The 137,737-nt window shown below is 34.3% G+C and overlaps 18 protein-coding genes and 3 long non-coding RNA genes across 26 annotated transcripts; 14 read left to right on the forward strand and 7 right to left on the reverse strand.

Moving 5' to 3' along the window:
• Window positions 1-863: 863 nt before the first annotated feature.
• On the reverse strand, window positions 864-1,469 carry LOC145616113 (uncharacterized). Its single transcript, XM_081670820.1, has one exon. The coding sequence runs from the start codon at window positions 1,467-1,469 to the stop codon at window positions 864-866; it is 606 nt and encodes a 201-aa protein (XP_081526946.1).
• Window positions 1,470-2,652: 1,183 nt separating this feature from the next.
• On the reverse strand, window positions 2,653-3,507 carry LOC145618434 (uncharacterized). The gene has a single exon (XM_081673203.1). The coding sequence runs from the start codon at window positions 3,348-3,350 to the stop codon at window positions 2,718-2,720; it is 633 nt and encodes a 210-aa protein (XP_081529329.1). The 5' UTR covers window positions 3,351-3,507; the 3' UTR covers window positions 2,653-2,717.
• Window positions 3,508-6,675: 3,168 nt separating this feature from the next.
• LOC145618415 (uncharacterized) lies at window positions 6,676-9,718 on the reverse strand. The gene is made up of 2 exons (XM_081673185.1): window positions 9,483-9,718; window positions 6,676-7,459 (listed from the first exon to the last, which is right to left on the reverse strand). Exons 1-2 carry the CDS (start codon window positions 9,559-9,561, stop codon window positions 7,077-7,079), a joined length of 462 nt encoding a protein of 153 aa, XP_081529311.1. The 5' UTR covers window positions 9,562-9,718; the 3' UTR covers window positions 6,676-7,076.
• A 2,101-nt stretch (window positions 9,719-11,819) lies between these two features.
• LOC145616114 (peroxidase 57-like) lies at window positions 11,820-13,231 on the forward strand. Its single transcript, XM_081670821.1, has 4 exons — window positions 11,820-12,068; window positions 12,197-12,376; window positions 12,497-12,662; window positions 12,822-13,231. The coding sequence occupies exons 1-4, from the start codon at window positions 11,820-11,822 to the stop codon at window positions 13,229-13,231; spliced, it is 1,005 nt and encodes a 334-aa protein (XP_081526947.1).
• Window positions 13,232-14,519: 1,288 nt separating this feature from the next.
• Window positions 14,520-15,861, forward strand: LOC145618575 (peroxidase 60-like). The gene is made up of 4 exons (XM_081673348.1): window positions 14,520-14,750; window positions 14,871-15,050; window positions 15,154-15,319; window positions 15,452-15,861. The coding sequence occupies exons 1-4, from the start codon at window positions 14,520-14,522 to the stop codon at window positions 15,859-15,861; spliced, it is 987 nt and encodes a 328-aa protein (XP_081529474.1).
• A 1,726-nt stretch (window positions 15,862-17,587) lies between these two features.
• LOC145618569 (peroxidase 57-like) lies at window positions 17,588-18,950 on the forward strand. The gene is made up of 4 exons (XM_081673341.1): window positions 17,588-17,818; window positions 17,925-18,104; window positions 18,225-18,390; window positions 18,538-18,950. Exons 1-4 carry the CDS (start codon window positions 17,588-17,590, stop codon window positions 18,948-18,950), a joined length of 990 nt encoding a protein of 329 aa, XP_081529467.1.
• Window positions 18,951-19,528: 578 nt separating this feature from the next.
• On the reverse strand, window positions 19,529-23,079 carry LOC145617387 (uncharacterized). The gene is made up of 3 exons (XR_014107720.1): window positions 22,724-23,079; window positions 22,509-22,641; window positions 19,529-22,261 (listed from the first exon to the last, which is right to left on the reverse strand). It is a non-coding gene; the product is annotated as an uncharacterized LOC145617387 (long non-coding RNA).
• A 2,506-nt stretch (window positions 23,080-25,585) lies between these two features.
• Window positions 25,586-27,007, forward strand: LOC145618532 (peroxidase 60-like). Its single transcript, XM_081673303.1, has 4 exons — window positions 25,586-25,816; window positions 25,937-26,116; window positions 26,220-26,385; window positions 26,518-27,007. Exons 1-4 carry the CDS (start codon window positions 25,586-25,588, stop codon window positions 26,925-26,927), a joined length of 987 nt encoding a protein of 328 aa, XP_081529429.1. The 3' UTR covers window positions 26,928-27,007.
• A 1,689-nt stretch (window positions 27,008-28,696) lies between these two features.
• On the reverse strand, window positions 28,697-30,109 carry LOC145618666 (peroxidase 57-like). The gene is made up of 4 exons (XM_081673441.1): window positions 29,885-30,109; window positions 29,619-29,798; window positions 29,236-29,401; window positions 28,697-29,115 (listed from the first exon to the last, which is right to left on the reverse strand). The coding sequence occupies exons 1-4, from the start codon at window positions 30,107-30,109 to the stop codon at window positions 28,697-28,699; spliced, it is 990 nt and encodes a 329-aa protein (XP_081529567.1).
• A 2,923-nt stretch (window positions 30,110-33,032) lies between these two features.
• LOC145618271 (peroxidase 57-like) lies at window positions 33,033-34,686 on the reverse strand. Its single transcript, XM_081673047.1, has 4 exons — window positions 34,392-34,686; window positions 34,085-34,264; window positions 33,779-33,944; window positions 33,033-33,663 (listed from the first exon to the last, which is right to left on the reverse strand). The coding sequence occupies exons 1-4, from the start codon at window positions 34,632-34,634 to the stop codon at window positions 33,251-33,253; spliced, it is 1,002 nt and encodes a 333-aa protein (XP_081529173.1). The 5' UTR covers window positions 34,635-34,686; the 3' UTR covers window positions 33,033-33,250.
• A 4,103-nt stretch (window positions 34,687-38,789) lies between these two features.
• Window positions 38,790-43,656, forward strand: LOC145617379 (cationic peroxidase 2-like). Of its 3 annotated transcripts, XM_081672073.1 has the most exons (7): window positions 38,790-38,903; window positions 39,893-40,319; window positions 41,111-41,384; window positions 41,498-42,369; window positions 42,459-42,638; window positions 42,725-42,887; window positions 42,983-43,656. In XM_081672073.1, the coding sequence occupies exons 4-7, from the start codon at window positions 42,133-42,135 to the stop codon at window positions 43,384-43,386; spliced, it is 984 nt and encodes a 327-aa protein (XP_081528199.1). In that variant the 5' UTR covers window positions 38,790-38,903; window positions 39,893-40,319; window positions 41,111-41,384; window positions 41,498-42,132; the 3' UTR covers window positions 43,387-43,656. The 3 variants fall into 3 exon arrangements, with proteins under 3 accessions (XP_081528199.1, XP_081528197.1, XP_081528198.1); XM_081672071.1 differs by having other exon boundaries at window positions 39,893-41,384; XM_081672072.1 differs by lacking the exon at window positions 38,790-38,903 and having other exon boundaries at window positions 38,919-41,384.
• A 2,605-nt stretch (window positions 43,657-46,261) lies between these two features.
• LOC145616116 (peroxidase 57-like) lies at window positions 46,262-51,073 on the forward strand. Its single transcript, XM_081670823.1, has 5 exons — window positions 46,262-46,487; window positions 46,635-46,814; window positions 47,101-47,266; window positions 47,404-47,804; window positions 50,855-51,073. The coding sequence occupies exons 1-5, from the start codon at window positions 46,263-46,265 to the stop codon at window positions 51,071-51,073; spliced, it is 1,191 nt and encodes a 396-aa protein (XP_081526949.1). The 5' UTR covers window position 46,262.
• A 1,490-nt stretch (window positions 51,074-52,563) lies between these two features.
• LOC145617692 (protein NETWORKED 4A-like) lies at window positions 52,564-59,064 on the forward strand. Its single transcript, XM_081672431.1, has 5 exons — window positions 52,564-52,759; window positions 55,123-55,207; window positions 55,681-55,789; window positions 56,525-58,473; window positions 58,576-59,064. The coding sequence occupies exons 2-4, from the start codon at window positions 55,193-55,195 to the stop codon at window positions 58,174-58,176; spliced, it is 1,776 nt and encodes a 591-aa protein (XP_081528557.1). The 5' UTR covers window positions 52,564-52,759; window positions 55,123-55,192; the 3' UTR covers window positions 58,177-58,473; window positions 58,576-59,064.
• Window positions 59,065-63,439: 4,375 nt separating this feature from the next.
• On the forward strand, window positions 63,440-69,073 carry LOC145616359 (trans-cinnamate 4-monooxygenase-like). Its single transcript, XM_081671070.1, has 3 exons — window positions 63,440-64,341; window positions 66,300-66,433; window positions 68,236-69,073. The coding sequence occupies exons 1-3, from the start codon at window positions 63,557-63,559 to the stop codon at window positions 68,829-68,831; spliced, it is 1,515 nt and encodes a 504-aa protein (XP_081527196.1). The 5' UTR covers window positions 63,440-63,556; the 3' UTR covers window positions 68,832-69,073.
• Window positions 69,074-75,621: 6,548 nt separating this feature from the next.
• LOC145616515 (B3 domain-containing transcription repressor VAL1-like) lies at window positions 75,622-85,496 on the forward strand. Of its 2 annotated transcripts, none has more exons than XM_081671253.1 (13): window positions 75,622-75,706; window positions 76,087-76,246; window positions 77,429-77,510; window positions 77,619-77,720; window positions 78,154-78,803; window positions 79,015-79,111; window positions 79,214-79,388; window positions 81,336-81,412; window positions 81,493-81,915; window positions 82,403-82,452; window positions 83,233-83,346; window positions 83,450-83,517; window positions 84,307-85,496. In XM_081671253.1, the coding sequence occupies exons 2-13, from the start codon at window positions 76,134-76,136 to the stop codon at window positions 85,059-85,061; spliced, it is 2,706 nt and encodes a 901-aa protein (XP_081527379.1). In that variant the 5' UTR covers window positions 75,622-75,706; window positions 76,087-76,133; the 3' UTR covers window positions 85,062-85,496. The 2 variants fall into 2 exon arrangements, with proteins under 2 accessions (XP_081527379.1, XP_081527380.1); XM_081671254.1 differs by having other exon boundaries at window positions 75,639-75,906.
• Window positions 85,497-86,517: 1,021 nt separating this feature from the next.
• Window positions 86,518-89,462, forward strand: LOC145617681 (transcription factor RF2b-like). The gene is made up of 4 exons (XM_081672415.1): window positions 86,518-87,147; window positions 88,065-88,197; window positions 88,386-88,470; window positions 88,710-89,462. Exons 1-4 carry the CDS (start codon window positions 86,657-86,659, stop codon window positions 89,078-89,080), a joined length of 1,080 nt encoding a protein of 359 aa, XP_081528541.1. The 5' UTR covers window positions 86,518-86,656; the 3' UTR covers window positions 89,081-89,462.
• A 2,395-nt stretch (window positions 89,463-91,857) lies between these two features.
• LOC145616256 (nardilysin-like) lies at window positions 91,858-109,067 on the forward strand. The gene is made up of 19 exons (XM_081670952.1): window positions 91,858-92,335; window positions 92,490-92,565; window positions 92,664-92,710; window positions 93,293-93,405; window positions 97,547-97,620; window positions 97,732-97,827; window positions 97,940-98,059; window positions 99,341-99,574; window positions 99,954-100,102; window positions 100,225-100,381; window positions 101,167-101,319; window positions 101,502-101,881; window positions 104,155-104,304; window positions 104,464-104,646; window positions 105,666-105,869; window positions 105,950-106,056; window positions 106,219-106,372; window positions 108,047-108,168; window positions 108,369-109,067. The coding sequence occupies exons 1-19, from the start codon at window positions 92,015-92,017 to the stop codon at window positions 108,610-108,612; spliced, it is 3,084 nt and encodes a 1,027-aa protein (XP_081527078.1). The 5' UTR covers window positions 91,858-92,014; the 3' UTR covers window positions 108,613-109,067.
• A 1,082-nt stretch (window positions 109,068-110,149) lies between these two features.
• Window positions 110,150-111,201, forward strand: LOC145618274 (uncharacterized). Its single transcript, XR_014107890.1, has 3 exons — window positions 110,150-110,302; window positions 110,613-110,669; window positions 110,889-111,201. It is a non-coding gene; the product is annotated as an uncharacterized LOC145618274 (long non-coding RNA).
• Window positions 111,202-119,869: 8,668 nt separating this feature from the next.
• Window positions 119,870-128,391, forward strand: LOC145616357 (UDP-xylose transporter 3-like). Of its 3 annotated transcripts, XM_081671068.1 has the most exons (9): window positions 119,870-120,005; window positions 120,105-120,383; window positions 121,800-121,984; window positions 122,258-122,325; window positions 123,063-123,195; window positions 123,326-123,487; window positions 123,576-123,848; window positions 124,424-124,985; window positions 126,206-126,337. In XM_081671068.1, exons 2-8 carry the CDS (start codon window positions 120,254-120,256, stop codon window positions 124,538-124,540), a joined length of 1,068 nt encoding a protein of 355 aa, XP_081527194.1. In that variant the 5' UTR covers window positions 119,870-120,005; window positions 120,105-120,253; the 3' UTR covers window positions 124,541-124,985; window positions 126,206-126,337. The 3 variants fall into 3 exon arrangements, with proteins under 3 accessions (XP_081527194.1, XP_081527192.1, XP_081527193.1); XM_081671066.1 differs by lacking the exons at window positions 119,870-120,005; window positions 120,105-120,383; window positions 121,800-121,984; ... (2 more) ...; window positions 123,326-123,487; window positions 123,576-123,848 and adding exons at window positions 126,570-126,727; window positions 126,836-127,148; window positions 127,263-127,592; window positions 127,842-128,391 and having other exon boundaries at window positions 124,541-124,985; window positions 126,206-126,429; XM_081671067.1 differs by lacking the exons at window positions 119,870-120,005; window positions 120,105-120,383; window positions 121,800-121,984; ... (3 more) ...; window positions 123,576-123,848; window positions 124,424-124,985 and adding exons at window positions 125,829-126,104; window positions 126,570-126,727; window positions 126,836-127,148; window positions 127,263-127,592; window positions 127,842-128,391 and having other exon boundaries at window positions 126,206-126,429.
• A 1,859-nt stretch (window positions 128,392-130,250) lies between these two features.
• LOC145616270 (uncharacterized) lies at window positions 130,251-131,418 on the forward strand. The gene is made up of 3 exons (XR_014107617.1): window positions 130,251-130,590; window positions 130,724-130,953; window positions 131,172-131,418. It is a non-coding gene; the product is annotated as an uncharacterized LOC145616270 (long non-coding RNA).
• Window positions 131,419-134,054: 2,636 nt separating this feature from the next.
• Window positions 134,055-135,360, reverse strand: LOC145618338 (transcription repressor OFP1-like). The gene has a single exon (XM_081673115.1). It carries the CDS (start codon window positions 135,213-135,215, stop codon window positions 134,142-134,144), a length of 1,074 nt encoding a protein of 357 aa, XP_081529241.1. The 5' UTR covers window positions 135,216-135,360; the 3' UTR covers window positions 134,055-134,141.
• Between the last annotated feature and the right edge of the window lie 2,377 nt (window positions 135,361-137,737).

Below are 137,737 nucleotides of genomic sequence, written 5' to 3' on the forward strand. Positions count from 1 at the left end.
CAATGGTTTTCCCTTTCTTACTTCTTCAATATTTGAAAATTTAAATTAAAGGTGTAATACTTCGTATCTAATTTGTCCAAGTTAAACTTCCAAGATTAATAGATTATGTAAGAAGTCAAATAACAGTGTATTTTATATTCATTTTAAAGTCCTTGTATTCTTAATTTACTAAAGTACAGCATATAATTACTTGGGAACACCATTAGGAATAATAGTTCTGTGACTTTGAGTCAAGGCTTTCACATTTTTTGGGTATTGAGTAAGGAAATACATAAATAATGTTGTACATTTGTAGCTACACCATACTAGTATGTGAAGTACTATAAACTAGCAAAATGTTAAACATATATTTGAGGCGTGGAGTTGTTAAATTACTTTGTAATATGCATGGAAACTTACGGGGTGTTTTAAGAGAATTTTTAATTTTTTTATAGTAAAATTAACTTAATTGAAACACGGAGTAATATAGAGGTAACTATAAAACATATGAACAAATTTCATACTCGTAATTAATTTCAAGATTAAGCAACAACTTTTTTGATCGAAAATCCGAGAGATTTTTCTATCTCATAAATTCCGTCTCATCTAAAAATGACCGGTTAAAAAATGTTTACAAAGACCACATTATTTGATTATTACATACACAAGTACACAACCATCACAAATTCACAAAGACACTAAAATCTTAAAATGGGCCTTGTTTCTTTTGGGCCTTCTATTTGCTTGACAGATATTCATTTGATGAAATGGACCATAATATTAAAAAGAAGATACAAAAAACCCACTAACATTTCCAGTCTAATCCAAAACTAATTTTTTTTTTCTTTTTTTTTTTGGGGTGCAACCTAAAGCTAAAAATTTAACTAGACAAACAATTGCAAGCGAGACTCATTTTCTTGATCAATGACATCAAGCATAACAGGATCAATGATGATGCGGCTATCCACGTGGACCTTAAACTTAGGGGCCCACATAATCATCTTTGCCCAACCACAAATATCCACCTCAGCATCAATAGCCATTGCTCTTTTAGTAACATCCCCAATAAATCTCTTTGCATGATGGGCCAACTCCTGCCCATTAAGCCGGGCCTGAAGTCGCAACAATTGACAAGAATTGGGCTGTTGTGATCCAGCTGGAACATGGGCCGAGCCCAAATACGACCCATCATAGTATATCGAAAGTGACGTGGCGGAGTATTGGACAGGTAGGATGTTCGGGTTAGTGACGTGGATAGTGAGGATGAGGTCCGCATCAAGGCGCGGGAGCTTTTTATTATTTTTAAGCTCCTCGTTTGAATACGAATGCTCCTCATTGATCGAGTTTTTGAATTTTAATTGTAACGCCGTGAGGCTAACAAGCCGAAAGCTAGGTACTTTCGGCTTGACAAAAAAGAAAGTGGTGGCTGCGGTGGCGGCCGTGGCTCCAATGAGAGCCGAGGTCCAACTCCAATTTACTTTTTTGCCCATGGTAAATTCGCTACCATGGGCAATTGAGGGGAAGAGAGAGATAATGGGGTAAAATTGGGTTGATTGTTAGAGAAATAGGGTATTTAGTGATCGCTGAGTCCCAAGTAGTCAAGTAGATATAGTATGACAAATAGATGAAAAGTTGTTGGGTCAATTTGTTATTTGTAATTTGTCATTTCCCAATTTCTTATTTTTGGAGTGCGTAATTTGTTTGCAGGAAAAAAGTTGCATTGTTAATGTTAGGCGTTTTCCCATACTATTTGAATGTGGGCATTTGAATAAGGAAAGGGAGTTATGGTAGAAGTCGTATAATGGCTTTTTATTTGTTGCCATGTTGGGTCCTAATTGGTCATGCAATGTGAACATGCAAAGAGGTCTTTATTGTATACTCCATAGCATAGCACATAAAACATGTTTAAATGTTGTTACTTGTGTTTGTGTTAGATAGCTTGGACCAACCGTCCACTTTTTTTTACTTGTGTTTGTGTTAGATAGCTTGGACCAACCGTCCACTTTTTTTCCATTGGAGCATGGTTTAGTGACACGAACTTTTTCACACTTTAGATCTACTTGACGAGAGTACTACTCACATCGGAAGTGTTGGTTTGAGTTTTGGATTGATACCTCGAGATGTTTAAGAGAGTGTCTGGCAAAATATAGCCGAAGTGCTAATTGTTAGCTATGATAGTAGGGACTAGTGAGTGAATCTTGTGATTACTTTGTTACAATCAATTGTAAAATAACTTGAGCAACCTTTATTTTGAACAAAGCATGGTCTCCCCTAAACATAATCAATACCTTAACATTTAATAATTTAAGATTCATCTTTAATACAAAGTAATTCTTTGCATTTAATGTAATGTGACACATATATTCCTACGTAAGGTAATGAGAGATTGAGAGTTTAATTTCCAAACCAAGAATGTATCTCCCGTCCTCCATAGTTTATACGGAGTATAATATTCTTTGTACCCTGTAATTGAATAATTCACTACTTGTATTGTTGTATATGATTGGTTTGCTATAGTAAATCATAATCTAAATTCGATAGGTAACATTCAAACAAACGTAGTACTATCAAAGTATCAAAACAAAATTAAGGAAAATACCCGTAGGATTGAAATAGTCCAATTTGGGTAGGGCAATTTAAACACCACCCAAACATTATCATTCACATAAAAGAAAAAAAAGGAATAAATCAATTAATAAATTTTAAATCAACTAATTACACCAATGAAATTCTATGAATCAAGAAACAAAAAGCTCCATCTGAGATTTATTTTCCTGATCAATAACATCAAGAAAAACAGGATCAACGGACACCCGACTTTCCACGTGTACTCTAAACTTATGGTCCCACCACAAAACTCTCGCTGCACCATCCACGTCAACAGCAGCATCAATCACCATCTCTCTCTTCGCCACGTCACCCAAAAACCGTCTAGCATGGTTAGCCATAAGCTCAAGCCCACTTAGCCGAGCCGGGAACCGCAGAAGCCGACAAGAGCGAGCCGGCTGGGACCCAGCTTCCATCTGAGCCGAGCCGAGGAGTGCGCCGTCGTAGAAGATAGACATTGTGGTTGAGTCGTAATGGATGGCTGCGATGTTGGGGTTGTTGACGTGGACGGTTAGGATGAGTTCGGCGTCTAAAGCTGGGAAATTGAGTTTGAAGGCGGTTAAATCGATTGAGATTACCTCGAAAGCTGGGTCACGTGGTCGGGCGGTTATTAGCGCCGCCGTTGCTGCCGCCGTTGTTGCGCCGATTATGGCGGATGGCCAGTTCCATTTTTGGGCTCGGTTATGGGCTTGGGCTTGGGCTTGGGCTTGGGCTTGATGGGTGGTTATGTTGGGGATTGGGGGTGTTTGCGATTGTGCACTCATTTTCGTGAATTTTTAATTGGGATTTTGGTGATTGGAGATTGAAGGAAAATAGGAAATGAAAGAAGGGATTTTTGGTGGGTGACTGGGTGAGGGAGACGGGAGAAATTGACTACTTTCATAATTTGGGCCTTGTTTCTAATTTTTCATAATGGATCAGTTTTCAATGTGCAATTAATAAACATCAACATATGAATATGGACATTGTAAAAAGTTACTCGTTCATTATGATAAAATATACATCCATATGACATTATTATCCTACTCCCTCCGTCCCTAAATTACATTCCTCTTTGGAAATTTACACGGGAATTAAGGAGAGGAGAATAAGACAAATAACAATAATTAGATAATGCAATGGGAAATACAAAGATAGATTAGTTATTACTCATGACAAGTCATCAATCATTTGCAAAAAAAAAAAGGACCAATCACATGCTCCTAATTAAAAAATTTTAACCAATCATATTCATTGTAATTTGGCACAAGGATTATGAGTGAGATTAGGTAAGGATGAGTGAGAAAACATTAAATATAAAACAGAAAAAGAGAGTTGATTTGCCAAAAAAAACTTACCAAAAATAGAAAGGAGGAATGTAATTTAGGGACGGAGGGAGTAACTAGTTTAAATCCTGTGCAATGCACGGTTGTTATTAAATTTTTAAAGAGCTAATATTGTATTGAATTTTATAAACAATTATACTCATGATATTAATTCAAAAGTAAATATAAAAATATGTTAGTTGGGTATATGGAGAGTTATTATTGTTAAGAATTTTAAGTGGAAGAAAGATATTTTTCATTATTATAAAATGATTTCCTTAAAGAATCTTCGTAAAAACGGAAAGTAAAATGGGCGGGAAAATCGTTAATGACATTGTGACAAGTGTCATTTTAGGTTCACTTTTAGTATAGGTTAATTGATTGATATCATATTACTCCCTCCGTCTCCTTTTGATAATCCCTTATGGGCAAATTTTTTTCATGTATATTTTGTTTTTCAATGTACTTTTATTACTCTCACTCTACTTTTTTGCATACCCAATGTCAAGTTACTTTTTCAATGTACTTTATTATTCTTATTTGTTTTTTTATTAATTCCCGTGAATAATGCCCATAAGGGACTATCAAAAGGAAACGAAGGGAGTATGATATATGTTCCTATATCAATAATAACTTTATAAGGAGTACTGAATTTGCTAGCTATCTTTTGAGCCTTCCTCATTATGGCATACTCCGTATATAGTTGCCGTTTTATTGATTTCCCGATTACAGTGAGATTATAATTTGTGTTTTTCGATAAACAAGTTTAGGTGCCGTGTCACGTGACGCAACTGATACATACCTTCTAGATGTTACATTTCATATCATTCACATTTAATTAAAAAGAATTAAAATTTGAACACACTTTGTATAAGATTAGATACATACTTTGACTTCATTTTACAAATCCAATCTAGATATATAAAAAGAAAAGAAAAAACTGATCTAGATACTCACAGTTCTATATACTCCAGTTATCTAGCAAGTTTGTGGCATAGTTAAATTGTGCAACATTCTTAAACAAGAATTTTAATTTAAAATCCACCTACTTGTAAGCTTAAAATTGAATAAGATAGATTACAAGACCTAATAAAACTGCAGACAGAGTAAACCCAGGTTGTGCAGTTGCACAAGCCGATCCATGGCGGTGGTGGTGGTGGTGATGCGGCGAGTCTGCTGCATATAATGGAACAAATCCTCTTGTGCTGCCTCTAGGCCATCCACCACCATAACCGCGACTTCTGCCTCCATAACCACGACTGCTGCCACGACTACCACCATAACCACGACTGCTGCTGCCTCCATAACCACGACTGCTGCCACTTCTACTACCATAACCACGACTGCTGCTGCCACTAGAACTGCGGCTGCTACTGCCACCAAATGTCTTACTGACTGTTACTGAACTGAATTGGCCGTCTTCTGATAATGCATCAGTAGTTTCCTTATCATTATGTTCTTGCAAATCTGCGTGACAACAAATTTTTTAAACAAACATGTCGCAAAATAATCAAATTTGGCAATTCAACCTTAGCTTTAATTTGCTCTTAATTAAATAGTAAAGAGTTCTCTTAATTAAATGGTAAAGAGTTCATTGATAGTTTATTATGCATGCTAAGTTGCTAACCAAATTTGATGTAACAGGACATTAATATTTACTAATACGACACTTTTAATATCATCCATAAATTTGATGTAACAGGACGTACACTACAAAATCCAAAGAATATATTAGTCTATTACTCCTGAAATTTATCGTATCACGTCAATTAAGCATTTTTATTACGACCTACTATGATGTAATTAAATAATTTCATCACACAACATTATAGAATTATACTTACGTACATCATCAAACATCAACATGTTTATGCTGCAATCATGCACGTTTCATCATATTCTTGAAATTCTTCTTCATCAAAACTATAACAAATTTATGTTTAGTACGAACTACAGAACAATCAAGCAACTATAGGAGTAATAGGACGAAAGGAGTATGTACTTCGTATCAACAAACAAGCGAATAGTTTAAAGAATGAATCTTGAAGAGAATGATAGAAAGCGTTACCTAAATTAGAGGCATTGGAAGCAATAATGTGCAAAATAAGCAGCAAGAAAATCAAAAACAATTTCATCCTTTTTTTTCTCTTTAGGTTTTCGCAAATTTTTTCTGATCTTTCTTGAACAAGGGACTATCTAAAATCTAAATTTCAGCTATGTTAAACGAGTTCTCTTTATAGCGGAAATTGATTCGTAATTTCTTCAAAGCTGAGTAAAAGATAAATTTCTATAAAAATATATCTGTTATTATTAGGAATTTGCTTAAGAATAAACCTATTTCTGGAATTATACTCTCTTAATAAGTTTGGAATCTTTATTTTTAGAAATAACAAACTTTCCTATTTCTTGTACGTAGTTTAGGTAAAATTTCACCTTTTAGATTTTGGGTTATATTGGGCTGCTTAATGGGCTACTAAGATTATAATTAGCTTTCAATTTTTTTTTTATGAGTTTATAATGGGCAGCTTAACGGGCTACTAAGACACGGTATGATGGGTTTAGTGAGCCATTATGTCGTTGATTTTATGTATTACCTCCGTTTCATATCATTTGCAAATAATATGAACAGAGTTAGTAATATTTTTACTCGTAAAACTTTATGTAAATACACAGTTAGGTTGTCATTGAAGAAGTTGGATAAACTAGATAATTATGGCACAATTTATATGCATTTAGGAGTAGCCCTCTCAATTTATGTTGGATTTCAAGAATATACCATATAGGCATATCGCATATATTTAAATAGTATACTACGTATTAAAAATGAATAGAAAATCGGTGTATTATAGAGCTAATGCCACATATCAACCAATAAATTTTAGTAACATACAAATGGTACACAACCTACGTTGGAAAAGATTTGGATTCGTGCTTGAGTAAATCTTCAAAGCTAAAGGCCTCGCAATAGTATTTTGTACAAGTATGCTAGATAGACCAGGGAGTAGACCAAGACAAACGTAACAACAAACACTCATCTGGAAAGTGGCAATATCTACTTGTGGAAATGTACTTGTAGTCCAGTAGAGTAACAGACCGGAAGCCTAGCAGGGTTGTAGCATTGTTAAGAGTATTCCATAATCCCCCAAAACTAAGAAGTCTCACTCTAATATTCATCTACCAGTAAGCTTAAAATCGAATAAGAAAGATTCCAAGACCTAATAATGTTGAAGGAAGAGTTAACCCAAGCTGTGTAGGGGCACAATTCGAGCCTTTCTGCTGGTGGTGACCCCTGTTTCTAGCAGCAACAGCTGCTGCCCCAGCTGCTCCATAGAATGGAAGCCTCCCTCCTCTTCCACGGCCTTCATTGCCGCCAACTCCTTCACCATGACCACCACTGCCAACACCACGGCCTCCACTACTATGACCCCCACTACCTCCATGACTGCCACCTCCATGACCGCCACCTCCATGACCACCACCTCCACCTCTCTTGCTAATTGCAGTTATATGCGTTCGACTGTCTTCTGACCACACCTGAGTTTCCTTGATGTTATTATGGTCTTGCAAATCTGCGTGACAAAAGTTTAGTTAAACAAACACGTCACAATGAATAAAATCAATGAAATTAGTAATTTAACTTCTGCACCCAAGAATGAATTTCAATTTATTCTGTTACAAGATCCTTACACACGAACCCTACTCAAAATCTGATTAAATGACCCAGTAGCATCTCCTAGAAAATAGAAATCACTTAAAACATAATGGCCTTACGAAAGAGAGCACTAGGGCATCCAAAGAAGCTCTCTTATGCACTCTTCCCTCACAGAAATTTTGCTTTTTTCCACTGAGATGAGAAAAGAATGTACAAGAGAATGGTAATAGATCTGGGCCTCAGACAAACAGAAGAACATTTGCTACTTTATCTACTTTTTAGGACGAGATGATAGATTTTGATGAAATATGATGCTGGAGTGAAGCACATATAAAGTGTTAAAGCACTTTTTACAATCTTGTGTGAGTCTGCCTCATACAAAGTTAATCACGAATAGCAACACTATCACAATGTTCTACTGAAAATTGAATTGGGATATCAGCTGATCAAACTATTCCAGTTGGGGGGAATGGGGGACATTGTCAAAGAAAATGAATAATTGTGGTCCATAGCATATGGTGCCCACGTTCCAACCATATGTGGTAGCATATGTTCATCGCCTCATAAGTTTTCAATGACATAGGACCTTCTTTTCATCACCTCTAATCAAAGTTTCATCAGTTTGTTTGGTATCTAGGGCTTCCTAGCCCAGTTTCAACTACGAGTTTTGAGACAAAAGTGCAGCATTCAAATCTTCTAACAGGGGAATAAGCAGTAATAGGTCTTATTAGATCAAAATTCATCAGTGGAAGTCTATCCACTAGCCCAAAACAAGCTTTACTTTTGAGGACTAATGATGTATGTGTACTTCTAATCAATCACAAGGTCAAGAACACATTATTAACCTCGTTCTCCAATCTCTTGGATTCGACCAAAATATAAGCCAAGAATACCCTATTAATTGTTTTTATACACAACTAAGCATACTAGCCTATATCTCTGTCCACTTATGTTATCCACATTGAAAACTAAGCTTAAGATATGCAGGCACACTCCATGACTCTTACAGTCTACAACACTACTCTACATAATAAATCTTCATTGTAAAACCGGTTGCACCTTACAAGGTACAACCAAAGGTCCAAAGCCGTTATTTGACTCATACGATCGCGATATACAAGCACATAGGCAAAGAAATAAACCTTGATACCATGCGCAAAGTACAACCAGTAGTACATGGAAAATTGCACTCGACAACCCACCTACATTTTCAATGTCACATAATTTTCACTAGCCAACAACCACCTCTAAACGACTAAACTAATCAAAGTCCCATGTTTGAATCAAATCCACATTTAGTGACAAAATAAACAACTTTACCCCCTTTTTCGGTGGGGCAAAAGGGTGGTTGAAATCAAATTTGGAACACAAAACACTGCCATTTTCTTCAATTGCTTATGATTAACAATAACTTTAAGACAATAATTTGCCATTAATTCGAACAAAATTTCACTTCATTGAAAAATCCAATAATAAAATTCCAATCAAACTTCATTTTTCTGCTAGTCAAAAAATGACTGATTTAGACATGATTTAGTGCATCTTTGTCAACAAATACAACTCCACATTTTTCCACTTCCTACGAAATTCTACTTCACATATCTCTGTCAAAACAGCTCCACAAATTTCCACTTACTCAAATTTTCAGGTACATTTTTATATGAACCACTTAATATGAAGTTACTCTAATTATCAAATCAACAATGTCCACTAAAAAGGCCAACAAAACAACTCCTAAAACCTTTTTACCATAAACTAAAAATAATAATATCACACATCTTTCTACTACTTTGAACCCATCACATTATTAAAAAATTCACTTGAAAATTTTGCAAGTAACATAGTAATTGTAAAAATCAATGATAGACTATTAATCAATATCATAATTTATTAAAAAAAATTGCAAAATTAATATAAAATTAATGACAGTAAAAATTTACCTAAAACAGAAGAATTAGAAGCGAGTAGCATGAGATGAAATTGCAGAAAAACCACCCAGAAAACCCAAAATAATTTCATTTTAATCGCAGTTTCTCTCTCCTCAAAAGTGAAGACACGGGATTCTGAACTTCATTCAACCAAATATTTTGTTTTTCCTTTTATAAAAAAAAAAAAAAAAAAAAAAAAATGGTTGGACAGGTGTTGCAGTGTTGAGGAAGCAGGGGAGAGAATAAGAAGTTTGCTTTAAAAAATAGAAATGGAAGAAACGAAGTAATTTAAGAAAATATAGAGAAATAAGTTTGGAATTGTCCTTTTTTGATAACTTTATTTTTTTGGGCTTTGGGTTTATGTTTATCCACTTTAAAGGATACAACTTTAGCTTTTAGGCCCGCATACTGTCTGTTCACATTTGGTACTCTTTTCGTTTCAATTTACTTGCTCTATCGAATAACTATTTTGTACGCGATTTGGTTTAGATGACACACGGTTTTAGGACTTGATTAGTGAAGGTAAACGATTGATTTTTTAAAAACAATTTTATCACTAAGATTAGAGAAGAGTACATATGTAAAAAAAAAAATTGAATTAATTTGGTCGTGTACATTAATAATCTTGACATCAAAGTGTTTTCCATAAGGCTATGTTGCAAGTATATAAAAAGCAGAGGATGTATGTGTACCATGCTAAAATAATTTGGGTTTTTGGGCATGATTATTTAGGCTTAGGTATGAAAATGTTTTGCCCAAATAGTTGGCTTAATCCAACCCAATTATCTTTTAGCCAGAATTTAAGCCCAAAATGCTGGCTCGTGGTGAAGGCAAAACCTTGGCCCAAAGATGGCTGGTTCCACGATTAGGCATGGAACAATGGCATGAATCACTTCAAAATAAGGCATTTATTCAGTAGTCCAACATCATTAATAAATTAATACTATAGTATAAGTGGAAGCAGTAAAGAACATACTATATAATTTCCAAACGTTTTCTAATAAAGGCCCTCTTAACGTTGGTTGTCATTATCAAACTTGAGAACTACGGAATACTTGTGAATTGACAATGAGTATTATCAAGTACACAAGCACAAGCAACCTAATTAAGAATCAATCAGAGCACACGCCTATGCAATTTAAACTGAGCTTCAAGGTGGAGAAGTCAGAGGTAAGAGGTTTTTTTATATAATTATTATATTTATTAAATAAGAGATTAATATAAGCTAAATAGCTAATCACGTAACTTAAACCTCCTTGTCATTTTATAAGGCCTTTTCAAATTTACTTTGTTACTTGCCAAAAACTAAGATAAAAATAAAAAAATGCTAAGTTTATCGTAGTTATTTTTTTTTTTGTTGTTTCACCCGGTTCACCCTTTGGGCTAATCCGGATTCGGGATCAGTTTTGGGTAGTTAGGTTCCAGTCCCCTCCCAATTATTGTTGCAAGGGATCGAACACGGATTCTCCCTACCAAGTGGTCCAAGTGTAGTCCCAATCACCACTACACCAACACTCAATTGGTAGTTATTTAATTTGCGTGTGTACATTTTGCATTAATTGTTGAATTTTACGGGCAAACCATTAACCTTTTAGTACAAACTAGGCAGCATAGAATCATTGGATAGTGAAGAAAAATAAAGATATTTAAACTCAAAATTTTAAAAATAGTCCATTATACAAACCTAGCTTATTTTAATTTTTAAAAACCCTATCTTATACTATAATAAGTCTACTATAAATTTTCAATTTGTCAAATTATGTACAAAGTATATATTTAAAAAGCAGAAAGGGTATTAGTCAATGGCATCAATACCTCCCCAAGTGGCCAAATTGAGCCCTTTTACTAGGAATTAAAGTAAGGACGATGTCATCTAAGTTGAAGGTTTGATAAATGCCTCTATCAATAAATCTATTATGAAGAGCTAAGAATTTAATTGTTTTATAACAAACATATATACCTAATGCTCTAAAGTATTAGCAACTAGCCTTATTTTTTATCATTTGAATTTGACATTCCAAATTGAACGAGTCGGCTGAATTGTGTTCAATCGATCATATCTTATAGAGCTTACAAAACCCAGTCGGAGAACGCGATTTCTAACATCAATCCTGTACAATTGTACTGTAAGAACAATTCGTTCATCCAAAAAAACAACTAACTTAAGCTTGTTGTCTTGTACTTTCCCTATAAGTACGTACCTACACTTCTAGTATGCCATAGTAACAAAACAACAACATACACTTTACTAAGTACTCCTCCGTCTCTTAATTAGAGTCCTTTGTTCCTTTTTTCAAATCAAAATTAAAGTCCCATTAAATTTTATTGATCACTCTTAACTAAGAAAACATGGCTAGAACTAGGGCTACTAGGACGAGTTCATCGTCTAAGTCTAACGCGTCACTTGTTGTTGTACTTCTCTTGATGACCCTTGTAGGACAATCTTATGGTCAGTTGCAGCTTGGATTCTACATAGGAAAATGTGGGAAGAATAACGTCGAAAAAGTTATTTTTGACATTGTTAAGCAAGCTTTCGATAGAGACAACAGAGTTGTAGCTTCACTTCTCCGATTGCAATTTCATGACTGCTTTGTCAGGGTGGGTATAGTAATTTCTAAATTCTTTTAATTTAATTTGTGTACTATGCTATCTTTAAAATTTTTTAGTTTGTATAAAGTTTATACTCTACTAGCTACGTACTAATATCAACTTATTGATCATTTTAGGGATGTGACGCGTCTATATTGTTGGATGGAAGAGACTCAGAAAAGGTTGCATCCGGAAATATTGGTGTTGGGCCTTATGACCTTATCGATGCTTGCAAGGAGAGTTTGGAGCAAATATGTCCTGGAGTCGTCTCTTGTGCAGATATCATCGTCATAGCAACAAGAGTTGCAGTTTTCTTGGTATGTTACATGAATAATTAACTAGAAATTTTACTAATTCAACGTTAAGGCGTATAAACTAGCTAGCAATTATGTATAATAACATAACTTACACAAAATATGGATATATAATTTGTTTAGGCTGGTGGACGATGGTATCGCGTTGAAGTTGGAAGAAGGGATGGTGTCGTTTCACGTGCTAGTGAAGCGGAAGCAAACCTTCCTGCATCAACAATCTCCGTTCCAAACGCCACCGATGTATTCAGAAGAAGAGGCTTGAACACACAAGATTTTGTACTTCTCTTAGGTATGATATTAAAATCGTTATTAAACTTGTATGGAGTTTAAGTATATTAATTTATCGACTTATTACATATTACATAAGGTACATATAATACATAACTACATACTATGTACAATTAATAATTTTTCGAGTTTAATTTGCTCAATCCATTGTACCTTATAGGCGGAGGACACACAGTTGGACGAATTCATTGCTCATTTGTGATGGAGCGTCTCTACAATTTCCAAGGATCAAGGGGCTCGGACCCAACCATGAATCCAACCACTTTCTCATCTCTAAGTAGAACATGCCCTAGAAGTGGTTCAAACAACTTCGTTTTCGCAGACCAAACCCGAGGAAGTGAGTTTAAAGTAGACAAGGCTTTCTACCAAGCAATTAGGCAAGGCAAGGGTGTACTACCAATTGATCAAGAAATTGCACGCCACCCACGTACCGCCGGTATTGTAAGAAGGTTGTCTATGACCGGGGACTTCACATTTGAATTCCCTCGTGCAATGGTTAAGCTTGGTAGGGTTGGTGTTCTTACTGGTAAACAAGGCCAAATTAGAAGGAACTGCCGCCGTTCTAATTAATTAACTAATTGATTGATTTATACACATACATACATTTCATTTAATTTCTTTGATCGTTACTTAATGTAAGAACAACGACCAAATGTTGTTGAGTTGTTTTTACCAGTAACTTTAATAATAATGTTGCTTTGGAGCAATTGTGTGTTTATTTTGGACTATTAATTGAAGTTTGACATACGAATTATTGAAAGAGTTTATAATAAAAGTTCTATTTTCTGTAAGAAAATTCCTAAAATATGTACTCATACACAAATGTGTACATATTTATATCAATGTCATGCTTGTAATTAAATAAGCGTAAACTTTCCCGTCATGCATGTAATTACATAAGTGTAAACTTTCCGTTCAATTTTTTATGTCGTACAACATTTGAATTTTAAAAACCCGAATAAGTATAAACATTGCTACTGTTTCTAGAAATAAACTCCTCCTAAGCGTGTTAGGGTATTATTTCACGGTATACCAAGATGTCCTAAAACTAATGTCATTGTCCAAATATATCCTTTAGCTCCGCCTTGCAATGGTATGTCTGAGGGCTCCCCTTGATGTCTGAGGGCTCGACTTGCAAAACAGAGAAGGTTAGCTACTCGGGGTGTGACCCGAGAAAGCCCATCCGATGTTTAAGTCAGCGAATTGTCCTTTCAAGAGTGAGAAAGAAGAGAGAGAATACTTTCTAGAGAAAGAAAGTACAGAGCTATAGAGAGAAAGTAGAGAGAGTACTTTCTAGATAGAGGTTAGGAAAAAAAAAAAAGTCCCCACCATTAATGAATGATAAGTTATTTATAGATGTAATTTTCAAGTGGCAGTTTTGTACTTGAGTGGACGGATTAGGGGTAAATCCATACTTTGTAATGATTAATGATGGACTGGAGGAGTATTTTCGTCATTTCAGGTGCATTGGGCTTAGGACATGGACTAGGCCCAAATAGTAACATGAATTTTGGTAGGAATCACGCACCCTAAATAATAGTTCTTTGTCATATTCGTTTGTCCCCCAACTTGGAGTGCAAATAATATGTTCTTAGTTGGGAGCAAATCAGAGACATACATTATATCATGGTAGGAATCACCCCAAATAATACTCCTTGTTACCAATTTGGTAATAATAATTGCATTAATTCGACAATATGAAATGCACGTTAACATTTCGTGCATACAATCACCAATCTACTTGGTTGTACACTCAATTGTTGTAGCCTTGAACAGCCTCTATAAATATGGATCTCTATTTTTGTTAGGATATATCCAGAAAAAAACTAAAAAATATATTCTTACCTAAAAAGAAAAAATGGCAAGGGCTAGAACAAGTTCTTCCTCTACCGCGACACTAGCCATTGTTGTTCTCTGCATGACCCTCGTCGGTCAGTGTTATGGTCAGCTGAAGCAAGGTTACTACACCGGAAAATGTAGTGCCAATGTCGAGAGTGTTATTTTTGATATAGTTTCAAAAGCTTACCAAACTGATAAATCCATTGTTGCTGCTCTTCTCCGAATGCAGTTTCATGATTGCTTTGTTAGGGTATGTAATTTTATGCAATGTTACCTTAACAAGCATATTTATGTACACTAATAATATTACAAAGCATTAAATTATTATTATACATGATAGATTACTAAGTATTTCATTTTTGTTGAATAGGGATGTGACGCATCCATCTTGTTAGATGGAAGCACCTCGGAGAAAAATGCACCATCAAATGGTAGTGTTCGAGGATATGAACTTATCGATGCTATCAAAACAAGATTGGAGCAATTGTGTCCTGGACTTGTCTCTTGTGCAGACATCATTGTCGTAGCAACTAGAGTCGCGGTTGTCTTGGTATATATGCATTACACACATTTGTTTTATTATATATATATGTTACGGTATGTATATATATATGTGTGTGTATAACATGATATATGTGGAATGATTGTTGTAGGCTCAAGGAAATTGGTACAATGTTGAAACTGGAAGGAAAGATGGATCATTTTCATCATCAACTGAAGCTGAAAAGAACCTTCCTCCACCATCAATCTCAGTTACAAATGCAATTAGACTATTCAATAGCAAAGGATTGAGCGCCAATGATTTTGTGCTTCTCTTAGGTATAGTAATACTATCCATCCAATGAAATAACTAATTTAATAAAATCAATTCAATCATTTCGTTTATTCATTTACATACAAACTAGCATGCATAATTTTAATTAAAACGAGTTTTATATATACGTACTACAGGAGGTGGTCACACCGTTGGAGTCATTCATTGTAGCAAATTCGTAGACCGGCTATACAACTACCAAAACACCGGTAGAGCTGATCCATCAATGAACTCAGCAACTCTTACGTCGTTTCAACAAAGATGTCCTCGCACTAGTCCTCCATCAACCAACTTTGTGTTCGCTGACCAAACTGTAGGAAGTGAATTTAAGGTGGACAATGGTTTCTACAAGGCAATTTCCCAAGGCAAGGGTGTACTCGAAATTGATCAACGTATTGCAAGCGATTCACTAACCAAGAGTTCAGTCAGCAGGTTGGCTTGGACTGGGGACTTTGCCACCCAATTTGGTACCGCTATGATCAATCTTGGTAGGGTTGGAGTCCTTACCCAGGGTCCGGTCAGGAGGAACTGCCGTCGTAACAATTAGTAACGCCTTTGATATGGCCATTTGCAATATTATCTTCAAAAAAGCTACCTTCGATGGCTCTACTTTTACCCTTTTATTTGTGAAACTCTTTCATTTTATTTTGGCTCTAATATTTAATTTGAACTTTTAATCATTTCATTCCTTTATTTGTTATTGAAATCTAAATTTTGTTTGAGAGTAATATAACCTTATATGTTTGATCAAATCTCAAACATTATATGTTGGTTACAAATTTTTCATGTTTTTAATACAAAGATCGAGTACGAGTATTACGTAATTAATATTACAGTCTACACTACTCAATATTGTCTCCATACACCTCGTTTAATATAATCTCCGGTATATCATATTGTATGTGTTATTATATATGCTTGTTATCTGTGACGTGGTACTATTTATTTTAAACATCCCACTACACCTTAAGTTCAGCCATAACTGGATTGGTAACATATTAGTAGAATCCTTCCAACAGTCGAATTTGTTATATACACCCGGGTGTACCATACACCTAAAGTTAGTTTTTGTTTTTCATTTGACGATAAAGCGAAAATCAATCATCAAGATAACACCCTTTAAAATTGTAGCGTTGAAATAATGAAATCTATACAAGCTGCAAGTTAATGTTAACCATTGAAAAGTCATACGTAATCAAATTCGATCCATCAGAGGGAAGGTTTTGCCTAGCAATTACTGGTTAGTCCACCATCAAGGGGCAACAATGGAGTCGTTATTAGACGTACTATCATTGTCATTTTAGGAACACCCGGCCTTTTAAACGTACAAAAAGACATATATTCTGTATATTTTGAGAGTGTTATTTGATTGAAGAATCAAAGAATATTTGTTACGTGTTTACATATACTTTTCGTAGAATGAAGGACTAGAATAACATGTATCATATACCACATCTATCTCCCTTGGATGATCATATATCTATAAAACCGATCCCTTCCCAGCCACCAATAACTTACGACGAAAATCCCATCCAGTTTCCATTCTCCATCATATGGTATTATATTTGTACCGAACGAGCTTAGGCCAGGGTCAGTTATGTTGGCGGCCGGTGGCATCTTATATTAGAAGCCATGGTGTATTTAGTACGTATTTAGGAGTGATTTATCAAATAAATTTTAAAAAACTCCTGAAAGTCTAAAACCCCTCTAATAAGGCTGTATGCTTTGAGGCCGAGGCTAGTCAAACTCAAAAAAATAGCTGATTAGTAGTTGACATTACATAATTAATACAAGTAGTAGAAATTGTCAATCAATACTATATACAATTTCAACATAATTGGCAACTAGAATGGCTAATTATAATTAGGTACTAATTAAATTTATAATATTTTAAATTATTAAATATAAAAAGAATAAAAATAATGGTTTCAAAAAAAAAAAGTATAAAAATAATTCTACTAATAATTAATTTATTTTGTAGAAGATTAATCTCTCTTTGAAGATCATTGTCATTTGATGATAAAATAAATTAAAAATTATAAAATTTTCGATTATTTAGTATGATAGATACTTTATAGTGGAATGCACGTTAATAATTCTGCACAAATCGTGCATACATGTAACTTAGCAACTTTTAGCCCTGAATTGTGATAAGCAGGCCGAGGTCGTGCATTTAGGCCTATATATATGAGTCTTTAATTCTTGTATTTCATATAAACCAAAAAATATAAAAAATAACAAATAAAGCATTTACATTTAATTTGTAGCACAAAATGGCTAAGGCCAGAGCAAATTCTTCCTCTACAACAACACTAGCCATTGTTCTTCTATGCATGACCCTCGTCGGCCAGTCTTATGGTCAATTGAAGCAAGGATTCTATTCCGGAAAATGTAGCGCCAATGTTGAAAGTGTTATTTTCGATATAGTTCTTAAGGCTTACCAAAATGATAACACCATTGTGGCTGCTCTTCTTCGAATGCAATTTCATGATTGTTTTGTTGGGGTATGTAATTACGTGTTAGTTACCTCAATTACGTATGCACAATCACGTACATTAAATGTTGTTCTAATTAATATGCTAACATGTATATATTGTTTTCGTGGAAAAGGGATGTGATGCATCTATCTTGTTAGATGGAAGCAACGCGGAGAAATTTGCACCATCAAATGGTAGTGTTCGAGGCTATGAGCTTATCGATGCTTGCAAAGCAAGATTGGAGCAATTGTGCCCAGGACTTGTCTCTTGCGCTGACATCATTGTCATAGCAACTAGAGTTGCAGTTGCCTTGGTATGCATTATACATACAAGTACTTGCATTGTTGTATTATAATGGAATATGAAAATTCGAGAAATATAAGCTTAAGACATCCATTAATTCGAGTAATAATATGTTGATTGATTATTTTAGGCTAAAGGAAACTGGTACGATGTTGAAACCGGAAGAAGAGATGGATTCTTTTCAACTATAACAGAAGCCGAGAAGAACCTCCCTCCACCAACTATCTCAGTTTCGAATGCTATTAAGCTATTCAATAGCAAGGGATTGAGCTCTTATGACTTTGTGCTCCTCTTAGGTATAGTAATCTTATCCAAAAAAATACTTTAATATTACCTCAGTTTCATATTATTTGCAACGAATAAACATAATTGATTCAATTATTTCATTTACAAAATTAACATGCATAGTATTTTAATTAAAACGAGTTTTTTATATACTACAGGAGGTGGTCACACCGTTGGAGCCATTCATTGTAGCAAATTCCTAGACCGGTTATACAATTACCAAAACACCGGTAAACCAGACCCATCAATGAATTCAGCAACTCTTACGTCGTTCCAACAAAGATGTCCTCGAAGTGGATCAAACAACTTTGTGTTCGCTGACCAAACTGTAGGAAGTGAGTTCAAGGTGGACAATGGTTACTACCAAGCAATTGCACAAGGCAAGGGTGTACTCGAAATTGATCAACGTATTGCAAGTGATTCACTTACCAAGGATTCAGTGAACAAGTTGGCTTGGACCGACAATTTATTTGCTTACCAATTTGGTTACGCTATGGTCAAGCTTGGTAAGGTTGGTGTCCTTACTGGCTCACAAGGTCAAGTCAGGTTGAATTGCCGCCGTAACAACTAACAACACTCATCACATTATACATGGTTGTCGAACGACGTTGATACTTATACTTGATGGCTTAACTATCAATCTTTCAATTCAAGCTCTTATGAACTTGTTCGTTAATTTTCATTACCATTTCATTTCTTCATTTGTTTTTAGTTTTGAATTTTTGTTGAGTAATAAGAGAGTGTTTGAATTTTCTTGGAACTATATAGGTTCTAATTTTCCCTGTTTGTATTAACAAAAGGCGTATAATACAATGGGAATTGATCGATCTTTCATTTATATACAATTTGAATACTTTCATTTTGATGACTTACCTTTAGTCCTTCCCTAACACCTTTAATTGTTTGACAACTTAAAGTATACCGGCTTATTTAATTTAAAGGTAGTTACGTAACTACGTACCTCAACTTTTTCTCCTGCCAATTGATTACATGAACATTAAATGAGAAGATATATAAAAAATAAATTTAGGGATCAGAGTAGTTTGAATCTAGCTCTTTAGATAAACGTTAATTAAATCAAAATTACCTATAGTAAATTAAGACGACAATTGAGTCTAAGAAACAGAACAAAAGATGATAAAAGCCAGTGCCACATATACTTGTATGACATAGAAGGTGGTAAGTATTACAATTATCCGTTATACTTGTACGGCGTATATAGGAAGCAAAATCTACAGTACAGTCCTAGTAGTATTCACTCTCATTCGAAATCTTTTCTTACAACACTTTCCTTAACTAGGGCCTGCTTTAACTGTGCATTTTCCTCCCTTAACTGATTTAAGTTTGCTTCCAGCTTTATGGTATATGCCTAGAGAAAGCTATTCAATAAGCCACATAGTTGTAGGATCTAGTTCAAGACAAAGTTGATCGATAGAAAACAAATTTATGCATTCTAGAATTGCTCTTCTTTTATTTTCTAGCATAATTATATAGACAAAGTTATTTACTCTAAAAAAAGGAAACCTGTTTCCTAGCTCTAGACCTGGCAGCAGCACTCTCTATTCTTAATACTCCTCCTCTACCTCCTCTCCATCACCTTCTCGACTGGGCCGTCGATAATCCTCTTCTTCCCTCTCAACGTAGTCAAGTCCATCCCATACTGGCCACCAGGATTGTCCTCGCGAAACGGGGCACGTTTGTAACAGGAAAATTGAGCAAATTATAAAATATGAGAAAATTACCATTAAAAGATATAGAAGAGCAAGAGAAGACTTCTACCAAAATTACACAAGTTATCACAATGAGGAAATTACCTGAAAATGATTTCAACAACGTAAAAAACACATAGCTTCAAACAAAACTGATTTAAATCCAATTATCCAACCCACAAAATATTCTCTCTCTCTCTCTTAACATATCCTCAAACAAAGGATATGATATTTCATTATGATCCATTTCCTTTGTTATTTCTAAAGAACACATAGCCTCAAACAAAATTAATTGTTTCAGTTACATGCTGCTGACAAATGGAGTTAACATATCCATGAAAAATCATAATAGGGAATTAGTTTTTTCAGTTATATGTTGTTGACGAGTGGTGTTGATTGGAGGAAAGGAATATGAGTTTTCCTTTTAAATCTCTCCATTATTGGAGGTATCAATTTCTTATAATTCAACCCCTCTATTTTTCTCCCCTCCAATTTCCTTCCTTCCTCGATTTTTTATTTGCCAAATAAAAAAAATCTTCATCCCTCCATTTCCCTTCCTTTCTTTTCTCTCCATTTCATTCAATCCAAACAAAGTGAAAAAGATCAACCAAAAATAAGAGCACTAAAGACATTCAACTATTACTATAAATTGCATATCTCAAAACTCATTGACGTAAAATTCACCCCAAATTCAATAATTAGCTTAAAAAATCAATTAAATCACTCAAATTAAAATGCACATATAAAGCAGAAATTAATATATCAATAATTATAAAGTTATAAAAGAATAAGATGAACCTGTTAAACTGACCTGGAAAGGCATGTTAATAGCAAAAGGAACAAAAACTAACATACCTAAATCAATTGCAAATAACAAGGATGAGTCATCACAATGGCATGCCTCTCAGTTCTTAGTTCTTAGTTCTTAGTAAACTTTTTTTACATCTTGATTAAGTATATATTAGTAATGACCAACAGACAATTCATAACCACTCATCAAGTCTACGATCAGTAAAATGCTTGACAAAAAATCTCGATATTCAAACTAATGATCTATAATGCCAAAATACACACATACACACACCCAAAGAAATATAACAGCGTGGAGTCCCCCAAGTTAGCAAAACACATCTGATTTTACAGAGAAAACCCAACCATCGCGTATTCAGGAGCCATAAAACCACTGGATTAGTGCATCAAAATATATTTCTTCCAAGAGGCATGTATGAATCAATGATGTTGAAATAAGCTTCATAGCTAGATGACGGAAATTATGCAAAAGTTATAGTACTAAGTTCATTGTTTCGGATTACTTACTATGGTCCAACTACTCTCCTTGTGTTTCCTTCAGATTGATCACCTCCAAAAATCCTTGCCATGCCACAATCTGATATTTTCGAGTTCATTTCTCTATCAAGCAAAACGTTGCTTGCTTTTGTATCTATATGGAATTTTCTATGCATGCCTCAGATCTTGATGAAGATACAATAACCCCTTGCAATCCCACAAAGTTTGTTCGAGGAAACCATCCCATCACGAAGGGTATAATATGATGATATGATATATTTGATTTATACCCACCAAATACCAAACAATAGCAAAAAAAAAAAAAAGGCAAACAATCATTGATTAAGACTCAAACACATAATATAATCATACTATACGAACTAATCATGTAATCTAGTAAATTCAATAGTTAAAAAATACACCCAAACAACATGCAAGACACTACAATAATCATACTATACGAACTAATCATGTAATCTAGTAAATTCAATAGTTAAAAAATACACCCAAACAACATGCAAGACACTACAAACCCAAGATAGCAAAATAATTTATAATCAACTCCCACCAAGATCTAAAAGATTATACCCATTAAGCCTAAATTTAAGCCTTAAGCTTCCTCTTTGCCTTTTCAATAAATTTCTGGTAATCCTCACTTTGGGTAGCTCTTTCCCATGGTTATGAATTCTGATAAACCAAATTAAAAGTATAGAAGAGAGAAGAATATACCTGAAAAAGAGCAGGTGAAGAGAGAAGAAAAAAAAATATATACCTCACAAACAAACCCTAAGCCACAGACATCACCGCAACAGCCACCTCACCGCAGCAACGCAAGCGAAAATGCACAGACAATGGAGAAAAAGACGTACCAATTTTGCCGAAAACCCTAGAAAAAGAGGGAAATCCGAAATTCAATGGAAAAGAGATTCAGATGAACAAATGAAAATCCGACAATTCAATTAATTTTTTTTTTTTGAAACAATTTAATTTGATATTTTAGATTGAGGACAAACTTACAAAAGACTTAATGTATCTAGCTAGTTGAATTATAGGATTTCCGAAAACACTTAATTATGAGTTATCCAAAAGCAAATTGATAAATATGAACAAACAATCAAGAAGAAGAGGAGAACCTGGACAGTGGCATCGTCGTCAGCGGTGGTCATGTTGACGGCGACGTGAGACAAACTAATGAACCCCATACCCTGAATCTCCCTCTCTTGCAGCACCATACCGAATGGAGTTTTTGATTTTCTTCAGGAGTACCTAGATTGTGAAATTGATATTCAATGATCACAAAAGAAAACATCTTTAGCTCAAAAGCTGTTTAAAAGTAAGATAAATATACCAAAAGCCGCTTCAATCGAGGACTCAGAGGTATACTTCAATGGAGGAGGCTCAGATCCAACATTTCATCAAACAATTCGGGGGAGAATTTCAAGAAAGAGAAAAGAGAAAAGCAATTACCAATTGCTGCAAAACTAAACCCTAAAGTTGCTACCAAGTCGATTGAAAAATCAATTACCCCAATTCTCAAAAATCCCACAAAATCAAGTTGAATTTGAGTACTTTAAACGATTCAAATTCATCACAAATGCTGCTTCAAAGGAGGAGAGAGAGCTAAGAAGGCGCTTCAATGGAGGACTCGGAGTGCGTACTTCAATCTAGGGAATAGATGAAAAGCAGGTGAAGAAAATGAATGGAAGTGAGTAAAATCAGAAAAAGAAAAAGAAAAAGAAAAGAAAAAGAAAGGGAAAGGGAAAAAGGCGCAAAAGAGTATTCATACCAAAAGACTAAAATAACCCTGTAATTTGGGCAATCAGGAAAAGGGGCTAAGGGTAAGGGTGGTATTTTGCTGTTCATAAGGAACAGTAAAATTGGATTGGAAGCAAAATGTGTGCTACAGTAAGGTGCTTGGGGACTTTTTAAAGAGTTGAAGAGTAAAGACTTTGGTGTTCCAAATTTCCAAAAGGCTTCATTTATAGAAGCACGCACTACAGTACTACACTACACTTGATGAACCACTGCACAAAAATCTGCTTTAGTATTTGCAATTTCGCATCAACATTTGCTTCACTAGCGAACCTTAATTTTTTTTTACTCCTTTTCTACTGTAAAGAGAGTCAAGTATTCTCTTTGTAGTCTTGAGTCAGTTGGGAGCTAGCCTCCTTTTTAAACCGTTGTAAAAATAAATATAATAAAATAAAAATTCATCCACATCACCACGTGGCCTTGATTGATTTCAGTCTTTACAGATTGAGTATTTAATATGGGCCTGGATCGGATGATTTTTAGGTTGGGTTAATTTTCCGTATGAGTTAATAGCCCCTTGACCATGACTTAAAATGTGTTTGATTAGCTTTTAGTTGATCCAATAGGTCAAGGGTGCTAGCCTTGTTTTGTTGTTTGGCAAAAGTTATAATACGTTAGTATTTAAAAATTATTGATCAATTTGAATTTAGAATCGAACATACAATAAACAAAGAGAGAACGTATGGTGGGAGCAATAAGGAGGACAAGACAAACATATAAGTGATTTTTTTTTTAAAAAAAAAAACGTAGAATTTTTTTTTTATTTATTTTTTTCCCCTCAAGTTTAGGATTTTTTTTTTATTTTTTTTAATTTTTTTGTGTAAAAGAATATTTTTTGCATGTCTAAGATATTGATCTTTACATACATAGTATATTGTTAGCTACATAAGAAACTAAGCTTGGTCAGGTTAAAAGGTAAGTGAATTTAAATTTAAGGTGGTACAATCTCCACTTGGGATAATTTGGGAGAGGAGATTTCCTTACCACGTACACCTCTGCCATCCCATGATTTATGTTTATTTAACCAAATCTATCACTTCAAGGCCATCTTGAATAAATTATTGGCTTGAAGTGAAAATTAAAAAAAAGGGTCCTTAATTAACAATAAAGTCATATAATACATCGGCGAAATAATTTATACATTTTGAATTAAAAAGTCCACCAAAATTCTCCGCGTCAATTTTTTTTCTTCTTTTTAATTTACTTTTATGAATAAGATTATGAAAATAATTATTAAAAAAAAAAGAATGGGGGACCCTGAGCTGTTTCTCAAGGTGCTTATGCTTTATTTTTTTTTTTAAATTTTATTTTAAATGTTGAGGTACTCGTTTGCCTTTTTTTTTCCCACACATTTCGATGTGCTACAATGAGATAGTTTTAGCAAGATCCAATATGACTATGTTTAACTTTTTTTGTACATTTGTAAGAATTTATGGTTAAATTTTAAACTCTTTAACCAAGATTAGAATAAATACTTTTTTTTTTATATTATTTACCTCATACTTCCTCCGTTTTTATTTAGTTGCAATATGCACACCCCTTCGGCACGCATTTTAAGGAAGATATTAGACTTGATAAACAGATTAAATAATTTACAAAATTTTACCACCTATAAGAAGAAAGGGATAAGTTTCTACGGTTTAAATTTCATAGCTTAATTCATTAGTTTACCTAGTTTAATCACCTCTTCGAAGAGCGTGATAAAAGGCGTGTTGCAAGTATAAAAAAACAGAGGAAGTACATGCCTATGTTATCTATCTATTTGGTTTTTACTTTTTACTGGACTTAGCTTGTGGACTAAGTCAACTATATAAGATCATAACTGGGGCAATTGCCATCCCAAAGTCAATGTTTGAAGTAGCCACATCAACACATCATGTTTGTCCACCAATCCCCAACTCACAACTAAGGTGCGTGTATGATTTTAGCCCTTGTAGGCTAGTAAGCGACATAGTGGTAGACAATATAAATCCTTTAAACATGATATAATTATCCCACTTGGAATTAATATAAATCCTTAAAACATGATATAATTATCCCACTTGGAATTAATATAAAATAACATAATAACGGTTCTACAAACTATGCCATTGATTCGAGAATAGAGTGAACTTTCTAATTGTGGATTGTCAACTGGTAGAAATATATTGAAATTTTTTGACGATGTATTATCACCTTTTAGTGAAATGCACGTTTTTTTTTATTCGGAACAATTCGTACGTGCATACATGTATCAAAAAACTAGGTCGCGTCGTCCAGCCAAGCGTTACTTCATGCTAAGTTCGTTACCTTAGAAAATTTTTTCTATAAATACGAATCAATATTTCTGTTACATCATAATAACAAAAACAAATATAAAAATTAAAAAGATTTTATTTTTTTCAAAAAAAAAAAAAAAATGGCTAGGGCTAGAACAAGTTCTTCCTCTACGGCGACACTAGCCATTGTTGTTCTCTGCATGACCCTCGTCGGTCAGTGTTATGGTCAGCTGAAGCAAGGTTACTACACCGGAAAATGTAGTGCCAATGTCGAGAGTGTTATTTTTGATATAGTTTCAAAAGCTTACCAAACTGATAAATCCATTGTTGCTGCTCTTCTCCGAATGCAGTTTCATGATTGCTTTGTTAGGGTATGTAATTTTATGCAATGTTACCTTAACAAGCATATTTATGTACACTAATAATATTACAAAGCATTAAATTATTATTATACATGATAGATTACTAAGTATTTCATTTTTGTTGAATAGGGATGTGACGCATCCATCTTGTTAGATGGAAGCACCTCGGAGAAAAATGCACCATCAAATGGTAGTGTTCGAGGATATGAACTTATCGATGCTATCAAAACAAGATTGGAGCAATTGTGTCCTGGACTTGTCTCTTGTGCAGACATCATTGTCGTAGCAACTAGAGTCGCGGTTGTCTTGGTATATATGCATTACACACATTTGTTTTATTATATATATATGTTACGGTATGTATATATATATGTGTGTGTATAACATGATATATGTGGAATGATTGTTGTAGGCTCAAGGAAATTGGTACAATGTTGAAACTGGAAGGAAAGATGGATCATTTTCATCATCAACTGAAGCTGAAAAGAACCTTCCTCCACCATCAATCTCAGTTACAAATGCAATTAGACTATTCAATAGCAAAGGATTGAGCGCCAATGATTTTGTGCTTCTCTTAGGTATAGTAATACTATCCATCCAATGAAATAACTAATTTAATAAAATCAATTCAATCATTTCGTTTATTCATTTACATACAAACTAGCATGCATAATTTTAATTAAAACGAGTTTTATATATACGTACTACAGGAGGTGGTCACACCGTTGGAGTCATTCATTGTAGCAAATTCGTAGACCGGCTATACAACTACCAAAACACCGGTAGAGCTGATCCATCAATGAACTCAGCAACTCTTACGTCGTTTCAACAAAGATGTCCTCGCACTAGTCCTCCATCAACCAACTTTGTGTTCGCTGACCAAACTGTAGGAAGTGAATTTAAGGTGGACAATGGTTTCTACAAGGCAATTTCCCAAGGCAAGGGTGTACTCGAAATTGATCAACGTATTGCAAGCGATTCACTAACCAAGAGTTCAGTCAGCAGGTTGGCTTGGACTGGGGACTTTGCCACCCAATTTGGTACCGCTATGATCAATCTTGGTAGGGTTGGAGTCCTTACCCAGGGTCCGGTCAGGAGGAACTGCCGTCGTAACAATTAATACCACCTACGTCCGTACCACAATATGCATGGTCGTTGTCCCTGGTGTTACTTTAATTTGACGGCTTAACTATCATTCTTTAATTCTGTTCGTTTATTCCATTACTTTTCTTTATTTGTCTTTGATTTTGATATGTTGTTTTGGTGTAACAGAGTGTTTAAATTTTAATTTATGGAACTATGTAAGTTCCAATTTTCCTTGTATTAACATAAGGCTTATAATACAAGGGAATTAATTTTATTTATATAATAATCTTATCTCTATTTAATTTCATCCCTTTGAATTTCATTAGTTCTCAAACAAAATATTTGAGTGTTACATTTTACAAGTAGAATATGTCCTCATATATTTGAGTGGTACATTTGTCTTTATTCACTTTTCTTTCCTACACATTTGGCTGTCTTTAAGGTGGGCTGGTGAAAGAAAGAAAAAATGACATCATCGATTAAGCAAATTTATTAGTTCATATAATTTTAGATTAATTAATGCAAATTAAATTATGCTATATTCAAAAGTTAATTATTCAATTCGAAAAAATCTTCAACTTGCATATGATCGTGCCATGCATAAGTTTGGATTTTGTATATGATGAAAAAATAGGTCATTTTATTCCAACAATTAATATGACTTACAATAATAATAAATTCTCCAAATTTGGAATTGACACATATTAATCGAGATTAAATTGAAGGGATGAAACATGTACGCGTACACTTTCGACGTACTTATCCATTGAATCGGACAAAAGTCTACACATAATAAATAAATGGTGTGACACGATGTTGGCTGTAGTTCACGTTTAGTTATGATTATGGAATGATTGATGATGCTAATTGAACATTTTGTTTATGTTTTATTAATTAGTATATCTAGTTTATCGTTGTATAATTAATATATTAACTTTTAGTAATCCTTCTTTCGGTTATTATTCTATAGTTTAGCACAATTGTCTAACACTGTCAAACAGCTTTTCCGCAAGGTATTAAGGAGACAAGTCATATTATTGCAATCATGATCTGGTCTTATACTCATTAATCTATAATTAAATTATATATCCTATTAAAAAGTTTAATTATATTGTTGCATTATTTTTGTTAATACAATAGTTGGAATTCATATATATGTTGGGATGACATTAATTTGTTGCAGAGCATCAAATCTCTAACTTTTAGATAATGCTAGTCACTTATTAATTATTATAATCACAAATAAATTAATCATTCATATACGACCAACATAAAAGAAAGAGAAAAAAAAAAAATCAACGCCGGCAGCTGATCGAGGATATCATGTGACCGCTTATTTAAAAAAAAAAAAAAAAAAAAAAAAAAAAGTAACTCTATAACAGTAGCTAACTGAATAACCCCTTTAATGCTAACCGGGTAACCTCTATAACACTAGCTGACTGAGTAACCCCTGTAAAACAGATCGGGTAACCCCTATAACACTAATGACGTAACTCCCACGATGGCTTGTTACAGGTCATTGTGACTAGCCAAATATAATAATTTATAAATAAAAAATTAGTTGAAATGAACTTCAAAATGTTTTATGTATATATATAAATAATTTAAATTCTCAAGCTAAAATAAAGTTTAGAATCTCCTCCAACTTACATTGCTTATTTATGAGGAGAGACTCAATTAAAAATATTAAATATAAACGTTACAATTATGACAAAAAATAACAAAGTAAAGTATACAAGTATTAAATTAACAAAAAGAATTAAGAATTACTTATATATTCCTCTAAAACAAAACGAAATGTCGTCAATGTTTGTGGTGGTTAACTGCACCGCAGAATTTCCTAACCTCTCCTTGCTTTCCGGTGAGGACACCGATTCGGCCCATGTTAACCATGGCTGGACCAAATCTACTCTCGAAGTAACCAGGAGCATAAGCTAGCTTTTTCACAAGGCTGTTTGTTAATGGAGAACTTGCAATGTTTGAATCAATCTCAAGAATTCCTTGGTTTACCAATAGGTTCTTGTAGTAAGTATTGTCCATGCGATAATGAGTCTTCGGGTTGTTTTTGAAATAAACTTGGTTTTTACTCCTCCTTGGACATGTCTTCTTCAAGGCGTAGAGCATGTTGGAATTCATCTTTGCATCTGGTTTACCAGTGTTGTGGTAATTGTATAGACGGCTTTCAAACTTGTCACAGTGTGTAGCTCCAACAGTATGTCCACCTGTATGAATGATGACATTGTTATTATAATATTATATATTTCTACGTGATATATTTTTTACTAAGCTAGTTATATGGTAACGTAGATTATATAAATTGGTAAAGATTAGTAAGTACATACCTAGAAGTACAACAAAGTCCTCCTTACTTAGTCCTCTTGAAGCAAAAAGGTGGACGGCGTCACGTACTTGCATGTTTTCGGATGGAAGATTTGCAATGGCTTCACTTTGATGTGATTCAAAACCATCACGTCTTCCTGTTTCTACGAAATACCATTTACCTCCGGCCTAATTTAAATGCATGGGATAAAATTAATAATTTGATTCAAAAATTTGTATTGATTTGTTATGTTTATAAAGTAATCATGCATGTGTTAATATCTTGTTTAAAGTGGTACCTTGTAGTACTCAAATAAATATATGGATATTTTGTATCAAATATATAGATCAATTAAAAAGATTTTAGTTAATACGGAGTATAACTAAATTGTGTTACGTTACTCACCAAAAAGACGGCACTTCTAGCAGCAATATTAAGTACATCGGCACAAGAGACAACCCCTGGACAAGCTTTCTCTAGAGCTGCCTTTGCGGCATCCACGACATAAAATCCCTTAAGGCTAAGATTGGGTGATGCTGTTTTCTCTGTTTTCGGTCCATTGAGTAAGACTGATGCATCACATCCCTTTTAACAAGAAATAAACACAAGATTAGTATATCATCACCATGTAATGCCAAATTAATTACGCAAAATCAATTCAATTTACTTACCCTAACAATGCAATCATGAAATTGTAATCGGATGAGACCGGCTACAATAGTTGGGTCCTTAGCGAATTTAGCCTTAACTACGTTGAAAACGATCTCTTCAACATTGTAGTTCCAACATTTCCCGTTGTAGTAGCCAACGTGTAGTTTTTGCCCATAACCTTGGCTAACAAGGGTCACAAGAATGAGCCCTAGAGCAAAAGCTACCGAAGAAGAAGTACTCCTCATCATTTTTTGTACCTAGCTTTTTTAGATATAAGAAAGATGAGGTGATTATTGTGAACAATCAAGTGATGAGAATTGCTTAGAAACTTTCCCTTATTTATAGTGAAGCTAAATATAATACTTAAAAGTAAAATTGTAGCAATTGGATTTAAATAATATGCTTATTAGTACTAATGTACTATGATTGGCTAATTTTATACAAAGTTGAATAATGTTATGAACGTGAATTATATTATCCTCTCATCAACTACTTATCATTATAGCTTAATTATCTTTAGAAAGAATAATTTTGGCTTATATCATGCCAAAAGTATGATTGATACATCCCAAAACAGACATGCTTATTGACTTGGCGAGTTTATTTAGCTATAATTCGTTTGTTGGGTTAAGTTCATTGATCTTGTATTGGAGAGTTGACACGGATTTACTGTTTTTCCAAGTCAAATTATAATCTTAAATTAGCAATTAGGCTTAGGTGGAAGGGCAATGGCACATGGATTTGTGACAATATGTGAATTATTTTGTATATTATATGGTTTTATAACATTATGCGAAAAGTACTTGGGTTTCGAGTAATCATTATTGTACGTGTTTGAACGGCTCAACGGCTTCAACCCAGCACATATGCTCTGCTAAGAATGTCTTTAACTTTTTTCTTTGTAATTTTTATAAAATTTAAGAAAAAAAATTATAATTTGGGTTAATTAAATTATATTTTAGTTTTACATCTAGCTTAGCTGGCTCAAAATTTATCTTGATTATATATTTTTATGTGCATGTACATGTACATGTAAAGCATAAGCATCTTGCACTTTTCTAGTCAACTTTTTGATAAATTTTGAGAGTTTTTCTATTGTACGTAAATTTAATTTAATTTGAGTAGTAGTTTAATTTCAAATGCATGGTTAGCTAGAGGGGTTGTCTGTTGCCATATTACATATATCTAAACCTAACAAAACTAGCTCGGTCATATTTGATTAGCAAACCCTACTAAGTGCTTGAACTTGACTCGAAGTGAAATTAACCTGATCCTACTCATACATAACCTAACACGACGAATAATGTTTTAATTAATGTGTAAGACTTCGGCCTTAGGGTCTGTTCTCTTACGTTGAAATTCAGTTCAGTTCAGCTCAGTTTAGTTCAGTTCAGTTTAGCTTTTAATTTCCTTCTCTTATAAAATATTCAGTTTAGTTCAGTTCAGTTCAGCTCAGTTTAGTTCAATTCAGCTCAGTTCAGCCCAGTTTAGTTCAATTCAGCTCAGTTCAGCCCAGTTTAGTTTAGTTCAGTTCAGCTGAGTTCAGTCAATGAGAACAGACCCTTAATGTCACCTACTAATATGATCAAGAATTTTTTTCACAATTTCATCATTTTCATTAAGACATAAAGCATTCTTAGGTAAATAGTAAGACCCAATACATTTTGTTTATTACATAAATAAAATTTATAAAAAAAAAGACACAAAAAACACAAAAAACACAAAAAAAAAAAAAAAAAAAAAAAAAAAAAAAAAAAAAACACACACACACACACACACACAAAAAAGTAAAAAACACAAAAAACAATAAACAAAAACAATAACAAAAAACTAACAGACTTTAAATTATCGAGCTACGAAATGGACATGCATATGATGCATTATCCCAAACTCCAAATGAACCCATTAAAGGCGTACTAAACACATCACATTATACTATATAGTTAGAGGTCGACCTCCACCTCTAAGCTACGTCCCACATAAATCCAAGATTATGTTTCGAATAATCATCATAATATATTATTCATATATATAATATGCTTGAAAAATGAAATTAATTATTTCATGTACATCATTATCAACGTAACTAACCTGTCTAATGGTGTCTTCTAGCTTCATGTACTACTTGTCTTATTACATAGCTTCACATGCATCGATATTTCTAGCTTCTTATTTCATTTCTATTATGGACTATGAATTCTCAAGTTCTGATAACACTAATCATGTTGCTTCACCGACACGGTTGCTCTATATTATTAACCTAAATTATCTCACTTTATTTATTGCCTTTAATTTGAATTTATAATATTACTCTAACAAGCAATTTACTCTCGTCGAATGATATGTCTTTGCTCATTTTGACTTTATGCACAACTTATAAGCTTGCATTTGACCATATTTTTGCACAATTTAGTATGAAAATATTGTTGAGTCGATTATAATAATATTTTTCAAATATCTAATACAAATACATTTTTGCTAGATAATCCTACACGCGTAGGATATGTTAGATAATTAATGATGTTACTGTTCAAGTATGTGTTTTAGTTACGTGGTAGACTTTGGTAATTAAGGTATCTTGAAAAGGAGGAGGTATATTTATATACAACATGAATGAGAATGAGATGTATCTAAGTATCTAATTATTTAGTTATAGTCGATTCATGCATGTAAATTATGCTTTAACTGTCTGGCTTAGGTCCCCGGTCACTATCAAATTCTTAAATGTAATTGTTAGAGATATGTGATATCAGAAATATATTTTCTGATATCTCTAACAGTAATCTTTAGAAGCATGAATGACACATGTAATAGTTAGTCTCAGATTCTCAAATTGTGATGATAAATTTTAATTTCAAAATTTGTAATTTGTATACTAATCTTGTGCGGAGTATATATGTTAAATAAAGGCCTGGACCACACCCGTCGTCAAGAAAGAGGGAGTCACGTTATAAATTCAAAGGAGGTTCTATACGATTGCATATTTGCATGTAAATATTTTCACTAGTCACCTCAATAAATTAAAGTAGGAATAGGACGCAGGCTGATAATATCATAATTGATATTGTCGATTCAAAATGCTAAAGATTATAACGTCAAAGCACTACTATTTGTTTGTGTCGCGTACTTACGTACAAGCAAACACAATTGAAAAACTTCTTTGATTATTCCATAGAGATAAAGGTGAACAAAATATGTCCCCCTATTTTTTTTTTCTTGAAATGCAATGATGAATCTAATTCAGCGTACCACATGGAGCTTCCCATGCATATCAACTACGACCCACCTTTTAATACAACAACGACAACCACGATAACAACAAATAACAAATAATTTAACAAATAACAAAAATTAGAATTGGATTGATAAAACAAATAAAACTTTAACTAATTGACGGAACCACAAGTCTTTCTTATCTCCCCTTGGTTGCCTGTGAGGACTCCAATCCTAGCCATCTTGACCATGGCCGGACCGAATTGGTCTAGGAATTGATTAGGACTTTTGGCTAATCCGATAACTAGGCCTCTAGTAGAGGGACTTGACGCCAAGTTTTGATCAATCTCCATTACACCATTGTGTGCTAGAATTTGCTTGTAGTAAGCATTGTCAATCTTGAAGTGGCTATTTGCGGTTTGGTCTAGGAATGTTTCATTGTCAGTTTTACTATTAAGAGGACATGTCTTTTGCAGAAGTTGGAGAAGAGATGGGCTAATGGATCGGTCTGGTTTTTTGGTATTTCGAAAATTGTATAAACGTTCTTTGAATGAGTGACAATGTGCAGTTCCAACAGTATGTCCACCTGTAAGTAAAATGTATACAAATTAGCTATGAAAACAACTTACTTTTGATAAAATAAATTTTTTCTAAAAAGAAATATTGATTTTAATTTAGATCTAACAAATTATAGTATTTACCTAAAAGCACGACGAAATCATGCTTGTTGAGTCCTTTCCTAGCAAACAATTCAATGGCTTGATGCACTGGCATTGTTGGTGGAGGAATGTTTGCTTGTGCTTCATCTTTAAGTGAAACAACTCCATCTCTTCTTCCAGTTTCTACTTCATACCATTTTCCTCCAGCCTACATGCAAACCAAGCAAAACTATATATATTAGCATGTCATTTTATTATTACTAGCTTTATCGCGAGCAATAATTAAACATATACGAAGAAAAATCCATGTATATATACAACTAAACAAGTAATCCCTTAATAACTTACCAAGGAAATTGCAGCTCTAGCACCTATAACAAGAACATCTGTACAAGAGACGACTCCTGGACAAACCTTCTCAACTGCTTCCTTAATATCACTAACAGTCTTGATACCACCAAGCCCTTTATTAATTGGCGCTGTTTGCTCTGTACCTTTTCCATTGAGCAATATCGATCCATCACATCCCTATTTAATTGATTCACACCAGTAAATATAACATGTTTAATAAGCTATACATTAACATGAACAAAATTAACATGCTAACAAGATAATTAAATTAGGAGAATTAATTATGTAAGTTATAAGAACAAACCCCAACAAAACAATCGTGGAAGGATACACGAACAAGATCAGACACTGTATCTGGATCAGCAGTAATTTTTTGCTTAACTACATCATAAATGACCTTTTCAACGTTGTGTTTACCGCACTTGCCATTATAAAAACCAACTTTAAGTTGTCCATGAGGACCATGAGCATGACAATGGCTAAGGCCAACTAGGGTTACTAATATGAGCCCTAGAAAGAGCATTGAAGATAGGGAGGTTCTCTTCATTGTCTCTAAATATGCTCACGTACTTTAGCTTGCTATTTGAACGTCACAAATATATGCTTGTTATAATGAAATTGAGTAAGCAACTTATTCTCAATTTATAGTGAATAAAAGTAAATTAAGTTTGGAGCTGTTTGAATTTTCCTAAGGGAGTTGTTAATTGATCACGTGCGTGGCCATCAAGATAAAGTTGTCAGCTATCATATTTTTAACGAACGTAGCATGGTGAAAATTAAACGCTCGACAGCCGCCACCCTATGGAATTGATCTTTAATTTACTTTTTATGGTCAAATATATAGTTTAATACGTAGTAATCAAAATTTTAATTGTGTGCTACTAAAGTAAGTGCACTGTAGCATTTATAAAATAAAATTTATTGAAATATTTTCATATATATTATACGCTCTATTATACTTGCATGGATAAAAAACTTTGTAAACGGTATAGAATTTAACCTATTTTACAATAAACCATTCAATGTTATAACAAATTCGATCTTATCCAGTTTGAGTGTACGTAAGAAAAGGCTTCATATCAAAATCATTTGAAATTAGAATTCATATCTTAAGTTTTATTTTCTTAGGAAAACTCGCATTATAAGCTGGTTAATTTATTAATTATAATACCTACTTTTTTTTCAACATGCACATCATTGTACCTTATCATGCAAAAAGATTGAAGCTCAACAAACTATTGAATTTTGAAGTGACAAGTGAGGGTATAAAAGTTAGTCACTCGATACTATGATTTATATTATTAAGTATAATTTTAAATGCTAATTAGAAAATCTTGAAAATGGTTGGTGCTAATTTTAATTTTTTTTTTCAGAAGTTAGTCTCTGAATAATACGTACACGTCATGATTTCTTTGTTGATGTTGAGTTTCTTCCTTTTTCGTTAAAATTTGACTTGCATATAGACTAATAGACGTATGTACTTTAGGCATTGTTAGCCATCACCTATTTATTAAATTAGGCATCGTTAAAATCGACCAATAATTGGTTAATCTCTACGTACGAATGATGTGTGTCTACTAACCAGCAGCCGTAGCAGGTTTAATGTTCATTCTTTAGCTAAAACATTAATTTAATTTATACTTCCGCTCCTACTACAAATTAAAATACAGATCAGAGTAAATTACTTTCATTCCAAATAAAATATCATAAAATATCCAACGAATGAAATAATCATTATATTTACGATGGAAGAAGTGAAATTTAGGGAAATTTAGTGGTCAAAGTTTATTCTTAAGAGATAAGAGTGTCATAAATCATTTGATGCATATGCAAGCAATAATTGGTTTTTTTTAGGCAAACATACTCATACTACCTCTGTCCCCTTTTGATAGTCCCTTATGGGCAAATTTTAGTCCCAAAATGTTCACCCCATTTGCTTTTTCCAACAACCATTAATATTAATTTTTTACCAAAATTCTCCCCAATTTGCAACAATACTTGTGCAAAGTTATGTTTCCCATGTATTTTTATTACTTTCTCTCTCTACTTTTTTGCATACCTAATGTCAATTGACTTTTTCAATGTACTTTAACTATTCTTATTTGTGTTTATTAATTCCCGTGAAAAATGTCCATAAGGGACTATCAAAAGGGGACGGAGGGAGTATTATGGAATCACACATCAATTGATAGTTATTTTTTTCTACAACTTGCAAATAAAAATGGTAAGCTTCTCATCAATAATTGTGGACTCTAGTCTCTAGATTGATGCTTTAACTTTTGATTATTGGAAAGGGCTGCAGCACGCAAATACTACCTAGCTAGCTACTTGCATTTTCGAATAATATTCTGTAATTATCTTGTGTTTAGCAAGCTGTAAAATAAAAAATAAAAAATAAAATTGAATTGGCCTCCAATGTATGTACGCACTGCTTTTTTTAAAGTTCAATTCGTTATAACAAGTCCTAGTAACTTTTTTTTTAATTACTAAAATTAATCAATAATTAAAGAGACACTATATCTACATAAATATTTGGGAAATATATATATACGAATATAAATTAAGACTATCAAGTAGATTTTACACAGTGAAACATCTTCCTCTTACATCATTGAAAAGCCTGGAATATACATCAGTTTCAAACAATTTATTTTAGCCGTAAGCATGTTTTCATTAGACGGTTATCGATAAATTTTGCGATTTCGCATAACTCTTCACCAATGAAACAATTTGAGAGTTAAAAAAAAAAAATCATCTTTCAAAAGAGGAAATGAAAAACCCTATCTTTCAAAGGAGAAAAGATCCTTCTAGATAAGGGGGAAAAAAAAAACCCTATCTTTCGAGGAAGAGGTGTTTCTCCTAAAAGAGAAAGAATAAATAAACAAAAGCAAAAAAAAAAAAAAAAGGATTAGGCTTTCCACTAATAAAAACCGATAAAATTCATCTAAAATTCAATTTTAAACAAAGTAGAGAGGAAAAAGTGATTTTGCCTAGTATTGAAATCCCTCTAAAACTCATTTAATACAAGTACTCCAAATAAAAATCTGTTTATTTTTTTTTTTTGGTGGAGATAAAAATCTGTTTATGAAACTACTCATATTGTACTATTTATTTAAGAAAAATTCCCAGTTATTTCTTACAATCATCCATCTTTTATATTTCTATTTTTCCTTATCTACTTATATACTAGTCTGTCTTAAGTATATTCACCTTCTTTCAAAAAAAAAAAAAAAAGTATATTCACCTTTTAACGTTATTAATCCTTATTGGTTATTACCAACAATGTATCGTTGTCAAATTAATATGGCAAAATCATGTACTAATCCTTAACTAATTTCCACTCTAACTATGAACTTTTTACTTTTCAAAGATTGGCAATAAAGAGAGTAGTTTGGTTTTCTGGGTCCGGAATCCTAGTCGATAATTGCGATAATGAAGCTGCATGTTGACTAATAATGCACGTACATCCAAAGGAACGTTCCATCAATCCATGTTTTAGATATAATAATTGATTAATTGATTTTTTTCCTACCTACCTTTATCATGAATTGTACCATTCTCTGGATTTGTATATTCCATTCACGTATCAATCCAAATAACACATGTTTCCGATTCCCCGTTTTAGATCAATGATTAGGAAAGCAAGGCTTAAAAGGGTAGGTAACAATCAAAATTGTTAAGTTGTTTTCCGTCATGTATTTTTGTTTGTGTGTTTTAAGCAATTATCAATATGTATGTGAAAGATAAATGTCATTTGTTTAGTGTTGCATTCTTGCAAATCAGAATCCAAAAGTATTACTCGATCTCTTTATTGATGTTATTGATGTTCAAATAATTGTAAAACATTTACAGTTAATGTTAGACATTTAGTCTTATTACCCTCATTTAGTTGTTATTGGCTTAATGTCAATATATGTAATCAAATTTTTATGGAGTATTGGAGCACGAGTAATTTAAAAGACACGAGTAATACATTTCTGTTACACAAAACGAGGCACTAAAGTTATTTTTTTGCTAATTCCGAGCTCAATTCGGACCCCTAAGGATCAAAATGGCCCTTAAAACCTTAACCGAAATTTTTTTTGACATGTAAATCGATGAAAAACTTGAATCGGGCTGCAATTTACAATTTATACAAACTTTTGGGCTGCAATTTGCAAAATACGAACTTTAAATGACTGCAATTTGCAAATTTTCCTAAATAGTTTGAGGACAATTCCATCTCTATAATGTTTGTTTACCTATATGCCCCGATTGATATGATATTAATTATCTCTAAGATATCCTTGTGTAATTAAATAATTTAACTCTTATGAATATATAGCATTTGGACAATTACACCCTTTAAATGTAAATATTTTATTTTCTTATTTGTCTTCATTAATGTTTAATTGTTTATGTTGCCAACAGCTCAAAGAGTTCTCAATACATAACTAAGTAAGGGCCTGTTTTCATACGTTAATTCAGTTCAGTTCATTTCAGCTCCTAATTTCCTTCTTTTATAAAATATTCAGTTCAGTTTATTTCAATTCAGTTTAGTTCAGCTGAGTTCAGTCAATGAGAACAGACCCTAACTATGGCACGCATATCATGAGCGTTAACCAAATAACCACACAAAACGTAGGGTACCTTTTTTATCGTGGGGTCTGGATTCTGGGATTAATGAGCCCATCACAAGCACAAGCACAACCACAACCACAAGCCCAAGCCCATTACGACACAAGTTTCAATTTGGTCTAACCTCTAATGGAGGTTCAAGGTTATAGCCGAGGGAAGAACAACAGTCAACAACAGGAACCATTCCTCTCCATTTTAGGTGATTTTTTTATTTTTATTTTTATTTTCTTTTCTTTTATAATTTTATGTTTTCATGGTTTTGCTTACATATTTTCCGATTTCATTTTCTGGGAAAAATTAGTTTATTTTGTTGATGGTAAAATTAGTAATTATAGTTCTAATGTTGGTGTTGTTTAAAACTTTGTAAAAATATATGTAATATGTTCAGTTGGATACTGGTCTAATCCACCAAAAATTAAAGTTTGTAAATTTTATGAGGGTATGGTTTAAATTTTTTGAGAATAAGGAGATTTTTGTTTTCAAAATGTTATAGAAAGGGAAGGGAACAATTGGGAATTCAATATTGGTCACGAAATTTTCTACTTAGTAATTTAATATACAGAGTAAATCCTACACTCGATAGCATGATGCTGCTGTCGAATAAAAGAACATAAAATTCAAATTGAAAGACATATTGTTCCTCATAAAATAATCCGTGACATATTAGTACACATGAATTTTAAATTAAATTGTCGAAAAACATTGAATGTTAAATAAAATATAGAGATAAAAGTTCTTAATTATGAGTTCCAGGGATGCCATGATAATAATTCAATGGGGAAAATTGAAATGCAACTCAATCTTTCATTTTTACATCCCAAGAAAAGGGGGAAAAAAGGGATAGTATGCATATATTGCTGGTTTTAGGAATAGCATAGCATAGTTGATTTGTGGAAATTTGTTGTAGTGATGAACCACGAATGCGAATTGGACCATAGTTTCTCTTGTAACAATTTATGAAGTATTAGAAATTTGTGGACTTGTGTGTAAATATTTGCTATCTTGATTCTGTGGAAATTCAGCTTTTTTTGCATGCCACAAAATGCTATCACTCTATAGGGTAAATCAAAGATTAAAAATTGTTGGTACATTTGTTTGCATTGCTAAAAATTGAAGCACAAATGTTGAACTTTAGTTTCCTACATATTGTTGCTGTTTGCTGATGGTTATTCATTTACCAATTGTCAGACAACTAGGATTAATTTGCAGAGAATGCAGGATATCAATTGGATTCTGAAGTCACCACTTTCCTCCTCTCCTTTTAGTTTTGCTCTTCTTACCGCGTTCAGTTGGCACAATATCATAAGCGATTTGATTATAAGCTTACTGCATTTTTCTAATTTGATGATGTTTACAGCTTCCTGCCTTCCTTATAGTATTTCAATTAGCGAAGTATATAAACTCTATGTTTTGGCAGCATCATTATACGAATCAGCATTTGATGACATTAGAGCTACCTACCCTATGGAGGATGCAGCTTGCACTCTATGTTTCTTTGTTTTCATTTTGGTTGGTCTAGGAACTGGATGGCTGGCATGAACTCATCTCATGTTGAACTTTTTCGCCAAATGTTCTGCATATTAATGGAGGACACCCTTGGATACTTGATGGCAGTGTAAATTCATCCCCTTTCAATATTATTTGAGCAAATTTTTTTTGTTGTATCCTCTGTATCTGATCTTGGCTACAGAGGCTTTCCTTAAACGGAAATTTTGGTCTTTCGTTTTCAGGGACCAGCAAGAAGCCACTACATTAATGAGTTGGTTCAGTAATCTAAGAATGTGTGCTCTTCACTTGAATACTTTATTTGTTCTCTTCACCGTATTTACACTTATTTCATGTCTAATAAGTTTAAATAAGATAATGTCTATTAAGTTCATACGAGTATTATATAAGGCCTAATAAGTTTAGAATCTTTAGATACGATAAGGTAAGAGTTGATGAGTTTGGATAATAGCAGGGCTGTTAAATTCAAATACTATAAGGTTTAATAAGCTCCAATCTATAATAGTATGCTCTAGTGCCTTTTGAAGAACCTTGCAGAATTTCTTTTGTTCTGTTAATTACTTCTAGTCTTCTAGGATATAATTATCGTGGTTTCTTATTATTTGTGGTCCATACAATTCTTTAGCTCTTTCTGTGTCTCTGTCTGAAATTTCTAGTCAGCACTCAATATGATCTCTTCTACTTACATGGAATGTGTAAATTTTGTTACTTATTTGTTAGTTGAAAGGGGAACTTTTCTATCTGATGCCAGTTACTATATCTAATTTAGGTCCTCACAGTTTCCCTTGTGCTGTCTTAATTTCTGTATTATGACCTTCATTTGCTGCATTAGTGTTCTTTGGTAAAAAAAGTGTGCTTTCTGTGAGTCCTAATGCCTTTCTTCCTATGCGTAATCTTCAGATTATGGTTTGCATTAGGTATTACTCCGTATTATTTTGCTAAATTTATATCAAGGCTGGCTTTGAAATGGATTTGGTCGCTGACACCCCTGACATGAGGTCACAAACTTCCTCAGTTCCTTGATTCAACAGCATTTGGCTTATACATGGTGTTTGGCACCGTCTAGTCCTCTTAGAAATTCAGTCACTCGAGCCAGATCATTTAGCTGATTAATTAGCTCCCCTTCTGTGATGGGCATCCATTCCCGTGTGGCTTCTGATATGGCTTCACTGAGGTGAGTTATCCAGGAATTCAAAAACAATATTGGACAAGGTCAAATGAGGAGATATTGTAAGCTAAAAAGTTTAATATTTGTCTTAAAATTAATGTTACTCTTCTTCTGTGCAGGTCATGTTTTTTGAGCTGCCTTGATGAAAATTTGAAGGGGAAGATAGTACTCCATAGTTTGTAGCAATACAGATGGATTCTGAATTAGTGAAGGCTTGAAGGCTGTAATAGGCTAATAGCGTGAGCTGCGTGCTCTTGAAGATATGTACAATTCATCTTAAATTTTCATGGTCAATTAATTTATGGATTATCCAATATAATTACACACAACTAGAGCAATATACAAACATAAACCTAGCTGATGACTTTGTAAAAACAATTAGTGATATAGGTAATATACGGAGTATATATCTTGGATTATTTATATTTAATTCGGAAGAATGAACTAATAAGACCATTTCTCCCAAGACCCAAGTTAATCACTGTATTTCGTAGCAAACTTGTAAAAATAAAATAAAGCTAGTGTTATCTACTTATCTAAGACTGAGAGCACGTCAATAGGCACTTTTATCCCACTTGCAGTAATGTCGTGTGCACAAGTTAGTAACAAATAAAAGTCCACTTCAAATTTTGAATGAAGTTTAAGGCTCATAAATTAGCTATATATACCCCAAAGATTTCATTGATTTTCTCCACACAACATAACATAATACTAATTCAAGTCAAGTAGATAAAAACGCTCAAAGTAGCAAAATATGGCAAGGACAAAATCATCGACAATGGCGCTAGCCCTTGGACTTCTAGTGATGACCCTTGTTGGGGAGTGCTATGGCCAATGTGGTGACAATTTCAAAGTTGGTTACTATGACGGCAAGTGTGGCAAAGTCGATGTTGAGGCCATTGTTTTCCGTGTCGTCAGGAAGCATTTCAATGAAGACAAAGATACCATTGCTGATCTTATTCGCTTGCAGTTTCATGATTGCTTCGTTAGGGTATGTGCTTGATCATTCTAAGTTGTAACTTATTACCTTTTTCCTTGTAATAACTTATTTAATAACGTATTTCAACTTTATATAAACAGGGATGTGACGCCTCAATTTTACTTGAAGGTGAAGACACAGAGAAAACTGCACGTAACAACCTTAGTGTTGATGGTTATGATATCATTGAAGATGCTAAAGTTGCCCTTGATAAATATTGCCCCGGCGTTGTCTCTTGTGCTGACATTATCGTCCTAGCAGCAAGAGCTGCAACATACTTGGTAAGTCTATACCCCTTATTGTTCCACTTGACTTGTAAAATTTTCGCGTATTTTATTATTAATTTTTCTTTACCATGGATATGCAGGGTGGAGCAGATTGGTACGCAGTTGAAACAGGAAGAAAAGACGGTCGCACATCACTAGCAAGTGATGCCAAGCAGCTTCCAAGACGCGATATTCCAATCCCTGCTGCTGTCGATTTGTTTGCCAGTTTTGGACTAGACACACATGATTTTGTTTATCTTTTAGGTAAGTTATCATTTTTTAGTTTAAAATTTCAATATAAGTGGATGGTATATTTGTTACTTATAAATTAAGCATTAGCTAACGAATTATATATATAGGTTGTCACACTGTTGGAACTGCACACTGTGAAAATATCGAAGACCGTCTATACAACTTCAATGGGGGAGCAGACCCTACCATGAACTCTGAATTGGCCTCTTCCTTAAAAATGAAATGTCCTCGCAATGCTAACTCGACCGAGGAAGCATTCCTTGACCAAACTTATGGTAGCGAATTCGTACTGGACAATGCTTACTTCAAGAGAATATTGGAAGGCAAGGGAATTCTTAAAGTTGATCAAGAACTGGCTCTTGATCCTTTGACTAAGGACATTGTCATCCGAACGGCTGCCGACGAGACAATTTTCAGAACTAGAATTGGTCCATCTATGCGCAAAATGGGTTTAATTGGAGTTCTTACCGAAGGAGAAGTTAGACTTGGAACTTGCAAGAAGGTTCGCTAAGGAGATTTGTTCACAAATTGGCCAACTGCCTAGAGTGTCAACTAATTATTATATTAACAATTATCATTTGATTAATTACTTCATTATTATTGCATGTTAGTGAGGGTTTGTTGTATTTGTTCAAGTTTCTTTTGATGTAATGTTATGTTTCTCCCATGTTGGGAATTATTGGTGTCTCCTAGGTTTTAGGGGACTATAAGCTATCATGGTATGTAATTGTATGTCAAAAACTCTTCTAGCAATTTAATGTTAGAATTTTAATAAAACTAATTCCAATATCGTCTATTATTTGATCGGATTAACTTGTTCATTTTTGTAGGTAGTTTTTCCAGCTAAGGTGACTTTATGAAAAGGGTGAACATTTTTTAGAGTATATAAACCAATCTCGGCTTTCAACTATGAATTTGAAGTTTATAAATCAATCCATGCTAATAACATCCACATTTCAAGCTCATTACGCTCTTACATTAGACGGCGTGATATAATATACACGTAAAAATTAAACTAATCTTGGAATTTAACAATTAGATTAAACTTTTTTGTTAAATTATTCCTCTTTTAAGTTAATTAAGGTTTTTTTTTTTTTTTTTTGGCTTTTACTATGAGAATTACAGTTCAATCTTTGATGTTGGCAAAATAAAAGTAAAAATTGTTACAAAAGATGATAATTTGATGATTTGTATTTTCGTCCCATGAAGTATCAGTAGTTACATTTTTTTTTTAGGAAAATATTATTAGTTACATTATAGTGCAAAAGAATGTGTCTAAATTAGTCAAAAAGTAAAGGAAATTGATTTAGTGCAAAATAATTTGCCAAAAATAAACAAAAAGTAAAGGAAATTGATTTGTCTTAAGATGTATCACCTAAGGTCTCAACACTTTTCGCCACCAGGCCTCATAACATCAAAAATTCCTCAAAAAACGTGGATTATAGCATTCAATTTTGAAATTTTTAGACCTTTTTTCGCCCAAAAATAAAAATTGCCGAGATGTTTACCATGGTCCCTCATACCCTCCGGGAGTCCAATTGGGTGGGTGGAACCATCCAATTGGCCTTAAAACAATCAATTTACCCGTTCGAAACTTGCACCGATTTCGTGAACTCAAGCCTACAACGAACATTTATGACAACATATAATGGTCATATATGACCGTAAGATATATCCCATAGGGTCTCAACACTTTTCGCCACTGGGCCCCGCAACATCAAAAATTCCTCAAAAAGCGTGGATTATAGCCTTCAATTTTGGAATTTTTGACCTTTTTCGCCCGGAAATAAAAATTTTCGAGATGTTTAAAATGGTCCCTAATACCCTCCGGGAGTCAAATTGGGTGGGTGGAACCATCCAATTTTATTTAAAACGGTCAATTTACCCGTTCGAAACTTGCACCTATTTCATGAACTCAAGCGTACAACGGACATTTATGACAACATATAATGGTCATATATGGTTCCAAACGTCATTATATGACCCTAAGATGTATCCCTTAGGGTCTCAACACTTTTCGCCGCAGGGCCCTGTAACATCAAAAATTTCTCAAAAAGCGTGGATTAGCCTTTAATTTTGGAATTTTTTGACCTTTTTTCACCTGATATTAAAAATTGCCGAGATGTTTACCATGGTCCCTCATACCCTCTAGAAGTCCAATTGGGTTGGTGGAACCATCCAATTTGCCTTAAATCAATCGATTTACCTGTTCGAAATTGGCACCGATTTCGAATTTTTAAGACAATAAATTATATTAACTTCGTTGTTTTAACTTTGCATTACTTGTATTTAAAGGAAGTTTCACAAATATTGTATCATCTCAATGATAACTTTCAAGTAATTAATCAATAATTAATTAATTGGGTATTTAGCAATATTTAAAGAGCAGAGGAAGTATATGTATGTAATCCTTTGTTTAGAAATAATCAATTGAAAGTATATAGCTAAATTTCATACACTAATTTGTAACACTACTATAACGTTATCAATAATTCCTCTTTGAATGCTTATTAGTAACCTTTTATGTATTTTAAATAATCCCAGTTTGCATTGCCAATAATCACACTATTATTTGAACGTGTCACACCATTGAATAATGGTGTGGCGTGTGGCAAATATATAAGAATTAGTATTTCCTAAAGAAAAAGTTGGTGTATAAATTAATACGAGTAGTTAAAGTTAGAAAAATAAAACAAATACTTACTAAATAAGCAATTTTTGTTTTAATTAATCTCATATTATTGGACCTAACTCGATCGATCTAGATGACTTAATCAATGAAAACTAAACTACCATAATTAATCATGTCCTGAGAATAATTATTTTTATTTAAGACAAGGACAATAAAAAATAAATCCAAATCTTATCTTAATTAGCATTGATCTTCCCATTATAGCTGGCTATTTAAATTTTAAAATTTTATAAAAGAAGCGCAAAAGCAATGATATAGATAAAATATGATCTTCGATCTTGAGTTACATGCAATTATGCATTTATATAAACAAAAAATGGGACTTCAAAAGATAATCGTATCGGAATGCCGGTCATTTTATATAAAATTATCAATTAAGCTGCTGACTATTCTTCTTAGCTAGGCATTAGCTAATAGCTATAAAAACTATGTAATTGACCAAGTATGTAATGCGTATCAGAATTAGAGATCTCGGTGTAGGCATTACCTTTAACCCTGAATAATAATGCACGTTAATTGTTGTACAACTAGCCAACTATTCATTAAACGTGACAACAAGTTAGTATGTAGTTACCAAATTTTTAAAGCTTTACAATACAACCTACTATATTTACCCCGTAGAATTCATACATTTTCTTCACACAACAAAAAACAAAAAAAAAGTAATAATTCTAGTTTTAGATTTAAGAGAAGATATGGAAAGAGTGAAATCTTCAACGGTGGTACTAGCCCTTGGGCTCCTTCTAATGACCCTTGTAGGGGATTGTTATGGCAACCTTGAATTCGGCTACTACAAGAAGAGATGTAGCAAAGTCGATGCTGAGGCCATCGTTTTCTCCATTGTTAAGAAGCATTTCAATGAAGATAAGGATACCGTTGCTGATCTTATTCGCTTGCAGTTCCATGATTGTTTCGTTAGGGTGAGTGACAAAGTTTATTGATGATTTAATATTATTTACAACCCTTGTTATGTTTTATGTACGCATGTACTTAGTATATTTTGTACTAATTTTTTTTTCAAAAAAAAAAAACCTAATGATGCGTGTATTGATAAAAAAAAAATGTAGGGATGTGATGCATCAATTTTGCTCGAAGGTCAAGGCACCGAGAAAACAGCACCCCCAAACCTAAGTGTTCGAGGTTTTGATATCGTTGAAGAGGCAAAGGTTGCTCTTGATAAACGATGCCCTGGAATTGTCTCTTGTGCTGACATTATTATCCTGGCTGCTAGAGATGCTACATACTTGGTAAGCCACTAAGCCTTGATTTTAAACCTAGAACATTGTACTTTAGCTTGTTAAATTAAGGCCTCTTAAATTTTTTTTTTTTTTTTTTTTTGTTTAACTTTTGGTGTTCCACCCACTTCACCCTTTTTGGGTTAATCCGAATTCGGGGATCAGTTTCGGGTGGTTAGGTTTCAGTCCCCTCCCAATTGTTGTTGCAAATTTAAAAAATCAACTGTAAAAAAGTATTTAATAAATATTGTTCAAATTAATTTCCTTTGCTAATTCTACATTTCTACGTACTCCACAGGGTGGAGCATCTTGGTACAACGTTGAAACTGGAAGAAAAGATGGTCGTATATCAAAAGCTAGTGAAGCACTTCAGTTGCTTCCAAAGCCAAGTATCCCAGTCCCCCAAGCTGTTAAATTGTTTGCTCAACACGGCTTAAACACCGAGGACTTTGTATACCTTCTAGGTAATTTAATTATTCTTGTTCATATATATAGGAGGCATGTAACACACACAAGAGTTCGCATAATGAACAATATTCTTCGTAATATAGCTTAATCATAAGGATCATATATAGTAATCACGTTTGTAATTGTTCTACAGGTTGTCACACTGTTGGAACTGCACATTGTAACAATTTTCAAGACCGTCTATACAACTTCCACAATACTGGGAAACCAGACCCAGCCATGTCCCGTGGCTTGCTCAAATCCCTAAAGAAAACTTGTCCACGCTACACCGTGTCTAGCAACGAGGCATTCCTTGACCAAACTAAGGGAAGCGAATTCGTTATGGACAACGGTTTCTTCAAGAAAATAATGAAAGGAGAAGGTATTCTTGAAGTTGATCAGCAATTAGCTATGCATCCTTTGACTAAGGACATTGTCAAAAGAGCTGCTGACGACGAAAAAATATTTAGGACTAAAATCGGTCCGGCCATGCGCAAATTGGCCTTAGTTGGAGTTATCACTAAGGGTGAGGTTAGACTTGGAACTTGCAAGAAGGTCCGCTAGAAAATTTCGAATTTTAACCACATTTTTACTTACATTATTTATTTGATTGTACCTCGATTATTTCATTATATTGCTTCAATTTCTTAAAGGATTTTTGTTTGAATTCATTATGTACTTGTTGAAGTGTTTTTTCGCTGTTTAATTAATGCAATATTATTAATAAGATAACTATACTTATTTGTCGAAGGTTGTGATTAATCTTATGATGATGAAAAGATGTATATCTTGCTATTGATTAATAGGAAAACTCAAATAACATACACCTTATTCCAATGCATATATAGTTGAAACTTTGAGATTGTTCGTGGGATTATTGGTGGTGAATCTGGTCAAGACAATACTTTTCTCAATTTCCTCTAGATAGAACGGACTATATATATGTTTTGGCAAAGGGCATAAAAGATTTTCTAAGCTATAATCATGAATGATGACACAGGAAAGATAACATACAAATGATACAATGATGTACAATATAGCAACTTAGCGAGTTTGGCCTAACATTCTACTCCGTAACAAGTTTAACACGGTTTATTAGGCCCAAAAAACAAGCAATGAGTTTCAGACTCATGACTCATGAGTACTAACTTTTGGACTCCCACATCCGATCCAAGACCTATGTTTAATTTCCTTACCGTAAAGTTGTCCAAAAAAAAAGAAAAATGCTATACATAGTCTTAGGGCTACATATAAGCATTAAATTTACACTTGAACATCGTAAAATATTAAGAAATTATTAAAAAAAAAAAAAAAAAAAAACACTAGTTATACTGATTGACGCGTGTTTTTATCATGAATTCCTAATTTATACAATTCTAAAGTGTATTTGATATTTATATATATCCCTGGGCTACATATAGCATTACCCAAAATAAAAAAAAAAAAAATCATTGTGACTCATTGTTATGTTACTCTATTTTAAACTTATACAAAGTACTCCCTCCGTTTTTAAATACTTGTTTCACTTTCTTTTTTCGGCCGTTTTTAAATATTTGCTCAATTTCCCTATTTGGAAAGCTTTTACAATATTTGAATCGTTTTTCTCACCTAGTGGACCCAAAAAATATCATATTTTATTAATTTCATATTCTCTCTCCTCCAAATTCTCCACTACTTTTGCTTTTTACAATTTTTTATTCTTCCACCAACTCCACTACCTTCATATTTTATTATTTTCTTCAATTTCTCCTAAAACTCCACGCATGAAAAAAATAGAGCAAGTATTTAAAAATGGAGGGAGTACTTCTTAAAATAAGTGAAAATGACGTAAATAAAATCGTGACCTTAGAGTTTATATTATAACCCAATATAGTATGTCAAGTTTTGATCAGTTAGGAAATAAATGCGAAGCACAGGGTGAGGAAATTTTTGTATAATGACACCACAACCGGCCACAACTACAGACAGAACAAGTCACATGGACAAGGATATTCATATGCTCATTCATATCTTCCTCAATACCCCATTTTTTTTTTTTTTTTTTTTTAAAAATCATATAATATTATATGCTCAGAGTATTCAGCAATAATATAAAGTATTTCGTGTTTGTTTTTTAAAAGTTTTTTTTTGGTATAAAATTGTACAAGTCCTTCGTACATTACTTCCTGTTTGCTTGAGGAGAATATGTAGTGCAATTGTGCAAATACTCGGCAAAATCTGAGTCAGATTAAACAAATGAAACACCAATTCAATAATCTACTTAAATAATGGGGAGCCTATTTCAATTGTGGTTTATTTTTTTTTTTCTTTTTTTCTAAATTTTATATGGATATGTAGTGCATTTATTTATGTTGCCGGCTTTGTACACATTAACCTCAAATGGTTTACATATGTTGATAAACAATAAAGGTACTTTATCAAAATTTTATTTGAACTTAACTAAAAATTAATCAAAATGTACTTAAATTAAATTATACTCCCTTCATTATTGAATGTCTCACACGCTTTAACTAGCACAATATTAACCAGTAATTCTATGCTATTATATAATTAAAATGTTAATAAGTATGTAATATTTGAATTTATCTTGTTGTACATTGAAATATCAAAATTTTCTAATTTATATAATACATGATTAAAGATATTGGTAATGAAAGCTATGATTAAGTCAAAACGTGTCAGGAACACAGGGAGCTAGTGATTAAAACTGTAGAACTTATTTTTGTTTTAAATTCAACTTGGGTAGCTACTTTTTATCAACCCTGAAGACAACTAATTTATTTTTCATGAACTTGTCTTGTCTATGAACTTGGGTAGCTATCATTAGCACATGTTTGTATTTACGTGTTAATATCTTTGTTTCGCACAAGTTTTACTAATACTAAGATTTATAATTGTTTTTTAGTTAAAAATACAGCATAAATTTAATATTTTGAAAATATGCATTGTTTATTGCTTCAATAATCGGTTACAGTATGACAATTACATTTAAATATAAAGTCAATACAAAATATATACTTGTATATAACTGATACAAATGTCAAAGTGATGTACCTATTTAGATAGAACTGTGTCAACAAATATCCCTGTTCGATCTATTTTTATTTCTCTTATAAAGTACTTTTTTTGTCTCTTAAAGATTATCCTAAATGTTTATGCTTATATTTTTATGATATTAGTTAACATTGTACTACAAATTACAATTGAGTTTGGGGATTTGAATAAAAGATTGTACACGATTTCTCAGTCTTAATTGTTACTAGGAAGTACTAAGTCTCTCATAAATTCTGTGATAGTCAAGATCAGATAATGCATTTTAAGTAAGAATGTCAGTACACCAAAACCTGGTAAACTTTTGGGTAGAACGGACTCACGGTGAGTCCATCTTCATTCTCCAATTTTCCTTCTTTCCTTTTCTCTCTCCTCAATTATTCACTCCTCTGCTCTCCTCTCTCTCTCCTCCCTTTTCTCTGGCGACCTCTCCCTCGATATTCACACTCTTCCCATCATCGATCTTGATACGAAAGCCCCGAAATTGACCCCATTAAAGGTGCTCTTCTCATTGTTACTCCCTTTGATCAATCGAAGTTTCTGGTTTTTTTCAGACTTTGCCTAACTCTTCAGCTCTTCAATGGCTAACTCCTCCTCAGACGTTTAAAAAATTGTTGCCTTTTGTTTATACTCGAGGTCAGGCGATTCATAGGAGTCGCCATGTTCCTATTGCTGATGAGATCATTGCTTGTTCTTATTGCTATGAATTTCTTGTTTGCTACAGTAATAAGAAGGAGAATTCTCTTCTTAAAGCTATTGATAATAAAATTTAAATATAATGTCAGATATTAAGTTTTTAATGTCATATATTAACCTTTTAATGTTTGATATGAAACTTATAATGTCAAATATAAAACTTTTGATGTCAGACATTAAACTTTTAATGTTTGCATGATAGTAAACTTGTAAGGTTTGATATTAGAATATTATTATCAGATATAAGAATATTATTGTCAGGTATAAGTATATTAGTGTCATGTATTAGAATATTATTGTCAAATATTAAAATATTAGTGTCATGTATAAGAATATTATTGTCAGGTATAAGAATATTAGTGTCATGTATTAGAATATTATTGTCAGATATTAAAATATTAGTGTCATGTATAAAAATATTAGTGTCATGTATAAGAATATTATTGTCATGTATTAGAATATTAGTGTCATGTATTAGAATATTATTGTCAGATATTAAAATATTAATGTCATGTATAAGAATATTAGCGTCATGTATAAGAATATTATTGTCATGTATTAGAATATTAGTGTCATGTATTAGAGTATTATTGTCAGATATTAAAATATTAGTGTCATGTATACGAATATTATTGTCAGATATAAGAATATTAGTGTAATGTATTAGAATATTATTGCCAGATATTAAAATATTAGCGTCATGTATAAGAATATATATTAGTGTCATATATTTGAATATTAACACATGTGAAGGACATTTACAGCTTCATTCATCATTTGTTTTTAGGTTTAGCAAAAAGGGAGAGAAGTTGATGATTATGTGAGTACCCACCGACATTATCTTCTGAAATAACAAGAAAGCTAAACATTTATGAGGCATGCAATTTCTTCATAACTATATTAGGTAACATTCACATTTATTTACAAAACAAGTTTTCTGGAATCAATAAATTCGAATGGTGAAAGCATAATGAAGTAAATAGTTCAGAAATCAAATGAAAAACCAGATTTTTGATCCGATTTTCTCTCTCATATAACTTCATTTTTAGTTGTTGTAGGAGAGAGAAAGGTCGAAGTATCAAAGAGTCGGTAGTTTCTCGATCTAGACTCGGAAGCCGATCTTCAAAGCTCAACCTTCTTCTTCGGAGTATCAACAATGAAAAACAATCCAAGAAAATGGAGGAAGAAGCAGTACTAAGGCAGAGTTGGTGTCGCGGGCCTTGCGATCGGGTTTAGTTACCCCACTCCTTTTTGTTGGCCTTTTGTTATTGAGTCCGGTCTCACACAAAATCTTTTGTTATTTTTATTATGTGTTAGCACTTAACTTAAAAGTTATTTTTATTACCTATTGATAACTCACAATCACTCGTAAAAGTTAAGATATGAGGCAAACATTAAACAATGACGTGACTAAAAGAAGTACTCATAACTCGTTGATTTGAAAAAAAACCAACAAAAAATGGTGGGAAAGAGGGGAAAACGAGTAAAGTTGACCCAATAAAAAAAGGAGGCTTAATTATCTTAAACTTTTGTATAATTTTCCGTAAGACAGGGCCAAATTCAGAAAGTGTGACAGAGGTTTTTACAAAAAGGAAAGCTGATTAACCGCAGAACCCTCTCTCTCTTTCTCTCTCCTCTCTCTTTCCTCTGAAAATTGAATTGAATTGAATTGATTGAAGAAGATCTTCACTTTCTATCTCCAATTTCTATCAGAAATGCTTCTTCAATTACTACTTTCCAACTGATTTTGGAAATTATTTCAGGTTCTTTTTCTATTTTTATTATCATTTTTTCCGCACTTTTCTCTTCTTTTTGTTATCATTATACTTCTTATTCTTGTCATTATAATTACAATTATTGGATTTTTTGTTTCTTTCCTTTTGGATTTATTTTTATTTATATATACATAATAATAATCCCAAAAATACCCAACATTTATATGTTTCTTCATGATTTAATTTCGCAATTTCAGGTTTTGTTTCACTTTTTTAGAATCACCCTCTAGATTTTAGGGCGGTTTTAAGACAATGTTCTATATTTTAGGAAAAAGGGTTTTTAAATTTTGGGTAGTTTCTTTTCAATTTTGATTAAAAAAAATAAGGGGAATTTACCAATTTATTCTTAAAAATAGTTGAATTTCTTAAATTTATAGTCTTTGTAATTGCACTGCTCTTAATTTTCACATTTGTAGTACAAAAGTTTTTGTCTTTAACATTTTTTTTGGATGAACAGTTGAACATACCCTGTTTATTTACCAGTTTTTTTTTTTCTGGGATCGGGTTTTTTTTTCACAGAAATATGAATAAAAAAAAAATTTAAAAATTTTATACTTGTATTAATTATGGGGTAGTTGTCATTGACAAATTCTAGGAAACCATCGCATTTCACTGGGTTGACTACGCACGTTCTTTTCTTGATTGAGCTTTCTTATTTTATGTATTAATTTATACTTTCGCTTTTATTTTTTTGTTAATGTTAAAGAGATCATACATTAAGATAGAATTAGATTAAATTAGTTTAATTGTTGATTATCGAGTAATTTGAACACTAATTGTGGACTGACACGGTCATTAGCTACTTGTTGGAGGCCACGCATGACACATGTAGTTGCACCTACGCCTGCGGCTGGCGACGTTACTTGGTTTTATTGGACCTCTTCTATACGTGTTCTATCTTGTCACTATTATACTTATATAGTTTATTTTCGTAAATCGTTATATTAATATATTATTACTCGATTTACTCTATCCGTCCTTATTTAGTTGTCACATTACTGCATTAGTATTAGATTACACTATTGATTTCGGGCTGAGGAAGGGTGATGGAAAGGGGTAGTAGGGGGATGTTGTATAATGTGGGAATTTATCTGTCAATGCCTTAGTAGAGACCCCGGATAATCGGATGGAAATAACATTTGTGTGCCATTGTACAAGGATATTGATGTTTGTAAGAAGCTTGATTTTAGACATGCACCAGCCATTGAGATGTTAAAGAGTTGACAACAATGAGAATTCTAAGGAAATTGTCAAAGTAATTGAATGTTGTACATATACCAATGAGTTAGAAAAAATTATACTTGTGCAGCAACCATTTACAGCAAATTATTAGGTGATATGTTGAAAATTTGAGGGAGACAACAAAGGGTCTAACTAGTGTGTGTCAGTGTGTCTTCTAGGTTGTTAATAGCTACTCTTGGTTGTACCTAATAGACTCTTCTAATCATTATGTGCTTGAGTCTTTAGGTGAGAGTCGCGAGACTATTATTTCCTGCCAAAAATGGGGTGTTTTAGGTAGTAAAAGACATTTGCTTGGTTTACAATATTTTGGCAGTATTTTTCCTTGTAGAAAACAACTAATGAATATGTGTGCTCGATTATTCCCTGTTTATTAGTAGCAAAAAAGACACAATCTATCATGAGAGTATTATCTTTAGTTTATGTGCACTTAATTGCTGAAATGTTAGATTTTGAGTTGAAGTTTGTGAAGCCTTGATCTCATTTGCTTATGTTTTTTAACAAAAAAATTGACTCACAATCACAAGCGCATGTCTAGAGCACCATATCCATAGCTAAATGAATCAATTTAAATAACCAAATTCTTAACTTGCCTTTAGTGAGGGTATAGAAAGAATGTTGATCTGCTTTTGTTTTCTTGGTTATTTCAGTGGCTGCCGAGGGATTTTGATTTTAGTTTGTGTTTGCCAAATTTTGGTTTTGTTGTTTGTAGCCCTGCTCTTTGTTAGTGATATCATCAATATAGCTTTGTGCTGCAAAATTTTTACTGTAATTCTCTTTGATAATGATGCTTTTGAGAGTGCATATCACTTCAGGTTATGAGAATTGTATTTGCAACAATGTGCACGTGTGGGAATATTTTTCGAAAAATATTTTTGAGAAGCTGATGATACATATTACAAACTACTTAGTATTCAATTACTAACTATTGATAGTGTTGAAACTTGGTAATAGTGAAAGGGGCTTACTAAAGATTGATAACATGAAAAGAGCTGTTTTTTGTTTGTGTTATAAGAGATGGAGCTATGTAGCCTATATATTTTCCTTTCTTACTCCCTCTCTTTCTGTGTTAAGTAGTTAGAATGCTTATCTGCTATTAAATCTGTTTGCAGGTTTAAATTTCCAACAGCACATTTCCCCTTTATTGGATCTTGTTCTATCTAGGATAGCAAGTTGAAAGAAATGGCAACTTCATCGGTAAGAAGTTATACTTTCTCGTTTTTTATTTGGATTTGCTGTGTCAAAATAACAGGTTGTCTCTTACCTAATTGTGAAGGTCCTTTTCTTTGCTTTCTTTTCTTGTAAAACTCTTTGATGTACAACATTAGGTTTATCTTTTCTGCCTATGCTACTGTATCACTCATCTTCAATCACTTAGTAATTTACTATTAGGGGAATCTACAACATAATTATTATTTTTATGGTAGCGTGATAATTCAACTATTGTTTTCATCCTACGCTCTACCTTAGTGTTTCATGATACTAGAAAGTGAAACACTGTATTTATGAGAGGACCCTTCAAGATATCTAATGTCTGGTCAATAAGAAATAAATTTTTTTTAAAAAAAAGGGACCAAGAGTATGTTTTACTCTTCAGTGTACATTTTTCATGACAGCTCCACCCAATTTGCATGTGACTAGTCATGATATTGATTTGTTAACGATCTTAGGTATCTTCAAAGAGTCCTTTTAAAGGATCAGAATCAAGAAAATCAAGTTCTTGGTGGTGGGAAAGCCATGTTGGAAGGAACACAAAATGGCTTGCTGAAAATTTAGAGGGTAAGTAACTTATGCACTTGGCTTTAAGCGTTTTCTTTTGTCACACATGTCTTCCATCTAGTTTGCTACCAGCTGATTTACCACACGATATATAGTCATTGGCGTTTTAGAATCTAATTTCCTATGTGGTATAAAGTTATGCCTCAGCATACAATGCTCTGACAGTAATTTAGTAGCATTGTGGAAGGCCAACCAGCCCATTCCCAAGACTGATGTGGTTTAGGAGAAATGCTAGGGAAGGGCTTATTTTGCACTTTGCAGTCAAGCACCATGTCGAACCTTCCCTACCATGAGGTTTGGGATAATGATTTTTGAGCTATCATCCTCGTGTTTTTAACTTTTTATATTTTTTTGCTTTCCTGAAATCAGTCATGGGAAACATGTTAGCTGGATACTGTGATGTCAATATATTTGGATGGCCGGATTGCAATCTTGCAATTGATTACTGCATTTAAATATTTTTGCTAACTTGGCTGCTTTTGCTTGTGTTTTTGAAAGACTTATAGCATCTTAATGCTTTTGAGTTTCTTTGTATATACTTTTACTTTTTTAATGTCAATTCACAGTTATGTAACCTCTAAGGCATAACCTCAATGGCATGCTCCTCGTATACATAGATAAATCAACTAAAATTGATCGATGTGTTACTGTATTGTGTTCAGTGAATTATCCAAACAATTCCAAACAGATGAGTCTTGAGATAATTTTAATGAGGACTTAAATCCTTTTCTGCAGAGATGGAGCGACATTACAAACATATGCAAAAGTTGATTGAAGGAGATGGAGACTCGTTAGCAAAGAAGGCTGACATGTATTATCAGAAGAGGCCTGAATTACTATCTCATGTAGAAGAGTTCTACCGGATGTACAAGTCACTGGCTGAGCGTTATGAACATTTGACTGGAGAAGTGCGGAAGAACATTCCATCTGACCTACAGTCTCAGGGGTCCATTGGATCAGATGCCAGTGCTGATGTGACTTCTATATGGTCCCCTCAGGATCAAAAGTTTATTCATCGAAAATCTGGTCCTCGGGCTGCTGGCTTTGACTTTTTTCTTGGCCCTAAGAAAAGTGGCTATGATCGATCTGCAAAAGGAGATGAAACACCTTCAGTATCAGACTCTGAGACAGAATTTTCAGAATCTGATGTGTCCTCTTTATACAGCTACACTGGAATATCAGTGAACACTGGTGAAGAGGAGGTGCAGTCAAGGCCTTTGGAATCAGAAACTGAGAGTTGTGATGTGGAGAAGATGCAGGTGCAGCAGCATGAGAATCGTAATGGATCCTTGAGGAAAATCAGTAGTGGCAATTTTGATGATGTGCATTCTAAAATTGCAGATTATGAAGACGAATTGAAAATGGCAAGGCTTAAAATCTACCAATCAGAGGAAGAAATTGCTAACTTGAAAATAGAACTCCTGAAATTTACCAGCAATTCGCTAAACGAGTATCCTGGGGTGGAAAATAGTGTTTCCACAGAAAAGTTTGAGCTGGAAACGGGTGAAAGTAATGTACTAGAAGTAGATGTTTCTCAACCTGAACAGAAGATCCGGACATTATCTGAAGAGTTGAGAATCACAAAGGGGAGACTTCAAGCTTTAGACAAAGAGATGGCACATTTAAGAAAAGAGAACAAGGATTCTTCCGACAACATACGGAAAATGCAGGATCTGCTTAAAATGGCTCAGAAGGAAGCTGCTACATGGAAAGCAAAGATTGAATCTGAGAAACGACAGGCAGCCAAGTTGCAAGAAAGGATTGCAAGGTACAAAACTAGTTTAACAGATCGGGAAAATGAGGTTCGGGATTTGAAAGAAGTGATCTCTGATGCTAATCGTAAGTATCAGCTCCATGCTGAAATAACTAGATTGACTGACGAAAAGACTCGCTTGGAAGAGAAGCTTAGGGAATGGGAAATGAATTGTCATTCTCTGGAAACCCAGCATGGGGCACTGGAGAAAAAATTAAATGATGAAATTGAACACTTGAAAGCGGATATTACTGATAAGACACATAGGCTAGAAATGCTGGAAAGTGACCTTGATGCATACAAGCTAAAATATGAAAATCTATCAAGTGAAAAAGATGAGCTCAACACTGAACTGAGTGCAAGAAATGACCAAATTGCTGAAATGGAAAAGCGTCTGCAGCAGCTGGTTGCTGAAAAGGACGAAACAAGTATAGTGGTGAAGGTTTTAAACTCAAAAGTCGAGGAACTGCGAGAAGAGGTTGAGAGACAGAAAGCCTCGATGTTGGAAACCGCTGAAGGAAAAAGGGAGGCAATCAGACAGCTATGTTTTTCCCTTGAGCATTACAGGAATAATTACCAGCACCTTCGACAAACTGTCACAGGGTTCAAGCAGCTTCATGCTTTTGCATCTTAATAAGTTTTTCTTTCCTGGATAGAGATGTGAAGGCCTCTTTTTTCCTGAGGGTTTGCATATAGATATATAAGATGGATTACCATTTCTTCACTGATTCGTGTACATATATCATCAAGGAATCGGTTTTGGTTTTCTTCTTGTTCCTTTCTTGTTGGGTTTGAAGAATCAGAACTTGTCATGAGCATGCTCACCTGTTAGGGTAGTCACGGCCAGCTTGCTGACCGTCATCTTGATCAAACTCAGTTTAGCGTGGACACTTAAGGAAAACAGCAGCTTTTACTCATTTAACTATATAAGGTTGGTGATTCTTTGTCACTGGTACTTTCGGGTGTTTAATACTAAGTACTTCGTATTTAATTTTTTGGACAGACCTTGAATTAAATTTGTTTCATCTTACAGGATGTTTTTACTCTTTGTACTCTGAATTTCTGAGAGGTGAAGTGGAGCTGTGCAGGTCCATACCCACCGATGGAGGCTGTAGAGCTGGTCTCGTTCGTTTGGAGCCTCGGCAATTATATAGTTTGACAATAACCTTATTGCTGCACATTGAACATCAACACTGTATATTTTCATCTACTTTCTCTGGTTTGCTCCTGTTTTTAAATGGAGGTACTTTGTTGTGTGAGATTGATGTACCTTGTATAAACACATATGTTTATGAACGTTGACATAACATGAATAGAAATGGTTCGCGCCCGGTGCCCTGCCGTGCATCTCCCTATTTGGTGTGTTAATGTGTGGAAGAGTACATGAACATTCCATGAGAAGCTTTAGCTTCTTTCTTTTCTTTTCTTTTTTTTTTCCATTTTTTTTAATATGAGAAGAAGACTCAGAACGTTATAACAAACCGGCCTGGATTAATGGGCTAGAAGAACCCCTTAAAGAATTTGTCCTGATTTAGGATGTGTTTTATTCACCTGATTTTTACTTATCTAAACTTGTCAAAACTTATTTTAATTATAATTTAAACTTGAGCAACCCTTATCGTAACTTATTTTATCTAATCTGAACTAAACTGAACTTATTAAACCTGAAATAAGTGAAAATACGGTGAATAGAACATACCCTTAATCCTACAACCTTAAGATTGTGTGGTGCACGGAAAGTCGTAGCTTGACGAGCTCACATTCTACGTTGGTGGGAGATTGTCTGGCTTTGAAATTTGACCATAAATCATACCATAACCCGTATATATTATGTTGCCTGTTTATTTCGCACGAGGTAAACACAATTTAAAATGGGCGATGAATTCCAATTTCAGGCTAAGACATGTCAAATATTTTTCATACAAAGTCATTTTGATACAACCACCTTAGTAGTGCGCACGTGATGGCTCGGTGACGAAGCTTAAACTTTATTGGCTGATGTTGTGATGACGTCATTCTTTTAACGAAGTACTAGTACATCATTTTAAAATTCCTACAAAAATTTATTTGAAAATTACAGAAACTAATTTTATAATTTATTTAATAACGTATGTTCTCTAAATACCCTCTAAAGTTGGTGTCTACATGTAATAACAAACAAAGCAAATCAAATGCATTTTCATTATGTCTTTACTAGAAAACAAAATATGGAGCATACTCTTTATAATTATTTTCAATGTACATATATAATTTTGTTCTTCTTCATTTGCATTAAAAACTGTAAAATATGAAAATTGGACATTTAGTAAAGGACCCAAGGAAGTATGTTTTTATACAAGGACTTAAGTAATAAGGAGTACTTTGTATATCAATATTCATCTAACATTATCGTTATTTTTCCAAATTTGGACTCCATCATATGGAATACTATTCAATTATAGCCCTGACCTTTTTGGTTTTTGGCACTGGGTAAGGTCGTGTGACATCTAAGGTCATATAAACAAGTTAGACATGAGGAAATACAAGTACAAAAACACGATTTTTTTCTCCTTTCAATAAGTAAGGTTTCACTTTAAATTCTAAAAAAAAAAAACAAAATGAATTTAAATTCGGGACAGAGAGTATATTCAATAATTTCAAAGTTGGAACTTGGGAGCTTTAAAGGAGAATCATTCATCATAGTTAAAGTATGAAATGTACAAGAATGCGATGGCTTAAGTTGACTAGTGAACTTGGGTTAACACGGTGGTAGGAGAAAAGGTTCACTCATTAAACTATTGAAAATCGATTTAGTGGGACTACATATACATTATATATTATATTGAATTGGCTTTATAACCAAAAATTGATCATGAAATAAATAAAGAAATGTGTTTGGATGTCTCTCCAATTCTTCATGCATGTCACTATTAACGGTGGTAGGTAAGATTAAAGAAACCAAAAAATAAATCTCACTAAAACTTTTCCTATGTATTTTGTCTATGCTTATTTTTTACCCATTATTGTCGTTTTCAATTAGGAAACTTGAAGTTTTTGATGATGAGTTAGGTTTGAATTTCATTTTTATTATGTGTTTATTACTCCGTACTACTGTGTCTTTTAAAAGATAATGTTTTTTTTTTTTTTCATTTTTCTTGTTTAACTAGTCAATCCCTATAAATCGAAAAAAAAAAATTACAAATATTATTTTTATCTAAAGGACAAAATTAATGTGTTCGTCTATAGGTAATAGATGAGGACATAAACTCATAATATATTGTAATTCGTTCTACTCCGTAATTTAAATGGTTACTTTCAAATAAAATAAGAATTTTTATTATAAAAGACAACATTAGTATTGTGTCACAAATTTTGACCTGAATTTAATTCAGCTACATGTAACTTAATTTGAAATGAAATTCATCTAATTAAATTATATCACAAGATAAAATGAATGATTCGGCTAATATGATGAGTTAAACTAGTTTACCTTTTTTTTTTTTTGAAGGAAAGCTAATTTACCTTTATAAATTAGGATTTTAGGAAGGAGAGGGTTATGAATTTGACGTCGTGATATTAATAATGTTGTACATTATCGGTACGGAATATATTATAGTAGTCTAACAAATTGAACAAATTGTCATGTGCATTGTAATAATACTCACAAGTTGATCAATTGATCGATAGGGTATTTATACTTAATTAGTTACTTGCTCACATTATCAATTTGGGAATGAAAAAGAGTGAGGGGCACTACGTTGACCGATGAGGGTAGAGACGTGGCCAACGTGGAGACGTGGAGTGCATGTGAAGTGTGAATAAATAATTAAGTGTTGCATTACAAAATTACTTATCTAACATTAAAGTCAAAACTAAAACATAGTTTCCTAAGTAATACAAATAGAATTGTGTCACAATAAGAAATAGGATAATACGAAGTACAATAATAAAATTAACATTAATTGTCCATTCTACATTTCTACCCAATAATGTGTGGTTTCAACCCAAATTAACTAAATAATTACAAAAAAATGCAACTCTCCTAAATAATGCGTTACTTTAAGTTTTAGAACTCTTCTTCTGGATCGTGCCAACAAGTACATTTTCTCGAATTCTTCAGTTGTAGAATTTGAAACAAGTCTCGGTATAAGTTTTGAAACAAGTCTTGATATAAGTTTTGAAATAAGTCGACCATAAATTCTAAAACTGAATCCACCATCTATATTTATATAAATGGGCTCAAGTGACCCCATTTTTATGCATGTGACTCTGCAGTGACGGATCTAGAAATAATTCAATAGGGGCCAAAATCAAGGTTATAGTTTTGTATGGAGCCAATTAGTCAATTTTGTTTAGAAAATTTCAAATAATGCAAATCTAAATTTCAAATAACTCAAATCTATAATAACAAATGGAGGTGAGACAAAGGAGAATAGCTCATAAGTCTACTACAAGTGCTCAAAGTGAGGTTTCATCCTAAAATCAATTGACAATAAGAGGAGTAGTTTGTTTGGGTTATAAGATGAAAGTACTTTGCTTTATTTTTCAATGCGGAACTATCATATGCACACTTGCAAATGACAATCTCCACTTCAAGTGTGAGCCTATACATTCCTCCTTGAACCAAAATGCACCCTGACCCTAGAGAGCCTAGCTTAACACTCACAAATGAGCATTATCGACTTAAGGCATGCTATCAGTTGGTGTAATCAAATCTAGATCATCGACGTATATAGATTGTTAGACAAATTATTTTCTCAAGGAACTTGCATGATATAATAACCTAACAAACCCGACATATATACATAAACCATGGATGGATATAGTACTCCAAATAACAAATTGCAAAAGGGTAACAACCGATTTAAGCATTTAGTGTCGCTTGCAAATTTTACTCTTGCCACCTGCAACTGGGTATTACAAAAGTTGTAACTCCTTCCGTGTGGTTTGACCTGCGCCAACAAAGAGTCTGATATCCCTCAAATGAATAACTATGTAGCTTTCCTTGTTCACCTTGTCCTGCCAGAGTGAACTCGAATCCACCCTATAGGACAATCACGAGCAAAACATATTTCCAAAATCTAATACTCCTCAAATTCCAAGTTATAATTTAGGGAAAATTATGGTCAAATTTTTAAAATTGACTACAAAAAATCACAATAGAGCAATTTTTAAGAGATAAAGGGGGAAGTGATTTTGGCACACCCTAAAATGATTTTGGCACACCCCGATGTGAGTGCACAGTTTTCTATGCTCTTCTCACATAGGGGTGTACCTAAATCAATTTAGGGTGTGCCAAAATCAATTCCCGACAAAGGCATGATTCATGCTTTAGTCATATCAAATCACATAAAATTTTGTGACTGACAATCAGAAATCAAAGTAAATAGAACCAAACCATCCGTTACCATGCATGTCATTTAATGAAGATCATCTACTCCCATTTTTGGTATTTTCTCCTTGAATGAAAATAAAACAAACTCCATAAAAAAAAATGAATAAAATATATTCTTTTAAATAAAATTAATTTAGTGTTGAAAAAATAAGAGCCTTTTCTTATGCTCACCAACCCGCTCACCTACTCCCGTCTCACTCTTCTGATTCACCACACAACCACGTCAATCCTCTCCTACCCATATAACTCACTCACTCAACTACAACTACAACTACAACTCCGTTATTTATTAACGCCGTTTATTATAACGCCGTTAAGTCAGCTCAACTCAACTATGGTTCACCCACCCACCCCCACTTTCCCTTCTTCTCACGCGCCTTTTTTCTCTCACCTAACTAACCCCCTCTTTTATTTATTTATTTATTTTTCTTATCCTAAGTTCCATCAAAATTAATTTTTTCATCAAATTTGGTCCCACATAACATTAATCCTCTCTATAAATAACGTTCCATCTACTCAACTCACATTTCAATTTCAACCCACTTTTCATTTGGTTGTTCATTCTCATTTTACAAAAAACCAAACCAAAACAAATCAGTAATAATATTTTGGTGGCCCGGGGCAAAAAGAGGAGAGAAATATGGATCTCCTTCTACTCCAGAAGGCATTGTATGCGATATTCTTCGCAATAATAGTCGCGATTGTGATCTCAAAGTTAAAAGGTAGGAAGTTCAAGCTTCCCCCCGGCCCAATCCCAGTTCCCATTTTCGGGAACTGGTTACAGGTCGGGGATGACTTGAACCACAAGAACCTAACCGGTCTTGCCAAGAAATTCGGTGACATTTTTCTATTGAGAATGGGTCAAAGAAACTTAGTCGTGGTTTCGTCCCCCGAATTAGCCAAAGATGTTCTCCACACCCAAGGTGTCGAGTTCGGGTCACGAACCCGAAACGTCGTGTTTGACATCTTCACCGGGAAGGGTCAAGACATGGTGTTCACCGTGTACGGCGAACACTGGAGGAAGATGAGGAGGATAATGACGGTACCGTTTTTTACCAACAAGGTTGTTCAGCAATATAGGTTCGGGTGGGAGGCAGAGGCCGCGGCTGTAGTCGAGGATGTAAAGAAGAATCCTGAGGCTGCAACCAGTGGTATTGTTTTGAGAAAACGGTTACAACTTATGATGTACAATAATATGTACAGAATTATGTTTGATCGAAGATTTGAGAGCGAGGATGATGAGTTGTTTAACAAGCTTAAGGCGTTGAATGGGGAGAGGAGTCGTTTGGCTCAAAGTTTTGAGTATAATTATGGTGATTTTATCCCAATTTTGAGACCTTTTCTCAGGGGTTATTTGAAGTTGTGTAAACAAGTTAAGGAGAAGAGGTTGCAGCTTTTTAAGGATTACTTTGTTGATGAACGAAAGTAAGTTTTTCTCTTCTTTAATTGCTTTCTTTCTTTCTTTCTTTTTTATTATGACTGTTTTATTACTGCTTGCTTTTGGTGGATTGAATTGAAATTGATTTTGTTTTGTTGGGATTTGTTTTATTTGTTGGAATTATAATTGATTTTGTGTTCATTTTGATGGGACGAAATAGTTGGTTGTCTTAATTTGACTTTTACGAGTATTTTTAGCTAGTCCACTCCTTTTTTTGGTTTAACTGATTAAGAGAGTTTTTCAACTTAACTTAATGATCGAGTTTGAGCCTTTAAAATCCATTACTTTCTCGGTTTCATTTTACTTGTTTTCATTAGTAGAGTCTCGTTTACCTACTAATATTACACTACCTTCAATTTTATTACTCGCAGCAAAGAGGTATTATTTATGAGATATAAAATATTTCTTTTTTGCGAGTAATAAGAATCAAAGGTAGTATTAAAGATCAAGATGAAATGAATAACATTTTTAGTAGATTAATCATCTTATAATTGCGAGTTAAACGAGCTCGACTATTTTGTAATTAGTTAGATCTTCGAATTCAGTTACTGTAGGTAGTTTTCGTACAAGTGTCTCTGACTGATAGTAGCAGACAAATCTTACCGTCCTAGAATTTAACCTTTTTTTTTTTTTTAAGTAGAATTCGTAGAATTTAACCTTTTAGTGAAAGAGATGTTACATGTGGCCGAGTATATCTGATCTGTCTTTTGGATTTTACTACGAGTTTTACAACTTTTAATTATCTGTGATTTACTTTAGTAATTTCCAATGTTATGACATCATAGCTGACGAAACTTGGTGATCCTTTTCCTTATCCGTAGGTAGAATACAAGTCATAACGTAGAATTTTATCTTTAGCCTTCTAAATTAAATATTTGTCAGACATTTTCTTCATCGGAAAAAAAAAATGTCACATTAATACATACGAGTAGTATTATGTCATTTTGTGTGTAAATTAAACTATAAGGGGTTCGATCTCAATCCTCAAGTCTTTAACCAAATATTTCGTACAATCTAACTAATGAAAATCATAAAGAGTGATTAGTATGAGTAATAAATTGTACATATTGGCAATTTAGCATTACATTAGCGTTAACATTAACATTAACATTAACATTAGTGCTACGCTACTATGTAGTATGAAGTATTAAAATTAAAAAACATGCTAAGTGACCCTACAGTACAGAGTATATAGATGGATTAAAAATGACATTTTCATGACTTTTAGTATAGTGTTGAAACAAATTGCCTTAATTGAAGATGAGCATATGCTCACCTAATAATGAACAAGATTCTTTTAATAATGCCTGCCCACATGATACATCCGGGGTATATGTATATTCACTATTTGTGATGACTTGGTAGAGGCGGCGGTACATGCGAGGAAAATGTTTAGCTGTGCCAAAAAAACAAACGAGTACCAATCAGTAGACTAAGGGCTTGTTCACATTTACTTAATTTCAGTTCAGTTCAGTTCAGCTCCAATCAGTTCAGTCAGTTCAGCTCCAATCAGTTCAGTTCAGTTCAGTTCAGCTCTTAATTTCCCTCTCACATAAAATATTCATTTCAGCTCAGTTCAGTTCAGTTCAGTTCAGTTCCAATCAGTTCAGTTCAGTTCAGCTTCAATCAGTTCAGTTCAGTTCAGTTCAGCTCAATTCAGTAAATATGAACAGGCCCTAAGTAGCTAAACAACTTACGGATTAACACTAGATGTATAGTACACTTGAGTGTATGATGGAAATAGTCTTTCTCACAAAGGTACTATTGTCGGCAAAAGTCTAGTTTTCTTGCGATCATTTTCGTTAAACATGTGAATGGCATTTTTTAGACGTGAAATTAAATGTTACTTCTATGAATTACTAATTGAATCATAACTTTTCTAGGACAAAAATTAACTTCAATAATTGTTTAAATGATTAAATCAATATTTATTGATACATTTCAGGAAACTAGCAAGTACAAAGGCACCAAGCAACAATGACCTTAAATGTGCCATTGATCACATTCTGGAAGCACAAGAAAAGGGAGAAATCAATGAAGACAATGTCCTTTACATTGTTGAGAACATCAATGTTGCTGGTAAGTAATGAACTTAAAATCCTTATTTTTCTCCCCCTAAACTACATTGGCTCATTTATAATCGTGCACGGGGTTGTTTGGCATCGTTTTTTATTTTTAGTTTTCTGTTTTTTTTTTAAACCAAAAACAAGAAACAACAAAAGGTGTTTCCACTTTTCTGTTGTCAATTTTCAAATTTATCATGATTTTAATAAATTTGACTAATTTTTAATTTATTATATGACATATATCATTTGATTTTAAAAACAAAAAACTGAAAACCACGAGTACCAAACAATCCCGTAGTTGTTTGGCACATGTAGTACACACGCCTATTACTCGTACACATGACATATGTCGCACATGCGTCTAAGAGGCAGGCTGGGTAATCCCCCGATTGCAAGTTAGAATATTTAGGCAATAGTACGCTTATCATTGAGATCGTAGGAGCCCACGATAAGTTAAGTTTGGCACGGGTTGACAAATTCAACTATGTTGGGATTGGGTTGAATTTGACCCAATCGCCCACGTTTGGTGGTAAATTTTTAGCTCACCTACTGGCTACTACACATCCTCCAGTCGTTATTGTGAATCATGATGCCCATACCTTAACTTTTTCCTCTTTGAGTTTGTAGTTGATCTATCCTATTTCACATCTTTTCATCTTTCCAAGAAATTGAGATAATATTAAAAATAGTGAATTGGTACTCCATCTATTTCAATTTAATGATCCAAGTAAAATGGGAAGGAGTTATTCATATTAACGCTAAAAGTGAATTTTAACTTTTACCGAGTTTGAATTGGTGTTTTTAGTTTTACAAGGGTTTTATACTCTAATACTCCTCTCTTAATTTTGATATATAGCTTGTGATTTTCTAAAATTTATGGAGTATTATTACTTTCTTTGTGATTGTTTGCTTTATAATGTTCAAAAAAAAAAAAAAAAAAAAAATCTTAATCATTCCAAATTCCCCTTCAATATTCTTTCTTTCCAAATTTCATGGTTTTTGTCACTCTTATTAATGATCACATATCACGTTATTTTTAATAAATGATACCGAGTAAAGCGTAACTAGACCTGGTTATTGGGCGGGTCGGGTCATGGTCGGTGCGGGTCGGTTGCGGGTCAGGGTCAAAGAGGGTCACATTTTATAGGGTCAATATAGGGTCGGGCCAATGCGGGTCGCGGGTCGATAATGGGCGGGCCTACAAAATATCAATTAAAATAAATATTGGACAAAGCCATTATTAAATACATATGAATACAAATTAATTTATATAATTATTTTTACATTATGTATTTTCTTTATCAACTAAATTGGGAAACACATGTTGGCCCTATATTAACCCTACCCAATAAGGGCCCTGTTCATTAAAAGCCCTATAAGCTTGGCCCTGACCCTGTTATCATTGAACTACCCTGTCCAATAACCACCTCTAAGCGTAACCATTTAAATAAAACAATTGATCTACCAAGTGTAATTAAAATAAAACAAGTGATCATACCAAGTCTACAATTCTTATGATCGTCTTTTTCGGATATTGGTGTACAATATTATGAATTATCTAGCGTGTAAAAGTAGACACCATTGTATGACTTGCCAACTCCCATCACTATAAAAAAAATAATAAAAAATTAAGAACAGTGGAGCTACCAACCCCACTGAAAATGATAGAGGTGGCTTTTAATAAAAACTTTATTATATATTTATAATATAATGTTCAATTGGTCATATACATATGTTACTATGTTATGGTGCAATTCTATAATATTGTTACAAGTTTGAATGTTACTAATTCAATTGAAATTTGAATTTGTGCAGCTATTGAGACAACATTGTGGTCGATCGAATGGGGAATAGCCGAGTTGGTCAACCACCCAGAGATCCAGAGGAAGCTAAGGGACGAGCTAGACACCGTATTAGGCAAGGGTAACCAAATTACCGAGCCAGACATGCACAAGTTGCCATACCTAAACGCCGTGATCAAGGAGACCCTAAGGCTACGTATGGCCATTCCCCTCCTCGTCCCCCACATGAACTTGCACGATGCCAAGCTTGGCAGCTATGACATTCCTGCAGAGAGCAAGATCCTAGTGAACGCGTGGTGGTTGGCTAACAACCCCGCCCACTGGAAGAACCCTGAGGAGTACAGGCCCGAGAGGTTCTTAGAGGAGGAGTCTAAGGTCGAGGCCAATGGCAATGACTTTAGGTTCCTTCCCTTTGGAGTTGGCCGTAGGAGTTGCCCTGGCATCATCCTTGCCCTCCCTATTCTCGGCATTACTATTGGTCGTTTGGTCCAAAACTTCGAGCTTTTGCCACCACCCGGTCAGTCTAAGCTCGACACCACCGAGAAAGGTGGTCAATTCAGTCTGCACATCCTTAAGCACTCAACCATCGTACTTAAGCCAAGGAACTAAATATAACCAACTTTTAGCAAAATAATCTTTTTGCTCTGATCTTTTTTATCTCTGTACTTTCACAGTTGAATTCGAATTTCGATCTCAGAACATTTCGATCTTTCTTCTTTGATTTTGGCACTCTTGTTTTGTTAATTAGTCCAAGTGCTGTTATTATTTATTTTTATTTTGATTACAGAATGTGTATGTGACAAGAACAAGAATTTTCAAGCATGAAATATCATAGTTTATGCGATTGTATACCTTTCTATATGACTCTCAAATTATCATCTCTGCTTCTAAAACTCTTATTGGGCTTTGTTTGTTTCTTCATTCATAGAGTGCAATTCAACATTTTGCAAATTTCTTTTTATACCAAATAGGTTGCAGATTTGGCTTAGGATCATAATACTTTGCAACTTTAATTAAGGATGCGTTCTTTTTATCTAAGCTCTCCATATTTGAAACATAATAATAATTGTATGAAAATAACTTATCTAAATTACACTTCATATTATAGGCCATGAACGGATGCAAAAAAAATTCTTTTGTTATATACTACCTCAAACTATTTAAACTCAATTAAGCAACAAGGACAATACTTTTGTCAAAAAAAAAAAAAAAAAAAAAAAAACAAGGACAATACATGAAATTTAAGCCTCAAAGTAGATACCATGTTTGGTGACATATTTATTTGATCCCTTTTTGTTATTTCTTTCCATACATGTTTTCTTCTACTAAAATTACGCGATAAATTTTTTTTCAATCCTCGTTACTTCGCTTGAACCCCTAATTAATTCTCAACATACTATCACCCCATTTCAACACCCAAATAACGCATTCTAATCACATACGGGGTACTTGTTATTGGTTTAGAAGCCCAACCTATATCATCATATTTTGTAATATTCTAAAAGATAAAGTTTATACCATGCATACAAGTGATACAACAATTTGGTCATTTAATATCAACAAGCAGTTTAATGGACCATAAGTAATTTATGATTGTATTAAAAGTGTTTAAATAATACTGATAAAATACAATCCTCACCCATATTTTTCTCTCCAACATGCAGGTACCCTCTATCTTTGCATTAATATATATCAATATATGTGCCCCTCTCCTACCCCCACATTCTTTGATTTCTTTCTATCTCTTTATCTAATCTTCTTTCACTCATATAGCTAAATAACAAGCACACTCACTTGTATCAATTATATATATTTACAATAAAACATTATATTTGAAGTGATCGAGCTTAATATTTTACCCTAATATGAGTTGTTAATCTCATAATAACAAATTCAGTACCAAAAAATCATCGCCCTACCAATTGAATGTTGGTGTAGTGGTGATTGGGACTACACTTGGTAGGGAGGACCTGTGGTTGATCCCCACAACAACAATTAGGAGGGAACTGGAACCTAACCACCCAAAACTGATCCCCAAATCCAAATTAGCCCAAAGGGTGAATCGGGTGGAACACCAAAAATAAATCATCGCCCTAGCTACCATCTAAATTCTCATTCATTTCACTAAGAAACCTTGTCTTGATTACCCTTAAGACTTGCTTACTCTCCCCTTCCTACACTACTTGTACATCATCTTTCCTTTCTTTTCCCACCATTACTTTTGTGTTGTTGCTCAGCAATCATTTTTGAATTGTCTAATGATTGAAAGAGTAATAAAGGGGAGACAAATTAATAATGGACCATCTTCTAGGGTGGTGGTTGACCATGTATGTCAAGATCAAATTTAATCTAGTTGATCTGATCACCAAAGTTCTAGACAAGAGAATTGAAAAGGAAAGAAAGTAGAGGATGAGCTTAGGTTAGTTTTGGTTGTGGGTTGTGATGAGCTCACGATGTTGCTAATAATAGGGCTAGCTTAGCCAATTCGAGTGTATGACATTTATCTTGAGTTGGTGCAAAATTAAAGATTCATCTGGTTTTCATATAACTAATTTTTTAATTTACATCGGACCAACACATATATTTGATTAGCAAATCATGCATGATTGTATTGTATTCCCTGTTAAAATATTGCAATGAATTTAAGTAAACTGGTCATTGCTTGAGAGTAGAGGGGGAGATAAGGGAATCCCCCTACTCCCAAGCATTTTGTAGTTAGTGAGGCTCGAATTTGTGACCTCAAAGTTACAAGGTGAGTTCCCCACCAACTCCACCAAACAAAGCTTGGTGGTTGGGTGCTCATGGTGGTGGTTTAGGTAGGTTTAATTTGGTATTATCTTAATTACCGCCGGTTATCTATAATTAATTTTAATTTCTTACCTTAGTGATCAAATTGGATTTACTGTCACTTTTTCGCACTGGCCTACTTTTTTTCTTAGATAATCATATCATACATCTACATACCCTATTAACTCCCATCACATTTATTTTTCTATTAGAATAATAACAATAAATAGCTCAACTAAAGTGATAAGTAATGCTATAACTAATGTGGGACAAAGGAAGTATTATTGCTAAAATTTTCATTTATCATGCCATACTTCATAAACTTGTGAAAAAGAATCATTATTACAGTACTGTATTATATTATACGTACACACAATGCAATAACATTTTCATATATTGCCAACTTAATTATATACTTCGTATAAATGAATTGAAGTATATTAAACGTATATTGTTCACTTTAGTACTTTATATGTATCAGACTATCAGAGAAAGTGAAAAGTATACTAAAAATTAGTATAATTTTATCTATCTATTGAAGGATATATTTTCCGATATTTTATATATTTAACACTATTAGAAGAAGTGAACAGAGATAAAATTGGTTATTAAAATAACTTTCAATTTTGTCAAATAATATAATAGTGTAATTACACTAATGTTACTTGGAGTAATGTGGTGCATCCTTATTAAGTTCAATTGGGGATAATTGCTTAAACAATAATAACTACGTCACATGGTCTGGCTATTTGTTGTCTTTCAACCTAATACCATTTTTTTTAGAAGACTCCGTAATATTTTCTTAGTTGTTTGGTTACGGTGACAAAAGTATAACCTTTAATTTAATAATGTCATAAATCAATACTCGTAATAAAACATGCGAATTAGAAGATGCTATGCATGTGTGTTTCAAGTTTTACCTAGTTTGTTATTCAATGTGACACATATTTCAGCACATGGAACAACATAATTTAATAGAATAAGTGTGTATGTGCTATACATTTTTTAATCAAATCTAAGCTAATTATGTATGTACTTCCTCACCTTCAAAAAAATAAAAAAAATTATGTACTAGTATGTACCTCCGTTTTCCTTGGTTCATCTACTCAAGTAATGTAGCTACACAAAGAAAAAAATGTGATACGGAGTATAGTGAGTATGAATATGGATACTCATATACATTATATTCATATAAGTGAGTATTTCCCTCTACATCAGTTTTAATTTAATTTCTAAAACTATTTTAAATGTACGCAGAAAATGTTGAGGATAAAAGTCCTTTCAAGAAAACCTGAAATGTACGAAAACTTAAAAATGATCTTTAGGTATTCTTTGTAGAGTATTTGTTGTGTGCCTTGCTTAATCTAAAGATACATGTATTCATATAATAAACTCTATCTAGCTAGTTTACCTCACCTAGAGCTGTTCATGGGCGGGACGGCCCGCTAAGAACGCCCAACCCGGCCCGCAAAAAGGGCGGACTTGGACAACGTTTTTGAAAAAAATTGGATATTTGGGCGGGCTAGGCCCGGCCTGTTAACATAAATGGGCGGGTATGGACAAGAAATATGTATCGCGGGCTAGCCCGCCCGGCCCGTTTATTAATGTATAATAATAATAATACTAATAATAATAATAATAATAATAATAATAATAATAACATTCTTATTTTAATAATTTTATTTAGTTAGTTAGTTATGACATACTTTGTGTATTTTTGAAAATAAATACAAAGAGACTATATTGAACTATAAGCTTTTATTAGTTACAATTATTCATTTTAATTTTATATTTTATCATTAACACTTATTAAATAAGTTTTATCTTACATATATTTATAACATATGTCATAATTTCAACCTTTTTTTTAATTTCTATTACCATTTGTGAACAAAAAATTATAAGACAACTATACCAAAATAATTTTAGCACAAGTAAATAATAAAAAGATTAGTTAGTGTTATAAAAAATAAAATAAAAATTAAGGCCCGTTAGCCCGCGGGGCAAGCCCGGCCCGTTTAACAAGCGGACATGGACAAAGTATCAAGCCCGCATAAAAGGGTTCGGGTTTGATACATAAAGCCCGTGGGACAAAAAATAAGCATAGGCCCGGCCCGCTACCCGTCCAAGCCCGCAAATGATCACCTCTAACCTCACCTTTACGTGTTAGACATATATATATATATATATTTTTTTTTTTAAAAAAAAGAAAAACTAAAGAACAATAATATGCATGCTTAAAGATACAATTATCTCAGATCATGTATGCAAGTTGACACAAGTATGTATTATAAATAATCAAATGAATATTGATCACTTTGCCTTCACACGTCAAACATGTATAGATACGAGATAAAGAACATTATATTATTATTATGAATGCACAAAGAAACAATACAAATTTAGTATAAGTGTGTATTTAAATTCCAAATCTTGTTTACTCCGCCTTTGCCAGACATTAATTAAAAAGATAACAAAAGAAATAATACAAGTAATATGCATAGTTTGCATGCAATTTGATACAAGTATATAACTCAAATAATCAGATATTTTTACTCTGCTTTCACATGCCAAACATTAAAAAATGCACATATAATATAACTAATTTAACATGCATGCATGAAAAAACGAACTCTCATATATACAAATTGGTATAAACTGTGTACATATTTAGATATCAAATCTTGTTGAATTTATATCCATAAGCTTTATACACCAGACGACATTTAAAAAGAAAATTAAAAGATAAAATCAAACATCCTTAAAGATTAAGATACAATTACATGTGTATAAGTTGCCACAAGTATATGTTTTTTGGTAATCAAATATTGTTTTATTATTTACTTTGTTATCACACGTTAAACATTTAAAGATATATAAAATTATGAATGCATGTATAGGAAATAATTGTCTCATATATACAGATTGGTACAAGTGTGTATCCAGATACCGAATCTTGATTACACTGCTTTCACGCGTGAGACATTTAAAGAAACAGAATGATACAAATATACATGCATTTAAAGGTACAGTTGTCTCGTGTATATATATACAAGGCAAGTATGTATTCAGATTATCAATTGTAATCTTGTTTACTCTACCTTCACACACATTTAATGATATAGAAGGATGAAAATATGCATACATATAGATAAAACTCTTTCATGTATACGTATTGGCACAAGTGTATAGTCAATCAATTTATCAACTCTTGTTGTTTAGTCCACCTTCAATTCACACATAAAGCATTTAAATCAAAGATACAATTGATACATATATGCATGCATATTGATACAAATATCTCATGTATGTATACATATATTATATTGGTATAAAAGTCTATAGTCAGATAATCAACTCTTGTTTACTTCGCCCTCACGCGCCAGACATTTAAAGACACAAAAAGATACAGATGTATATGCAAAAAGATACAACTGTCTCATGTTTACAGATAGATACAGATGTACATTACATATCTTTATCTTGGTTACTCCGTCGTCAGACGTCATAATTATATATTTCAACATATTACATTCATACAAATACTAAAATAATAGGAAACATTACAAGTGTAAAAATCATTGCACGATACAGCGTATATTCAGGAATCATGTTTTTAAAGAAAAGTAAGAAATTATGGTAACCGCAGCCAAAAAGGCTATATAAACAAGAGTATACTCTTTGCAAAACACACATCTCTTACAGTCTTGTGATTATACAGTGTATTCTCTCAAATCATTCAAAATATTTTCATCAATTTCTTTTTCTTTTGCAGCAGTCGAGTGCTGGTACAACAAAAACTGCAGTAAGGTCAATCTCTGTTTTTCTTTCGTTTTGCTAGATCTACATCAAAACTCAATTGTTTTATTTTTAAATTTACAATTTCATCTCTATTTGACATGCATGTGATTATTTCTAATCTAAAACATGCTTTGCAATTAACCCAATCCAAACAACGATTTGACTAGTTCAAACCATGAAATAATCCTTAATTTAAAACACAACCTAAACAAAACAACACAATTAGGTTTGGCTTTTAGGTGCCAAATATAGCCACCCACTACTACTATTATGTACTTGTATGTTTTTTGGATCGTGGACTCAAGTACCAACTGAACAAGTCTTACAAAAGTCATCACTTTCTCTCTCCTCTAAAAATTTACTCCTAATGTAAATTTTTAAAAACGGTGTTGTGTGTCGTGCATGCAAATTTTCTGAGGTTGTAATCTTAATTTTCTTGCTTTTGTTATAAATGGGAATTTTGATTCTTTCATAATTTCATCAAATCAAACTTTATAATAAGGGTAATGCTATACATAGCCCGTAGGGCTATATATAAGCATTGAATTTACTCTTAAAAAATGTATAAAGTTAGGAATTCATGACAAAAACACGCGCAAATCGGTGTAATTAGTGTGTTTTTGTCATGATTTTCTAAATTTAAACAATTTTCAAGAGTAAATTAAATGCTTATATGTAGCCCTTAGGGCTATGTATAACATTTTCCTTATAATAATATTATTGTATCTCAATTATTTTTATTACCATATAATACAATGTTTTAATAATATAAAAAATATAGATTAAATATTTTTATTCTCGTTTGTTTGCAATTTGCATGCACACCACGCTTTCTCTCTCTTCTATAGTTCGTCTCCCTTACCCTCTCTTTGCTGTTACTCGCTTTCATTTCTTGGGTAATTCTTTGAATTCTCTCTCTTCTAAATTCATGAATAAACGATTATTAGATCTTTATTTTTATGATTTTTGTAATTTTGACGACCCAGATTTAGTTTAATCTCGTCAAATTTTTTAATTATTTTGAATTGGGTGATTATGATTGCTCAACTTTGACTCTACTTAAATGTCACTGTGAAGAGTTACTCCGATTTGTACGGTAAAGTTGATTAATTTCTTCAATTCTTCTGTTTTTAACGTTGACATGGTTGTTTTTCGATGATTTAAGTTAGTGGGTTCGTTCAATTTAATTTATCTGGGTTTTTTTGGGTTTTATTTGCATGAGATTTAATAGTGTAAAGTTGTTATTAATCTCAAGTTTTAATCTTTATTATTGCAGATTAATTGGTTGGTGTTTTGCTTGAGTTTTTGGGGTTTTAAAATTTAATGGGGTCAAGAATTTGCATGAACACGTCTTGTGGGGCGAATTCTACAGTCCAATGGAAGAAAGGCTGGGAATTGAAATCTGGTGAAATTGCCGATCTGTGTTTCAACTGCGGGTAGCCCCATTTTGCTAATCTTTAATTTGTTTAATTCATTGATTACTGCCGCTTTTTTGCATTGATTTGTATTGTTTTCAAGTAATTCAATTCATGCTTTCGTGTTGATTTCGTGTTTGTGTTCGTGTTCGGTTTGTGTCGTGTCGTGTTATTACTTTGTAATTCGGATTCTGGATAAATGGCTGCTGCTGTCCTTTGCATTTTGCATTTGAACAATTTGAATTTTGCTTGTTGATTTACGTTTGGAAACTTTTGGGTCTATCTTGTTGAGTGTTTGGCATTATCCAAATTTCGGGTTTTGTCTTATACATTCAGAAAGTATAGTTGATTTACTTGATTGTGGTTAGTGACAATGTTCATTAGTGTGGAAATTGGATGATTGCTACTGAGATGTGATGAACTGCTGATTGAGGATATTAGTTTTGTTAAAGCTATGTTAATAGTAGTAAATAAGGAGTGGAAGTGACTTTACAAATGAGTGGAATGATTGAATTAAGCACATGTTTGTGCCAAAGTAGTAAGGTGAGTAAGGAAAGAGGAAGATAAGGCATGCTTTGGAAAGTTTATTCCTTTATATACGTAAGAAGATCTCTTTCGTCCTTGAAAAAATAATTGAGCGCAACAAAAATGTTAATAGTTTGGTAAATCCTGTGCTGCTTTTCAATTGCCCCAAATAGATGATTGGTAAATTTTTTTAGCAGAAAAGGGATTTGTATCTGAAATTTCTGCATTTGTATACTGTATGATTAGTGTTGTCGCTATTATTCCGTGTCTTTTTGTTAACATATCTGGTTAAAATCACTTACCATTGTTGCATGGAAATTTGAATTCATCAGATTGTTTAGGTTCATTTGAGTTCAGATTTATGTGGGGTTCAGCTATCCAAAGTTTCTCCTACTGACTTGGTCGTTTGTTTTGGTTTCTTTAGTTCCAATTCACACGCAGGCTAACTTCCTCCTTTTAAGTTTTTGCTTATGTTGTGTTATTTCTCCTGGGGATTGGCCTGGAAATATGATTTGATTTGTATGCTGAACTGTTGACTATGGCATACTTAGTGTTCTAGGGTAAACCTTGACTTGTTTTTTTGATCTTGACGTGCATAACATGATATGAAGTACAGTACAAAATTTTGATTCTGTACTAAAAAAGTCACAATGTTGACTGTTAATATTTGATGTGTAGATCTTCCTACGAGAAATCAGTCTTCTGTGACACATTCCATCCAGAGGAAACTGGTTGGAGAGAATGTAGTTTGTGCAACAAGGTATTATCTGGTTTTGTTTTGACTTAGGTTTTCTTGCTGCAATGTATTGATATGGCTCTTTCTTGCTGCAATATATTGATATGGCTCTGTTTGGATTTCTTGCTACAGAGACTCCACTGTGGTTGCAGTGCTTCAACATCACTGATTGAGGTTCAAGATTTTGGAGGTATATGGTGTATTAGCTGTGCTAAGAGTGCTTGTTGTCCTCCGGTAAGATCACTTAAATCCTAACCGAAGATTCAAATGATCAACTTTGATTAATATTGTGCCTGGTAGAATAAGTACCAAAAGTTGTTTCTGATGCGAGCTGTATATTGTTCTAGTAAATGACGCTTTCAGCATCTCAGCCATGTGCCTACAATGTTATTGTGAAAAAGAAAATATTTCGGATATTTAAGTATTTTAGTAGAAGGTTAATGTACAAGCTAAACAGAATTATACCTTGATTGTTTTCTTTAGAGATTTGGCCTAGTTGTCTTAAAAAAGATTTATTAAATTGTCTGCACTTCATATTCGTTGCAAAGAAGCAAATGTTCGATGTATATCAGATCCTAGATCATGTATATTCTGAATTTTAATAGAAAGCTATTATTATTATTTATATGAGTGACTGAATGAAATTTTGTTCTTCTATGTCATGCAGATCAGGAAAGATAAGTTCTCTGGTGAAGCTCAATCTTCAGAGAAGTACAGTAATGCTAATGATCTGCAGAACAATAAGCCGGAAACTAATGCCATTAGTAATGGGAATCTTTTTAGTTTGGGCAATATCATCGATACTAATCTTCCTAGATTTTTGCCTCAATCCCCCCCTACTCTCACAAATGGACCTTTTGGGCAAATCAAACCAGAGGCCAAGAACTCCTCAATTGGAGTTGCTGGTTTGGGTTTTTCAAAATTTTCTCACTCACTTACTGGACCTACCCTTTGTGCTCCACCAAGTGAAGATAAACAAAACACAGGGGCCAAGGATGTGCAAGAATCACAAATGCCATCACTGAATATAAGCTTGCGTTCGCCTTCAGAAACCTCAAACTTTGGCCTTACTTTTTCTGGGGGAGTTGAAGAAGGAGACAATAGCAGATCATCCCTCTTTCACTCAGGGCAAAGGCCTAGGCAAATATTGCCCAAGCCTCCAAAGAACAACCTTGCTAAAGTTTCTGATGCAAATAAAAGCTCATTTTCTCCTATGCGAGTGGCAAGACCTCCTGCTGAAGGGCGTCTGCGGAACCAATTGCTTCCGCGTTACTGGCCTAGGATTACAGACCAAGAGTTGCAGAAGCTATCTGGAGAGTATCCATCATATTTTTGTCCTTCAATGTGTGCTTTCAAGTGTTTGTAAATTGTAATCAATTGTCTGCTTTCACTCATTGCTATGAGTTGTTTTTTTTTTCCCCTTTGACTTTATTTCTGTATTTCTTTTCTAGTCTTATTATTTTAGCCTAATTCTTCAATATTCACCTATCATGTGTATGTTGCTTATCTTAACTGCATCATCTTTTAGCTTGAACACTACAATAGTTCCGCTTTTTGAGAAGATTCTGAGTGCTAGTGATGCTAGTCGAATTGGCCGCTTGGTTCTTCCTAAAGCTTGTGCTGAAGTAAGCTTCCCATCATATTCCTTTACTTAATATGTTTAGATTTATTAATTAGCTATAATTTCTGCAGAGAGTTTCTTGGTTTAGAGTTCTTTCTTTATGCAGGCATATTTTCCTACCATTAATCAATCAGAAGGTCTGCCCTTGAAAATTCAGGACATCAAGGGGAATGAGTGGACATTTCAGTTTAGATTTTGGCCTAACAATAATAGTAGGATGTATGTTTTGGAAGGAGTAACCCCTTGCATACAGTCTATGCAATTACAAGCCGGCGATACTGGTATGTCTTGAGCCTACCTGTTGCTGGAATCTCTGTCACTTTGCTAAACGGAGTACTTGAGTTGTATACAGACTTTTGTGTTTTAATTTTTTTCTATTAAATCAACTGTTTGAGGGATAACTTTGTGCTAACCCATGTTATCTCATGTTCCTGTTTTCGTAAAGATAAATCAATGTTGAAGGCAAAAATTTAGTTGCAATGACAATGTCTTTGTTCTAGTCTTTAAGTAAAAGCTTTTAAACAGTGTAGGAGATTGAGGAAATTTGTTAGATACTCAGATGGATTGTGAGTTGCTTCGGGCATTTAATCAACTCATCCTTTTTAATGATTTAACATAGTCTAGTTAGATGGTGATCTGATGATCCTACCACGTACAGTACTAATAGTGGGTCAAAAAATTGAAAAAGAATTGCTGAAGTGTGAAAATCAAATTGGTAGTTGGAGGATTTGATACCCCAAAGTAGAGGAAAAGTAGCGTTTAAATTTGCTGGATAGTGTTCAAATTAACTTGGCCAGCATTAAGCTATTAAAAGGTAAAAAACAAGGCTTTACTGTAACTCTTGGAAGCCTTCCTCTTACACATCAATCCTCAATTGAACTCAGAACCGTACTTAAGTGATACCTATAGGTTTCACTCCTTTGTTTGCATGAAACATACAGAAAAAAAGGTTTTGAAAACTCAGAACTCATTCCTTGTCTATGGGATTTTTCATTGTTTTCATGTTGAATCATAAACGTGGAGAAAACCAGGTGTGAAACTGTACTGACTCATGCAGTTCCAGCTTTTGCTCACCCTTTCCACTGCTGGATTGATCATTCCCCTTCTGTTTCCATTCTCTTATCCATATTGCCCCTCTTACTTTCCACTCCCCTTGCTTCCTCCTTCCTGACCCTCTCAATTTGTCTTCCTAAATCCAAATAATTCAACAGACCATTGTTTATGTTGCCCTTTTGATAGTCAGATTTTTTCTTAAGTTGAAGTTTTGACTAATAGAGTGTTTTATGTGAAGTAGGCAACTCTTACTTGGATATCAATCCTCAACCAAATGGTTATTTGACCATGGGTTGTCCTTGCATGTGGATGATGTGGAGGAAGATTGAGAAGGCTGATGGGTCTAGAAATTGTAGCCACAGATCGAGGAAAGAGAGATAGAGAAGTAGATGGGGGGCTTGAGTGAGGAGGAAGAGTAAGGGTAGATAGGATGTCATTGGCCTTTCAAAGTTAATTAAGATTAGTGGAAGGAGAGAGCTAGAATGAAAGGTACTGAAGGTTTTCATCCACGGAAAGGAAATGGGGGAAGGACCGACTTTATTTAATTTTTTAGCCAAGCAACTTATTGAAGCTTTCTAACTTCTAAGCAACCAATTAATTAAATGTTATCAAAATTAAAACAGGCATGATTTCTCACACTTAATTACCACTTTTTGAGGGTACTGTTATTCATTCTATTAGTGAGATGGAAGGAGGAGGAGGGGGAAAGAGAAAGGATAAGCTTATTTGTTTTATTAAAGGAGTCAGTAGTATGGTGAATTTTAAAGCTCTCTTCGTTTTCAACAATTTCAATACCCGCTTTCCACTGTCCAACCGTCAATTATTTTATTTCCATATATATATTGATAAAAGTGGTAAACTGTTAAAGTTTCAAACACAATATTAGTCAAAGTTGAAAAATTTTGACCACCAACGGGCAAGTGCTGTTAAAACGGAGGGATTATGATTTATTAGAGTGACTCCTCGATTACATCTTAGCTTTTGTTTCTTAGCATTTTGACACATTTTTATTATCCCATGCTGGTCTGAAAGTGTGAAGTTCATTCTGTGCTTTGTGAATTACTATGGGTATTCATGGATTAGTATGGATTTTTGAGTATTCTATTTCTTTGAGCTCTGTTGTTTGTCTTCCACCAGATAACTGTCTAACTCTGATTTTGATTTCTTCTGTGTAGTTACGTTTAGCAGGATTGATCCTGGAGGCAAACTTGTCATTGGATATCGTAAAGCATCAAACACTCTTGAAGTACAGGTATTTCATTCAGAATTCTGTCAAACTTTTTGTGCCTAGTTTTAATCACGGTGTCAGCTTATAATTTGTTCAAATACCAGGATACCCAAACATCATCAGCAAATCCGAATGGTGTTGCTCCTGGAGAAAGTTGCTACCCTGATGTAGCTGACAGCCTGTCTGCTAGAAATGACCGTAGTGGCCTGCAATCGATGGGTGGTGCCAAAGATAATCAACCAAGTGTATTGCCTGAACTGTCAAATCTGGTGAGTGGGAACACTTCTTGGGGCAAGAGTGAGAAGCTGAAGAATAAGGTGAAAGAGGATGTGTTGGAGCAACCTAAACCATCTGACAAGAAAAAAATGCGAAACATTGGTTCCAAAAGCAAGAGGTTGCTAATAAATAATGAGGAAGCTATGGAGATTAGAGTTACATGGGACCAGGCACAGGACCTGCTTCGTCCACCACCAAATGCCAACCCAACCGTTGTCATAGTTGATGATTTTGAATTTGAAGAATATAGTGTAAGTTGATACAAGTATATTAGGTTATTCTAAAATTCGGAAAAACAAATTTCTTGTCTTTGTCTCATCATTATACTTGTCGTGTAACAGAGAAGCTTGTCCTTTTTACAATTTAAAAATCTCTCCCCCGCTTTTGTTTACTCTGGAATATTCAGCATGCTTAGTATTTTCTTATAAAAACCCTGGGCATATGCATTTTCTTTGTTTTTCATTTTTTCCCCTTTTTTTCTTGGAAGAGAAAAAGAGGGGGTTTGGGGGGGGGGGGGTGGGTGTGTTATAGGATCATGCAAAATGTGCCCAAATTCCTTTTGTTTTTACACCAAGTACTTTTGTAATATGGAAAAATTAACATAATGCTCCTGTCTTTGTCCCAATAATAAGCATGGGTCAACATTACCTTATAGTTCAGGGTTACATGCTGATTCATTTTTTTTATTTATTTATAGATGCATAATTGTGATTATCATTATTATTTTGTGTGACTTAGGAGCCCCCTGTTTTTGGAAAGAAGACATACTTTGCCACTCGACGTTCGGGGTGAGTATTATTCTGATATTTTAATCAAAAAAATTAATTCTGATAATAATTTCTGTATGTCCATTTGTGATAATGTTATGCTGCCCTGCTGAGTGTTCTAACAGACCCAATATTTTATCTTTGTTTAGACTGAAATATCAAAACATTGTAATCTGATTTAATTTGGGTTACACACATCATCTACATCACCCCAATGCCAGTAAAGGAGCTCCGGTGCTAGGTGGGGTAGGAAGATGGGATATATGCAGCCTTTCCCTATGATAAGACTCACAAGAGAGTTAGTTTCCAATTGACCCTCAATCTGCTGTGCAAAAACAATTTCTTGCTTAATTCACAGAAATTGAAAGCGCGGGAAATTGAGCAAGCCATTTTATTCATGAATATGAGTATATGACAGTATGTGCTATATCGCAGAACTCTCATAGAGAGGAATTTCTAGTATGCTTACCTTTTCAGACTCTAGAAATTCGGATGCTACCAAAAACACATGCCTCATTACTTATTTGCTTATGTATATTGTTGATGTTTTCTTTACTTGAGCCAAAGCATTCTCAAGTGTGAAACTCATTTTCCTTATTTTGTTTGTAATTATTCCCGAGATTGTCCACCTTACTGCTCCCCCTGCTCTCATTATAATGTCCATCAAGGGTCAAGGATTAATGCTCCGCTTTATAACATGAGTTCACTTGGGACATAATATCATTCATATTTTATAATTATTGAGTTTTGAAGATACACAATCTCCTTTGGTTCATAATGATTAAAATTTTCTTTATTCAGGTCGCAAGAACAATGGGCTCAATGTGATAATTGTTCAAAGTGGAGGAAGCTTCCCACAGAGGCTTACCTGCCATCAAGATGGACATGCTCAGAGAATTTCTGGGACTCTACCAGGTTTATGATATACGTAGTACATTGTATTCAGTTTATCATTAGATTTGATGGATATTGATGAAACGTTGTGCTTACTCTCATTTTCATTTTTATTTGCTCTTAGGGCTTTGTGTACATCACCAGAAGAGACATATCCAAAAGAACTTGATAATCTTATCAAAGGAAGTAAAGGTTTGTCAGAGAGTTTCTTTCTATTTTCAGATTATTCCTTATTTCTCCGTGATATGCCTTTCTACTCACCCTGTGTAAAGATCCTATGGATAAGATGGCATTACTGAAAGATTTGCAAAGACATTTGCTAAATAATCCTCCGGGTTGAATTTTGAAGCACACATCATACATGTACACATCACACATGCACACTTAGTGTGAGAAGGAGAGGGGAGGGAAGGGTTTGCATGGTTTCCCTATCTTGGATGGAATGGAAGGTTAAATATTTTAACTACACTGCATTACCTAAGTTGATCTTTGACATGCTTTGGTTGGTTTCCCTTTAGTTTTTTCAAGTTATATCTTGAGTTTTGGGCCTTTTGAGTTTTGTCCTAATATGCGTTGAACTCCTCAATGGTTCATATTACCTACTGGGTGAACACAATTTCTATTTACTTGAGGTTTCTAAGATTTTAATGTCCTATTTGGTAAAACAATTTCATTGTGTTTCCTTCGTTCAACCTTCTAAAACTGAAAATGCTAAGTAGTAGGCGGCTTGCTCACTTGCGTGAGGGTATAGGACACCAGTATATGCAGTGTCTGTGGACTTTGAAAGATTGCCTAATAGATGAAACTTCTGAGGATTAGTGGACATTAATGTCTTATGCTTTGAAATACTCACAAGAACTTTGCCATGTGACTTATTTTCTTATAAGTTATCCAATATATTACTGCTCCATACCCTCGTGGTTAAAAGCAGGGTGCCAGGTTAACTGACTGAGTATGTGACACTTTTCTTTCCTTTTTCAGAATCCAGGAAGCGAAAAGCTGCAGAAAGCCCTGAGCAAAGATGCGAGCCTTCTGGCCTGGATGCTCTGGCTACTGCTGCCACCCTAGGGGACAATGACGAGCCATCTGCTGGAGCCACTACGAGGCATCCTCGACACCGTCCTGGATGTACTTGCATTGTGTGCATTCAACCCCCAAGTGGAAAAGGCAAGCACAAGCCTTCATGTGTATGCAATGTCTGCTTGACTGTGAAACGCCGGTTTAAAACACTGATGATGCGCAAGAAGAAGCGCCAATGTGAACGGGAAGCTGAAATGGCACAACAAAAGAGCAATGAACTGCAAGTTAAAGGACCTCAACTTCCAAAGAAAGCTGCTGCAAATGATGTAATGCTGAATAAAGATAATTTGGAGAATGAAGTTAGTCAGGAAAAAAGTCAAGAAAGAATGCAGCTAGATGAAGGCGAGAACAGTAGCAAGGGTCACATAGATTTGAATTGCCACCCTATCCGCGAGGAAGATTCAACAGCAGATGCTCATCCAAGTGCGGGCATTATGGCTCTTGCTCAAGCAGCTAGTGCTCCTTCTGATATGTACATGGAGCCAAATGGGCTTGCAAATCTTCTGGGTAAGCAGCCGATGGACACTGATTCTTGTTTGCTGCTAAAAACCTGTGATTATGTTGACAAATGTTTGTCAACTAAGGAGGAACATCACCCGTCAGTTGTGAAGGAGCAGGAGCAATGCAAGGCAGATGGTGTGGGTTCTTCCAAGTAGCATGATTTAGATTAGCAAAGCAATCTCATCTTCTCAACCCTCAGCTAGCTACTTCTGCTTCAGTCCTGACTCAACATTTGGTTTGTAAATTCATAGGCTTCTGGTTCTTACAAGGTGGCGTACACCTTTAGTTTCTTAGTTGAGTCTTTATTTCAACAACATGAACTACAATTACATAAAGAGTTAGTTAAGTCATAGCTTTCGAGTCTTTTTTTTTTTTTTTTTTTTTGGCATGAGTTGGAAATTTGGAAGAGACATTTCTTTACTCAAAGAGGTCAATACTGCAAGTTTTATGAGCCATCTTTGGCCTCTGTGTGTAGTATCTGTCATTCTGTATTCCAACATTGTACTGTATTATATAGGAATGCTGATGCAGAATGTCTCAAGTGTTTCTCAATTGTAAGGAACAATCATAAATCATGATTTAGCAGAAAATTTTAATTTCGTCGACCATACTAATATGCAACCCCTGCAATTTCCTTTGTCTCATGCAGTGTAAATCATCAATTTGTTATATTGATGATAAGCTCTGAATTTAATGATTTGTTTCAATAGGTTATTTTTGTGAGTTTCTACTAAAAATAAAAATGAAAGTTTCTTAAATGATTGCTTATTGCTCAATGATAGAGGAGGTAAGGCTTTGGATTCGATCGCGGAATTACTAATTCAATGATTTCTCAAAACAGTTCTTAGATAAGTTAACCTCAAAAACCATTGGAAGTGGATTATTATGTAAATACAATAGTCACAATACTGTACTTTTTTTTTTAAAGGCATGTAAATATAATACTTATTCTAATTAAAATATCTTCAATGTACAAGAATTGTATTTGCATAAAACGATATACATTATATTTACATGTTTTATTTATTTAAGATATTGTATATCATAAAATGACATTAATATTCTTGTGTTCTATCAGTGCTAATTTCACAATCTATTCAATATCGTGTTGCAACTAAAAAAGAGAGAGAACAGGTACGTGCAAAATCCAAAACTTATGGATGAGAGATGGCGACCCTTGTAAATCAATGATCACTTCATAATGCGTGGCCGGTGGACTTAATGACTTAAACTTATCCATCCAACCAACATCTAGCTCTAGTTTTACCTTTACTACAACAATCAACTCTCTCTCTTTCAACTTGCAATTAATTACCACAGTAAAAAAAAATTAAAAAAATCCCTAAAAAATTACTAACCCATAATCATTGGATTACTTCGTTAGTGTGAGAGGTGTGTTTTTTTCAGCTTATTTTCAGTTCAGTTCATATTAGTTCTTAATTTCCTTCTCCTATAAAATATTCAATTCAATTCAATTAGTTCAGTCAATCAGAACAGGCCCGTAGTCACATAATGTGGTAAGCCGTGGACAAAATTGGATTAACCAATCCATAAATATAGACAAACAAAATCAATGAATGAATGAATAGTATATTTTGGTGTAATATTAGTGGTAATTAAGTCTGCGCGTCCCTCAAATCTCTCTCTCCCGCTCTCTTCTCCGTCCTTTTCTCTCTCTCTTTCTCTCTCTCTCTCTCTCTCTCATCAAGTTTCTCTCTCCTAAAATCGATTCTATCTCTATCCAATTTCCATGGCAATGAAACCAGATCCATCAACCTCCATTCCAAATCCCGACATTAATGCCAAACCTCTTACCTCCAATGGCATTCCCAATCCCAATCCCAATCCCAATCCCAACCCCAATCCTTTCAGAGGGCCCCACCATCGGCGCGCTCACTCCGAGCTCAGTTTCCGAATAACCGACGACATGGATCTCTCCTCGGATCCCTTCACCGGATCCTCCACCGAAGAGATCGGATCCGAGGACGACCTCTTCACCACCTACATTGACGTCGACAAGCTCGGTTCCGCTTCCGGATCTGCTTCTCTTCCTTCCGACGACTTCCAACCCAATCCCACCGCCGCCGATAACAACAACAACAATCGTCCTCGTCATCGGTATAGTAACTCCGTCGATGCCACGTCATCTGCTAGCTTTGGTGAGATCATGGATGCTAAGAAAGCTATGCCTCCTGATAAACTTGCTGAGCTTTGGGCCATTGACCCTAAACGTGCTAAAAGGTTTCCATTTTTCCCTCTTTTTTTTTTTTTTAATTGATTTGTAGTAGCATAGTATAGTATAGATCATTATAACTTTTTTTAAAAAAATTTGAGCAATGATGTAGACTTTACTAGTTTAACTTGGTTACATACCCAATTATATAAAGGATTAAAGGGATTGCATGATTCTTTGATGTTGACTGATTTTTATCTTTTTTGGGTCATTCTAGATCTTTTGTAATGTGAATTATGTAATGTGGCTTTATTGTATAATTGTATCTAATTAATTCATTGTTAAAAGGCTTTGCTTTTGATATATTAAGTTTTTTTTGGATTTAAGATGGAAATCATACCAGATTCACCTTGTTACATTGTCTTTGATTTAAACAGATCATCGAAAATTAATTGTAATAGGTAAAATTTGGAGTTATCAGCTTAATTCAATTAGTTAAAGTTAGTTTTAAACTTTGTAAAAATCGGTTGAGAGGAGTAAAATTGAGTTGAAGAGAGTAAGACCTTTATCGTGGCCATTTGTATGTTCGTGGCATGCTTTGTATCTTGTTTACTTTTCCGATTGGCCACGATACAAAGCATGCCACGAACATACTCCAATGCCAATGTCACATACTCACATTCCAATGCAATGGTTTTTTAGTGACATAATAATCAATGGTTTTGGAGCGATCACTGTTGCATTGTATTGCAAAGTAATGAGATGAGACCTTAGTGTTTCATGGGATTTTAACTGGTTGTTTTGGCTTTTTTTTTTTTTGTTGGTTGTTTAATATATCCAATCATTACCTATATGCTGCCTTTAGAGTATGTTTGCTTTATAATCATATTACTTTTGGAAAATTAGGGCCCTTAATTGGTGGTTATTATGTTGCATTCTTTATTTAGTGTACTTGTGCCTCACAATGATTTACTTGTTGCTGCAGGATTTTGGCAAATCGGCAGTCTGCTGCACGTTCTAAAGAGAGGAAAGCTCGATACATATTGGAGTTGGAGCGAAAAGTACAGACTCTTCAAACTGAAGCAACCACTCTTTCTGCACAGCTTACCCTGTATCAGGTAATTTTGCTGATCTCACACCATCAGTAACTTCAAAGATCTGCTCTTTGATTTAGATTCACCTGTTTTTTAACTTTCGAATTTAGATAAAGGTTTTAGAATTCTGGAAAGTAAAGGCACTTTTAGGATTCCCCTTTTTCCCTTGTGTGAACTTGTTGTGCTTACGTTTCTATGAATTTATTGTTCAGAGGGACACAACTGGTTTGACATCTGAAAACACAGAACTCAAGCTTCGGTTACAAGCCATGGAACAACAAGCTCAGTTGCGAGATGGTGAGTCTCATGCCCTGTACAACATTAAACATGGATGGGATCAAAATCTAGGTTTGAACAGTTGATTTAGTTCGGAACTTTTGCTGCTAATATACAAATTTAGGTTTTCAACTATCAAAATATCTTGATTCCCTTGTTGCAAGTCAAAAACAATGAACTTTGCTCGACAGGTCTCTTCTTTTTGAATTTTTGTTGGGGTATAGATCTTTAAAATCTGCACTTGTCTGTTTATTTTTCAGCACTCAATGAAGCATTAAAGCAGGAAGTGGAGAGGCTCAGAATGGCCACAGGCGAAATGATGGGTCCTTCAGAATCATTTAACTTAGGGATGCCTAGCATGCAATACAATCCTTCTCCCTTTTACTCGCTACCTCAGCAACATGTCTCTCAAGGCCAACATAGTATGCAAATGCCATCATTTCATCAATCTCAGGGAAATAATATTAACATGCACCATATGCATTCATCCAATTCCCAAAATCCTTCAGAATTTATGCCGAATGATCCCCTGGGAAGATTACAAGGGCTTGACATTGGCAGCAGAGGAACACCCGCTGTGAAATCTGAAGGTGCCTCGATGTCTGCCAGTGAAAGTAGCACAACATTTTGACGTGCGCTCAAGTTGCTGACTAGCTGACTTCTTCAGAAAGTGTGTGTTTGGTAGATTGTCTATAAACTGACATCATTCAATTAGATAAGGTACTATTGATTTGTTCCATTATTTATTCTATTCGTATCCTTTTCTCTGGGATCACGTCTATTTAAATTGGTCTCAAGGATGATCCTCAAAGAGGGGATCGTTGTAGGTTACTGAGTTGCTTCATCTTTCTCCCGATTTTTTTAGTTCTGCTGTGAAATGTTGTAGCATGTGCGACTGAAAGGTCATTCGGCATGCCAGGAAAGGCTTCTGTATTTTTTTTTTTTTTTTGTTGTAACTTTTTTGTGTACTCAAAACCTGTATTATTCTTCTCAATCCAATTTTTTTTATTGTAGCTTTCTTACACACTTGTTAATGATGAAACTAATTTGAAAGGTGGGCAATCATGGTTGTTAGGCTAGGGCCCAATATGTTGGGATCAAGTTTTATCCTATGATGACTCGCGCTATTTACTGTTAGCACTTCAGCATGCCAATGGCACCTCAGCTGCATGGCTGCTACTATTGCAGCATCATCATTAGCCTTTTGAATTTTTGGGTGGAGGCAAGATGAGCATCTAAACAAGGTCAATAGCGTAAATTTGCTACTCTCTGTTCATATGCATCATATAGGTTGATATAAAAGGAACACCAAAAAGGAGAAAAGTAAAATATAAATGATGATAAGAAACTATAGGTTAAGGGCCTGTTCTCTTACGTTGAAATTCAGTTCAGTTCAGTTGAGTTCAGCTCAGCTCAGTTCAGTTCAGCTCCTAATTTCCTTCTCTTATAAAATATTCATTTCAGTTCAGTTCAGATCAGTTCAGCTCCTAATTTCCTTCTCTTATAAAATATTCAGTTCAGTTCAATTCAGCTAAGTTCAGTTCAGCTGAGTTCAGTCAATGAGAACAGGCCCTAAGAGGACTATGTTTTTCAAAAATCAAAAGTACACTCATGAGGACTTAAGAGAACAATGAATGTTGTGTGCATGTGAGAGTATTTACACTCGTGAGGAGAACTAATTAGGAGATGTATCCTCACGTGGGGAATTTATGAGATTAGGAAAATTGGATTTTCTCATTAAATCAACTCATGTGCTATTGTCAATATAATTCGTGACGCGTGGTTATTGCTCTAATAAATCAAACAACAACTATTTTTTGTGACGTTTTAATTTTTCACTTATTTTTAAAGAAAGTATTGTACTCCGTATAAAATATCTTATGCATAGAATTACCAATATTCATTATGATTACATATTCATAAATAGTCATCTATTTTTATATACATTAACATATTTTTAATATTTTTCTAATACTAAGGGGCTAAGGGCACATTGATTAATAATGTCATCAACAATGCTTTGTGAGCACCAAAAAAAAAGAAAAAAAAAATGCTTTGTAATAAAGTATCACAAATTGCATCTAATTTTTTTTTTTTTTTTTTTTTTTTTTGACATTTATGTAATCTAAAGTATAGATTAATTGTCGCTAGGTTATTTATTTATTAATTTATTTTTATACAAAGTAAGATTTTATGAGATATAGTATATAAAACTTGAAACATTGGTAAAAGTATTACATATATATATTAGAGGTTATGGGTTCAAATCTTGTCGAAAACATTTTTTTTTTAAAAAAAAAACAACAAATAATGCATGGAGTAGTTAAATAATAGTACATTCGTTTCTCAATTAATGCATTTCTTTTCTTTTTGGGACATTTCACAGTAGGTGCGTCTATTTTTTTTTTTAATTACTAAAAACTAGTTTTTCGCTAGGGTAATGCCTCGGGTCATTATATGGATATTGGAAATGGGTATTTATGATAAAATTTACACAAACTTTTATATGTGGCTGGTCACACCGTATGTCCAACTACTATTAAGGGGTACTTTGTTAGTGTTAAAGGGGTTACTTGACAAGGGGAACTCGGTCAGTTAGGGGTTACTAAGTCGGTTATGAGTTACCCGGTTAGTCAGGGTTTACTCAGTCGGTCATGGGTTACTTGGTCGGGGTTACTCGGTCGATCAGGGGTTACTCGTGTGTTAGCTGGCCACACGGTCTGGCCAACCATACACAAAATTATGTGATGAAATATATATATGTAGATTAAAATTAGTTATATTTACTCGTACCATTAAAATATATTTTGACCCTTTACGTTATTTTTTTTTTTTTGCCAATTTTGAACTTAATTGTACGCATAAAGGGTCAAAATGACCCCAAAAATATTAACCAATCAATTTTCATGGTTAAAAAATAACGACACGTTAGTCGAGATATTTTTAATACACAAAAAGGGGCATTTACACCCAATCAATCTAGTTCTTTATGGAAACAAATTAACCCCTAAAAACCTGAACAATTTTTGTTACGACAATCGAGAAAAAAATATAATGATTAAAATGAACCAATCATATCATAACACGTGTCATAATTTAATTTTAATAATTAACAGAGTTACCGACCGTTAATCATTAGTGACATTTGGTGAATTTTTTAAAAAGCTCGATGACATTTGATATATATATATTTTTATTTGGTATAAACATTTGGTATATTTTGTAAATCTTAATGGTATTTGATGAATTTTTAAAGTACTCGGTTTAATTTGGTAAAATAGCGGTAAAAATAAATGTATTTCATTACAAATTATAAAATCTAATTAAAAGTAAAAAAAAATAAAATAAATATATACAATCACAAGAAATAATTAAAGTAGGAAATGACTGGGCTACTGCTACACACTCATTGTTCCATAAAATAAGGGTACGCCGCAGGCAGCCAGTGGAAATTAGGAACCCTGTATTTGAAGAAAACATATTCCTGTCTAGCGGCGGCGAACCACAGTGTGCGAGAACATCTCAACCTCATCCAACCTCCATTTCCGATAATATCGCCGTCGAAATGACGGTCGGAGGTGTGACATTCTCGTCGGATAATCTTGTTAAGAAGTCGCCCAATGACAGGCGTTTATACAGATACCTTCAGCTTCATAATGGTCTTTGTGCCTTGCTTGTTCATGATCCTGAGATTTATTCTACTCCTGATGTTGATGGTTCTGAGGAGGATGACGATGATGACGAGGAGGAGGATGATGATGACGACGAAGATGAAGATTACGACGACGATGAGGAAGATGATGAGGAAGATGATGAAGAAGATGAGGATGATGGTGATGGGAGTAGGAAGGAGAAGGGGAAGAAAGCTGCTTCTCAAACTAAGAAGGTTTTAATTTGATTGAATTGAATTGGGTTTTAATTTGGGTTTTTAGTTTGTTGAATGTGGATTGAATTGGAATTTGATTTTGTTATATGTGGGTTGAATTGGGTTTTAATTTGTTAAATGGGGATTGTTTAATTTGTGGAAATTGATGTTGCAGGCTGCAGCAGCAGTTTGTGTTGGGATGGGGAGCTTCTCTGATCCCTATGAAGCACAGGGTCTTGCTCATTTTTTAGGTATGAACTACTCCTACTAAATATTGGTGTCATTTTTATGGTTTTCCTGTTGATTTTGGTTGGTTGGTTTATTTATGTGTTTTCTTGTTTGTTAATAGAGCACATGCTGTTCATGGGTAGTACTGAGTTTCCGGATGAAAATGAGGTATGCAAGGCCATGTGTATTTTCGCTTAAACTTTTTGGCTTTAAGACTTGTACTGGTGTTGTCGATAGCTTGTAATTCTGTTGCTGATTTATGCCCTGTGCTTGTTGTTTAAGGCACTATAGTTTAGTGACTTTGCTGTTCGATCATCTTCTTACTAGTTTCAGCTGGTACTGTTGTCTACCCAACTAGGCATTATCGCTGCCTTCCTAACTTGGCATTACACTCTGAAGTGGTGTATTGGAAATAGATAGAATGATGGGTGTTTTTAGGAACAAGGGACATGGGGATTGTGGCCTTGTGGGTATCTTGCTATATTAGGATTACAAAACATCTCATTTCAGCTTAGTATATGCTTGTTAAATGGTTGGTAAAAACTTATGATACATTGATATTGTGTATACCTGTACACTTTTTTGTGTCATCATTCCCGGATGGACAATCACATTGTTGCCTCATGATATACATGTATGTTTAAAGTTATGCTCTACTGGAGTGCTTTTCCTATTTTTTTTTATTAAGCAAACAAAACTTCCCTTGTGTTTAAAATCTTGCTGCCTTTGCATTGACTTTTCCTGCCTTAGTATGATAGTTACTTGTCCAAGCACGGGGGTTCATCAAATGCATACACAGAGGCAGAACATACTTGCTATCATTTTGATGTCAAGCGAGAGTTTCTCAAAGATGCCTTGAGAAGGTTAGAACCCTTTGCTCTCTTATATTCCTCATTGCTGCAATGCTGCTTTAAGTCAGCTAATTATAATTCACACTGCCTCTGAAAGTTATGGGTTTAATATTCAATAAATAAATGCCGTTTGATTAATTAATTTATTATGCATGCTTGCATTGCTCAATTTCTTGTATGAAAGTCTGGTGAAGATTAAGTATGGAAAAAAGGTCTAGCTGTGCTTATGTATCTGACTGCTTATTAGGGTTCAGGCCATTAGGGACACTTTGAGACACCTTGGTACCTTATTATAACTGAGCAGAATTTTATTTGATGGTATCAAAGAGGGTTTACGTTCTCCTTTGTATTCTATGCAGTGGATAGGAATGCAAGTATAACTCAGCAGAAATTTTTTCTAGCGTTATTTGTTTGATTGATTTCATCATCCTTCTTTCATGGTTCATATAGTGACTTACTTCAACTCTTTATTACTTCATCCGTTTCTTTTTAGTTGACACGTTTATTTAGTCACGTTTGCCAATGCACAAAATCAATCATTATTATCTTTTATTCCTGATAAGCAAAAGCTAAGGTTTTTACAGAAAAGGTAATTGAAGAAGCGGATTGGGATGGAGAGGTGGATCCGGACATGACCTGGTTACGAATGAAGAACTGTTTCCTAAGAGTGGCCAAAGAGGTCTTAGGGGAAGTAAGGGGAAGAACTTCGGTACAGAGAGATACTTCGTGGTGGAATGAAGAGGTGAAAGCAGTAATTAAGCAAAAAAGGGAATGCTATCAAGCCTTAGGAAAATGTAGGAGTGATGAAACCTTTGCAGCGTATAAGGAGGCTAAGAGTAAGGCAAAGGCAGCTGTTCGCCAAGCAAAAGAAAAGGCATATCAGGAGGTTTATGAAAAGCTTGATTCCAAGGAGGGAGAAAGGATCATTTATAAGATGGCAAAGAGAAGACAAGAGGCAAGGAAGGATATTGGCATGGTGAAGTGTGTCAAAGATAAGAACCAAATGGTCCTAGTGCAAGAGGAGGGCATCAAGGACAGGTGGAAGGGGTACTTCGATGAATTATTTAATGGAAGTAATGGAGTTGTGATAGGAGATACCTCTATGAGTGATGAAGAAATCAACATGGAGTATGTGCGAAGGATTAGGAGAGTAGAGGTGGAGATTGCACTGAGGAAGATGAAACCTAAGAAGGCGGTTGGCCCTGATGGGGTACCGATAGAGGTGTGGAGGTGTTTGGGTAAGATTGGTATTGATTGGTTAACAAACCTTTTCAACAAGATATGGACGGCTACAAGGATCCCACAAGATTGGAGGAAGAGCACCTTGGTCCCGGTTTATAAAAACAAAGGAGACGCTCAAGATTGTTCTAACTATCGAGGAATTAAGCTTATGAGCCATACTATGAAGTTGTGGGAAAGGGTGATTGAACAAAGGTTGAGGGCATGCACAAGCATTTCAGATAACCAATTTGGTTTTATGCCTGGGAGATCTACTATGGAGGCAATCCATTTGATAAGACAAATGATGGAGTTTTATAGGGTAAAGAAGAAAGATCTTCATATGGTCTTTATTGATTTAGAGAAGGCATATGACAAGGTGCCAAGAGAGATACTTTGGTGGGCAATGTTGAAGAAAGGTATCCCACGAAGGTATGTAGACCTAGTTAAGGATATGTATCGGGATGTGTCAACAAATGTGAGGACATGCGGAGGGTTGACAAAAGATTTCCCTATTACAATCGGATTGCATCAAGGGTCTGCATTAAGCCCTTTTCTTTTTGCAACGGTTCTAGACGAATTAACTAGACCAATTCAAGATGAGGTTCCATGGTGTATGCTGTTCGCAGATGATATCGTTTTGGTGGATGAGACTAAGGATGGGGTTAATGTCAAGTTGGAGCAATGGAGGCAAAGGTTGGAATCTAGAGGGTTTAAGCTAAGTCGGAGTAAGACTGAATATTTGGTATGTCGTTTTGGCACTCAGAGGGGGACAAGCAATGAAGTGGTGAGTTTGGATGGAAAGGATTTGACCATGAGTGAATGTTTTAAGTACCTAGGGTCGATCATCCAGAAGAATGGTGACATTGATCAAGACGTGACCCACAGGATTAAGTCAGGGTGGCTTAAATGGAGAGCGGCCACGGGAGTGCTATGCGACCGCAGCATTCCCTTAAAGTTGAAGGGAAAATTCTACAGGACTGCCATAAGACCAGTGTTGCTCTATGGTACAGAATGTTGGGCTTCTAAGAAAGAGCATATTAAAAAGATGGAGGTTACGGAAATGCGCATGTTAAGGTGGATGTGTGGAAACACTTTAAGAGATAGAATCAGAAATGAGGTTATTCGCAAGAAAGTAGGTGTGGCGGGCATTGTAGATAAATTAAGGGAAAATCGTCTGCGTTGGTTTGGACATGTAAGACGGAGACCCGAGGGTGCACCGGTGCGAAGAGTGGAAGAGTGGGACCATGGAGGGATTAAACGAGGAAGAGGGAGACCAAAGATGACTTGGTTGGACGGAGTGAGGAAGGATATGAAGTGCATGGATTTACGTGAGGATGAAGTTTTGGATCGTAAGGGATGGAGGAGAAAGATTTATGTTGATGACTACACGGAATAATCAAATTTGGTTCATGTTAGCCGACCCCACTTTTGGGATTAAGGCTTTGATTGATTGATTGATTGATTGATTCCTGATAAGCAAAACTTATAAAAAGTTGATATTTAGAAAATATTTATCGTGACGATTCAAACAAGATCCCACATCATTATATTTTTCATTACATATGAATCACAAAACACGGTCAAAGAGAAGTGTGTGAATAGTGCTAAAGTCAAAACGTGTCAACTAATAAAAAACGGAGGTAGTATGTCTTACATACCATAATGACTTTAACTTGGTACTGGACCTCGTACATTCCCCTTTCATTATCAGTTCGACATTTTCGATCAACAACAAATTCGTAAAGGAAACATGTAAATTGAGAGAAATAGAAGCGGCAGTTTTGCAATGTATGCTCACAAATGCGCTTGAGATAAGAACTTTAATGTTAATTAGAATTAGCAGACAAGTATATCTATGTGTGAAAAACATATGTGGCAAGTCTTTTGAAGCCCGTTTAGTATCATTTCTAGTTTCCAGTTTTTTGGTTTTTACATTGTAAGAGTCATATAATATAAATTGTATTTTTAACTTAATATTAGTCCTACTTATTCATTTATACTAATCATCTAAAATTTGAAAACTGACAACAAAAATGTGGAAACTACTTTTTTCTGGTTTCCATGTTGTATTTTTTTTTTTTTTTTTTTTAATTTTATTTTTAATCTGGAAACTAGAAACCAAAAGCAGATGACAAACAGGCCTTTAATTTTGGATTATATTATCCTTTGTCAAAAAAAAAAAAAAAAAAAGTGGATTATGTTTAAAAGCCATGGGGATATTAGAACAGTGTCCCCACGTCTGAAATTTTTAACCTATATATGAGTCTACTTGCCTATACTATAACTCCCATTATGTCTAAGTGAGCAACATAGAGTTTCTCTATTACTTAAGAAAAATATTCAGCTCTTTATATGTTTTAAAAGTTGTTAACTGCTAGCCTCTGGGATATTATTATTTGAAAGAAAGTGATAATGTTTGTGCAAGGAATCAGTATTTGAGGGAGGGGCACATTAGTCATAGCCTATTAGTAGTGTCTTGAGGAATAAGTTAGAGTTAGTTATGAGACTTTTTCTATTAATAGACCTCATTAGGAGGAGTAAGGATCATGTTGAATATTGTGAGGATTCTTGTTGGGAGAGAGTGAGCCTCTCGAAAGCTCATGTTAGGAGAGCAGCCACCTTTCGAAAGTGGAATTATCGTTTGATTAGTGTAATTCACATATTATCAATACGATCATCATTTTCAGTCCCTAATTTCTGCCATTGTTAAGCTGTAATCATGCCAGAAACCATGCTAATTCCTAGCAGTTTGCGGTATGTTATTTCTGTTACCATGTGGGTCCTGTGTTTGCTTTTTTTTTCCTTCCAGTTAGTGTTTGTTGAGTTGGATAATTATAATTTCTAATATTACTGCTAAATGATTGCGATTCTTGAATGATAATATCTTAATTAGCTATTTGATTCTTGCAGTAACTCTTCTTTTGTATTCTAGATTTTCTCAGTTCTACATCTCACCATTAGTGAAAAATGAAGCCATGGAGCGAGAGGTACTTGCAGTTGATTCAGGTAAATTAGAGATTTGCCATCATTTCAAGATATTGCAGAGTTTCTTATCTTTCTTCTATATTCATTCTCTGTGCTGCTATCACAATATTCTTTCTTGTATTTTTTATTTAGAGTTTAACCAAGCTTTGCAAAGTGATACTTGTCGTCTTCAACAACTCCAGTGCCATACTTCTGTGCCGGGTCATCCTTTTAACAGGTTCTTCTGGGGTTAGTTTTTTATTCTCCCTTGCCTGTGTTTTCCTTGTCTGTGTTCCTTTCTTTTTAGTTGACATAGGTTCAATTTTTTTATTTATTTTATTTATTTTTTAATTGAGAACAGGGAACAAGAAGAGTTTGTATGATGCCATGGAAAAAGGGATTGATTTGCGACAAAGGATTATGAAGATGTATGAAGATAACTACTGTGGCGAAATTATGAAATTAGTCATCATTGGTGGAGGTAAAGTCTTTGCCTTTTCTCTCATGTAAATTATGTTTAGATCTCCTGTAAAAGCTGTAATAAAACTGAATTAGTGTTAGGAAAACAGAGAAACAGTGCTGCTGGTTGTCAGCTGTACTGTAGTGTTTAGTGCAGTATACAGTTATAGAGGAGAAAATTACAGGTACATCAAAGATGTATATTCTTCAGACCGTCACCAGATGTCTTTGATTTTGGTTTATGGTACTTCATTGACCCCTAAATTTTTCATTTGATATGTTCTGTAGTTCTTTTGTCCATTTTAATGGGAAGGAGAAGGTAAACAGGACCTATCACCACTGTTCAAGTGTTCATTTTCTTAGGTTTTCAACCTTCTTCATGAATAGTTTATGTACCATGATTACATTATTTTAAAACGTAGAACAAAAGGGGAAAGGTTGTATAAAACAGTAGTGGTTCTTTCAAAATTAGCGACCATGTTGGTGCATAATTATTTTAAAATTACAAAATCATTAAATGATACATGGTGCAATTACAATTCTTGACATGTCCTTTGTGCAATACAATAAGGTTACCTCATGGATTGTCTTTATTTAATATTTAGAGAATAAAAAAATATGTTTTTGAAAAATTGGAACAATTATAAGAGAACATCCATTCAATTATATCAATGTACATCTTCAACTTGGAATTAATTGTTTACCTCCAACTTGGTTATGGCTGTCTAGTCTTTATCTTGTAGAATTTTGAGGTTATATCTAGGCTTCAAATATTAGGGTAATATACTGCTATAGCCTTATGCCCTTATAAGGGTTAGTCTTGAGGTCTCTATCCTTGAAGAGTGCCTCTCTTGCGTAGGGTGTTACTCAACAGTCTTCTGCTTACCTAATAGAGAATTTAGGGGTAGTCTGGGGCATTTTCTTTGGGATCTGATAATTAAGAGTGCTTCTTGGAGAATTGATGTGTGGAGAAGAGGTTTTTTTTTTATTTGTGCCGTGGGGTCATCTAACCTTTCAGTCTTGTCTTTCTGTACAATGCTGAACTTTATCTTTTAGTACTTCACCACCCAAGGTGATTTCTTTCTAAACCAGGTTTCGTGTGACATAGTGATTGGTGGACTATGCTGTGTAGCTAATTGTCTGTATTAGCATTGCCTTTTTCAAACCCTTGATAAGGGATAATAGGCAGATAATTCATACTCCATAGGTGTTGTAGCAAGAAATTAAGGATATATGGGTGTATTCTCTCTCTCTCTCTTTTTTTTTTTTTTTAAATTAACTATATTTCTTTCCAATGATGCAGAGTCGCTTGATGTACTGCAGAGTTGGGTCCTTGAATTGTTTAGTGACGTGAAGAAAGGCCCTTCCTCTGGACTGGAGATTAATCATGAAGGTCCTATCTGGAATGCTGGCAAGCTTTACAGACTGGAAGCTGTTAAAGATGTTCACATCCTTGAGTTATCATGGAAACTGCCATGTCTTCGCAAAGACTATCTGAAGAAGTCTGAAGATTACTTGGCTCATTTAATAGGACATGGTAAGGATTTGATGTGTTATACTTTTGACTGATTATTGTGATAAGAAAATGGTGAGGATTTGGTTTGTGAAAGTTGAGATTTGTGTTGATATATATTTGTTAAAAGAATTATGCTGGTATAACATTTTATAGATCTTTTAAATCAAGATTACATCCACTCTTTTCTCCTGTTATGAAGATTATTAATTTCAGCTCTTTGTTGCTTTTTTGTCGTTTTTGGCAAATTCTCTAACTGTCTTTCTAGGATATATGCCTGCTCCCCTTTCTTTCCTTGTTTTCTAGTTGCAGATGAGTTGCAGATAAAGAGTATAAATGACTTGTTTAATCGATCCAATTATTAGACATGGAATTCAGTTATTTATGTCTTATTTTTTAACAGAGGGTAGTGGAAGCTTGCATTTCTTTTTGAAGAGTAAAGGATGGATAACATCCATATCAGCTGGTGTAGGAGATGATGGAATGCAACGATCTTCTCTAGCCTATATATTTGGAATGTCTATATACCTTACTGACTCTGGATTGGATAAGGTTCTGTTTTTTCTTTGCAAGTTTTAATCTTTGTCTTTGTTATGCTCTGCATCATTGGTCTTGCCATTTTATGATGTTTCCCCTTTTTCTCCTTACTTTGCATGGCAATATCAAATTAGCAGATCTATGAGATTATTGGATTTGTGTATCAATACCTCAAACTACTGCGCCAAGCTCCTCCTGAAGATTGGATATTTAAGGAACTCCAGGATATTGGAAATATGGAATTTAGATTTGCTGAGGAACAGCCTCAAGATGATTATGCTGCTGAACTTGCAGGTTTTGCTACTAGTTTTATCTTCTAATTGCTATTTATGTTTGGTCTTGTATTGTTAATGTTTTTGAAGGTGTCAGTCTTTCCTTTAATTCTACAATTTAAGAATTTACTGTCTCAACATTTGAATCCATATTTGAGAGCTACACCTTTATGTCTGTATCCATGAATCATAGACATTTTGTTTCAAGCATTCCGACAATTTTATTTTATTTTTTGAAAATTTTGGTTTAGGTAAGTTGTAATGTACTCCCCTGGTGTTTTGGATATAGTTCTTTTTCCTACTTTTTTACACACCTGCAAAATGGTTTTATAGATGATATTTATCTGTTTACTTTAGTAGTGTACCATTATGTACAGGTCCATTTATCACGTGTTATACGAGGCTCACTTCTTGAAGAACTATGAAGTGATCACATATGTGGTATTTTATCAGTTTCTTGATCCAAAGGCACGTTTACAGCAAAATAAAAAATAAAGTTGTGAACATTACAATTGCGGGTATCAGTATGTGTATCTGTTATGGTCATGGTTTCCACTGTTGTCGTTTTCTTGGAAGCAACCAATTTATCATTGAACTATTTGCAGTAAACTTGACATGCTTGACATTCCTAGAGTCTGCTAACTTTGCTTACGTCCTGACCTACCTAGATTCTTACTGTGCCGAGTGCTGTTGTTATTATGTGACTAATAACTATATGTCTTCTTTATTAAGTTCATGAGAAAGTGGGTTATTTAAATCTTCGTGTATGCCTTACTTTTTTTTTATTTTTTATTTTTTTTATTGCAGCAAACTTGCTTGTATATCCACCGGAGCATGTTATCTATGGTGAATATGCATTTGAAGATTGGGATGCTGAAAAGATAAAATTCATTCTTAATTTCTTCGTCCCAGACAATATGAGGGTTGACATATTATCCAAGTCCTTTGGCAAATCTGGAGGTATATAGACATCCTTCCTTTAAGGACAAATGATCGCATTCATTATTTGTCCTGTTGCTCTTCTGGGATATTTTTCTGCTCATGTTTAAAAGTTTTATATTGTTTGATTTTTATAATGAAAATTGAATGAAATGCTTGGTTTAAGTCATTTAACTCTTCATTTTTTATTTTCTTGGCTGTAGATGTCTTGTGCGAGCCATGGTTTGGAGCAAGATACACTGAAGAAGATATTGCTCCATCTATGATGGATTTGTGGAGGGACCCTCCAGCAATAGATGGATCTTTGCATCTGCCTGCAAAGAATGATTTCATTCCAGTTGACTTCCCTGTGCATGCTGATAGTGTGTCTGAAGATTTTGTTGGTGGATCTTATCCAAGATGTATACTTGATGAAGTATCAATGAAACTCTGGTTCAAGCTTGATAAGACCTTTAAACTTCCACGAGCAAATACATATTTCCGTATCAACTTGAAGGGTGCTTATGCAAGTGTGCGAAGCTGTCTCTTGACCGAATTGTTTATTCTTCTTCTGAAAGATGAGCTGAATGAAATTATTAATCAGGTTAGTCTTGTTGTACTAGTGAAGTTCCGTATTGTTATTTCTGTATGTATAAATTTCACTTTCCTGGATTGTGGTGTTCAAGTTTTCTTACGCCAAGGAAAAATTATAAGAGCTTACATTATTTATTTTTCACGTTTTTACTACTCTTTTGAAACTTTCTTAAAGTTTATTCTTGGTACTCTTTTAAAAGTGTCTTTAATTTTACTTGAATGTTCTTTCTTTTTCTCACTTTACTCACTTTTTTTTTCAAACTTTTTCGACTGGTTATCTTGTTATGTCATTTTTTTTGCCGGACGGTTCCTTATGATGATTCATGTTAACCGACCCCAAATCATTTCGGGACTAAGGCTTTGTTGTTGTTGTTGTTGTTGTGTTGGGGGGGGGGGGGTGTTATTGCTATGCGCCTATGCATAAGAATCTCTGAGTAATATCCCTCTTAATATCTGTATATGGAAATTTTATCATCATCAATTGTATTATTTATTTACTCTCTGTTACAAAGGATCCATCCCTATTTTTCTTTATGGGAGCTCTGATTGCTTTGTGTTCTTTTGTTTTTTAATGTACTGGTTTCCTTGCTGTCGTCTGAGATTTTGTAGTAGTCTACAATGTTGAAGCTTGAAGTTTATTTTTACCTCTCTATAAACACAATGAGTATTTTTTAATATTATTTTATATGTATTAGGTAGTTACTTGCTTAAAAAGCAATCTGTGATATTGTATATTTTCTTTCATTGAGGTTGGGAACCTTCAGGCTGAGAAGAGAGAATTTTTAATGAAAGTTATGTCAAGGAAGTTGCAATTCTTTCAAAAATGGCAAAAAGTAGAAATGGACTAGATTTTTTAATAATTTTGTTTATGAAAATTGATGAGTCAAGAGTCTCAAGACTGCTTAGAGTAAGTTAGCAAATAGATATTGACTGCTTATTGTGGGTGATGTTGGTCGATAATACTGTGATGCTAGTATTTAATCTCATCAGTGAGCTAAGAAGGCCTATTAAGGAACCAATTTTATCAGTCAGCCAAGAGCGGAGAGCCACACCTATTGTGGGTTCTCTGACTATGAGACAACATTATGTGGAAGCAGCATTCTTGTTCTTGTTGGAATAGAATTAGGAAAGTCATAAATGGGAGATCCTCCGTTCCAAGAGAACATGCTTGAATCTTATATATTACAGAATTATGAATATGAGAACCTAAATGTGTGCCAAAGTGTGAATGTTTTTGAAGTTCTTTGCCTCTCTTCTTGTTGAACTCCACTTAACTTTGTCCTGGCAAGCTTTCCAAAATTCCAGCATACCCTGCTTTGTACTTGATGTGGGCAGATATTATGAAGATTTCAAGTGCTAATGTAGAAATTAGATAAAGAAAATTTTGAGAGATATTACTTTGAGGTGATCAGATACGTGTACGACACTGGTGGATGAGGCTTATAGGCAGACAGATAAGTTGCACACTGTAAAGGGTGTGAGCTGCCCCTTATGGTTGTTCAAGATTATTTTACCTTTTATGCTCAAGGAAGTGAAGTTTTTGAAGTTTTTTGGGAGAGAAAAAGCAAGGTAGTAGAAATTATTGGCATAGAGAATTGATAGCGTTCGTACTCTAAATAATGTAAAAATTTCTGGAGTCATAATGTGTTTGGTATTTTTAATCAATCTAGGCCGCAAGCCCCACCAAGCTTGGTTTGAGCTAGGGGACATCCTTTAGATGCACCTAGTCATTGGCTATCTTTTATCCAATATACATGCAGATGTTGCTCAGATATGGATGACTCCTGGCTGTGTTTATCTATGCTCAGGCTGTTTAGCTAATGCAAGGTGCTCAAATTCAGCCTTTCCACAAATTTTCATGTATTTTTCTTGTTAGATATTCAATGGTTATGATTTGGTCAACCAAATGAAGTTATAGCTCAATGTTATGATTGCCATATTTCCTCAGAAGTCTTCCTGTGCTCAGCTCCAGAAGTCAATTCTCTCCTATCTTATGTTAATTAAGGTGGTAAATGGATTGGGCCTTGGGCTTAATCTAGAAAACTGTTTTATTTATTTATTTGTTTATTATTATTATTTTTATTTTGTGGGGTACTGGGGTGTGTGTGTGTGTGTACTAATAAGCTAAATGTATACTTCTGATCAAATTTTGTGAGACTTAATGCATAATGTCATTTTTGTTGATGGCAGGGTTTTAACTCTTTACTTGATGGGTATCTTGACTTGTTGAGAATTATGATTTCAGTCCTGTATTTAATACAAACACGTTTTCTTTGTATGTAGGCTAGCATAGCCAAATTAGAAACTTCAATATCTGTTTATGGCGATCAACTTGAGCTAAAGGTTTATGGTTTCAGTGAAAAAGTTCCGCTTTTACTTTCAAAGATATTGGCTGTAGCGAAATCTTTTTCACCGAAAGAGGATCGATTTAAGGTGAGATCTCTGGTTCATTTACCCTTGCACAGTTAAACGCCTCCCTAAATAAAGAAAAGAGAAAAAGTCAATGCAGATTGAAAGTACTCTTTTTGGACGGAATTGGGAGCTGGCATATTAATACTTAATTAATTACGATGTATTCCTGGAATTTTGTAGGTCATTAAAGAGAACATGGCGAGGAATTTCAGGAACACAAATATGAAGCCTTTAAACCATGCATCATATCTGAGATTGCAAATCCTATGCAAAACTTTTTGGGAGGTGGACGAGAAGCTACAGTGCTTAGCTGATTTGTCCCTTGCTGAGTTGCAGGCTTTCATTCCAGAGCTTCTTTCTCGGGTATGAAATTGTGAATGTCTGGTAATTATTTTATTTTTATTGCCCTCCAATTTATATCACAAGATGTTTATGTCTAAAATTGAACGTTAACTGAGATGAAAAATAAGGTTAACGACTAACATACTTTAGGCACTATATATTGCATAGAGTGGTACGAGAGAAAAAATGAAGGGGTAAATTGCAAAATTTCTTTATTTTTCTATAACCCTCTATTTCCTGAAGCAAAAGAAAATATGTTATCTTCTTTTACAAGGCGTGAAAAGGATTAGAGGACATTGATACTAGTAAGACATTGATAAAGGATGATTAGAGGACTTAAAGCATGGACTATAATTCTCTAAATCTCTTGTACCATTATGCTTGAATTAAATCTAGAAAATTTGAAAACAAAATAAAAAAAATAAAGTATTGTGAGCTGCACAGATGTCCCCTAAAAATGTATGTTTCCTGTAGTTTGTGCATATGAATCTAAGGAAAGGCTAAAACTATTTTTGTGTACTTGTATTTGCATTGCAGTTTTTTTTTTTTTTTTTTTAAATCTGTAAATACTTATGATATTCTCATAGATATGGGCCTGTTTGGTTTACCTTGTTTTTGCTTATTGACTGTTTGTTTTGACTCAACTTTGACTTTATATGTCCACTAATCTATAAGAAGAAATTTTATCAAGTGGCGTCTGGTTAGATTTGTAATAATGTGTATTCTATTAATATGTAATTTTTATAATTTTTTTCGTCACGAAAATATAGATATTAGCAATAAAAAAAACCGCACATAAAATGATAAAATATGTCAAAACTTGTTTTTTCTGAAGTGATCTGATCCGAACTTATTTTTCTTATCTAATATGAAATAAGTGAAAAATAAGGTGAAGTAAACATAGCCTTATGATCTTTCAGGTTTAGGATCTGAAATTTGCAGACAATTTTTGCATTAGCAAGCGACATTCTTTAACCTTTAAGTTTGGGTCCTATGGGAGTACTAATTTGGCCACCTGGCCATTATTATTTTTTCTGCAGTTATATTTTGAGGGTCTCTGTCATGGTAATTTACTAGAAGAAGAAGCCATCAATGTGTCAAAGATAATTAAAAGCTACTTTTCGGTACCCGCAATTCCTGTGGAGATGAGGCATAAAGAACAAGTGTTGTGTCTTCCTTCTGCAGCAAACCTTGCTAGAGATGTCCGTGTAAAAAATAAGCTGGAAGTAAACTCTGTGATTGAGGTATGTTAGACTTGGCAGTACGTATTATGTATATATATGTTGTGGGCTTTCTCATGCTATCTTGTGGGTATGTGCTGCAGCTTTATTACCAAATTGAGCCAGAAAAGGCTGTGGATTCACTTAAGCAGAAAGGCTTCTCTGATTTGTTTGATGAGATTGTGCAAGAGCCATTTTTTAATCAGCTAAGGTAGGTTATCATGCTTAAGTGATATTAGGCATTTCTGCAAGTATTTATTGTCGTAGTATATCTGCTTTGAGGTGCATTCCTGGCTTGGTTTAGTTGTTGTTACCATCTATGTCATGTCATTTGACTTCTCCTTTTATTTGCCTTGTTTTGATTGGGATATAGGACAAAGGAGCAGCTTGGTTATGTTGTTGAATGCAGCCCACGGACTACATATCGTGTCTTTGGTTTTTGCTTCTGCATTCAATCTTCCGAGTATAACCCCTTATATTTGCAAGGAAGGATTGATAACTTCATCGATGGCGTGAAGGACATGCTGGTAAGAAAGCTTTTTCAGGCTTCTCAGCTATTTTTATGCCATGACAAAATCTGTAGATTGCCAACGAGATAGGAAGTTAAAGCAGAATTAGGACATAATATTTTGCAAAATTTGGGTTTTAGGACTTAGCTCAATTCGCTTACTATACTGCATACCCTTGACCATATCCTAGAAGTCACCCTTCATTTTCCTTTCCCCCTGTTTTGCTTCTTTGATTTTTCTAAATTGTTCTGTAGATGACAAAGTTAGAGCTTCGAAACTAGCCTGACTTGTGTTACTCTTTTTTTAAGAAAAAAAATAATATATATTGATCTTTCCTCTAAACCATATGCTCGACCTATTTCATTTCGGAATGGTAATTGATTTTCTGATGAAGTTGTTTTTATTAAAATGGCGTGTGGAGGTTGTAGACTGATAAATTGAAAGCATAGGAACTAACTCTATGCTTGAATAGAGAGAAATGGAGGAAAAGGAAGAGAAGAGAAAAGGAGGAATGGATCATCCTTTGTTTGGATATTTAATGCTAAGAGGGAAGGGGAGGGAATTGAAGGATCCATTTTCCTTCCTCTTTAATAATAAACCAAATCCTTCCGTTGCTGGAGAGATTTGGAAGGAGCATGGAAGGTCACCTTCTCCATCCCCTCTCCCCACCTCACCTCCACCCCTTCCCTCTTTTTTCTACCCCTTTCTTTCCCTTCACTTTTGTTATCCAATAAAGGAGAGGGATTTAATATCTTCGCTTTGTTTGGATAGAAAATAAGGAAGGAAAGGAAAGGGATGGAAGGAGGAGGGGTGGAAAAGAAAGGAAGGGGGGAGGTGAGCTCCATTTTCTCTCCAAATCCCTCCAATTTTGGGGGGATTATGCTTATTAAATAGAGAGGGAAAATGGATCCCTCCCTCTCCTTCCCCTTCCTTCCCTCAATCATTTACCCAAACAAGAGAGTTTGTTCTCCTCCCTTTCTCTTCCCTTCTTTTCTTTCCATTTCCTTCTATCCAAACAAAGTGTAGCGAAGTACAATGATTAAGGAATATGAATTATAACAACGAAGGAAAGAGGGATTTTTAATATCTAACTGATGAAGGTTGATCACATAAGCTCTAAGCATTGAGAGGCTTAGATTTTCTCCAGACAAGGAATAAACATTTCATTTTCATAATGCCTCTTCTCACGTCTTCATTTCCTTGTAAAAATCACAGCTTTTCTACTCATCTCTCAAATGTTCCCTGCCATCTCCCTTTTTCAACAGAATTACTGTGACTTATCTTTATTACCAGTGTCCCTATGCCTGGCATACAGTCATTTCATAAACATTTAAAGGTGATTGGTCAGGTCATAATCGACCTTGGTAGAGGGTGGTTTTTTATTCACTTTTGTGTCAAACCAAAGTTTAGTCTATTTTTGGGTCAAAATAATTGTTGAAGACCCTAAAGATTTGGGAAAAAACTGATTGGGTTTTCATTTTGGGTTAAATAAGCCATAATCCAAAGCATGCTTAGGTTTGACGATTTCTTTAAACATATGAATTGAACTGCTTGGATTATCTGTAACTGTGCTGACATGTTTCTGCGTTGAGAATTTTGTCAACATGGCAACTCACTGAATTATAATAATGATAATCTGGGCATTCTGTTATTCTTATATCATTTTTTTCGGTTGCCTTGGTTGTGTTGCAGGAAGGACTTGATGATGGATCCTTTGAGAGCTATAAAAGCGGGTTAATTGCAAAATTACTAGAGAAAGATTCATCATTGTCATGTGAGACTAGCCGGTTATGGAATCAAATTGTGGATAAGAGGTATACCATTTCACATTTATGCTGATTTTTGTTGATGTTTTCTTCGTGGAACGGGGCAGTGGTACTCATACCTTAAACATGCTCTGAGCTATCAGCTATGGGAGCGAATGCTCTAAGATTCAATTTCCTTCCACAGTTTACAGCACTCTGTATTCACCTTTTTAATGGGTTATTTGACATGCAAAATGGTCGATCTTCAGGTATATGTTCGATTTTTCAGAAAAGGTGGCAGAAATTGTGAGGAATATTAATAAAAGTGACTTAATTGACTGGTTTAGTAAATATTTCCGGAAGGGATCCCCCAAGTGCCGGAGGCTTGCTATCCGAGTTTGGGGTTGTGACACAGACTTAAAAGAGGCTGAAGCACAGGGCAGGTCTGTGGAAGTCATTGACGACTTTGCTGCATTCAAAACATCTTCCAAGTTCTATGCAAGTATTTGTTGAACAAACTGGCATCAAACATGATAAAGCATTTGTCGACTGGGAGTCTCACTATTAGCTTTCAGTCAGGTGCTGAAAGATGAGGTTGAAATTGAGGTCTTGTGTATGGTAGTGAATGTGCACAGGAATGTAAGGGTAAAATTGGGCTCAGAAGCAGGGGCCTCGCCAATGCGCTCCATCTTTCCTTTGACTGCTTTGCATAGCCATGCAGAGGGTCCTGACCATCCAGAAAAAATGGTTCTTGTACTGTGAACTATACAGTATTTCAGAGCTTCCTGTACTGCTTTGCTTGAAAACTTCGGACAGGCTACCTCATATATTACTTAAGAAGCAGAGTTAGGACTTTGTTTTTGATGGGAGTAATACAAAATTTTGAGGTGTTAATGGAGGTGTACAACACATTTGTTAAATATGCTATATGTTATCATTGGTTAATCTAAAGAATTTGAACTATAAAACTTGAACAATTTTTCCTTAATGATATTATTTTTATTTTAGAATAATTTGGTTGTTTGCTTCCTCAAATATCAAGGCAGGAGGTGTTTCGCAACTATAAAGAAATCGAAGATATTTTTATTTTCAAATGCCTTACTTCTGTACTTCCTACCAAAAGAAACCATTTACCACGAGAAATTCAATATCAATATTGAATAGAAATATATTTATGTATGTATAATGAGAACATTCTAAACTAGGAAAATTCTATACTCATAAATACAAAATAGAAGTAGCTAGTTAGGTATTCCTACTTAGTACTATGACATGACAGTAAGCTAGAACTATGACATGCAATTATCCAAATCATGTTAGTGTACCTCATTCTCTATCACAATTCACTCTATAAATCGTACGGCATTTTCCCAACCAAAATTCACTCTTCTTCTGCACTATCCAACTAACAGTAAATAACACCAAATTCCATACCAAGTATTTTCCAGTTTAAGAAACTAAGATTAATTTGGGGTTCTTCTTCCTTTTTCTATCTGTGAAATATAGAGGTGCAATAACCAACTTGCCACGTCAGCTCTTGGTAGTTGGAATTATTAAGTCACACTTTTATTACTTGCTTTAGTTAGTTAGAGGCTTAGATTTGGTTTAGAATGTGTTATCAGATTAATTGGAAGGCAAAAACAGAAAGAAGAACAGAGAGATTTACTTGCTATAATAGCTGTATCCGCAGAGTCTCGGAGCTCAAGCACTAGAACTAAACTCCATTGAATGAATAGAGAGAGATTACAGAGAGTGTTTGTTGTGGTTGTTACAATTATTGAATGATTGAGAAAAGTAAACAAGTGCATAGAATTTTCACCACAATCCATATCACTAGCCTCAGAAGTCTTGACAATCCCTATCAGTATGTCCCAAACGACCACAGTATAAACAAAAATGACCAAGTCTTTCATACTTTATATCATATCAAGCCACTTGATTGGTCTTGTCTTTATTAATAGCAATCTAGCTACTAACTACCTACAATTAATATCAGCCTTCCCCTCAAGTAACTCACCCACTATCAGCCCTCCGTGTCTTTTATTCACAACAGCCAATATAAATAATATTCATCTTCACTTGTTCATCTTAAACTGCTTATATATATTTTTCTCTTAAACAAAAAGGCTTATAATTTTAAATATGAGGAACACAACAATTTTCTCTTTTCTTCTAGTCCTAGTGTTGTTTTGTGCGTCTCCTGGTAAGTGTAACCATTGTTTACATATAAGTGCATAAATTAATTCATCATTTAGTTTTAGGAATATAAAATTCATGAAAAAATAAAAAAAAAAAAGTATGACAACTAAAACCTATACTAAAAATAAGCTTTTTTTTTCCTATAAAAACAAATAAAAATATTTTGGAAATTAGACAAAATTATTCTCATATATATTACTAGGTAAGAGTAAATTGACAAATCTAAAATTTTTTTGCAAGTTTGACTATTAATGATTATAAATTTTATTATATGGAGTAATAATTCACAATCTTTCGCCCTTTGTAATTTGTAGGGTTGATGGAAAATGGCAATATCATCGGAATTGGAGCTATTATGCTTGATAAAGAAGGTATCACTATTCACTAATATGTAATTGACAAGCAGTACAAGATTGTAATATAATGATAAAAATTGCCCTATGAAATGTTATTGTGTTGGCGGTGCATGTTTTTGTTCACATGATTGATAAATAGACATATCTAGCCAGTTTTTCCACAAAAGTGAACAAATAAATGGTTATACATAATTTTCATTATAATTAACATCCGTTAATCCTTTTTATTTTTAGGATTTACAGAGAGTGCCAATAGCACTGGGATTGGATCTACTCTGCGTAACAAAGAAGATGTCAATGATTGCGCACCAGTATCAGATTGTGGTGATTTTAGATGTCGTTATACATGTGTCTGTAGTGCTGCCGGATGTTGTTGTTAATTTTCATGATTGAATTCGAAAGAGGAGGGAGCATTGCATGTTTTTCTGTGGTGTTGTCTAAGGTGTCAATCTAGTTTCTTGTAGCACCATAGCCTTAGTCATCATTAATAAACTCATACCAGTACTTCTTTCTTAATTAGTAATATATGATCCACTCTCTTCTCATATTTTTAAATTTCTATTATATATTAATTTATTTTATGAATATACATTCTTACGCATACTAAAAAAAAAGGAGTTATATATTTTATTTTGATGTATGGTTAATAATAAAAAACACTTCACTTGTTGCGACCTTATAATAATTTAAATTGTGACTAGAAAGAGATCTCTATTCGAATTGCATTGAACATGAAACTACTTGAAATAAAACAACTCATACAAGTACTTTATTATATAACTGGTGCCTGTCAAAAAAAGTAGTACACGAAGTATGAGCCAAGTAGTGGGGCAAGAGTAAAAAAGTTGATGTCCAAAATATGGATTACCAACAATACCCTTCTTTTCTCTCCTTTTTTAAAAAAATAAAAAATTAAAACAATTTAAGCAATTAAAAAATTAATTCTTATACTTTGACAAAATTAAAGAAATACTACTCACTCACTTCCTCAAAAAAAAAAAAAAAAAAATATTCACAATTGTAGATTGATTCACTTGAAAAATTAATTAAAACAATAAAAAAATAATAATAATAATAAAAAACATACAATAATACAAGTACAATACTGATAATGTTTCAAAAAAAAAAAAAAAGTACTCGTACAATACTGATAAACATGCATTGAAAATGAAATTTTCAAATTTCTTAGGAAGAGTGGATAACACTCCGGGGGAAAAGCTTGACCTTTGATGAGCAAGAAGCCAATGTTGTAATTCTTGAGGATGATTCTTTGAAGGAAGACGACGATCTTATATATTTCGTATAGATTAATATGTGAATATTCCATCATAATCTATCTCCATTTATATATTCATTCAATCATTCTGGTACAAATGAAAAGCCTTGCGACACTAATGAATATATCTCGGGTCATATAATGCGTTTGAAACCATATATAATCGGTCATAAACGTTCGTGGTATTCATAAGTTTACGAAATCACTGCAAGTTGTGAACGGTTAAGATGATCGTCTAAGGTCATATAGGACAGTTCCATCGACCCAATTGGACTCCTGTAAGATATTAGGGACCACGGTAAACATCTCAGGAATTTTGATTTCCGGACAAAAAAGGTCAAAAAATTACGAAATTGAAGGCTATTATATCCACGCTTTTTGAGAAAATTTTGAGGTTTCAGGCCCGGTGGCGAAAAGTGTTGAGACCTTAGGGGATATATCTCAAGGTCATATAATGCCACTGGAAACCATATATGATCATTATATGTTGTCATAAATGTACATGGTAGGGCTTTAGTTTACGAAATCACTACAAATTGTGAACGCGTAAAATGACCATTTAAGGGCATATTAGATGAATCCACCGACCCAATTGTACTCCCGGAAGATATTATGGGCCATGGTAATAATCTCGGCAATATTTATTATTAGGCGAAAAAAAGATTCAAAAATTACAAAATTGAAGGCTATAATCCACGTTTTTTGTGTAAATTTTGAGGTTTTGGGGCCCGGTGGCGAAAAGCCTTGAGACCCTAAGGGATACATCTCGGGGTCAGCTAATGCCGTTTGAAACCACATATGATCATTATATGTTGTCATGAACGTTCGTGGTAGTTTTGAGTTTACGAAATCACTGCAAGTTGTGAACGGGTAAAATGATCGTTTAAGGGCATATGGGACAGTTCCAACGACCCAATTTGACTCCCGGAGGATATCAGGGACCATGGTAAACATCTCGACAAATTTTATTTTTAGGCGAAAAAAGGTCAAAAAATTACAAAATTAAAGACTATAATCCACGCTTTTTGAGGAAATTTAGAGGTTTCGGGGCCCGATGGCGAAAAGTGTTGAGACCCTAGGAGATATATCTCGGGGTCATATAATGTTATTTGAAACCATATGAGATCATTAAATGTTGTCATAAACGTCTATTGTAGTCTTGAGTTTACAAAATCACTACAAGTCGTGAACAGGTAAAATGACCGTTTAAGGGCATTATTGACGATTCCACCGACCCAATTTGACTCCCAGAGGATATAAGGGACTATGGTAAACATCTCGGAAATTTTTATTTCCGGGCGAAAAAAGGGTAAACATTACAAAATTGAAGACTATAATCCACGCTTTTTAAGAAATTTTAGAGGTTTCAGGACCCGATGGCGAAAAGTGTTGAGACCCTAGGGGATATATCTCGGGGTCATATAATGCCATTTGAAACCATATAAGATCATTATATGTTGTCATAAATGTACGTGATAGGACTTTAGTTTACGAAATTACTACAAGTTGTGAACGGGTTAAATGACCGTTTAAGAGCGTATTGGATGGTTCCACCGACCCAATTGTACTCCCGGAGGATATTAGGGACCATGGTAAACATCTCGGCAATTTTTATTTGCGGGCGAAAAAAGGTTAAAAATTTACAAAATTAAAGGCTATAATCCACGTTTTTTGTATAAATTTTGAGGTTTCGGGGCCCGATGGCAAAAAGCCTTGAAACCCTAAGGGATACATCTCGGGGCCATATAATGCCGTTTGAAACTACATATGATCATTATATGTTGTCAAAAACGTCCGTGGTAGGCTTGAGTTTACAAAATCACTACAAGTTGTGAACGGGTAAAATGACTGTTTAAGGGCATATGGGAAGGTTCCACCGACCCAATTTGACTCTCAGAGGATATAAGGGATCATGGTAAACATCTCGGAAAATTTAATTCCCGATCAAAAAAGGTCAAAAAATTACAAAATTAAAGACTATAATCCACGCTTTGTAAGGAAATTTTGAGATTTCGGGGCCCAATGGGGAAAAGTGTTGAGACCGTAGGGAATATATATCTCGGAGTCATATAATGCCATTTGAAACCATATATGATCATTATATTTTGTCATAAATGTACGTGGTAGGCTTGAGTTTTTTAAATCACTACAAGTTGTGAACGGGTAAAATGTCCGTTTAAAAGCATATTGGATGGTTCCATCGACCAAATTGTACTCATGGAGGATATTAGGAAACATGGTAAACATCTCAGCAATTTTATTTCCAGGCGAAAGAAAGGTTAAAAAATTACAAAATTAAAGGCTATAATCCACGCTTTTTGTGTAAATTTTGAGGTTTCGGGGCCAGCGGTGAAAAGCTTTGAGACCTGAAGGGATACATCTCGGGGCCATATGATGCCGTTTGAAACCACATATGATCATTATATGTTGTCACAAACATCCGTGGTAAGCTTAAGTTAACGAAATCACTTTAAGTTGTGAACGAGTAAAATGACCGTTTAAGGGCATATTGGACGGTTCTAACGACCCAATTTGACACCCGGAGGATATTAGAGACCATAGTAAACATCTCGGCAATTTGTATTTCCGGGTGAAAAAAGGTTAAAAAAATTACAAAATTGAAGGCTATAATCCACGCTTTTTGTAATTGTGTAAATTTTGAGGTTTCAATTCGGCGCTCGGTGGCGAAAAACCTTGAGACCATAAGGGATATATCTCAGGGCCATATAATGCCGTTTGAAGCCATATATGATCATAATATATAGTCATAAACGTCCGTGGTAGGTTTAAGTTTACGAAATCACTACAAGTTGTGAACGAGTATAATGACCGTTTAAGGGCATATGGGATGGTTCCACCGACCCAATTTGACTCCCGGAGGATATTAAGGACCATGGTCAACATCTTGGTAATTTTTATTTCCGGGTGAAAAAATGTTAAAAAATTACAAAATTGAAGGCTATAATCCACGCTTTTTGTGTAAATTTTGAGGTTTCGGGGCCCGGTGGCGAAAAGCCTTGAGTTCCTAAGGGATATATCTTGGGTCCATATAATGCCGTTTGAAACCACATATAATCATTACATGTTGTCATAAACGCCCGTGGTAGGCTTGAGTTTACGAAATCACTACAAGTTGTGAACGGGAAAAATGACCGTTTAAGGGTTATGGGACGGTTCCACCGACCCAATTTGACTCCCGGAGGACATTAGGGACCATGGTAAACATCTTAGAAATTTTTATTTCCGGGCAAAAAAAGTTAAAAAATTACAAAATTGAAGACTATAATCCACGGTTTTTGAGGAAATTTAGAGGTTTCGGGCCCGATGGCGAAAAGTATTGAGACCCTAGGGGATATGCATCGGGGTCATATAATGACATTTGAAACCATATATGATCATTATATGTTGTCATAAATGTACGTGGTAGGCTTGAGTTTACGAAATCACTACAAATTGTGAACGGGTAAAATAACCGTTTAAGAGCATATTGGATGGTTCCACCGACCCAATTGTACACCCGGAGGATATTAGGGACCATGGTTAACATCTCCACAATTTTTATTTCCTGGCAAATAAAAGGTTAAAAAATTACAAAATTGAAGGCTATAATCCACGTTTTTTGTGTAAAATTTGAGGTTTCGGGGCCCGGTGGTGAAAAGCCTTCATACCCTAAGGGATATATCTTGGGGCCATATAATGCCGTTTGAAACCATATATGATCATTTTATGTTCTTATAAACGTCTATTGTCAGCTTAAGTTTACAAAATCACTACAAGTTGTGAACGTGTAATATACGGTTTCACCGACTCAATTTGACTTCCGGATGATATTAGGGACTATGGTAATTAAACATCTCGGCAATTTGTATTTCCGGGCGAAAAAAGGTCAAAAGTTACAAAATTGAATATTATAATCCCCGCTTTTTGAGGAAATTTATGGGCTTCGGGGCCCGTTGGCGAAAAGTGTTGAGACCCTAGGGGATATATCTAGGGGTCATATAATGCCATTTGAAACCACATACGATCATCATACGTCGTCATAAATGTACATGGTAGGGCTTTAGTTTACGAAATCACTACAAGTTGTGAACGAATTACATGATCGTTTAAGGGCGTATTGGATAGTTCCACCGACCCAATTTGACTCCTAGAGGGTATCAGGGACCATGGTAAACATCTCGGCAGTTTTTATTTTCGGGCGAAAAAAGGTTAATAAATTACAAAATTGAAGGCATCCACGCTTTTTGTGTAAATTTTGAGGTTTCGGTGCCGGGTGTCAAAAAGCTTTGAGACCATAAGGGATACATCTCTTAGTCATATAATGTCGTTTGAAACCATATATGATTATTATATGTTCTCATAAACGTCCGTAGTAGGCTTGAGTTTAAAAAATCACTACAAATGGTGAATGGGTAAAATAACCGTTTAAGGGCATATTGGACGGTTCCAACGACCCAATTTGACACCCGGAGGATATTAGGGACCATGGTAAACATCTAGGAAATTTATATTTTCGGGCAAAAAAAAGTCAAAAAAATTACAAAATTGAAAACTATAATCCACGCTTTTTGAGAAAATTTAGAGGTTCCGGGGCCCGATGGCGAAGAGTGTTGAGACATTAGGGGATATATCTCGGTGTCATATAATTCCATTTGAAACCATATATGATAATTATATGTTGTCATAAATGTACGTGATAGGGCTTTAGTTTATGAAATTACTACAAGTTGTGAACGGGTAAAATGACCGTTTAAGGGCGTATTGGATGGTTCCACCGACACAATTATACTTGCGGAGGGTATTAGGGACTATGGTAAACATCTCAGCAATTTTTATTTCCTGGAGAAAAAAGGTTAAAAAATTACAAAATTGAAGGCTATAATCGACGCTTTTTGTGTAAATTCTGAGGTTTCGAGGCCCGGTGGCGAAAATCCTTGAGACCCTAAGAAATACGTCTATGAGTCATATAATGTCGTTTGAAACCATATATGATCATTATATGTAATCATAAACGTCCGTTGTAGGCTTGAGTTTACAAAATCACTACAAGTTCTGAACGGGTAAAATGATCGTTTAAGGGCATATAGGATGGTTCCACCGACCCAATTTGACTGCCGAAGGATATTAGGGACCATGGTAAACATCTTGGTAATTAATATTTCTAGACGAAAAAAGGTCAAAAAATTACAAAATTGAAGACTATAATCCACGCTTTTTGAGAAAATTTAGAGGTTCGGGGCCAGATGGCGAAAAGTGTTGAGACCTTAGGGGATATATCTTGGGGTCATATAATGCCATTTGAAACCATATATGATCATTATATGTTGTCATAAATGTACGTGGTAGGGCTTTAGTTTACGAAATCGGTACAAGTTGTGAACGGATAAAATGACCGTTTAAGGGCGCATTGGATGGATCCACCGACACAATTTGACTCCCTGAGGGTATTAGGGACTATGGTAAACATCTCGGCAATTTTTATTTCCTGATGAAAAAAGATTAAAGAAATCACAAAATTCAAGGCTATAATCCACACTTTTTTTGTAAATTTTGATGTTTCGGGGTCCGGTGGCGAAAAACCTTGAGATCCTAAGGGATACAACTCAGGGCCATCTAATGTCGTTTGTAACCACATATGATCATTATATGTTGTCATAAACGTCTGTGGTTGGCATGAGTTTACAAATTCACTACATGTTGTGAACGGGTAAAATGATCGTTTAAGGGCGCATTGGATGGTTCCAACGACCAAATTTGACAACCGGAGGATATTAGGAACCATGGTAAACATCTCGGAAAATTTTATTTCCGGGCAAAAAGAGGACAAAAAATTACAAAATTGAAGACTATAATCCACGCTTTTTGAGGAAATTTAGAGGTTTCGGGGCACGATGGCGAAAAGTGTTGAGACCCTAGGAGATATATCTCGGGGTCATATAATGCCATTTGAAACCATATATGATCATTATATGTTGTCATAAATGTACGTGGTAGAGCTTCAGTTTACGAAATCACTACAAGTTGTGAATGGGTAAAATGACCGTTTAAGGGCGTATTGGATAGTTCCATCGACCCAATTGTAATCTTGGAGGATATTAGGGACCATGGTAAACATCTCGGAAATTTTTATTTCTGGGCGAAAAAAGGTTAAAAATTACAAAATTGAAGGTTATAATCCACGTTTTTTATGTAAATTTTGAGGCTTCGGGGTTGGTGGCGAAAGGCCTTGAGACCCTAAGGGATACATCTTGGGGTCATATAATGCCGTTTGAAACCACATATGATCATTATATGTTGTCATAAACGTCCGTGGTAGGCTTGAGTTTACAAAATCACTGGAAGTTGTGAACGGGTAAAATGATCGTTTAAAAGCATATGGGATGGTTCCACCGACCCAATTTGACTCTCGGAGGATATTAGGGACCATGGTTAACATCTTGGCAATTTTGATTTCCGGGCGAAAAAAGGTTAAAAAGTTACAGATTGAAGACTATAATCCATGATTTTTGAGGAAATTTAGAGGTTTCGGGGCCCAATGGCGAAAAGTGTTGAGACCCTAGAGGATATATCTCAGGGTCATATAATTCCAAATGAAACCATATATGATCATTATATGTTGTCATAAATGTACGTCGTAGGGCTTTAGTTTACGAAGTTACTACAAGTTGTGAACGGGTAAAATGCCTGTTTAAGGGCGTATTAGATGGTTCCACCAACCCAATTTGACCCCAGGAGGGTATTAGGGACCATAGTGAACATCTCGACAATTTTTATTTCCGGGCGAAAAAAGGTTAAAAAATTACGAAATTGAAGGGTATAATCCACGCTTTTTGTGTAAAATTTGAGGTTTTGGGGCCTGGTGGCGAAAAGCCTTGAGACCCTAAGGGATACATATATGAGTCATATAATGCTGTTTGAAACTATATATGATCGTTATATGTTCTCATAAACGTCTGTTGTAGGTTTGAGTTTCCAAAATTACTACAACTTGTAAACGGGTAAAATGATCGTTTAAGCGCATATTGGATGGTTCCACTGACCCAATTAGACTCCCGGAGGATATTAGGGACATGTTAAAAATCTCGGCAATTTTTTTTTCGGGCGAAAAAAGGTCAAAAAATTACAAAACTGAAGACTAATCCACGCTTTTGGAGGAAATTTAGAGGTTTCGGGGCCTGATGGCAAAAAGTGGCAAAATTGAAGGCTATAATCCATCCCATTGTTCGAGTACAGGCTGAGTTCAGATCATTGTCGGTTAAGGTCGGGTTGTGTCTAAGTCAGGTTTGAGTGGGTTAATAGATGGTATATTCAAGTTCGAGTTAGTGTTGAGTTGAGTTTTGGTTCAAGTTCAATTCCAATAAATATCGATGTGCTCAAGTTGAACTTATATAATTACGCCTTTCATAATTTGATCAGCATTATCAAGATTTTATTAAACCTATATATGAGTAATAGAGAACGAAAGGCATACAAGTTAAATCGTATTGTGGGTTTACAGTTTTGTACCAATATATAAGTTGAACAAAAGGCAAATAAATTTTATTAAACCTTTCATGACTCGAGTACAGGTTCTAATTGGGTCGGGTACTAGTTCGGGTTCAAATTGTTGTTGGGTCGAATTAAATCGGTTGATGGTTACTCTCGGGTCAGGAGCAGGTTCGGATTCAGGTAAAAAGAGTATTGGATCAAATCGGTTGTCGGTTAACATCAAACTAGATTTAGGTCGGGTTATAGGTCACTAGTTTCACCCCATTATCCGGGTTCAGATAATTGCCGGTTCAGGTCGGGTTATCGGGTCGGTTTAGATCAAAACTGAGTAGTTTAAATGGTAATGCTTTTAATACTTTGTACGTAGTAATAGATTCTAAATCCAACCTAATTAATTTTTAATTTCCTGTATAGTGACTTTGAGGTTTGAAATGTGACTTTGAGGTTTGAAATGAGAAAACAATAAATGTTGACACACATACACGCATTGATTCACTGTTATTACACTGCACACCATTCTCTGCATCACATAATTCCACCGTAATATCCCGATTCTCTTGCTATTCAGTGATCCCAATGTTCAACAGGTACAATCTCTTTCTCTCTCCTTCCTCAACCCCAATAAATTTCACCCCACCTTTCCGATTTTTCTGCAAAATTTCATCTTTTTCATCTTTGATTGACAGATCTAGGGTTAAACCCAGTTGATCAATTTACAGATTGAACTCCCCTCCAAGCTGATTGTCCTCATTTCAATTTATTTTTACCATAGAAAGCATGCATTTTTGAGGGATTTTTCAAAGATTGAATATTGAATTGTGGGAAGTTTTGAAAGATGGGTGAGAAATCTGAAAACCAGCGGTTTCAGCTTGGAACAATTGGAGCATTATGTTTATCAGTGATTTCTTCAGTTTCCATTGTTATCTGTAACAAGGCTCTTATTAGTACTCTTGGCTTCACTTTTGGTTAGTCCCCACATTCTTATTGTGTTATATTGATAATGTACGTGTGTCGGTTGTCCATTCTATACCCGAAAGATGTTACACCCGTGTGTAGGATAGAAATTGTATATGATCAATATATGCTGCTTTCATTTGCTAATGTGTTTTTAAGGGATTAGGGGTGACATTCCTGGGGTTTGTGTAGCATTGTTTCTTTTTTAATTTGTGTTGGGCTGCTTAGATTGTTGCTAAGTACATTATTCAATGTTATGGAGTTGAATTGAAATAATTAAAATAAAATTGCTTTGAATGTGGACCACTTTGTTAATGGACTTGGGATGGAGATGTGGAATTATTGTATAGATGGAGATGGGGAATTATGGTATAGATGGAGATATTTAGCACGCTTGGCCTTGTCGAAGTTTTGACATTTCAGTAAAGGGATGCACTAAAATTTTCAAACCTGTGTTGAATTGTTGATTTCGGGTTATGTTACAACTTTGTAGCAATTCTTGTATGACGCGGGTGTATGGTTAGATAATAGATATGGGCGACTTTAATTGATCGATTGTTGCCATGTTTTCTGTCTCCTGTTAGTAGTAGAAGATTATTTTCACTTTTCTGTGTTTTATGCATTAAAATGAGTCCTGTCTTAGATAGGGGCTGCGGTTGTAGTTGAAGTAGAAACAAAAAACTTTAAAGGGTCAATGCCTTGGTTGGCCTTTCATGGGTTATTATGATCGCATCACTATCTATTGTAATTAGTTTTCAGCTGCTCATTGATTGGTGAAGTGAGATTATGGAAGAAAAGAAGAGTTTAGAGGAAGAGGAGGGACCAAGACGAGTCAAGCTCTAGACTTATTGTAACATAGATTCTCTGTGGATTAAATAGTACCTAAATTCCATGTTAATTTTGGCATTTAGCTCGCTCATTCCCTTGAACAGATTAGGGAACAGATCACATGAATGGAAGTAAGAACATGTTTTCAAGAATTCGGGATTTGGGGGGGGGGGGATTGGGGGTGAGGGTGGAGAAAGTATGACAGAAGAGCCACATATTAGTGCTTCCTAGTAAACTCATCTCAGTGTAATTTTTTTGCAATCAGTCTGAAAAAACTCTCATTTGGTCAGGAAGGGGGAGTGTTGTGGGTTAGAAAATTCACCAGATTGAAGGAATACAGGATACAGAAACTATACAAGATGGCAATTAATTTGTTGCTTTCCTATTGAAAATTTTCGATGAGAAGTACTAAAGGGAGAAAGCGACACTATGCATAAAGAAACCATACTAAAAAAGTGGGGTAGTGATTTGAGTGTATGGGAAGATAGAGTAACTTGATCAGAAGTAATAAGTAATAGGCCTTTTATATAATAATCCTCACATTAATTATCCTGCCTTGTTTTCTGATGTTGTGTTGAATCACTTTTTGGGATTTGCAGCTACTACTTTGACCAGTTGGCACCTTCTAGTTACATTTTGTTCGCTTCATGTTGCACTATGGCTGAAAATGTTTGAACATAAACCATTTGATCCAAGAGCGGTGATGGGATTCGGCATACTGAATGGAATATCTATTGGACTACTGAATCTTAGCCTGGGATTTAATTCTGTTGGTTTCTACCAGGTACATCTTTTGAAGTATTATCTCTTTAAGCATGTATCTATATCTTATATTCAACATATAAGTTGCTCAGCTGGTCTGAATTCACGATTTCACGTAAGTTGCAATAAAGTCTTCTGGTCCTTAATAGTCTCAATTTTTTCTAGTTGTTGATTGCCTTTTGAAATACATAGTGCATTAAAGTGCATTGATTCCCCTTTTCCAATTTTTTTTTTCCTATTATCCTCTTTGAATTTAGTGGAGATGCTTTTAACTTCACCTTTTTGTAAACTGCAGATGACAAAGTTGGCTATCATTCCATGCACTGTCCTTTTGGAGACTCTGTTCTTCTTAAAGAAATTCAGGTCAGGGTTAACCTTTGCCAAGTGCTCTTGCATGTTAAGTTTTCTGTGTCTACTTATACTTCAGAATAGTGTGCCAATGTCAAATTGTAACTTTGACCTGAGAGGGAGAGGGGTATATCTTAATCTATACTTGAATATTGCCTTGTGAAATTCTTCTATTGAGAACCCAACTATGTTTATTCTTTGGTTGCATATTAAAATTTGTTCTACTACTCGAAATGGTGTTTCACATTCCAGATAGTATTATTGGATATTGAATCTTAGTAAAGATTATTAGCCTTTCATGAGTCTTTACAATGTGTACATTTCTATCAAATAATCAATCTCCTCTATTTACTCACTAGTATTCCTTTTTAGTATTTTGATCATCATGAATAATTACAGGGAAGGACAACATTATTAAGTTCATTTTAAATAGTTTTTATGTTATTATCTGAGTAGTAATGCTGAGAGAAGGAATTTTTGAGTACAAAATCGTCTTTTAATGTAATATGCTGATTTGGTGTTGTGTTCACTTTATGAGCCTCTGGCTTCCATATTTTCTGCTTTTTCTGATTATGTAAAGAAAAGTTGAAACTTTACTAAAATTAGGCTCCAAATGACGCCTTGCCATTGGTTGAATCTCTTCTCATGGCGTAGAGTATCTTGTATTCAGTCTTTTGCTAACTAAATGAGCTTTTTTTTTTACTTGCTTCATAATATTATGACTTCATCTATACTTTCATCATGGATTGCAGTCGGAGTATCCAGTTTTCTCTTGGCATACTTCTTCTGGGAGTTGGCATTGCAACCATAACTGACCTGCAGCTCAATCTTCTGGGTTCTGTGCTGTCACTGCTTGCCATTTTGACAACCTGTGTCGCTCAAATTGTATCCTGAAATGAACTTTTTGAAACTTACCTGCTGTGGTTTTCTTAAATAATTGGATATTAATATTTAAATTTTGAATATGATGATAGAAAAGCTTTTTTTTTGTTTGATATCTTAATCAATCTCTCAGATGACAAACTCCATTCAAAAGAAGTTCAAGGTCTCCTCAACTCAGCTCCTGTATCAGTCATGCCCATACCAAGCAATAACCTTGTTCATTTTTGGCCCATTTCTTGATGGTCTTCTGACTAACAAAAATGTTTTTGCATTCAATTACACCCCAACAGTTTTGGTAAGAACTTGTTTGTGTCCTAAGATCTTTTTACACTTCTCTTTGTATAAAATGATTGTGCAACTAAAATAATTTTGTTTCCTTTCAGGTCTTCATTGTCTTATCCTGCCTGATTTCCATCTCTGTAAATTTCAGCACTTTTCTTGTAATAGGGAAAACATCAGCAGTTACTTATCAGGTCCTTGGACATTTGAAGTCATGCTTAGTTTTGACATTCGGCTACGTACTACTTCGTGATCCGTTCAGTTGGCGTAACATCCTTGGTATACTTGTTGCCGTGGTAGGAATGATTCTGTACTCTTATTATTGTTCAGCAGAGGGCCAGCAGAAAGCTCCAGATGCATCAGCGCAGCATTCTCAGGTTTCTCAATAATTCTCATAACACTTTAAGTTTTATTTATTTATGACTTAAATTTTGGAGATTGGGTCATCTGTGTGTGTCTATGAAATTCTGGGAGGTATCAAGCATAATGGGCATAAATAGGGTCATCGGTTGATGTGATGATTGACCTCCTATGCACAAGCTTGTAGAGTGGAGAATGATAAATCTAGTGGCCTAGTCTAGTAATTTGGTTTCTAGAAAAACACAGGCTCACATACATGAGGTAATTGATGTCAGGCACCAAAAGGTCGGTACTTGGTAGGTGTCTGTCTTCAGGTGCAGTGGCTCTTAAGTATTACCTTTTTCTGGATGCTTACCAATGAGTGAGCAACATGTGACAACATGTAACTTAGAGATTTTTTCACATATAAGTATTAAAAGTGTCGTCTTTGGCAGTCGGGGCTAGAACCTCAAGAAATAACTTGAGAATAGGAGGATTTAATTTGGATGTAAAATTGTTTGGATCAAGAAATGCTAATCATAATATCAAAAGTTTGGCCTTTCATAGTGAAATTTTAACATACTGAGCTTTAGTACACTTGTAACTTTTGCAGGGTAATGAAAATGATACAGATCCGTTGATAGTTGCGGAAAATGGAGCTTCAATCTTGGCTGACGGTGTTGTGGCAAAAGAGCCTGTTTGGAATTCAAAAAAGGACGTGGATGCTTGAAGGTTATGTAGTCTTAGTTGCAAGTTCAAAATATACAGGCTGATGGATTCCAGTGATGAAGATGTCGCTGAAAGCAAGTCATTGCAGTGCACAGTTTAGCGTTTTATCTCAGTTAAACTTTGAGGTGTAGTTAAGAAAATTTCTCTGTTCATGTAGGCAGTTTTGGTTGTTAGTACAATGAAAAAAAATTGAGAACAATGGAATATATATAGGTATATTTGGGTAATTGTAGATGTTCATCAACAGCGAGATGGTTATTTTGTAGATTTTCCATGGTCTTCAATTCTTCATTACAAAATTTACAATGTGGGTTACTGTTAAGTCTCTTTGGTCTATTGTTTTTCAGGAATACTGCAATGAAGATGCAAGCTCTAATTTATCATAAAATGGCATCTGAAGCTCAATTCCTCACATCCATGAGGAAATGGTGATTTTCTCTTGCCGAGTACGTAGGATACTTTCCTCAGCTCTTCTTTAAAAAAAAAAAGAGTTCATGTAATTACTACCTCTTTTTCATATTAATAGCAACAAAGGGGTGTTATTTGTGAGCGATAAAATTGTATTTATTGCAATTAATATGAAACAGAGGTAGTAAAAAAAAAAGTACCAAACTAAAAAAATCCAGTAAAATTTCACAATTTTAGTGAAATAATGGGTAGATTCCAAGTTATACTTCTAGAAATAAATCTCAATACCTAATATAGACACCCTATTCCTAATTCTTAATCCTCAACTGGAAGAGGGTACGAGTAGTAACTAAAATTGGAAACTTTAGTCAACAATAAAGGCCAGGGACCAGTGGTATCTTGAAATGGTATAACTCGGTATTCTGAACTAAACACCCGGGTTCGATTTCCGTAACGTTGAAAATATTGATATTGATCGAGTGATGAAGAAGACAAAACTTGTAGGTGGACTTTGGGGTCCGCCACTAAATCCTGATGATTAATCGGATGGAATTCAAGTGCCGTCTGAGCTCGATCATTCACTGTCCCTTCCCCCTCTTTTTTTTTCATTAATATCAATATTTGACCTACTGACACGTGGCCGTCAAACATTTGGCTTCCATTGATTTGCCTTGACTTTCAATCACGATATCTTGTCTACAACATTATCCTTTCGGAACATTTGTTAGTCTTAAGATTCAATCACTATATTTTGTCTACATCATTGGCCTCTCGGGTTTACATCATCGTCCTATGCAGCTTTCGTATATGCCAAAAGACAAATGACGACGAATGAATTGAATAAAGACAGATACCATCCTAAGTTAAAGGAAAAGAAAGACTCGAAGACTTAAACTGAAACTCTTGCTTTGAACTCTGAAACTTCAAACCAGTTGCGTTACACAGCGTAATACTATTCATGTTATGATTGATCAGTTCATACACCCATTTTTTTTTTTTTTTTTTTTTGAAGAAGAAACGTTCATACACCCATTTAGCAAAACTAATTGCGTCAAAAAAACAAGATAATTATCTCAGGTACAGGGAAACTTGGGAATTATCTTGTTTTTTTGACGCAATTTCATCACAGAACTCTTCACTTCTGGCACTCTTAGACAGTAAGCTATCTTATAAGTCTTTCCAGGTTCTCTTATTGCAGGGGCTTTATAGCATGAATTCAGGTGAGTAGCTAAAAGTTTCTGAATCACCATTATTTCAGGTACAGGGAAAAATATAGGAGGGTGAACATCCAAGCTATTAAGAGGTGGTCTCGCCAAATCTTACAAGGCCTTGTTTACTTGCACGGCCATGATCCTCCAGTCATTCATAGAGACCTTAAGTGTGATAACATCTTTGTTAATGGTCATGTTGGCCAAGTCAAGATTGGTGATCTCGGATTGGCAGCACTTCTCAGTGGTTCCAAATCTGCCCACACTATTATAGGTACAGAGAAACTTATATGTGTCCAGCTAGCTTCACGCCTTCATCACAGCCAATTTGGAGCCTCCAACCGATCTTATGTAGAAATTGATATTGCTGTTGGTTAATTTGCTGTGTGTTTCTATTTGCGTCATATATTGCAGGTACACCTGAATTTATGGCACCTGAGCTATATGAAGAGGATTACGACGAGTTGGTTGATGTATACTCATTTGGCATGTGCTTACTCGAGATGTTAACTTTGGAATATCCATATAGTGAATGTGTCAATCCTGCACATATATACAAGAAAGTCACATTGGTAAAGTTGTGATTTGATCAATGGCTGGTGACTAACAAACATACATACCATTGAAGTAGTATATTTATTTGGTAAATTTTTTTTTTTTTTTTTTTTTTTGTTAATCAGGGTAAGTTACCAACAGCAATAAATCTGATTCAAGACAAGGAAGCACAACAATTTGTTAGAAAATGTTTAGCCCCCAAATCCAAGAGATTATCTGCAAGTGACTTACTTCTAGACCCGTTTCTTTCATCAGTTGATGGTGATTTATTGCTCACCAAAGTTATAGAAAGCGAAAATCAAATTCTTAATAGCTCATCCAATCTTGGAAAGTTGAAGCTGGTTGATAGTCTATCAAGGACTAATATGACAATTACCGGGACTCTGAAACCTGAAGATGGTATCATCTTTCTCAAGGTGCAGTTTTCAGATGGACATGGTATGTACACATTCTAATCATGCATTATGCAAATCTGTCCAACTCTGTCATGTTCTTGATCAATATGGCATTTAATAAACTTACGGCTCTAAAAATGTCTATGTTATCTTGTAGGTCCTGCACGGAACATATTCTTCCCATTTGACATAATAAGTGATACGCCGGAAGAGGTTGCATTAGAGATGGTGCAGGAGTTGGAAATCACTGATTGGGAACCAAAAGAAATAGCAGAAATGATTGAGGCTGAAATTTCTGTTTTGATGCCACATTGGAAGAGACCGGTGTCATCTACATCCCAACCTTACGATTACCAAGAAGACAACTATGATGGGGCTCGTGGTTTGTATAATTCTTCTTCATGCTCATCTTCTGTAGCTTCAGCTTCAGGGGTGATTTCTTCTCATGGGAGTGGCCAAATATTTCTTGGCAATGACTGCTTCCAAGGTTTGTGTCTTTTTTTCTCTAAAGATATGTACTATATAAAATTACCAACAAGTCCGACTCACAATATATGTATGATTGGACCAAATTGATAATTGAGAATATAAACTATTAATCATATCTAAACCGTCTATTAGCATCAATTTAACTTCAACAAAATTCACATGGAATGGTTTGATATCTGTTCTTTCTGTGTAATTTTCTATGTTGTTATCTTTTAAAATGTTAAAGTTGTACTATCTAATTTTGCAGAGGATTCCCCTGATGAATGCAGCTCTTACAGCTCAACACGTTCTGATAAGACCACTAATTTGAGTTGCAGTTCAATTGCTGATGCAGAAGGATTTACAAGCTGTAAGAGCAAGAGTTCAAAGGACAAGCACCGGTTGACCAGGAATCGTTCACTTATAGATGTGCAGAGCCAAAGACTTCACCGGTCATTGTTAGAAGAGGTAATGAAAAAGAGATTATCTAAGACAGTTGGGGCTGTGGAGCACATTGGGTTCCAATCACCATTTGATGTCTCAACTAGTCAGGGCAGAAGGCTAAAGGGTACCGTCAATTCAGCTCAGACTACCAGAGATGATAAAAGGCAGGGAAAAATCAGACTCGATGAAGCTCTTAAAAAGTAGTCATAGGAAGAGGATTAAATTATCAGAATTCTTTAGTCATGTCCCATTGGCATGTTTACGCTCTGTGTGTATATTAATCTGTCATAAAATAATAGTTAACTGGTATTCTAATTATATATTCAAAATGATATTGTTTTTATCATCCTACCTGTTAAAATAACAGTAGTAGTAACTCAACATCATGAAAAACGAGAGGCCTTGATTTGGTGGAAGTGGACATTGACTAATTTGGTTTGAAGTTGATACCACAACTTTGTCCTCATATAACAATACAAGCACAGTTATGCCTCTTATCTTTTCATTCCATTCACTGCCAAGTAGTCCCTGTCAATAGCAAATATCTTAGCCTGCATTATGCGTTTTTAATGAACCGAGATTATTAATGTTATTAAGATGTTGCTAAAGAATGCGAAAAGGAAATTACTATAAAAGCAGCTTGCTGAGGCATAAAAACCTCCAAATACCCCCGGCCCATAAGAGCACATTGAAGGGATAACATAAGTATTAAGTACACAACTAGTTTTTGTGTTTATTTAAGTGATCAGCTCCCTAATAGAGATCTAACTATGTAAGTGCATTATTAATAATTTCCTGCAATTCCAAATTATTACTTTTAAGCTGTCTGTTGGACTGCATAACTTAAGCTTTAGCAGCATGGCCTGCATACCCGTTGTTCTATACAGCTTCTCTGAAAAACAATTTACCCTGCTGGTCTACTAGCAAGATAACAAGCTTCTGTACTGAATTTATGTTGGATTGACCTATGAACGAGTGAATATTATCTGATTTGTCACTTAGAAGTTCTTTCTTCTGATCAGCAGTGCAACAATTTTCATTCATCTGCTCGTAAACTATCATTTTTTGCTTCTTCTACGAGCATGAGACAACTTCTGCAGGGACTTATAGTAGAACGAGCATCGGAGACTGGGCTATAGTTCCTGGGTTGAACTATACATGGTATCAGTCAACCTGATGAGGGGCTCTGCAGTACCTGCAGAGGTAGGATTATAGGCATAAGAGGTATTGGGTGCCGAAATTTAGTGATGCTTTTGCTTGTTACACTAGTTTGAGTGTCTGTAACAGAGTAGTGCACTAGCATGAGGCTAGCCTCTGGCTTGGACAAATTACCCCTTAGCTGCAAAAATATCAGAAAGTAGAAATACACATCTCCGGAGTGAAAGCACTAGAACAAGGGGTGCCTCTGCTTTCAAAAGGACTACCTGATGGATAAGAATGAACACAACCTGCAACACAAGACTTGACTCGCTTGAATCGTGAATCAGCCACAGCACCACGTAACATCCTTAGGACCAAAACTTAAGGTTAAAGGAATGTTATCAGTTGCTTGCTAATGCAAAATTTAGTCTGCAGATCTCAAATCCTAATACAATTTGACCTGAACGATCTTAAGTATCTATGAGAATATCTACAGATTAAAAATCTGCGATGCATATACAAGTATAATACAACAATAGTTTTAGCCTCGATTATTTTCATATAGTACACAACATAAACTACAAGTGTAGTAGAGTACAACAGTAGTTTTAGCCTTGATTAGTTTCATGATAAACTACAAGTATACAAGTTGCATGAGATATATACTTAACATTTTAGAAAACAGAATTGTGTTGCTGACAAACCGTCTAGAGTGAAATTCTCTTTGGTATGAGCTAGTAATAAAGCAGATTTTCCAACTTTTGATGAAATTCTTGCTAGTTATAGAAAAGTTTTGATAAAGTTCTTGCTAGTTATAGAAAAATAAAGCAAACTTTGCTCTTAGTACGTGTACAAACTAAGGATCGAAAAAATCTCTAGAAATTAGAGAGCTCTGATACCATGATAAAATCAAGAACAATGGGAGAAAACGGCTTAACCTTTTGTATTGATAATAATCACATATATATACACAATACATAACTTGCCTAAAACTCCTAACAAGATCAACTTGCCAAATATACAAAATTAACATAAATATAACAACCAAACTCTAATATCATTGTTCTTCATTTCATCTGTTTAAAGTCCTTTATCCCTTAAATTATATGTCAGATTTCTTAGGGCTTTTTCTTGGAATTGCAAGTACGTGTTGATTTTTAATTTGTCATTGTTATTGCTTTTAGGGGTCTTCTTCCTCATCCATTAAAACAAACTTCTCACAATCATCTTTTCTTTGCTGAATTTTGAGGAAATTAACTTGAAAGTTTTTCATGAAACTGAAATTCAATTTGGTGGTTTTTAGACGAGAGAGATACGAGTATTCATCTCTTCTTTTGATTTCAGCTGCTTTGTCTATATGGCCCAATTCAACTACGTAGCCTTTGTACTTGTTGTAGTACTATTTTGTTTGGGGGTTTCATCAACTAATGTGGGTAAGATGAAGTTTCCACTTAATTTTTTATTTATTTTTTAATTTACTTTTCATAGTGTTTTACTGTATGATTTTTACTCCATACAATATATATGTTTAATGCTAAATTTGATTTTGCTCTATTTCCTTTTCAGATTTGAAAGAATACAAGTATACACAAAAATTGGATCATTTCCACGAGCAGAAACACCTTCAAAATGTCACTTTTCAACAAAAATATATAATCGATGATTCTCAGTAGGCAGGAGCAGGGGCTCCGATAATTGTCAGACTAGGAGGAATTATTGACATCGAAAGGATCCCAAATAGCGGCATCCTATCTCTTGGTGCGGTTCAGTTGAAGGCCATGTTAGTTCGAATTGAGGTACTTTGCTAAAATTTTATTAATAGGGTACATCACTTGGATTTAAGTAGGAGTGATAGAAATTTAGTACATCCCAAATTCATTTGGTAACAAGTGTTTTATTTCTTTAAGATGTACTCCTAATCTTTAAGTAGTAATAAATCAATTTTTCATAGTCTTCATGTAATTTAATTTTGAGTAGATTTTTAATTTTATAACTTTTATTATATTTTCTTCAGCACCGTTTCAATGGTGATTCAATACCATTGAATTCAATAGAACTAGCCATGGCGGATCATCAGATTAGAGATTGTTTATCTGTCAAACAATCCTTGCAAGATTTTACCAATATTATTAACAGCTTGAAGGCCAACTTATCAGCACATAACTCACCTGTTATTGTTGTGGGCTCAAGCTATGCTGGAGGTATTTAAATAAGTCACTTTGAATATTTATTTACTGTTTATTACAGTAATTTTTACTTTATGGTGTTTATGGTTTCAACTTTCAACTCTATATGGTTGTTTATAAGTTTTTTATTCATAAAATCAAATTATACTACATTTTTTTATTTTTATTTTACATGAATAGCTTTAGCAGCATGGTTCAAATTGACATACCCAAAGATCAGTATCGGAGCCCATATATAATATATAATATATAATATAATATATAATATAATATATGTAATATATATATATATATATATATATATATATATATATATATATAGGGTCAAATGAGAAGTTCCTTAAAATGAGAAGGATTAGAAGGATTTTTTGTGCATAATTTTTGTGGTGAATGTGCATATTTTTTGAACTAGATGTGCAAAAAAAAAATTTGAACCAAATTTGATGTGCATAAATTTTGAACATAAGGTGCACATTTTAAGATTTTCCAGAACAAAATATGCACATTTAGTGAAAAACTTATGCATATTTCATCCTTCTCATTCTCTCATTTTAATAATATATATATATATATATATATATATATATATATATATATATATATATATATATATATATATATATATATATATATATATATATATATATATATATGCTTTTTAATGTAGATCATGATACAATATCATATTTATTTATGAAATTGATCATGGGTAATTACGTTTGTTGGTATCTTGGTTTAGAAGCACCTATTTCATTCATTTGCAGGTTACAGTTGTAGTCTTGTAGATTAAAATCGGATAATTGATAACCTTCTCCAATTAGCATCGTGCGGTGCAAGTCAAACTAGTTATCATAAGGAGATAGTGAATCGATCGTATATCATAAACATAAGAAGAAGTACGAGTTTATTATTTTATTGAAGGTTATGGTACTATTAGAAACTACATTGACACATTAAAAAATCACCATAAGAAAAATATTGCCTTATTTATGGTTCGGATAAGTATTTATCAATTCAATTACAACAGCAAGCGGTATTATCATTGGAGCAACGACAATTACCCTTGCAATCATCGGGACTACGCGGGTCTTCTGGCTGGCAATTTAACCCCAGTGGAGAAACTCTAGAACTGTCGATACCTTTTTTTTTTCAAGTAGGGTAGATCCAACTCCAATGCTACTAACATTTTCTATAAAACAAAAAATTACAAGGGGTTAGAGAATTTTAATTATAATGAAAAATGCAATTATTAATTTGTCAAATGTTCACGTCAAAAAAAAAAATATATTAATTTGTCAAACGTTTTCAAAAACTAACTAGATTTGTCAATTTACTCTTACCTAAATAAAAAAAAATTAATTTTACCCTTTTATGTTTTGACAAAATATATACTCCGTAATTAAAAAAAAAGATTAAATATGAGAATAATTATCTTATGTGCAAAAACATTTAGGGTCTGTTCACATTTACTGAATTGAGCTGAACTGAACTGAACTGATTGGAGCTGAACTGAACTGATGGGAGCTGAATTGAACTGAACTGAATTGAGCTGAAATGAATATTTTATGAGAGAGAGAAATTAAGAGCTGAACTGAACTGATTGGAGCTGAACTGAACTGAGCTGATTGGAGCTGAACTGAACTGAACTGAAATTAAGTAAATATGAACAGGCCCTTAGTATAGGCGTACTTTTATTTTTTATGAACTTTTAAACACTAAAGCTAAATGATTTATTTTACGAAAATTATGTGGACATAATACGCACTTTTGTACACCCAAAACAATTCATATACTTGTACTTACCAGGAGACATACAAAACAACACTAGTATCAGAAGCAAAGAGAAAAATGTAGTTTTCCCATATTAAAGTTGTAAGCCTTTTTGTTTAAAAGAAAAAGGAGAATGAAAAATGTAGTTTTTTGAATGAAAAGTTTAAGATGTACGAAAGAAAGACATTAGTTTATTGGTATTTATACTAAACTTCTATTCCTTTTATAGAAAATAATATCAACAATATTCCTTGATTGTCAACAATATTCCTTGATTGATATCAAAAATCCTCTTTGATATAAATACCTCTGCATATAATATCGTATCCTTTAATATATGATTTACCCGAATCTTAGCCATTATTATAAATCTTAAATCATGATTAAGATATGATTTTATTTCCTTACCCAACTCTCAAGGTGATCATTGGGTGGGCTGGGCTAAGGCCAAAAAATTCAGCCCATTCCTCGGGCCAAATAATACGTGCCCAAACTAGCTGGGCCACACGGGCTTTCTAGGTCGGGTTAAAAAAACAAATAAAATTGCATAAAAGCCATTATCAAGCCCGCTAAATAAATCCTTTCAAAAAAAAAAGCCCGCTAAACAAATTTTAAAATCGGGTCGAGTCGGACCTGACTCAATTCCGGAGTGCCCAAAACCCGTCCAAAATCAGACCGGGACAGGTCGGACCGGCCGTGGAAATTCAAGTGCAGTGAGTATGCCTCTTATCTTTTAGTTGCATGCACTGCCAAATTGTACCCGTCGATAACAAACATCTTAACCTGCATTATATATATGTTGTGAATAAACCGAGTTTTTTAATCAATTTAAGAGGTTGCAAATGAATGTGAAAACTTCTTTCTGAAACAGTAGAAATCAGCAATAAAATTATGTAGGAAAGACTTAAAAAGATGGTGAAACCATAAAACAGTAATTTACAGTTTTGATTATGTAGCATTATGTACATGAGAATCTTACACAAACTTAAGTATTACAACTAGGACAATATTTTACTAGACAGGCCTTATTATGAAGAGCAGAATATTTTGAGCCAGATATGCTCGAAAGCCTTAACAATAACAGGATGATACTCTTTACAGTTCAATGAAAGATAACAAGCTAAAAGCTCTTCTAAATCCTTAAACTCTCTTATGTTGTTTTCCTGGATCATCTCCATCATAGACTCCTTGAAATCTCTTTGAGGATCTAACGACGACTTAACAATAGCAAAGCTATCTGATAGACTTGACCTTCGCGATTTTACCTCTTTCACATATTTATTGTTTTTAGCAGTGGCAGGCTTCTCATTTCCTGCAGATTTCCTGATGACAGTGCTTAATTCTCTGATGTCAATCATGTCAAAGATTGGTTCATCTTGAGGCTTTGTCAATATAGGGCGCAGCTCAAGCTCTGATGCTGCATCGAACTCGTTCAACTTCTGAAACTTTCTACTGAAGGATGACTCTTCATGAGCTTGATGATTCAAGTCAATAATTATATCTGCAGTAGAGGAACTAATCCTGCAGCAGCAGCTGCATGATGACCGCCATGACGATGAGCTCCAAGAACCTACTTCATCAAACATCAATAACTCGGGCCCAAAATCAACACTAGCGCTTTTCCTGCCATGATCATTAGGCACAGAAATAACGACTTCAGGAGAGCCAAGCTCACTAGACGAAAGAGAATAATACAAAGGCTGATCAGCAGTACAATAATTTTCATTCTTCTGCTTGTAAATTGTTGTTCTTCTGCTTCTTCTACGGACATTAGACGACTTTCTGCAGGGACTTGTAGTAGAACGAGCATCCGAGACTCGACTATAGTTCCTGGGTGAACTATACATGGGATCAGCAAACCTGTTCAGGGGTTCTGCAGTACCTGCAGGGATAGGATAGTATGCATAAGAGCTATTTTGGTGCCGAAATTTATTGATGCTTGTGCTTGTTATACTAGTTTGAGTGTCTGAAACAGAGGATTGCTTGATACTTTTTGAAGCACGAGAATTCGACTTCGTTGATCTTCCCTTCCCCATGTCCTTAAGCTTGTAGAACCAAGCATTCGGCATCATATCAGATAATCTAAATCTATACTTACCCATCTTACAAACTTAACTCCTAAATTCTTCTCTACCTCTTTCTTTGTGACTATTTCTTAGTGTTTTTCCTCTGTATTATTATGAATTCTTACTTCATCTTTACAATGTTTCTAAATATATATTGCATATATATGATGAAACTATGGTATAAAAGTGTTACATTACCCCTTGGAAGAAAAAAAATGTTGCATAAAAAAGGGTCCACTAAATAAAGCTTGGTAAAGAAAGCATGCATTAAATTAAAAGTATGTCTAGTAAAAGATAAAGTCATCTTATAACAGAAGAAAAGGAAATGGAGATTTTATTATATGATGAAAGCCAGCAGCACGAAGGATATAAAAAGTATGAAGAATCATTGGTTTTTTTTGCCCACCAAAATCCTATGCTCCCACTACAGACTGTAAATTAAGGGACAAATCGCCTAAACTTAGGATTACTTGCTTGAATGATACTGTTTATTCTAGATTATTCTTGTAAATTAGTGGTTAGTCTTGTATTAAAGGACATTTGAATTGATTAATGTTGTGAGCATCATTGTGTTTTGTAAGGTGGTACCCTTTGTGTTGGGTATTTCGTGCTTGGATGTATAAGTGGATGATTAATGATGATGTTAATCTTGATTATGATTCTCCAATCAATTCTTAACTTTGGTATAGTATGTGGTTAGTATCTCAAATAGTTTACTTCGTATTTTGTAAAAGTCTAGTAGATGAGATTAGTCTAGTTATAATTACAAGTATTAATTAAGTTGAAATTTGGGGAAAATTCCATGAACTCAATTACAAAGTCTAATTCTTCCCCCACACTCCATCAAAGCATAAGAGAATTTAATGACAAATTCTTTTGAAGATTTAAAGTTCAAACAATACAATATTGATTTTATGAAATTGCAATTTGCAAAGGCATCCAAAGCATATTCTTGTGGGGCCTTAGGAAATGAAAGAAGTTAATCTTCAAAGCAACAATCTTGGACTAAAAATTTGTGAAAGCATGGTCTTTTTCTTTTTATTTTTTAATTGTTGATGTAGGAGTATCTTTATTTTTTGGGCGACTCTTTGACGTTGATGTTTGATGCACGAGTTTCCAATGCAACAAATCATGAAGAACCAAAAATAAAGGAGGGAAACTATACAATTATACAAAGAAGATGAATAAAGAAACAAGGCATTGCAAATGGCCCGACTTTGAGAGAGATACATATTTTTGAGGATAAATAACTATGTAATCACCGATTACGCGTTCATATACTATATAAACAAGTATATATAAGGATATCGTTTTCTTTCATTAATTTTATAACATGTGTTTAACTTGACAATGACATGGTGTCACATTACACATGGATAAGCAATTGATTATCTATTGAGTACGTTAGTTTATTACAATTTGAAAAGAGAAGCTTATGAATTATCTTTTTAAAATATTTGGAGTTACTTGATTAGCTCATCTATAGTATATTTTAACTACTAATTAAGTCTTAACTTTATTTTGGAGTCAATCAATCAATCAAAGCCTTAATCTCAAAAGTGAGGTCGGCTAACTTGAACCAAATTTGATTATTCCGTGTAATCATCAACATAGATCTTATCTATAGTTGATAATGCCATTTGAAACCATATATGATCATTATATGTTATTATAAACGTGTGTGGTAGCCTTGAGTTTACGAAAACACTACAAGTTCTGAACGGGGAAAATGACCGTTTAAGGTCATATTGGATGGTTCCACCGACCCAATTAGACTCCCGGAGGATATTAGGGATCGTGGTAAACATCTCAACAATTTTTATTTCCGGGCGAAAAAAGGTCAAAAATTTACACAATTGAAGGCTATAATCCACGCTTTCTGAGTGAATTTTTGAGGTTTCGGGGCCTTATAAAGAAAATCATTGAGACCCTAAGGGATACATCTCGGGGTCATATAATGTCGTTTGAAACCATATATGATCATTATATGTTGCCATAAACGTTCTTGGTAGGCTTGAGTTTACAAAATCACTACAAGTTGTGAACGGGTAAAATGATTGTTTAAGGGCATATTGGATGGTTCCACCGACGACCTAATTGGACTCCTAGAGGGTATTAGGGACCATGGTAAACATCTTAGCAATTTTTATTTCCGAACGAATAAAGGTCAAAAAAATTATAAAATTGAAGGTTATAATCCACTTTTAAGGTTTTGGGGCCCGGTGGCGAAAATCATTGAGACCATAAGGGATATATCATTGGGTCATATAATGTCGTTTGAAACCATATATGATCATTATATATTGTCATAAACATATGTGGTAGGCTTGAGTTTACAAAATCACTACAAGTTGTGAACGGGTAAAATGACTGTTAAAAGGCATATTGGATGGTTCCACTAACCCAATTGGACTACCGGAGGGTATAAGGAACCATGGTAAACATCTCGGCAATTTTTATTTTCGGGCGAAAAACAAGTCAAAAATTACAAATTTAAAGGCTATAATCCACACTTTTTAAGGAAATTTTGAGGTTTCAAGGCCCGGTGGCGAAAAGCC

The sequence above is a fragment of the Chenopodium album genome, chromosome 26 (genome assembly GCF_948465745.1).
Source record: "Chenopodium album chromosome 26, dcCheAlbu1.1, whole genome shotgun sequence".
Taxonomy (NCBI): domain Eukaryota; kingdom Viridiplantae; phylum Streptophyta; class Magnoliopsida; order Caryophyllales; family Amaranthaceae; genus Chenopodium; species Chenopodium album.

What these genes read in the sequence shown, in the direction of transcription:
- LOC145616113 (XM_081670820.1), bottom strand. Translation starts at nt 1,469, where the DNA reads ATGGGCAAAAAAGTAAATTGGAGTTGGACCTCGGCTCTCATTGGAGCC.
- LOC145618434 (XM_081673203.1), bottom strand. Translation starts at nt 3,350, where the DNA reads ATGAGTGCACAATCGCAAACACCCCCAATCCCCAACATAACCACCCAT.
- LOC145618415 (XM_081673185.1), bottom strand. Translation starts at nt 9,561, where the DNA reads ATGAAATTATTTTGGGTTTTCTGGGTGGTTTTTCTGCAATTTCATCTC. An exon ending in TTCTAATTCTTCTGTTTTAG is followed by an intron (nt 7,460 to 9,482) that starts GTAAATTTTTAC and finishes TTTGTCACGCAG; the next exon opens with ATTTGCAAGACCATAATAAC.
- LOC145616114 (XM_081670821.1), top strand. Translation starts at nt 11,820, where the DNA reads ATGGCTAGAACTAGGGCTACTAGGACGAGTTCATCGTCTAAGTCTAAC. An exon ending in CAAGAGTTGCAGTTTTCTTG is followed by an intron (nt 12,377 to 12,496) that starts GTATGTTACATG and finishes TAATTTGTTTAG; the next exon opens with GCTGGTGGACGATGGTATCG. An exon ending in AGATTTTGTACTTCTCTTAG is followed by an intron (nt 12,663 to 12,821) that starts GTATGATATTAA and finishes TGTACCTTATAG; the next exon opens with GCGGAGGACACACAGTTGGA.
- LOC145618575 (XM_081673348.1), top strand. Translation starts at nt 14,520, where the DNA reads ATGGCAAGGGCTAGAACAAGTTCTTCCTCTACCGCGACACTAGCCATT. An exon ending in TTCATGATTGCTTTGTTAGG is followed by an intron (nt 14,751 to 14,870) that starts GTATGTAATTTT and finishes TTTGTTGAATAG; the next exon opens with GGATGTGACGCATCCATCTT. An exon ending in TGATTTTGTGCTTCTCTTAG is followed by an intron (nt 15,320 to 15,451) that starts GTATAGTAATAC and finishes TACGTACTACAG; the next exon opens with GAGGTGGTCACACCGTTGGA.
- LOC145618569 (XM_081673341.1), top strand. Translation starts at nt 17,588, where the DNA reads ATGGCTAAGGCCAGAGCAAATTCTTCCTCTACAACAACACTAGCCATT. An exon ending in CTAGAGTTGCAGTTGCCTTG is followed by an intron (nt 18,105 to 18,224) that starts GTATGCATTATA and finishes TGATTATTTTAG; the next exon opens with GCTAAAGGAAACTGGTACGA. An exon ending in TGACTTTGTGCTCCTCTTAG is followed by an intron (nt 18,391 to 18,537) that starts GTATAGTAATCT and finishes TATATACTACAG; the next exon opens with GAGGTGGTCACACCGTTGGA.
- LOC145618532 (XM_081673303.1), top strand. Translation starts at nt 25,586, where the DNA reads ATGGCTAGGGCTAGAACAAGTTCTTCCTCTACGGCGACACTAGCCATT. An exon ending in TTCATGATTGCTTTGTTAGG is followed by an intron (nt 25,817 to 25,936) that starts GTATGTAATTTT and finishes TTTGTTGAATAG; the next exon opens with GGATGTGACGCATCCATCTT. An exon ending in TGATTTTGTGCTTCTCTTAG is followed by an intron (nt 26,386 to 26,517) that starts GTATAGTAATAC and finishes TACGTACTACAG; the next exon opens with GAGGTGGTCACACCGTTGGA.
- LOC145618666 (XM_081673441.1), bottom strand. Translation starts at nt 30,109, where the DNA reads ATGAGGAGTACTTCTTCTTCGGTAGCTTTTGCTCTAGGGCTCATTCTT. An exon ending in TTCATGATTGCATTGTTAGG is followed by an intron (nt 29,799 to 29,884) that starts GTAAGTAAATTG and finishes TCTTGTTAAAAG; the next exon opens with GGATGTGATGCATCAGTCTT. An exon ending in GGACTTTGTTGTACTTCTAG is followed by an intron (nt 29,116 to 29,235) that starts GTATGTACTTAC and finishes TCATTCATACAG; the next exon opens with GTGGACATACTGTTGGAGCT.
- LOC145618271 (XM_081673047.1), bottom strand. Translation starts at nt 34,634, where the DNA reads ATGAAGAGAACCTCCCTATCTTCAATGCTCTTTCTAGGGCTCATATTA. An exon ending in CTAGAGCTGCAATTTCCTTG is followed by an intron (nt 33,945 to 34,084) that starts GTAAGTTATTAA and finishes GTTTGCATGTAG; the next exon opens with GCTGGAGGAAAATGGTATGA. An exon ending in TGATTTCGTCGTGCTTTTAG is followed by an intron (nt 33,664 to 33,778) that starts GTAAATACTATA and finishes TTTTACTTACAG; the next exon opens with GTGGACATACTGTTGGAACT.
- LOC145617379 (XM_081672071.1), top strand. Translation starts at nt 42,133, where the DNA reads ATGGCAAGGACAAAATCATCGACAATGGCGCTAGCCCTTGGACTTCTA. An exon ending in TTCATGATTGCTTCGTTAGG is followed by an intron (nt 42,370 to 42,458) that starts GTATGTGCTTGA and finishes TTATATAAACAG; the next exon opens with GGATGTGACGCCTCAATTTT. An exon ending in TGATTTTGTTTATCTTTTAG is followed by an intron (nt 42,888 to 42,982) that starts GTAAGTTATCAT and finishes TTATATATATAG; the next exon opens with GTTGTCACACTGTTGGAACT.
- LOC145616116 (XM_081670823.1), top strand. Translation starts at nt 46,263, where the DNA reads ATGGAAAGAGTGAAATCTTCAACGGTGGTACTAGCCCTTGGGCTCCTT. An exon ending in CTAGAGATGCTACATACTTG is followed by an intron (nt 46,815 to 47,100) that starts GTAAGCCACTAA and finishes CGTACTCCACAG; the next exon opens with GGTGGAGCATCTTGGTACAA. An exon ending in GACTTGGAACTTGCAAGAAG is followed by an intron (nt 47,805 to 50,854) that starts GTCCGCTAGAAA and finishes GGTTTTTTTCAG; the next exon opens with ACTTTGCCTAACTCTTCAGC.
- LOC145617692 (XM_081672431.1), top strand. An exon ending in GCTTGCTGAAAATTTAGAGG is followed by an intron (nt 55,790 to 56,524) that starts GTAAGTAACTTA and finishes CCTTTTCTGCAG; the next exon opens with AGATGGAGCGACATTACAAA.
- LOC145616359 (XM_081671070.1), top strand. Translation starts at nt 63,557, where the DNA reads ATGGATCTCCTTCTACTCCAGAAGGCATTGTATGCGATATTCTTCGCA. An exon ending in TACTTTGTTGATGAACGAAA is followed by an intron (nt 64,342 to 66,299) that starts GTAAGTTTTTCT and finishes GATACATTTCAG; the next exon opens with GAAACTAGCAAGTACAAAGG. An exon ending in TGAGAACATCAATGTTGCTG is followed by an intron (nt 66,434 to 68,235) that starts GTAAGTAATGAA and finishes GAATTTGTGCAG; the next exon opens with CTATTGAGACAACATTGTGG.
- LOC145616515 (XM_081671253.1), top strand. Translation starts at nt 76,134, where the DNA reads ATGGGGTCAAGAATTTGCATGAACACGTCTTGTGGGGCGAATTCTACA. An exon ending in AATGTAGTTTGTGCAACAAG is followed by an intron (nt 77,511 to 77,618) that starts GTATTATCTGGT and finishes TTCTTGCTACAG; the next exon opens with AGACTCCACTGTGGTTGCAG. An exon ending in TCTTATCAAAGGAAGTAAAG is followed by an intron (nt 83,518 to 84,306) that starts GTTTGTCAGAGA and finishes TTCCTTTTTCAG; the next exon opens with AATCCAGGAAGCGAAAAGCT.
- LOC145617681 (XM_081672415.1), top strand. Translation starts at nt 86,657, where the DNA reads ATGGCAATGAAACCAGATCCATCAACCTCCATTCCAAATCCCGACATT. An exon ending in CACAGCTTACCCTGTATCAG is followed by an intron (nt 88,198 to 88,385) that starts GTAATTTTGCTG and finishes TTTATTGTTCAG; the next exon opens with AGGGACACAACTGGTTTGAC. An exon ending in ACAAGCTCAGTTGCGAGATG is followed by an intron (nt 88,471 to 88,709) that starts GTGAGTCTCATG and finishes TTTATTTTTCAG; the next exon opens with CACTCAATGAAGCATTAAAG.
- LOC145616256 (XM_081670952.1), top strand. Translation starts at nt 92,015, where the DNA reads ATGACGGTCGGAGGTGTGACATTCTCGTCGGATAATCTTGTTAAGAAG. An exon ending in CTCAAAGATGCCTTGAGAAG is followed by an intron (nt 93,406 to 97,546) that starts GTTAGAACCCTT and finishes TTTGTATTCTAG; the next exon opens with ATTTTCTCAGTTCTACATCT. An exon ending in CCATTTTTTAATCAGCTAAG is followed by an intron (nt 106,057 to 106,218) that starts GTAGGTTATCAT and finishes ATTGGGATATAG; the next exon opens with GACAAAGGAGCAGCTTGGTT.
- LOC145616357 (XM_081671066.1), top strand. Translation starts at nt 126,584, where the DNA reads ATGGCACCTGAGCTATATGAAGAGGATTACGACGAGTTGGTTGATGTA. An exon ending in TATACAAGAAAGTCACATTG is followed by an intron (nt 126,728 to 126,835) that starts GTAAAGTTGTGA and finishes TTTGTTAATCAG; the next exon opens with GGTAAGTTACCAACAGCAAT. An exon ending in TGGCAATGACTGCTTCCAAG is followed by an intron (nt 127,593 to 127,841) that starts GTTTGTGTCTTT and finishes CTAATTTTGCAG; the next exon opens with AGGATTCCCCTGATGAATGC.
- LOC145618338 (XM_081673115.1), bottom strand. Translation starts at nt 135,215, where the DNA reads ATGGGTAAGTATAGATTTAGATTATCTGATATGATGCCGAATGCTTGG.